The sequence below is a fragment of the Meriones unguiculatus genome, chromosome X (assembly GCF_030254825.1).
Source record: "Meriones unguiculatus strain TT.TT164.6M chromosome X, Bangor_MerUng_6.1, whole genome shotgun sequence".
Taxonomy (NCBI): domain Eukaryota; kingdom Metazoa; phylum Chordata; class Mammalia; order Rodentia; family Muridae; genus Meriones; species Meriones unguiculatus.
The window spans coordinates 12696828-12841006 of record NC_083369.1 but is presented as its reverse complement, the minus strand read 5'-3'; the positions used below and the strand labels follow the sequence as shown (position 1 = coordinate 12841006).

Below are 144179 nucleotides of genomic sequence, written 5' to 3'. Positions count from 1 at the left end.
TGGAGGTAACCCAGTTTCTATAAAGAACAAGATAAATGCTCAACAGTAGACTGTACAGGGATATTGGGATCTGTAACTTGAAAGCATTTACCGGTCAACATAATTGATAGCTGCCAGAAAACAGGCAAAATCTCCCTTAACAACCTAATGAGTATTGCCAGATGGGGTGGCACACACCTGTAATCCCAGCACTCAGGAGGCAGAGGCAGGCACATCTCTGTGCGTTTGAGACCTGTTCTACAAAGTAATATCCAGAATATATAAAGAATTTAAGAAGTTAAACACCAACAAACCTTGTAATCCATTTTAAAAATGGGGTACAGAGCTAGACAGAGAATTCTCAGTAGAGGAATATTGAATGGCAGAGAAATACTTAAAGAAATGCTCAACGTCCTTAGTCATCAGGGAAATGCAAATCAAAATGACTCTGAGATTTCACCTTACGCCCATCAGAATGGCTATGATCAAAAACTCAAGTGATAGCACATGCTGGAGAAGATGTGGAGAAAGAAGCCCCCCTCCATTGCTGGTGGGAATTTAAACTTGTACAACCACGTTGGAAATCAATCTGGCATTTTCTCAGACAATTAGGAACAGTGCTTCCTCAAGATCCAGCTATATAACTCCTAGGCCTATATCCAAAATATGCTCAAGTATCCAACAAGGACATTTGCCCAACCATGTTCTTAGCAGCTCTATTTGTAATAGCCAGAATCTGGAAACAACCTAGATGTCCCTCAATGGAGGAATGGAAACAGAATTTGAGGTACATTTACACAATGGAATATTACTCAACAATTAAAAACAATTGAATTATGAAATATGCCGTCAAATGGATGGAACTAAAAAAGACCACCCGTTGTAAGAAATCCCAGAAGCAGAAAGACACACATGGTATATACTCACTCATAAGTGTATATTAGCCATATAATATAGGACAAACATACTAAAATCTGTACACCTAAATAAGCTAAAGAAGAAGGAAGACCCTAGGGAAGATGCTCATTCAGAAGGAAAAATGCGAGTAGACATTGGAATCAGGAGAAGACAGGGAACAGGACAGGAACCTACCTCAGAGGGCCTCTGAAAGACTCTACTGATAGAGGTTTCGATGCAGAGGCTGAGACTCCTAGCCAAACTTTGGGCAGAATGCAGGGTATCTTATGAAAGAAGGGGAGATAGAAAGACTTAGAGGAAACAGGAGCTCCAAAAGAGACCAAGAAAGTCAATAAAACTGAGCCCTGGGGGCCCTGCAGAAACTGATAGCCCAACCAAAGGCAATGCATGGAGAAGACCTAAGACCTCTGCTCAGATGTCGCTCATAGACTCACTCTTCAAGTGGGTTCCCTAATAAGAGGAGCAGGGGCTGTCTCTAGAACAAATTCAGTGACAGGCTCTCTGATTACCTACCCCTGCAGCGTGCAGCCTTGCAAGGGCACAGAGGAAGACAATGCAGCCAGTCCTGATGAGACCTGATAGGCTAGGGTCTAACAGAAGGAGAGGAGGACCTCCCCTATCAGTGGTTTAAGAGAAAGGCATAGGGAGAGAAGAGGGAGAGAGGGTGGGATTGGGGCTAGATGAAAGAGGGGGCCACAGTTGATATACAAATTGAATAAATTGTAATAAATAATAATGATATATATTTTTAAACGACAAATTTAAAGTGATGATGATTATCCTAAAATGGAGGAGAGTAATGTCCATGTATTTTAAAATAATTACTTTTAATTACCTATTCAATTATATATTCACTTTACAGTAATATATTACATCATAAACTACATGCTTAAGACAGACAAAAACATCTAGGACCTGTAAATTAAATTGAACAAATCATTGTCCATTTTCGACACTATGAATTTAAAGTTTAAGGAGATTAAATGACATATCCAAAATGTATGGTAAAGACAGAGCTAGGATTGCAGCACATCAATTCCTCTCTATTCTACACTTTAGATATGAATCAAGTCTGCATCTTTTTCCTTACTCATAAGAGCCCAAATATGTTCTTTCATTGTCTTCTTAGTCTATTTTCAAAACATTGGTGTTTCATAATGTAAACTTTGACTTGGCATAAAGGGTCAATAAGGTAGTACAAGTTTGTATAATAATAAATTTGAATTTGAAACACTTGAAAAACATCCAAAATTTTACTTTTGCAATGCTTATAAAGAATAAATTAAAGGGTAATCAAAAATATTTTGATAACTATTATGAAAATAAGAAAATTGAAAAAAACTTCAGTAAAAATTCTTTATTACTGCTTTCTTGGCCATGTAAACACACACACATACACACACACACACACACACACACACACACACACTTTGTCAGTATCCCCAGTAACTCATTCCAAACAACTAAGACTTTTCCTTCATTTATTTTCTCATATCCACATTCAGTCCATCACCAAGTCCTATTGTTGCTGTATATACAAGCTATAAAAAGAAATCAAATATTTCTTATCACAGCTACCTTAGTTACCTGAAAATTTCACATCTTCTTTCTTATTAATTCTACCCCCAACAGCAATACAAATATATGCCACTTAAAACCTTTCTCTAGCTTCCCAACATACCCTGAACACTTACTAGACTCCACGAGATCTAGCTCTCTGCTTGCCATTTACAATCCCATGTCATTTATTGCCCCCACATGCTCAATATACTTCAATTGAGCTGAAGTTTCTTTGTTTCCCTTTATACATAATCTCTAGCTCTTTATATCTGACTTCCCTCCTAAATACCCTTAACATGTACTTATAGGATTTACTTCTTATTTGGCTAAGTTCTAGTACTATTTACTCTGAACGCTCCACATTCATCTTCTCAGGAATCATTTTCTCCCTACTTTCTTTTCTATTATTGTCCATCACCTCACTTAATTGTATCGATATTGTAATACTTAATGGTCATGTAATTTCTTGTTTGTTTATTGTTAGAGCAGAGACTTCGCCTTGTTGGATCAATGCTGAATTTCTGAAATATCAAAAATATTTGACTATGCACAGTGCAAATGACCAGTATACATTAATTGAAAGAATAAATAAACAAATGAAAGGTGTTACATCTAGAAGAGTGACCATTAATCATGACACATACACGCACACAGAGACACAGACAGACACAGGCACACACACATGGAGACTTACTCCATCATTCTCCCCAGTGGGATGAAGGTAACAGTTATTTCCTTGATGACTATAAGTGACTGAACTTCATATTACACAAGGATATTCATATACTCTCCTTTCAGTGTGAAGAGAAAAATTATGAAGTATGATCAACATATTGATTAGCCTGTCAAGGCATTCACTTTAGAGAAATTATAGAAACAATGAGATAGTATCGTTGTTTCTCAAATTTCTTGCAAACATAGATTGATTTTAATCCATATATATATATATTTTGGCCTCAAAATCTAGAATGATTTATTGGTGAAAGTGCTAGAAAACTAATATCATTTATTAAGTTCCCGAGATTACACTCTAGGTATCTTGAATGTATAAATTATGCTGGTCATCCACTTATTAAGTATTGCTTTGAATGTATTATTTTTCAATATTTAAAAACTGTTAGAGAAAATATTGTCATAACTTCTGGTGAAATAACCTTTAGTAATGGGCTCTGTACTGTGTAATAGGCTCTGTACTGTGTAATAGGCTCTGTACTGTGTAATAGGCTCTGTACTGTGTAATAGGCTCTGTACTGTGTAATAGGCACTCAGTGCTGAAGACAGAGCATTGGTAAGGTGGGCGTGTCTGTTTGTATGGCGTCCTCACTACTGTTGTCATGAAGCACTTATATTTATATAGCCATAATATTATTTCAACAACTAAGCTAATGTAGTTAATGGCATTATGAACACGCGGTTCTAAGAGACAAGGGAGCTAAGCTTTAGTAGGACAATCTAATCACCCTAAGCAAAGACAGATAACAATGTAGACTAAATTAAAAACTGATATGAACACACTAGTACCCAAATCTCGTTGTTTAGTCACCTGAATACCCACACTTACAATATTTTCAAACAGTGTGACCAGAAAAAGCCAAGAAAGTTAGGGGCATTACCTTACACATTAGTCCTTTCATTTTAAGTAGCTTCTGGGACTCAATAAGTAAAAGTCATTGGGGCCTGGACGAAGACTTCAAAATACGTATGGAGATGTGCCTCAGCAATATGATTGAATAAAAAAATTGCCTTCTGTGGGATGAAATAGTAAAATAATAACCATGAGGAGATGCATAGCTCATGATTAAGAATTCAAAATCATTTTCCATTTTCTTCTTGTTTGATTCATTTATTAATCCAGAAGATATTCATTGAAAACCTAGTATGAGCCAAGCAAAGTGATAGCTACTTGGGTTGTTTATCTATTACTAGGGAACAAATGATCAGAAAACAATAGCAAATAAATAAGACAGATTAACAAATAATAATAATATAAGAAGAATGAATAATAAGACATAGTAGGGGCAACACAGAGAAGAAAAAATTCAGCTTCTTCTATTTCAGCTTCTTCTGTCCTTGGATAAACTGAGAGGAATCAGTATTGCTCTCTTGTGGTATATTAAATTCCACCATTAGAGAAAAGTAAGTGTATCTTAGAGCATTTATTATGGCTTCAAATTTTTTATTTAAAGAAAAATAGCCAGCAACAGTATCAAGCATTCTGGAAACTAAACCAGGAAGATCACGAGTTCAAGGCCAGCCCAAGCTATATAATAACAGCAATAAAAAAAAACCCTGTGGAAAGAGATATATAAGCTGTATTGCATTTTTGTTTTGTTTCCACTATCCAACCTGGATAAAGCCAAGTCACCAGAATGATAGTGAATGAAGAAGCAACTACTCTGGTTACATGCTTCTGATTTGTGTATTTAACATTTTTAAAAAGTAACATCTATCTACACGATTATGAGCTACATTAAGTTTAACCAAGTTTAGTGAGAGAATCAATACCCAGGTCTCAAGAACGCGGATTAAATTTAACCCAATCAGACATGCTCTTCTCTGGGTCCAAAGCGGCTGACCCTGAGTGCAGTGCTTAGCCTCGCATCCTGAGCGTATCATTTTAGCTTTTTATGGTATCCAACTATGCTTGGGGAGAATGTCCTGCTTCAATGGCTGTAAAGGCCTGAATGATCATGGCTGCATCACACTGTTGTGAGACTCTAATCTTGCATATATACCACAGGCAAACCAAGGAGACCAACACCAGAAGGCCTGCTAACACTCCCATGCCCGCCCATTCCTTCAGATGATTCATGGCTGCAGCAATAGAGCATGTCTGATTGCATGCGGGTTGATGCCCCAGGTCCCGCCTCTGTGAAAAAGGTATCGGATGGGTCTGATGCTCTTTGGGTGGATGACACCTAAATGAACATTGGTACAAAGTCCCAATTTATTTCTAATATCAGAGATCAGACCTCTACTCTTGCCTGATGCGTCTAAAACAAAAAGGGGGAACTGTAGAGAGCTGCGGAATGCTATGCCTTAAAGATGGAGCTGGTTTCCGCCTTCCACCTTCCCGATGGTGAGTGCTCTCTGTCATGAACAACTCCACATTTGGCTAAGGCCAAGGATCTGGCTTGCTTCCATGTATGTGGACCTATCTGCATTGCCCCCGTGGCACGCCTGGGTTGGCTACCCAGAGGCTATTTAAGATGTGGGCTGGCTTTCCCCGGGGTCCGAGGATTGTTCAATGTTCCTGAATAAACTGCATTGAAAAAAAAATTTAACCCAATCATACACAACCAAATTACTTCATGAATTAGTTCATGTTTTGTCTTTGATACAAATTCCTTATACTTCTTACAAGACCTGCCCTTAAGATGAACTCTACTCAGTCATTTGTGGCTCAAGTTATAATTTATTTTTAACTTTGTTTGCATGTGGTTCTCTTTCTTTCTTTTCTTTTCTTTTTTTTTTTCGCTAGCTCTTTATTTTTTAAATTAATTAATTTTTTTCATTAATTACAATGTATTCACTTTGTATCCCAGCTATAGACCTCTCCCTTGTCCTCTCCCAATCCCACTCTTCCTCCCTCTTCTTCTCCCATGCCCTCTCCCAGTCCACTGATAAGTGAGGTCTTCTTCAGCTTCCATCTGACCCTAGCCTATCAGGTCTCGTAAGGACTGGTTACACTGTTTTCCTCTGTGGCCTGGGAAGGCTGCTCTCCCTTCAGGGGGAGGTGATCAAAGAGCCACTGAGTTCATGTCAGAGACAGTCTCTGTTCTCCTTACTAGGGAACCCACTTGGACACTGAGCTGCCATGGGATACACATCTGTGCAGGGGTTCTAGGTTAACTCCATGCATGATCCTTGGTTGGAGTATCAGTCTCAGAAAAAGAAAAACAAAACTGTGACCAGATATTTTGATTCTTTTGCTCTCCTTGTGGAGCTCCTGTCCCCTCCAGGTCTTTCTATCTCTCCCTTCTTTCATAAGATTCTATGCTCTCTGCCCAAAGTTTGGCTATGGGTATAAGGATCTGTTTTGATACCCTGCTGGGTAGAGTCTTTCAGAGGCCCTCTGTGGTAAGCTCCTGTCCTGTTCCCTGTTTTCTCTTTCCTTTGTGTCCATCCTGTTTGCCTTTCTGAATGAGGATTGATCATCTTATCCAGTGTCCTTTTTCTTGCTTAGTTTCTTTAGGTGTACAGATTTTAGTATGTTTATCCTATATTATAGTGGTTTTCTACATTAACGAAATAACAGTAAAGGGAGCCTTATCATTAGGGTACTTGGGTATAGTTACTGATCAGTGACTCTTTCCTGAGGTGTCTATTTGCTTGATCTCCAACTGTATTTTTTCCTTCAGTCTCTACTGTGGTCAAAGTATTTTAAAATTCTTAGGGAATTCTTAGTTTGATTTTATTTTATTTTTTTGTAACTTTATGGATTTTAATATTTTTCTAAATTTACTAGTTGCATTCCATTTTTATTTTTATTTTGATGATTTTTCCTCTTCTAGCACAATAGACTTTTCTTTTCGTAAACAAGATTTATTTAAAATTTTTCTTCTTCCTTAAATATCTTTCTTCCCAATAAGCAGGTTTCTTTTGTGCTTATAGCCTTCTCAGTATAGTCTGACACTAAGTATTGCAAAATAGATCATGAATGAATTTGCTCATGAAGTTTCCCAGCTGATAGCTTATTTGAGTTGTGCAGTATCTTTTTAGAACAAGGTTTTCTTTTGAAAAGCAAAAGCATAGCCCTAGAATAACAAAATTACTGGGATGGAAGTACAAACTGGGGTTGCGGTTATAATAACTATTGTTTTCCCCTGTCCTTGATTCAGCTTGGGGAGATCTTTTCCTCTCAAGGGAACATTTAGTGCTGGTTTCAAAATAATATCTCTGAAGATAAAAGCAAAATTGTCTCATAAGAATATAAAAAGGAAGAATTTAAAAACTACAAAGCGAATTTTAATTTTTTTTCCACAACGTTTCCTGAGTTTTCAAAGATAAAATAAGGAAAATAAAATAACATACATGGTATGCCCAGCGTAGCACTGGCACACAAGAGTTGCTCAATTATTTTAATTCCCTTCAAAATGTTGGTCAATTTGCAGTAAGTGACTAACTCTAAGGTTGTTAATATTCTTTCTGCTTTCTTTAAAACAGCGATTCTTAGCAGGACTGCTCTTCCCTTGGGGGATGGGGAGGTCAAAGAGCCTACCATTGAGTTCCTGTCAGAGATAGTCCCTGTTCCCCTTACTATGGGAAACCAATTGGTTACTGAGCTACCACGAGCTTCGTCTGAGTAAAGGTTCTAGGTTATTTCCATACATGGTCCTCGGTTGGAGAAACAGTTTCAGAAAAAATCCCTGTGCCCAGATATATTTGGTCCTTCAGGGGCTCCTATCCTTTCCCCGTCATACTAACTCCCCTTCTGCCGAAGGTTTGGTTCTGAGTCTTAGTATCTGTTTTGAAACGCTGCTTTGGTAGGGTCTTTCAGATGCCTTCTGTGGTAGACTCCTGTCATACGTCCAATGCACATCTCATTTGTCTTTCTAAGTGAGGATTGATCATCTTACCTCGTGTCTGCTTTCTTGCTTATCTTCTTTAGGTGTATAGACTTCATTATGTTTATCATATCGCCTAGGTCTATATAAGCGAGTATATACCACGTTTGTCTTTCTCCTTCTGGGATACTTCACTCAGAATGATCTTTTCTAGATCCCACCATTTGCCTGCAAATTTCATGATTTCCTGATAAAACAGGGCCAGACGAAAAGGGAGGAGGTCCTCCCCAATCCGTGGACTTGGAAAGGGGCAGGGAGAAGCTGAGGGAAGGTGGGTGGGATTGGGTGGGAATGAGGAAGCAGGATACAGAGTTAATAAAATGTAAGTAATAATAATAAACAATATAAAAAAACAGCGATTCTTGAGGTTCATCCCTGAACCAGAAACACTAAAACTATTTTGAGAGCTTGTCAGGGAGCTAGCATTTCATGTTCCACCACAAATGAGCAGAAATTTTATGCTGCAGGTGGAAAGGAACTTCAGATGCTTCTGGTGGCCACTTTTATCTGAGAGACACTGATAGAGACAATTCCATGTAGTTTCCCCCTTAGAATGTTTATTTTCCTTCATGTGTTAATGCTTAGCTTATTTTAAATTTCATAGGAAAAGGACAGTATATAAAGCAATCTAAAATATTTTCTCAATGAGCTAAATAACTTGCTTCTGGAAATATTAAATTTGGAACAAAACTAATTTTAATGTCTCTCTAATACAGTCAAACATCCATCCTCTGTAAGATCCACTTTAGCAAATCTCATCAGTTTATCTGTTTTCCACTTAATATTGTCAGAGAGCTCATGGTATTAATTACAAAAGTAGACTCCAATGAAACTGTAAAGTTGTGAATCAGGCACACCTTTTAATTATTTCCTTCTGAGCAGTATTCCATTTCATTACACTTTCTCTGCTTATTCTTTCCTAATTTGCTAAACTGTCTCCTTTAAAACTTCCTTGAACGCCACCAAACTAATAATAGCATTATTACTCTTCTACATGTCTTGAGAAACATGTGATTATTGCAGCCATCTCTGTATAAACTTCTCTTGGCTAGTGGGATTTGGGGGCTTGCATTCTGATCTGTTTTCTGTGCATGCCTGCCCTAACTGCCTGCAATAAGAACACACATTCTTCAGACCCTGGCAGTTCCAGGTGGAAATGTCCTTAAGTTGGAAATCCCCCTGGAAGCGTGGAAGTCTGTCAGATTTGTTATGCCCTTATAAGGTCTGCTGAAAATCTGCTAACAAATTAATGATCTAAATGTTAAGTGACAGTTTGACAAACATGTGTCCAGGAGGGAAGGTACATGCTATAAGAGTGCCCCTGTGACACCCTGCCTGTGGGGAGCAGTTAAGGAAGTATCAAGTTGTAAGCCTTGGGGCCAGTTTAAGTAACACAAAGGAAAAGAGTGGAACATGTGGCAGAGAGGAAAACGGTGAATAAAATGGCTGCGTAAAGCAAGTAAAAATTCCTCTTTGCTCAGATCTCACTACTGTTACAGTAATAAAGAATTACATCCCCTTTGCTTGGTGCACAAGTTGGAATATTAGAGGAAATCCCTGCAGGCAATGCACTATCTGATACCTAGCTATGTCAAGTTGTGCTTCAGCCAATAAACATGGCAAAAGTGTTGAAATGGAAATGGGCAGAGCTAACCATGCTCTACCATATTCTTGTTGGTTATGTCACTGAGTGTCATCTTCCTTTGTTGAGATTTCACCTTTGGCTTTCACACAGGATCACTATGGCACATGGATATATGAAAATCAATTCATATGTTCAGTAAGATCTCCATTTTAAAGGTATGTATAAATATGAAACACTAACATTTATTGAACAATTAATGTGGAACCTAAACTTATATCTAACATAATCTTCTGAAAAGATCCTGTGAGAAAGGTGCAAATATTACAAACAAGAAAACAGAAGAAACAAGGACATACAAAGTAGGTGGTAGTGCTAGAATTTGAGCCATGTTGCCCCAACACAAAATTCTGTATAACACAACATAACACAGAAATGAGTGCATTTGAGAGAATTTGAAGTAAGCTTTATTTCAAATTTAATATTCTCTGAAGCAAGCTGTTTAACTCAGTTAAAATATAGCATTTTAGTTAGAATAATAATATTCTTTTTCTTACTTTTTTTTTAAATTTATTTTTCTTATTAGTTACATTTTGTTAACTCTGTGTCCCAGCTGTATCCCGCTCCCTCATTCCCTCCCCAACCTCACACTCCCTCCCTGGTCTCCTCTCTGCCCCTTTCCAAGTCCACTGATAGGGGAGGACCTCCTCCCCTTTCATTTGACCCTGTTTTATCAGGTATCTTCAGGGCTGGCTGCAAAGTCCTCCTCTATGGCCTAACTGGAGTGCTCCTCCCCTGGGTGGGTGGGGAGGTTAAAGAGCCTGCCCTTGAGATCCTGTTAGAAATAGTCCTTGTTCCCCTTACTTTGGGGAACTACTTGGTTACTGAGCTACAATGGGCCACATCCGAGCAGAAGTTCTAGGTTGTATCCATAGACGGTCCTTGGTTGAGTGTCAGTCTCAGAAAAGACCCTGTGCCTGGATATATTTTGTCCTTGTAGAGCTCCTATCCTTTCCATATCATACTAACTCCCCTTCTTTCATATGATTCCCTGCACTCTGCCAAGGGTTTGGTTATGAGTCTTAGTGTCTGCTTTGAAACACTGCTAGGTAGAGTCTTTCAGATGCCTTCTGCGGTAGATTCCTGTCATACCTTAAATGCACATCTCATTTGTCTTTCTAAATGAGGATTGATCATCTTTGCCCGTGTCTGCTTTCTTGATTATCTTTTTTAGGTGTGTAGATTTCATTATGTTTATCATATCTTGTAGGTCTATATAAGCGAGTATATATCATGTTTGTCTTTCTCCTTCTGGGATACTTCACTCAGAATGATCTTTTCTAGATCCCACTATTTTTTAGATCCCACCATAAAGAAAACAACCCAGTGTTTTCTTTATATCACTGGCACATTTTTGTCATATAGAAAGAATTATGTAAAGCAGAATGTATCCAATGTTTCTTGTCTCCTTAGTACCTGAAAACAAGATTTCTACTCAGTTTGGGCAACTTCTTTTTAATCTGTACCCAATTGCAAATGTGTTCTTTTCTGCTGTCATACTGCCCTTTATCTTTTAAAAAATTTCCATCTGTTTTACTGTAAGCTCTGCAGTAATGTTGTGGAAACACAGAGCACAAATATGAAGGTATTCCATTTCTTTATATCTTAGTGTTTCTATCCATAACATGAGAGGCTAGCATCATGAAACAATATCTTCTGATGGTAAAGATTTCAGATTTTCCCTGATATTCAACTGTAGATAATATATACAGTCTCTACTTCTACCTTTTAAAAAATTTAGATGAAGTACTACAGACTCATTATTTGATGTTTTAATTTGGGGGAGGTTTAGAAAGAAAAAAAGTAAAATTACCTTTCCTATGATTGTTTCTTTAGTCCTACCTTTTACATAGAGGTACTCTATCTCCATCTATATACTTCAAGAAAATTCTATAACCAAATATGTAAATGGCTGTATTATGAACTGAATTTTTGCATTAGCAAAATATCATACATTTAAAATCCTATCGTTTAAATAAATCAGTCGTCTACCCATGACTTAACTATAGCTTCTGTTTTTAGTATTCCACAAAGCTGTAAGGCATCAAATGAGACTGATCCAAAAACATGCAGGTTTCTAATGAGGATTGATGTTACTCTGAGATTACATGTGCTCTCTGAAGAATTCAGTTCCTTGCGGATTATTGAACTGAATCTACTGGTATCATGAATCTTGGATTTTTCAGACTACAGAACTGTGAACTACAGAAAAGAAATAAACTTCTCTCCCTAAACTAATCTGTATGCGGTAACTTATTATATCAGCCAGAAAGGGCTAAAATAAAGTTTTTTGTTTTTCTTAGAGCCAAGCAGTGGTGGAGCATACCTTTAATTCCAGAGGCAGGCAGGTCTTTGAGTTCAAGGCCAGCCTGGTACACAGATGGAGTTCCAGGACAACCAAGGCTACACAGAGAAATCTTGTCTCACTGCTCCCCCCCCAAAAAAAAAAACACATTAGACTTTTTTTTCTTGTAATTTTATATTTACCCAAGGAACATGTCGGTTTGTAGTATTTTTATGTGCAAGTCTTTCGATTTCATTGTTATATTAATCTATTTTTAGCAACTGATATCTATTCTGTTGCTCTTAGGCTGACTGCTCCCATAATGTGTAAAAATTGTTTTAAAAAATGATACAATTTGAGGACTACATGATGGAGGCCAACAGTGGGAACCATTTCTGAAGGGCAGAGAGTTTGAAACTCCAAAACTGGTGAGAGGACGGGTAGCTGAAGCCAGAGCATAGAATTTGAGGCTTCCCCAGATAGAGGGGACAACCATGAGCTGGGAGATATTGGATGCAATGCCTCCCCGTGGATATCTGCATTTTCATCTGTACCTTTCCTGGCTCTGGCAGATTTGCAACAGCTGCTGCAGCAGCAGGGAGTGCATAACCCCAGGTAGGGGGCCTCCTTACTCTAAGGACAAAACAGGAAACCTAAATCCCAGAGAAGAAAACTGTGAGACCCCTGAGCTTACCACATAAGCCTGCAAGTGAGTTCACAGGCCCCTTGCACTTTCCACACAGGCCTGCTAGTGAGTGGACCATCTGCACTTTCACACACATGCTTGCAAATGAGTGCTTCTTCGAGAGCCCCAGATCAGGGTCCTTCTACACTAGCAGCAAGATATAAGACCCCTCCCATCCAAACCCCTGCTGTGGGCAATATAGGGATCTCAAGGACAATATTCTCATCATTGGAGCCCCTGTTCTGTGGGTCTTCCAGTGGTGTCCAGCCAAAAAAAATTCCTGGAGTCAAGAGGGTGCAGGCCAGACAGATCTGAGCATTTGAAGCACAATACCTCAACATGCCTGTAATCCAGTGAGCCATTACGGGCTCCTGTGCATATGCATTGCATCCCTGAACCTCTTCAGCACTTCAACCTGTGCTTGTGCTCCACCCTCCCAGGCAGGCACACTTCAATGCACACTCCCATGCTTGCACACATGCACCTGCAACCTTCCAACCTTAGCTGCATCTGAAACAGCAACACCCACTCTCAAACTATTGGACCTCTCCCATTTTCCTGAAGAATATTCCAGACTCCAGAGACAGATGGACCCAGTCAGCAGTATAGGCTCCAGCAACAAAGAACAAAGACTACTGACCATCGGACGGCTGGAGGCCAACTAAAATCAGGACATTATGGCTTCACCAGCAACTCCCAAAATCAACGGATATTTTAAATCACCAGAAACACAGAAAAATGATCCCAAATCTATGCTTATCCATTTATTAGAGGCACATAAAGAGAAGACAAACAATACTCTCAAAGAAATAAAGGCAGAAAGACCCACATGGTATATACTCACTTATATAGACATATAAGATAAACCTACTAAAATCTGTATACCTAAAGAAACTAATCAAGAGGGAGAACTCTGGCTAAAATGCTCAATTCCTATCCAGAAAGGCAAAGAGGATGGAAGTCAGAAGAAGGAGAAAACAGGGAACAAGTTAGGAGCTTGCCACAGAGGGCCTCTGAAAGGTTCTGCCCTGCACACTATCAAAGCAGATGCTGAGACTTATGGCCAACCTTTGAGGAGATTGCAGGGAATCTTAGGAAAGAAGTGGGAGTTAGTAAGACCTGGAGAGCACAGGAGCTCCACAACGAGAGCAACAGATCCAAAAAAATCTTAGCACATGGGCCTTCCCTGAGACTGATACTCCAACCAAGTAACATGAATGGAGATAACCTAGAACCCCTGCACAGATGTAGCCCATGACAGTTCAGTCTCCTAGTGGGTTCCATAGTAATGGAAACAGGGACTGTCTCTGACATGAACTGATTGGCCTGCTCTTTGATCACCTCCCCCTGAGGGGGGAGCAGCCTTATCAGGCCACAGAGGAAGACAAGACCTCCCCTACCAGTCGATTTGAAGAAGGAGGAAGGGATTGGGAGGGGAGGAGAGAGGAAACTACAGGGAGGATACAAAGTAAATAAAGTGTAATTAATAAAAAAATTAAAATGAAAATCAAAACAAAACAAAAAAGAAATAAAGGCAAATATAGTCATACAAATAGAGGCACATAAAGAGGAAATGAAAAAAGCTCTCAAAGAAATTCAGGCACATATAGCCACAGAAATAGAGGTACATAAAGGGGAAATGAATAAAAAAAAATAACCAAGCAAGAGAAAGACCTGTTTGAAAAAATTTTCAAGTCTCTGAAGAAAGAAATTGAAGAAGATATCAGAAGATGGAAAGCTCTCCCATGCTCATGGCTTAGTAAGATTAACAGTAAAAATGGCCATGCTACCAAAGTAATCTATAGATTCAATGGCATTCCCATCAAAATACCAACACAATTTTTTTACAGACCTGTAAAGAACAATTCTTAATTCATATATAAAAACAAAAACCCAGAATAGCTAAAAACAATCCTGAACAATAACAGAGCTTCTGGAGGTATCTCCAACCCTGATCTAAAGCTATAACAAAAGTAATAAAAACTTCATGGTCTTGGCAGGCTGTTTATTCTGGAATATCAACGGAATTGAATAGAAGACCCAGAAATAAACCCACACACCTATGGATATTTGATTTTTGACAAAGTAGCCAAAACAATACATTGGAAAAAAGATAGCATCTTCTGCAAATGGTGCTGGTCTAACTGTATGTTTACATGTAGAAGAATGCAAATAGAGCCACATTTATCACCCTGCACAAAGCTAAAGTCTAAGTAGATCAAAGACCTCAACTTAAACCAGACATACTAAACCTGTTAAAAGAAAAAGTGGGAAGAACCTTGAACTCATGGGCATAGGAGACACTTCCTGAACAGAACATTAACAACACAGACTGTAAGATCAAAAATCAATAAATGGGACCTCATGAAACTGAAAAGCTTCTATAAAGCTAAGGACACTGTTGTCAGAACAAAATGAGAGCATGAGAGCGTACAGATTGGGAAAGGATCTTTACCAACCCTATATCCGGCAGAGGGCAGCAACAAATCAAGTATTCCAATTAAAAAATGGGGTGTAGAGCTAAACAGAATTCTCAACAGAGGAATATCAAATGGCAGAGAAACACTTAAAGAAATGGCCAACGTCCTTAGTATCAGGGAGATAAAAATCAAAACAACCCTTGAATTTCACCTTATGCCAATCAGAAAGGCTAAGATAAAAAACTCACGTGACAATACATGCTGGAGAGGATGTGGAGAAAGGGGACCTCTCCTTCATTGCTGATGAAAATATAAACTTATACAATCACTTTGGAAATCGATCTGATGCTTTCTCAGAAAATTAGGAATATTGCTACATCAAGATCCAGCTATACCACTCCTAGGCATATATCCAAAAGATGCTCAAATACACAACAAGGACATTTGCTCAGCCATGTTCATAGCAGCTCTATTTGTAATACCCAGAATCTGGAAACAACCCAGATGTCCCTCAAGGGAGTAATAGATACAGAAATTATGGTAGATTTACACAATGGAATACTACTCAGCAATTAAAAACAAGGGAATTATGAAATTCTCAGGCAAATGGTGGGAGCTAGAAAAGATCATCTTGAGTGAGGTAACCCAGAAATAGAAAGACACACATGGTATGTACTAACTCATAAGTGGCTATCAGACATATAATATAGGATAAACATACTAAAATCTATACTACTAAAGAATCTAAACAACAAGGATGACCCTAGGAAAGATGCTCAATCTTCATTCAGAACGTCACCTGAGATAGACTTTAGAAGCAGGAGAAGACAGGGAACAGGACAGGCACCTACCACAGAGGCCCTCTGAAAGACTCCACTGATTGAGGTATCAAAGCAGAGGCTGAGACCCATAGCCAAACTTTGGGTAGAATGCATGGAATCTTATGAATGAAGTGGGAGATAGAAAGAACTGGGAGGAAAGATGCTCCAAAAGGAGACCAACAGGAAAAAAAAAAAAAGCAACAGCAACAACAACAAGGTGGTTCCGGGAGAAGGAGGGGGACACAGCTGGGATACAAATTGAATAAATTGTAATAAATTATAATAATAATAAAGAATTTTTAAACAAAGGTAAAACAAAGATACAATTTTAACGCTGTTGTTTTATAGCTTTTCATCTCATAGCCTTCATTTATCTGTTCATTATTTTCACATAAAGTTAGAAAAATCTATCTTTGGTCCTCAAATGGCTATATGGTTTACCTAACCATATAATTTAATAATAGTAATTCTCTCTACCAATTTGAAATATTTTCTGCATTGTTGGCTTGTTCATTTTGTGTTGCTAAATTAAAATAACTTAAGCTCATTGCATGAAGAAGTTATTTGCCTTATAATCTCCCTAGCTGTGGAATATAAAGCTGGTGTCAATATCTTAGAAAAGACGTCTTATCACACAAGATGAGCAATGGAACTATCCACCTGCAGAAGGGGCATGAACTTTAGCAAACAAACAAAACTGAGAGCCATTGTTCTTCTGTATCAACACATCTTTACAGAAACCATTTGAGAGTGAACTCATGAGGGAGGAGTTATCACTTTCCACCTAGGCACATCACCTCAATACTACCACCACAAGAAGCAAACTTTGTGTACATTACCTGCTGGGAAGCAAATGTATCCAAATCAAGGCAGTTATATTTATAAAATTTCTTTGGACCTAATTTAGGATATTCTTTCTTACCTTTTCTATTTATCCATATGGCAGGAGTAGACTGCTATAAAATAGAATGCGATTTCCATATGCACAGTATTTTTATTAAGGAAAACCTTGCTATTTTTGTATGTGTTTTTTTTCTATACGAATTTCCATACAAATTTTCATATGAACCCATATGAGTTTTACATTTGAATCTCATTGTATGTTTCTCAAACTCTAATTTCTAGGCTTTTTTTCATGATGTCATATTTAATTTGTAGGATAATTTAAAGATAATTCATGGCTTTTAACAACCACAACATCTTTCACTTTCTACTCGAAGAACATAAAATCTCTTTCCAGTCTGTCAAATTTCATTCAATACTAGCCCCATAAGGATGTTAAGTTTTTATTCATATAGGTTCCTGGCACACCTTGCAAATTTTATTATTAAATGTTGAGGTTAGGATTAGAAGTTCAACTTTGTAAAATTCAATGTGTCACATACTGAACTCACTATTTTATAATATATAAACGATTATTCTAAATAGTTATATTTATAATACTCAACATATTTTCTATTTTTCTAACAGTAATATACTATTGCCATCCTAGAATTAAATTGCATTTGCCTAGATATTATTATAAAGAACATGGTGTTATATTCTAAGTACATTTAAATTATGCAAACTCAGTAGGCAGAAAGCTAAATTAATAAAGCACAACTAAGAGATAGAAAAAAAATGATGTAATGGTTAAAAAATCATTTAGATACTGAAAATGATTCCACTTACCATTCTACATAAGTGTATATAATATAATATCATGTTTGAGACATGAAATATTAATATAAAATACTTCTTTGGTGGGTGGGAATTTCTCTGTTCTCGTTTTAGCAAGTTTAATGTTACTTTATTGCTTCAATTATTTACCTTATAACAGGATTCCTACATAAAGCCAACATCTTTATCAGTTTTAACGTCAAAGAAGTTATGAATTGTTTTAAGGCTGAAAGAGAAATTGTATATTTAATTTATATATGAGTATTAGTGTATGTCCATATATATGACAAGGCATACACACAGCGCAGATAAATTTAAATTGTGTATTTCAAATAACTAAAAACAGATTGAAATATTTTTACTATAAACAAATAAGTTTGTGTGATGAAGATTAGTTATGTAGTTTGATTTATCTTCTGTAATATAAACACACATAAAAATAATAGTCTTATCCTGTCTCCCTCAAACACCCACAACAAGCAAAGAGACACCTTGTTGCTGTTGTTCTGCTTATATCATTCAGGGGCAGAGAAGATGACAGTCCTTTGATCATCCTAGCTTAATGCCTGGCTTGGTGGCCAAAGCTCTTTTATGCGTAGGACTCATAAAAATCCAATCCAATCCAATCCAATCCAATCAAATCAAATCCAGGCAGTACAGCACAGGAGAGAAAAAAGACAGACAGCTATAAACCACCATGAAACCCACAGACCTCTCCTCCTCTGCATTGCAGAGGCGAGCCATAGATACCCACTCACCACCACACCTGTCACCCAGGGAACCGCCAAGGCTGGAGCCACCAGTGTGAGAGTATGCCGTGGTGAGAAGGGAGAGAAAGAGAAGTGGAGCATCTTGAACATTATGAAGAAAGATGGAACTGGAGAAGCAAAGGAGGAGAAGCGTAGCCTGTTATGAGTGGCCAGCCCCACCACCTGGGGCCGTGGTGAGGTCCCAGACCAAGCTGCCATTGAGGTCTATGTCTGGGTCCACAGGTACGCAATAGCATGAGAGCAGGAACGCTGACCCTGCCTCCTGTTGACTGAGTGGCCTAGCCAGAACAATGCTGGAGAGCTCACCCTGGCAGTGCAATTAAGGCACAGCTGGACTGCTGACAAGCATAGCTACCACCCAAGCCCAGATCCAGGGCTCTGATTTGTCCCACTCCAAAACCTGCATCATCTGCAAATGGTTGGTAGACATGAAAAGGCCAGTTCTGCCGATCCAACGCTGCAGGATTTCCATGACACAGGGTAACGACAGGATAACCGGGAGACATCCCAATAAGTATTCAGTCTTGATTGTATCTCAGAAGCCAGAGACCTTGAAACAGACCAATGACTCACTGCAGTGAACATTTGCAGATGAAGATGTGTGGATAGAGGGATATACCGTGGGACACACTGTGACACACTGCAGCTTCTTTACTTTTTGTTTGTTTGTTTGTGTGTGTGTTTTCATTTGGGGGAGGTTGCAAGAGTGAAGGGTAGATATGAGGGGACTAGGAAATGAGTGGGACTGGAGTGCATGATGTGAAACCCACAGAGAATCAATAAAAAGTTTAACAAAGAAAATGAAGGTGAAAGAAAAAAAATGAAATCCAGAAATTGTGAAGATGAATTGTAAGGAGTTTGTTACCTCGAGGAAGCAGTATAAGTATGAGTTGTCACCCCCCCCATTTTTTTTTCCTTTTTTAAAAGTTTTTCTTCACAAAATTTCTTTTCATTTAAAACTACTGTCTCTCTCTCTCTCCTCCATAACCCCAATCTTTCCAAATAGATGGTAACTATGCTGCTAGTATCTTATTCTATGAGTTTTAGTTTAATGAATTCCATATGTGAGAACACATGCTATTTGCCATCCTGAATTTAACTCATTTTGTTAGCACAGTGTTCTCTATTTTTTACCCATATTTATAAAGCTGACAGGATTAATTCTTGCTCTGCCTGAAAAGTATCATTCTATACATGTGTATAAGATTTTCTGTATCCATTCAACTGCCCGTGTATACCTCTGTTGTTTTTATATACATGTTGTATGAACATAGTGTGTAGGTATCTTCTCAATGTGCACGTTTTTCTTTGAGTAAATTCCCGGTAGTTAAATAACTGAGTCATATAATGATTCTATGTTAGGATTTGAGAAAAAGCATTTTTTTTTCTTAAAGGTTCTTATCCTTTTCATTACCACCAGGAGTGTATATGATGGTGGAATCATCATTTCTAGTTTTCTAGGAATCTTACCACAGCTTCAAGTTCTTATTCTTTCTCATAATTTATATCTGTAACTGGTTTGGATTGATTACATATTGTATATTATTAATGACTGATAATTTTAGTATCTGTTGACATTCCTTTTGTATGTGAAGCCCTCATTCTCTGTATCTTCATTGGCATGTTGTTGTTTTCTTTTTGATACTAGCCATTCTGAATTTAGTTAGATGGTTTTCATAGAGGTTGCAATTTCCTTTTAGCTGGTTTCACTGATAATTAGTTATGCTGGCATATTTTTCTTGTAACTATTTATAATTTGCTTGAATTCCTTTGAAAAATGTCTATTCAGATCATTTTCCAATTCTTTTTAAATTTTATTTATTTTTATTAATTACAGTTTATTCACTTTGTATCCCAGCTGAAGCACCCTCCCTCATTCCCTCCTGATTCCACTTCTCTCCCTGTTCTTCTCCCATGCCCCTCCCCAAGCCCACTGATAGCATCCTCTTTCCCTTCCCTTTCTTTTTTTTTTTTTAACTGAAATTTCTTTTTTTTTTAATTTTTCATCAATTACACTTTATTCATTCTGCGTCCCCCCATAAGCCCCTCCCTCCTCCCATCCCAATCCCACCCTCCCTCCTCCCTCTGCTTGCATGCCACTCCCCAAGTCCACTAATAGGGGAGGTTCTCCTCTCCTTTCTGATCTTAGTCTGTCAGTTCACATCAAAAGTGGCTGTATTGTCCTCTACTGTGGCCTGGTAAGGCTGCTCCCCCCCCCCAGAGGGAGGTGATCAAAGAGCAGGCCAATCAGATTATGTCAGAGGCAGTCCCTCTTCACATTACTGTGTAACCCAATTGGACTCTGAACTTTGAACCTAGCTTATCAAGTATCATCAAGACTGGCTACATTGTCTTCCTCTGTGGCCTGGTAAGGCTGCTCCCCACTCAAGGGGAGGAAATCAAAGAGCAAAGAGCCAGCCACTGAGTTCATGGCAGAAATAGTTCCTGTTCCTCTTACTAGGGCGCCCACTTGAACACTGAGCAGACATGGGCTACATCTGTGCAGGGATTGTAGGTTATCTCCATGCATAGTCCTTGGTTGGAGTATCTGTCTCAGATAAGACCCCTGTGCCCAGATATTTTGGTTTTGTTGATCTCCTTGTAGAGCTCCTGTCTCCTCCAGGTTTTTCTATCTCCCCCTTCTTTCATAAGATTTCCTGTACTCTGCCCAAAGTTTGGCTATGATTCTCAGCATCTGCTTTGATACCCTGCTGGGTAGAGTCTTTCAGAGGCCCTCTGTGGTAGGCTCCTGTCCTGTTTCCTGTTTTCTCTTTCTTTTGATGTCAGTTCCATTTGCCTTTCTGAGTGAGGATCTTACCCAGGGTCCTCCTTCTTGCTTAGCTTCTATAGTTGTACATATTTTTAGTATGCTTATCCTATGTTATATGTCTAATATTCACTTATAAGTGAGTATACACCATGTGTGTCTATCTGCTTCTGGGATGCCTCCCTCAGGATGATTTTTTTCTAGTTCCTACCATTTGCCTGAAATTTCATGATTTCCTTGCTTTTAATTGCTGAGTAGTTTTCCATTGTGTAAATGTACCACAATTTCTGTATCCATTCCTCAGTCGAGGGACATCTGGGTTGTTTCCAGATTCTGGCTATGATGAATAAAGCTGCTACAAACATGGCTGAGCAAATGTCCTTCTTGTGCACTTGAGCATATTTTGGATATATGCCTAGGAGTGGTATCTCTGGATCGCAAATTAGATCGCAAATTGTCTGAGAAAGCATCAGATTGATTTCCAAAGTGGTTGTAAAAGTTTATATTCTTATCAGCAAAGGAGAAGTGTTCCCCTTTCTGCACATCCTCTCTAGCATGAATTGTCACATGAGTTTTTTATTTCAGCCATTCTGATGGGTGTAAGGTGAAATCTTGGTCTTTTTGACTTGCATTTCCCTGATGACTAATGACTTTTTTTTTTTTCAATGCAGTTTATTCAGGAACATTGAACAATCCTCGGACCCCAGGGAAAGCCAGCCCACAGCTTAAATAGCCTCTGGGTAGCCAACCCAGGCGTGCCACGGGGGCAATGCAGATAGGTCCACATACATGGAAGCAAGCCAGATCCTCGGCCTTAGCCAAATGTGGAGATGTTCGTGACAGAGAACACTCACCGTCGGGAAGGTGGAAGGCGGAAACCAGTTCCATCTTTAAGGCTTAGCATTCCGCAGCTCTCTACAGTTCCCCCTTTTTGTTTTAGACGCATCAGGCAAGAGTAGAGGTCTGATCTCTGATATTAGAAATAAATTGGGACTTTGTACAGATGTTCATTTAGGTGTCATCCACCCAAAGAGCATCAGACCCGTCCGATACCTTTTTCTCAGAGGCGGGACCTGGGGCATCAACCCGCATGCAATCAGACATGCTCTTCTCTGGGTCCAAAGCGGCTGACCCTGAGTGCAGTGCTTAGCCTCGCATCCTGAGCGTATCATTTTAGCTTTTTATGGTATCCAACCATGCTTGGGGAGAATGTCCTGCTTCAATGGTTGTAAAGGCCTGAATGATCATGGCTGCATCACACTGTTGTGAGACTCTAATCTTGCATATATACCTCAGGCAAACCAGGAGACCAACACCAGAAGGCCTGCTAACACTCCCATGCCCGCCCATTCCTTCAGATGATTCATGGCTGCAGCAATCCATGTTGATAATCCTGTGGCTAGTCCTGCGTCCACTCCGGTAGAATTTACTGTGACAATGGCCACTCTCAGCTGCTCCATCGTAGTATCGAATTCTCCAGTCCAATTACCTAAAATATAGCTCGACAATTGTTTAGACAGATTTGCAGCGCAGGAAAAATTCTCATGTTGTATGCTAGTGACTCAAAGTCCAGCATACTTTCATTGACAGCCAGGTTGAGCGATTTGCCATAGGGTATCAATTTGCTCCTGCAAGAGGTCAATCCTCTGATTGAACACCATCAAGCTTCCTTTTAGTTGAGCATTAATTCCTTTATGAATAATCATTTAGCCAATGTAGCTCATGCCTTAGTTGTACATAAAGGACTAATGACTTTTAGCATTTCTTTAAGTGTTTCTCTGCCATTTGATATTCCTCTATTGAGAATTATCCATTTTGTACTGAACCCCAGTTTTTAATTGAATTGCTTGATTTGTTGCTTTTTAACTTCTTGAGTTCTTTATGTATTCTGGATATTAGCCCTTTGTCAGATATAGGGTTGGTGAAGATCTTAATTGACTTTTTTTTAATTTTATTTTTTTCTTATCAGTTAAATTTTATTAACTCTGTATCCCAGCCTTATCCCACTCCCTCATTCCCTCCCAATTCCGCCCTCCCTCCCTCTTCTCCACCTTGCCCTTTTCCAAGTCCACTGATGGGGGGACCTCCTCCCCATTCATCTGATCCTGGTTTATCAGGTATCTTCAGGACTGGCTGCAAAGCCCTCCTCTGTGGCCTAACAGGACTGCTCCTCCCTTGGTGGGTAGGGAGGTCAAAGAGCCAGCCATTGAGTTCTTGTTAGAAATAGTCCTTGTTCCCCTCACTATGGGAAACCAATTGGTTACTGAGCTACCACAGGCTACATCTTAGTAGAGGTTCTAGGTTATATCCATACATGGTCCTTGGTTGAATGTCAGTCTCAGAAAAGACCCTGTGCCCAGATATATTTGGTCCTTGTGGAGCTCCTATCCTTTCCCTATCATACTAACTCCCCTTCTTTCCTATGATTCCCTGTACTCTGCCAAAGGTTTGGTTATGAGTCTTTGTATCTGCTTTGAAAACACTGCTAGTTAGAGTCTTTCAGATGCGCTCAGTAGACTCCTGTCATACATTCAATGTACATCCCATCTGTCTTTCTAAACGAGAATTGATCATCTTACCCCATATCCACTCTCTTGATTATCTTTTTTAGGTGTATAGATTTCATTATGTTTATCTTATCTTATAGGTCTATATAAGTGAGTATATACTGTGTTTGTCTTTTTCCTTCTGGGATATTTCACTCAGAATGATCTTTTCTAGATCCCACCATTTGCCTGCAAATTTCATGATTTCCTCCTTTTTGTTTGCTGAGTAGTATTCCATTGTGTAAAAATACAACAATTTCTGTACCCATTCCTCTGTTGATGGACATCTGGGTTGTTTCCAGGTTCTGGCTATTACAAATAAAGCTGCTATAAATATGGTTGAGCAAGTATCCCTTTTGTGTACTTGAGCAAAGTTTGGGTATATACCTAGCAGTGGTATAGCTGGGTCTTGAGGAAGCACTACTCCTAATTGTCTGAGAAAGCACCAGATAGATTTCCAGAGTGGTTGTACCAGTTTACATTCCCACCAGCCTTGGAGGAGAAGATAAGGAAGAGGGCAGGAATCTACCAGAGGACTTCTGAAAGACTGTACGCAGCATCATTTTTAAAGTGGTTGTTTTTTTTCCAGTGTATGTTTGGAAAAACTGGTTCAATAATTAGTTAGCTAATTATGTGTGGATTTATTTTTTATCTCTTTGTTTTGTTCTATTGGAGATATTATAGGACCCATTTCTTGTGCCTTTTCAGGTTTTCATCTGATTAGTTCTTAATTTCCTTAAGGTTAATTCTCTAAGTTGATTAGCTAAAGATATTTTAAGCTTTGGATTAAGCATTAGCTTTCTTGTAATTAAGACCCATACTATGGCTAAAATGCAAAACTTGGAAAGTTGTTGCTATTTTTATTTCAGTTTTGGTGCCCCTTTATAGAGCTGTGCTTTAATTTTTTCCAGAGCCTGTAGATTACATGTAGTATTTTTTCGGGAGTTTATGTTTCATCTTCAAGATTTTCTTTATGTTTGTGGCTTACTTCTCCACATTAGAAATGGAATGCCAATATCATTAGCTAAGGCTTTCCTAGAATCACACTTCAAGTAGAAATTCTCCTTCTCCCTGCTTTTAAATTATATTTGTAGCTTGTTTAAACTTTATATATATATATATTTTTTCTAATTGCTCATATAAATGTTAATTACCTACTGCTAGTGTTCTCTTTCCAGCAACATTGAGAAAGTGTGTTAGGTATTTTTCTATATCCATACTAGAGCCTATAACATAGTAGATTCTCAAAGAATGAATAAGAGAATAGGACAGAATTATATGAACCATATATTTTTCAAACAAAAAGTTGCAGTGTTTAACAATACTGTGGATAATATATCATAATTTAAGTATATAAAGCAACTTATGACTGAATCACTGAAAAGAAAAAGAGCAAAGTGTACTGTAAAGTGATTATGGAATGATTAAAAGTTTCAGATACAGATTTTTCTAGGACGTGTTCACAACGTTTTTAAAAACACAATAAAAATATGGCAATGGTAAGACAGGTTTTTATTGAGGTTGTCAACACAATGAATAGAAGTTTAGCAATAAGAAAATTACTGTTGAAGTCAAAGAAATGAGACTTCAAAATAGACAAGAAATAACACAGTTTTAATGGGTATTTAGAAAATCTGGAAGAGATTGCTAGCATATGGGAAGAACTGTGACAAGTTATAGACTGAAGTAAATAGAAAACTAAAATTTACATTATAGATGTAGATAGCTGAACCTAGAGTAGTCATCTCTACACATTATTAGATAAGTATTTGCTTTTCCTTCCTCACTTTCTGGTCTAAGTCCAGAAATAAGATATTTGCAGCCATTAGCAAAGCAAGCAGCCATTCTTTTATTCTATAAATTCTACCTACTAGAGCAGCAGGGACCATTTTCTTTCCTTTCCCTTATATCAATATTCATTTTCACAAGCCAAAATCACAGCTCTCAGAAAATTATAGTGTGTTGTTTATTGAACTTGAAGCAAAGTACATGGAGGTTGATAAGAAACTAAAAATATCTGGTAGTAATACACATTGGTGATTGAAGTATTTCATGTTATCCCTCTGTTCTAAATGGTCTGAAATCCAGGAGTTAGTTGTATGAGGTGTGGTTACAGTTCAGAAAACCTATAGTAAAGAAAATTCTCATCAAAGCTTAGATTTATATGGGGATATGGGCATTTTAAATTGCTCTTCAGTTAAGGATCTCAGGAAAGATGTTAATATACACCAAAGGAGACAACTTTAAACAAGTTTCATTCCTCATTATTCTTTTGATTGATCAACACCGGAACAGAAATAAAAGAAAGAAATAAGATACTGAGATGGAAGAAAAGAGAGAGGAAGTAAGGAAGGAAAAGAAACCCCTCTAGCAAGGTTAAGTGAGTGTGATTCATAGGAGATATATGATAATATTTCTTTCATATAAAGGAAAATTGGAAATATATGTGATGTAAAAGAACAGGTCAAGGTAAAACAAAATGAAAAATATGAGTGAACCTAGACATTTTAAGTTGTAATTAGACAAAGTAGACAATTGTAGACCTTAAAGACAATCATTGAAATTTTATATTCATTTCAATTTTATTACACATATGTTAAGGTTATTTTTATAAAACAGTGTGTTTCTCTCTTAATGCAGGTATCACACTTATAATTGAGACTGTATTAGATATATTATTTTAACAAGCTTCACACCACAACAACTGAACAATTATTACACTATTCTTAACCCTCTAAGCTAATCTGGTTTCCTCCCAGTGTACATCCCAGAGATACTTGCACTTTGTAGCTTTCTTGCTCCAGCTCTTTTCTTTGATGTCTTCTGGACCTCTGCCAGAGCTCAATCCTCTACCTCCTCTAACTCCTCTTCCTCTGTGTGGCAGGAAGTCCAGCCCTATTCTCTCCCCTGCTCAGTGATTGCCTGTAAGCTGCTTTATTCAGATGTCAGGAGGCCATTTGGGAGCAGTGTTTATACAACATTGAGACAGGAGATTCTCAGAACATTGATTGCAATGAGATATGTTGGGGTACAGAAATAAGTATTTGAATTACACAACCATTTTATGCCTACATACATAGATGTCCATTTGCATCCTGTAGGCCAGTCTATAACTCCCACATGGAACAGCGTGTGCCTCTTCTGTACCAGTGTTTGTACTTCTCATCATATAGATCTTCATCCGTATATTTGCATCCAAGTCCAACTGTTTTCTGGACCCACACTGATTTTGGGATGGACACTCAGTCACTGAAATAGAAAGGCCATCAGAATTCATAGATATAACAATCAGGAGCCTTTGTATCACAACCTACTTTCCCCCATTCTGACAGAAAGGTTCCTCTTATTCTGGATCCCTGTCATGGTACCTGTAAGCAAGTTAGACTGTGCAGGGAATTCTTCTCCAGTGCCTGCATGTAGCATAGATCACAGCTCTTCTACCATAACATTTTTTTTCTTTCTTTCTTTTTTTTTTTTTTGGTTGTCTTGAATTTTTTTTTATTAATTACACTTTATTCACTTTGTATCTCCCCATAAGCCCCTCCCTCTTCCCCTCCCAGTCCCAACCTCCCTCCCCCTTCCTCACATATGCCCCTCCCCAAGTCCACTGATAAGGGAGGTCCTCTTCTCCTTCCTTCTGATCTTACTCTATCAGATCACATCAGGATTGGCTGCATTGTCATCTTCTGTGGCCTGGTAAGGCTGCTCCCCCCTCATGGGGAGGTGATCAAAGAGCATGCCAATCAGATTATGTCAGAGGCAGTCCCTCTTCCCATTACTATGTAAGCCACTTGGACACTAAACTGCCATGGGCTACATCTGTGCAGGGGTTCTAAGTTATTTCCATGCATGGTACTTGGTTGGAGTATGAGTCTCTGGGAAGTTCCCTGTGTTCAAATTTTCTGGTTCTGTTGCTCTCCTTCTGGGGTTCGCGTCCTCTCTTGCTCTTACTATTTCCCACTTCTTACATAAGATTCCATGCACTCTGTCCAACACTTGGCCATAAGTCTCAGCATCTGCTTTGATAGTCTGCAGGGCAGAGCCTTTCAGAGGCCCTCTGTGGCAGGTTCCTAGGTTGTTTCCTGTTTTCTTCTTCTTCTGATGTCCATCCTCTTTGCCTTTCAGGATGGAGATTGAGCGTTTTAGTCAGGGTCTTCTCTCTTGATTAGTTTCTTTAGATGTACAGATTTTAATAGTTTTATCCTATGTTACATGTCTATATTAGTGAGTACATACCGTGTGTGTCTTTCTGCTTCTGGGATAGCTCACTCAGGATGATCCTTTCCAGGTCCCACCATTAACCTGCAAATTTCATGATTTCCTTATTTTTTATTGCAGAGTAATACTCAATTGTGTAGATGTACTACAATTTCTGCATCCATTCTTCAGTTGAGGGGCATCTGGGCTGTTTCCAGCTTCTGGCTATTACAAATAAAGCTGCTACAAACAAGGTTGAGCAAATGTCCTTATTGTGTACTTGAGCCTCTTTTGGATATATGCTTAGGAGTGGTATGGCTGAATCTTGAGGAAACACTATTCCTAGTTGTCTGAGAAAGCGCCAGATTGATTTCCAGAGTGGTTGTACCAGTTTACATTCCCAACAGCAGTGGAGGAGGGTTCCCCTTTCTCCACAACCTCTCCAGCATGTGTGGTCACTTGAGCTTTTCATCTTGGCCATTCTGATGGGTGTCAGGTGAAATCTCAGGGTCGTTTTGATTTGCATTTCCCTAATGGCTAATGAGGTTGAGCATTTCTTTAAGTGTTTCTCTGCCATTCGATATTGCTCTACAGAGAGTTCTCTGTCTAGCTCTGTTCCCCATTTTTTAATTGGATTGCTTGGTTTGTTGGTGTTTAACTTCTTAAGTTCTTTGTATATTCTGGATATCATCTTGTAGAACATGTCTCAAACGCACTGAGACGTGCCTGCCTCTGCCTGTTATCACTATGATGAAAAGCATACCAGTATGCAGGCAGGCATGGTGCTAAAGAAGTAGCTGAGAGCTTTACATCTTGATCCAGAGGCAGAAGGCACAAAGAAGGATTGAGACTGGTGTGGGTTTCTGAAACCTCAAAAACCCCACACCCCAGTGACACACCTCCTCCAACAAGGTCATACATCCTAACCGCAACAGCCCATCAACTGGGTACTAAACATTCAAATATGTGAACCATGGTGGCTATTTTCATTCAATCCACCACAGGAAGACAATTCCCAAGTAGATATCTTAAACCAATGAGTAAAACCTCCAGTGACATGGATGGATTACATCTTGTTAAGTCTTTAGCCATAGCAGGGGTGGGGGTATCCAAAAGAACCTCCAAAACATCACTGGCTATTGCCAAAGCTATTGCTTATTCTCTATAGCCTGATTGTAAGGACCTATGGCTAAAGACACCATTTATTTATGCCATTGAACATGAAGAAATTGTGCTGGTGCCCAACTAGAAACTTCATCCCTATTGACCAGAATTCATGGTTCTAGAAGGAATTTTTCTGATTCTGGAGGGGAAAAGTAACCATCAGTATCACCCAGCTATTGACCCTGTGACCTCCAACAGTGCCAAAGCCTTGATTGGAGGTCTGAGTATGGTGTTGATAGTGTGTAAAGTAAATGTCCACCATAGCTTCCACACACCAGTGAGATATTTACAGCCTAAAGCCTGCTCCCCTGTAGAGACTGCTTCTACTTAAATTAGCTAACCCTGTCCTCTTGAACCAATTGTGTACCACAAACCCTGCCTCTTTCTTCATCTATATGCAATTACCTGGCCCCCTTGTTCAGGTATATGCAATAACCCCGTCCCTCTAACTCTATAAAGATGCTGAGCTTCCAGCATACAAAGATTTCTCCATCCAAGACCCAGAGCACTGATTCCAGCTTTCTGTCCATCTGCCTATCTATTATTTTTTCATTCTCTCACCACTGCCAGCCAGGTTCAAGTTCCTGCAGCCATACAAAAAATGTGGCAGACCCTACTGGGAGAACGTTCACTGATCTTGCACACTGATGCTATCCTAGCCATATATTTGTACCTTGTCAGAATGTGTGATTGAGATTCTGTGCAAGATATAATTTGCCAGTGTTCACAAAGATTAATGACATAATGGGAAAATTGATTTGAATACTTTGATGTATTCTAAAAGTGTCAGAAACTAACCAAATAAGTAACAGTGCGAATTTTTAGGCACAGTTTTCGAAAAAAAAGATATCACATTTCCTCAGAAAAGTGTCTGCTACTAAGTCTGTGGCAGAATACATATACATGCACACACAAACATACACACACACAATATGAATACATACATACATAAATGCATACATACATACATGAATACATAGGCATATATAAGGAAACAGGGTGGGGCTGGAGAAATGTCTCAGCAGCAATTAAAATAATTCCTTTTGCAAAGGACCACTTTTGTGTCCAGCACCCATTTGGAGGCTCAAACCATCAGTGAAACCATTTCTCCAAATTCCATATAACTTGAATCTTTCCCCTTTGTCTGTAGTTTACTATTTATTGCTCTGATAATGACTATTACCAAAAGCCATTTTGGGAGAACATTTTCATATTATTTGACTAATATTTCCATGTAAGAACCCATCACTGAGGAAAGTTAGGACAAGAACTGATGCAGAGACCATGGAGGAGTTTTCCTTATTGGCTTCTTCTTCTTCATTGCTTGATCTTTCTTATACAACCCAGGTCCACCTTCCCAGAGTTGGTCCCACCTACATTGTACTCAGTATCTCCATTTTGATTACTAATTAAGAAAGTGCCCTATAGGCTTGTCTGCATCCCAATCTTGTGGAAGCATTTTCACAATTGAGGTTCCCTCTTCCCTGATGACTCTCATTGTAACCAGAATATCTTTGTTCCCTCAACCTTACAAGTTACCCCCATCACCGTTATCTTTGGGTTAGATTGGTGTCTCCCATTTTTTAAAATTCAGCAATGCACTTTTAAAGCAAGTGTCTTATTTAAATTCATTTAATTAATATTAATATTAAGATATAGTAATATATTATATTTATATAGTATATCAATTATTATATTATAATGTAATATTGTATAATATATAAAATGTATTTATATAATTATGATATATAATATAAATTTAAATTTACTGTGTGGCTTCTGGTTTTCTTCTTTTTGTTTTCTGAGGTAGGATTTTTCTGTGTAGCCTTGGCTGTCCTGGACAAGCTTTATTAACTAGGCTGGCCCCAAACTCACAGACATATGCCTCTGCTTCCTGAGTGCTGGGATTACAGGAATGTACCGCCTTGCCTGGCACTTCTGGTTTTCTTAATTGACTGCTACAACTACTAATAAATTTCTAGAATCATAAAATACCATAGATAACTGGAAACATTACTTAAAGAGAAATGACACTACATTCTTACTGATGTGAAGGAAGATTACCACATGTAAATGACATTTGCTGTTTATAAACTACACAATAGATTTTGCTATAGTTGCTTAAATTGCTTAGCACATTCACCAAAGAATAGAAGCTTTGGCTACAGCAGTAAATTTTCCTTTTTTGTTGAGTACTTATTTTCTAGCCTCTAGAGGTTTTTTGTTTGTTTGTTGTTTGTTTTTCAATTTATTTATTTATTTTGTTCCTCACTTAGTTATTGTGGGGGCATATATGTGCTGTTTCACATGTGTAGGGATAGGAACACAACTCAATGGTAAGTAGCTCTCTTTTTTCACCATGTGCATTTTGAGAATTGATGACACAAGTGCCTATATCCACTGAGGCATCTCTCTGGCCTGAGAGATTTTTTTTTAAAGATAGACTATATACTTAAATGTTTGTTATATGGAAGAAAATTATAGATGTGTTAAAACTGATATCACAGTTTTATGTATGTATTACAAGGTATATACACAGAAAATATTACATAATACCCTGTTATTACATATACATTTTATGTTTCCAAGCTATATTTTTTAAAAAATATTTATTTATTTTATTCTTACCAGTATGAGTGTTTGCATGTACGAATATAAGTGCAGCATGGTACACATGGAGACAGGAAGAGCATGTCATATGCTCTGAAAATTAACAGGTGTAAATCACCTGCTATGAATGCTGGGAATAAAACCCAGGTCCTCTGGAAGAGCAACTAGTACTGTTAATTTTTATCTACCTTTCAGGCTTCAAATTTCGTGTTTTTATGTTATCAATTAAAATTTAAAGTAGAAGAATAAAATATATGTAAACATTCCAATTAAACATAGTAAAGTGCCAGTTTGTGACTGGCTAGATACTGTACGATTTAACCATGTAAGGAGATTATAGCAGTAGTATAACTCATGAAAGTATCTCTAAAGGCATTAAAGTAGAGATACTCCAAATAGACAGTTAAAGTTGAAGAATTATATGAATAATATGATACAAATTATTTGAAAACAATCTGTTATGCCCAGTTTGTGAGACCCCCCAAAGACTACCAGGAATCCATTCCACTGCAAAACACATGAGCGCTTATTTGCTATAAGCTCAAGCCGGGGTCATAACTCACAGTGGAAAGAGGGGTATATGGTGGAGCAGTCTACGGGAACAAGGTTTTTAAAGGGAAAAACAGCAAGCAGAGAGTTACATGCCTTGGAGTTACAAGATTGGGTAAGGGAAATTGACATTTGAAATGATTGGTTTACTTTAGGCACCAAGTCCATAAATGGTTCTGGCCTGGCCATCTGGGTGGGTTGCCATGAGATGGTACTTCTTTAAATGGTTCTGGCCAAGCTATCTGGGCAGGTCTCCTAGCAACTGTATTTCTAGTGGGCAGGAAAAGAATGTAATAAGGCTGGTTCTTCCCCGTAGGTTGCTGGAGATGTCTTCACCTGTCTAGCCGTTGCCCAGGCTTGTGCTTTAAACTTTAAACCAATACCCCAAAAAACTAATTTTTAATTCTTTGGTCTCTCAAATCCACCTATAATATTAGTATTAGATAAAACTAAATAGAATTGGCAATCATTCAACTACAAAACAGATTTACATATTATTCAGTCTAAATGATTTCTATTTTGGGGGGGCACATTTAAATATCTCTAAATTCATTGGAAAAGTTCTGAAATCAAGCTCATGTAGAGATTATTTTTTAAGACTGATTTTTCATTGAGAGTGTGTGTTTGCACCTGAGTTTTGGTGTGCCACATGTATGCAGATGCCCACAAAGGCTGGAAGAGGACATCGGATTTCCTGGAACTGGAGTTACAGATAGTTGTGAACTGCTTTGTTTGGGTTCAGGCAACTGAATCCAGAGTTATTAATGAAGAACATAAGGATGAGATGTAGGGCTGCTGGTAAGAACAGACTGTATATTTACATTTACACTTTTAGCTTTTTATAAGTGGAGCATAACCATTAATATAATAATTCATTTAATTTAGGTATCTCATTATTATCTAATTACACATGTAATGAGTGTTTATTATGTTTAATTCTTGTAGCAAAGTTATGTTGTAATTTTATATTATTTTACTGCTCTCCCAACTGAGATCTATCATTGAATATTATTATTATATTATTTTAATTGTATTTATTTTATTACTATTTTATTTCCAATATAATACATTTATTGATTATTTGGGAATGTCATATAATGCACTCTGATCACACTCATTTCATAGTCCTTCCAGGCGCAGCCCCCATAAAAGAAGAAAAAGAAAAAAAAATGCACCAAGTCCAATTTGTGTTGTTCATATACTCACCGGAGCATGGTCAAGTGACATGGTTGAGTGGTTACGGTGATGAACTGCTATCCCTGAATATTTTTAACTGGTAGTGTACTTTCAATGGGCCTTTGATACATACTTCCAGTCGAACCACATACATGCTGAGAACTAGATAGTATTTGCCATATAAGTGCAATATTTTAAAAATAAAACTTATTGGGCATTATTCAAGGACTTTTCCTTCAAATTTGTTTTAATGCCCCATAAAAACTAGAAAACTTTTATATTCCTGGAAAAAAAAAGGTTTCAATGGGGCTTCCAAGGTTGAGAAAATTCAGCATCTATTTTGTATTGTTTCTTCGGTGAGAAAGAAGTAAACTGCAGAGGAAGCTATCAGCAAATCCCTAGTATCTGAAGGAGCCTAACACATGCTCTCTACATTCTGACCTTTGTTGTCAATCACCATTTTCCAGCCCCCCATTCTTCTTATTCAGTTATCGTCTGTTCCCCAGACATCAACATTTGGATATAATTTTAAAAACTGTCATTTATCATTATTTTGTTGGGGGGGAGGGCGTACAAAGACTGTAAAGCATTATTTGAAGTCAATATTTCTTTTGAATTTTTTGTTTGTTTGTTTACAGAAAAGAAAACACCTCCATTCTTGCTTTAGGAACAGTTACGCTAAATTTTAACTGAAATTTAAAAAGAAAACTGTTATTTAAGAGCTTTTCAATTTATAACAAGAAAGTTTTAACTTAAAGTACTAAAGCCACATAGTCTATCAGTTAATGTTCGAATGCAAGAAAACAATAAACAAACATAAACAAAACATGACTTTCTGCCATTTTAGCAATTTGTTCAATCACATAGTTATTTGAAATGGAAAAAAAAAACTTGCATTAAATTGGTAAGTTTTGAGTTAATTTCCATTACTTGGTATGATGGGCCTATGAACTTTTTTTTTCCCTAAAAATAAACCTCTCCTGTAAAATTGTCAGGCATGCTCTCAGTTCAGCTCTATTTTCTCAGTGTCTTCAAGTGAGTTTAGCTTTAAATCTCCAAAGCCCACATAACTTTAGCATATTTTTCAGGTGGAATAAATATGATGATGACTGTATTAACTTTACAAAGACATTTCTTTACTGGGTTCTGGCAGATTAGGAAATAATAGGAAGTTACTTTTCATAATTCAACTGCTTCTGTATGCAGCTGTGCTCTCAGAGGAAGAACATGCTTTCCCATTACCTCTGGACTTCTTGTCATTCTCCTACATTATCTGCATTATTGGTCACATTTATTTATATAGCATTTTCTTCTTCAAAAAGCATGCATTTCCTAAACATTAGGTCATAGAGGGAAAGCTGTACAGAAAGAAGAATGAAGAAAATCATGTCAAAAAATCACACAGTGTCATAATATTAAAGAAGGAAGGGAACTTAAAATGACTTCCATATTTCCTAGATTAGGGATCTGATCTTTACAGGTCAGTTGCTTGACTAAGAGCTCACAGCAAGTTAAGGGCACTGTTAAAACTACAGCTTGAGTTTACTGATTTTCATACTAGTTCATTTCCACTAAAACATGCTCAGAAAAGATTTAAGAGAATAAGAACAAAGAAAAAAAAGACATTAAAGAATGGCTTTTGTACCATTTGATGACACAGCATCAATAAGAGCATCACATATTCAATCTTAGAAACACTTTGAAGCTGATATAGCAACACATTTTTAACATTGTAACATGTGATAAAGGAAGAAAAAACTATATCATAAAATCTATAAAACTATATCTAAAAAACTATTCCATAAAACAACTCAAAGTATAGGTTATTTACACAAATTTGCTGTAGTTGGGTATCCCATGTGATGTGGTAGTATGGCACAATAACCTATTGCTTAAGCCATTTCTAGGGAAATGAGGTCCATTTTTCAATTTATTTTATTTTAGAATTGTTTCAAAGTTTATCTGTGTCAATTTCATTTGTGCTCTTCACTAGGAGAGTTTAGTATTCTTTTGTTTTATAATGTCAACTTGGTTTTTCCATATTTTTGTATAATTTCAATAAATTTAAGTGCTCCAGGACTCCATCCTGCAGAGAGGAGGGCATCTCATAAGACTCAGTGAGTTAAGAAACTTACAAGCAGGGACTGGAGAGAGTTAAGAGTACTGTCTGCTCTTGCAGAAATCCTGAGTTCAATTCCCAGGAACCACATGGTGGCTCACAGACATCTATAATATGATCTGATGCCTTTTTTTGGCATACAGGTATACATGCAGGTAGAACATTTGTATACATAAAATGAATAAATAAAATTTTAAAAAATGAAAAAAAGAAATTTACAAGCTCAGGAAGCTCAGAAAATTTCAAGATTCACAAGGCTGGAAACCAAAGTTATAAAAGTCCTAAATAATTGCTGGGACATTTTTTTTGGACAGCTTGCAAACTGAGATAGAGATCTCTAGAGACTGACCTTTTGTCAATTGTCATCTATGCTTGGATGGGCACCAATGATAAAAATGCCCCTGAGTTCCCCAAATGCTATAAATAAATAACCCTTCACCTGTGCTTACATAAGTAACTCACTGGACACTCAAAGAGTTTGTGGGGCACTGTTAGACTTGCATGCAACTGTTCTAGAATGGATATTTGTTTATGTGCTCCAGAAAAGGTCACAAAGCTTGCTATGTGTGAAAAAGTCTGGACTATCCCAGTCTTTGTAGGCTGTGTCTATCTGAGAAGTCTTTACCAAGCAGTTCATCCAAAGGTTTTAGAAAGATTACACATGGCAGCACAGGCAGCCCTGCTGTTGGAGTCTTAAACATGATGGTCTAATTCCTGGTTCAGTGGGTTTTCAATCTGGCATCTAGGACTGTGGAGTTGAGCTCAATAACAGAATCCATAATGATTAACAGGCAGCATGTAAACACGGGGCTTATTTTGAAGCTTTAGTTACTGTGTGCCTTGTTACTGTGTCCTTGAATCTGAGTCCACATCAGATTGTACTGGGATGGGTTTGGTGCCTCAGTCCCCTGGGATATGGTTTGGCTTCACTGGGAGAAGAGATTAGAACAGGAACCTGGGTCTAATGGCAGAAATGGGTTTGCAGGAGTGATCCTATACTCAGTCTATGAGAGATAATCCCAAACAAAATTCTATTTGAATACCAAATCTTGGGACTTCTTACACTTGGACCCATGGTCATCTAGAGCAAGTGGCAAAACACAAACAAAAATTGTGTTGATGCCTAGTGCATGCTTGATGCTTGTGTGCATATGTGGAACTTATCTGAAGGGACTGATTTTCACCTAGGGATACTGATGCTAACAAGTCTTTCTATAGTTACAGGCCCAGGCATAGAGCCCAGGGCCATAAGAACCAGCATGTAGCCTGGGTCCATATATACTGTCACAGAATTCTGGATGTGTTGATGTTGGTCGGCAGGCCAGATCCCTAGCCTGGTTATTGGTACTACAAGTATTAGCCTAGGCATGGAGGCACATGGGTCTTTTGGGGACTAGTCAAATCCTGAGGTCTTTGGGGATAGGATGTCACTCTGGGTCTTCCGGAACATGACACTAGATGGACTGTCCAAACACTTAACAAACTTACAGCCTGTATCTCTAGTTGATATTAGTACCTGATCAGGGTGACCAATATGGCTTTGAGGGTGTCTCAGTACAGAAGGGTATAGACTGACCTCCTGGGCTGGCCACTCCTAGAGGACTGGAGATTGGTTCTCAAAGTGCTAACTTAGTACTGAGGAGATTGAAGCCTGTATTGGCACAGTTTAGATTGAAGGCTGAGACCATAGGTACTGGCCTGATGTCCACGCTGTAGGGCTCAAGTTTGTGCTAGTACCAGTCCAAAAACTGGAACTTCTGGGTTTAACCTGGTTTCAGAGCAGCCCAGTGACCAGAGCTGTAACATGTGGCTCAATGTCATGATGGGCCTGGAGGCACATTAGTAGGTAATGTCTGGAGTCACATTTGGGGTCAAGTAGTCTTAGGTTTTACTGATGGATGAAAAGTTTTAGTGACCAAGGCCGTGTTCCATTCAAACTTCTATCCCTACCCAGTGAAGTCTGGGGCAGGAAGAAGAGTAAAGAAGGGAATATAAGGCTGGTTTTCTTGTTTCCTTCAGTCTGTTTTTTCTTAGTTCTCAACTGCACCCAGTTGTTAAAGGCATTTCTTTAGCTCTTGTAAAGGTATTTCCATACAATTATATTTGCTTAAATGTATATGTCTATGCTGGAATCACCCCTCCAAAGCCCTAGTCTACCATTCTTGTGGCATTCAAGCAAGATTTGTAATCGTGTTCACTCTTTCTAAGAACTAATTCATAGTCTTGTTGGGTTTCTTTATTAAATTTCTAGTTTGCTTTTCATTACATTCACTGATGCACTGAAAGTTTTAGTTCTTTTTATTTTGTTTGGTTTGCTACTCTTTTCCTGTTTATTAAAGTAGAATGTTAGATTATTTGAATTACCTGTTAAATATAACATTTTAAACCATATTCCATGAGTTCTGGTATTTTGTGCTTATATTCGTTCACCTCAAATATTTTCTAATTTCCTTTCCAATAAATTATCTAACTCTTTGGCTATTTATTAAGTCTTTTGTCTAATTCCCATACAACTTATGAGTTTTCAAATTTTCTCTCTTTTATTGATTTCAAAGTATCTATCTATCTATCTATCTATCTATCTATCTATCTATCTATCTATCTATCTATTTATTTATGTGTGTGTTTGTTTATATGTGTGTGGTCTCACATGTAACTTGTGACATACATAAAAGGCAGAGGAAAACCTGTGTGTGGTTCTGTCCTTCCACCATGAAGGTTCTGATAATAAAACTTATACCATCAGCCTTGACAAAAAGGTGCCTTTATCTGCAAAGCCATCATACTGGCCCAGTTTCTAAGTTATTCACATTATGGATAAAGAAGATAATTTATATGATATTTGCTGTGGTTTAAATGAGAATGGGCCTATGGGCTCATATATTTTGACACTTGCTCACCAAGGAGTGGAACTATTTGAGAAGGATTAGGAAGAGAAAGTGTGGCCTTATTGGAGTGGGTGTGGCCTTGTTAGAGGAAGAAAGAGTGTCATCTGTAGTAAGCTTTGAGGTTTCAAAATCCTATTAACAACAGGCCCAGGTTTTTTCTCCTTCAGGTTGCCTGCAGATAAGGATGTAAGGCTCTTAGCTACTGCTCCAGTGGCATGCCTGTCTGCTTCCATCTATCATAAACATGATAAGCATGATAAGTTTAACACCTAAAACTGTAAGCATTATTTTTTTTAAATTAAATTTGCCTTGATCATGGTGTCCCTTCACAGCAGTAGAAGAGTAATTAAGTCAATATTAATACTTTTAAATTTATTGAGATGTATTTTGTTGTTTATTCTATGGTCTCCACTGGATAGATAAAAGAAAAATTTGATTTTATTTGCTACAAAATTCTATATCTAATTCTTTTCAAAGTAAGAAATCTTAAATATGTATCTTAATTATGTAAAGTTATTTTTCTGAATATTTTATTTTTTTCATTTCTTCTTCACAATTTATTCATTGTATATCCCAATTGAAGCCCCCTCCCTCAATTCCCCCAGTCCCACCCACTCTCCCTCTTTCCCTCATTCCCTTCCCTTAGTTCACTGAAAGGGGGAGTTCTCCACTATTGCCATCTGTCCATAGCTTCTTAAGTCTTATCAGGACTGCTTGGATATTCTTACTCCATGGGCTGGTAAGGCATCATCATTAGGGGCGAGTGATCAGAAAGCAATTAACTGAGTTCATGATAGAGACAGTCCCTGCTCCCCTCACTCAGAAATCTACATGGAGGAGCTGACAACCACACTTGAGCAGGGGTTTAGGTCCCTGGGTTCAGATCTTTTAGTTTTGTTGGTCTCTTTGTGGGGCTTCTGTCTCCTCCATGTGCTTCTAATCTCACCACCTCTTCCTCCATAAGACTCCCTGTGCTCTACCAAAAGTTTGGCCCTGAGTCTCAGCATCTGCTTAGATCCCTGTTGGATGAATCCTTTCAGAGGACCCTCTATAGTAGACTCCCATCCTGTTTCCTCGCTTCCACTGCTTCTGGTGTCTATCCTGTTTGCCATTCTGAATGAGATTTAAGCATCTTCCTTAGAGTCCTCCTTAGTGTTAATAAGTGGATATTAGCGGAATAATATAGGACAGCCATCTACCAACCTTATTATGTAAATATAATTACCTTCAAAAATTAATTTAGACATATTAATCATATTACAGTTACTTAACACTATATGTAGTTAGTGATTACCTTATATATATTCTCAAAACATTCTATTGGACAATCTTAAACAAATTATATTTTATTATTAATCATAGTGATAGAACGCCACTGTCTTGCACATACATAAAAGAAAGCATTCTAACATGGCATTATATCCCTAGACTTCATTCTAAGACAGGGACTTATTATGCAGTATAGATTAGCCAGGAGCTCCTGATCTCCTCCAGCCTGATTACTGAGATTATAAGCATGAATAACCTTTCCTGGTCCAAAATATTTTCATGTTTAAGAGCATAATAGATGTCTTCAGATTATCACATCCAAACAGCATATATAAGTCTTTTAGTAGCCTATAAAAATTTCTCTAAAAGAGACCACATACTGGGCCACAAAATAAATCTCAACAAATACAGAAGAACTGAAATAACTCCATGTATTATATCTGATCACAATAAAGTTTGAAATCAATAGCTAAAAAATATTTAGAAATTCCACAAACTCATGAAGACAAAACAACACACTAACAAATGATGAATGGATCAAAGAAGAAATCAAGAAAAAAATGGAAAAAAATTACTGGAAATAAATACAAATGAAAACACACTAAAACCTCTGGGATAGATTAAAGGCAGTCTTAAGAGGGAAAGTTATAACTCTAAATGTGAATATCAAAAGATCATAGAGAGCAAAAATAAATAGTTTAATGATAAATCTCAAGAGTTTGCAAAAACATGAGAAAACTAACCCAAATCCAGTATATAAAGAGAAGTAACAAAAGCCAGAACACAAATGAATAAGCAGAACCACTTAATAAAATGGAAACAAACAAAAAGCAACAGAAAGAATTAATGACTTTATAACCTAGTTCTTTTGAAAAAGATAAACAAGATTGACAGATCTTTGGCCAAATTAATAAACTGTCCAAAACTAAAAGAAAGAAAGAGAAAAGACAAATTAATAAAATTAGAGATGAAGATGGAAATATGGCAACAGATGTCAAAGAAATACAAAAAAATCATGAAGGACTATGCTAAAATATAAGACTGCATTAAGCTTGAAAACAAAAAGAAACATATATCAAGTCACAAAAGTTAAACAAAGAAAAGCTAAACAACTTAAATAAGAAGTATGGAGACTAAAACAGCAAAAGAATCTAACTTTAAAAGCAAGGTAAAAATGGATTCTAAGGTGAATTCTACCAAGCTCTCAAAGCACTGTAACCAATGCTTCTTGAATCATTCATAAAATTAGAAGCAGAAGAACTGGCAAACTCCTCTATAAATCCAGTGTTACTCTAATAGAAAAGCAGGTACACTACAACAAGCAGAACTTAAAGGTCAGTATTCCTGTTAATTATAGACACAGAATTCCTAGCAAAATATTTGCAAATAGAGTACACGTAAGTATTGAAAGAGATCATCTACCATAATCAAGCTGACTTTATTCTGGAAATGTTAACATGGTTCAATATATGTAAGTCAGTAAATACATTAAATCATATCAATGTACTGATCATCTCAGTAGATGCAGAAAAGTCCTTCAGTAAATTTAAGCATGCTTTCAAGATAGAAAGTGTTAGAAGGAATAGGATGGGATGAGGCATACTTCAACAAAATAGATTGTTTCTTACAAACCCATATCCAGCAACATCTAAATGGAAAAACAAAACAAAACAAAACAAAACTCAAAGAAATCCATCTGAAATCAGGAATGAGAATGGGTGGCCTACCATTATTACCCCTTTTCAATCTGGCACTTGACATGCTAGCAAGGGCAATAATACAAGAGGAAGAGATTAAAGGAATAAAAATAGGAAACAAAGTCATATTATTTATAGTTGTAGATGAATACTAGATACACCTAATCCTCCCAAATTTCATCCAGAAACTTCTAAACATGATCAACACTTTCAGTAAATTGTAGGACATGGAATTAACTTACAAAATCAGTAGCTTTTCTACACATCAATAGTAAACATGCTGAAAAAGTGACCATAGACACATCCCCATTCTTGCTAACCTCTAACAAAATATCTAGGAAGAAATCTACACAAGAAGGTAAAGAACTTCTATAATGAAACATCCAATATCTAAAGAGTGACATTAAGAAAGACACTCAAACATAAAAAGTCTTCCCGTGCTCACAGATTAATAAAATTGATTTTAGCAAATGATGACTTAAAGTAGTTTCCAGGTTCAATGCTATCCTAATCAAACCCTCATGAATTCTCCAAAGAACTATCAAAAAAAATCTAATATTCCAGGGATCACAAAAGACTCTCAGTAGCCACAGTAATCTTAAACAAAAATAATACTGTTAGGTGAATTTCCCTAACAGATTTCAAATACAGAGTTATAGTAATAAAAACACAAAACAGATATATTACTCAGTGCAACAGACGACCTGGTTTTAAATGATTGAAGTTCAACCTGCCTAATATGGAAAAGAGATACCAAAAACATACACTGGAGGAAAGACAACCTCTTCAGCAAACGGTATTAAGGGAAATTGTGTGTTATACATGTGGAAGATCAATTAAACCCATATCTGTTACTGGACACAAAAATTTCCAATAGATCAAAGACCTCAAAGTGAAACATGAAATTCTGAAACTGTGAGGAAAAAAAGCATAGGCAAGATCCCACAGAATGAATGTGCAAGAAAAGATTTTCTGAATAATATTCTACTCATTCAGTAATTAAGGCCTATTATTGACAAGTGGAACGTCATAAAACTAAAATGCTTCTGTAAAGCAAAGGAACATATCAATTGGGTAAATAGGAAGTCCACAAAGTCTGAAAGAATCATTTCAGCTCTATACCTTGATAGAGGATTCATATCCAGAATACAGAGTGAAGTAAACAAGCAAACCCAATTTTAAAAAATGAAACTATGAAATTTGAAGGTAAATTGATATTCTAACGAGTGAGGCAATCCAAATTCAGAAAGATCAATGACATCTGCTTTCTTGAATCTATAGCTCCTAGTTCTAAAGTTTCAGATATGAATATATAACCTGGAGTAGCCACAGAAAGCAGGAAAGTAAACACAGATCATGGGGTAAAGCAGTATGTATTTTTAACCACTGAGCCATCTCTCCAGCCCTGTTAATGTTTTAAATTTTATTGTTGAGACAGTCTCACTATGTTGCATCACTGTGTAGGTCAGGCTATCCTCAAACTCATAAATCTCCTGCCTCTGTGTCCCATACACTTTTATTATAGGCCTATGCGTCTATGCCTGCATGAGTTTATTTTTGTTTTATTTACCCTTCAGCTTCCTCTATTATATCCAAATCTGTGTGATAAAAAACTTATGTGTCTAGTAATATGAAAGTAGACGGAGTAAATATTGTGGTGCTTAAAAACCTAATAAATTGATTAAAGGTATCATCTGAGTGAGGTGGGGGGGATGAGGTGAGGAGGGCAGTAGGAGAGGGTACTGGGAGAGACATTTGGAACAGAGTGGGTCATCTCTGGGATGAGCTAGAAACCTAGGGCATTGGAAACTCCCAGGAATTTATGAGGTGACCCTAACTAACACTCTTAGTAATAGGAGTTATGGAGCCTGAACTGACTATCTTCTGCAACCAGGCTTCCAATGGAGGACACTAACTCAACCACAAAACCTTAGACTCACAATTTGTCTTGCCTAGAAGATGTGCAGGGGTAAAAGATAGAGCATCATTTGAGGGAAGGTCAACCAATGATTGGCCCAGGTTGAGAGCCATGCCGTGAGAAGGAGCCCACCCCTGACAATGTTAATGATATTCTGTTATACTTGCAGACAGGCACCTAGAGTAAATGTCAACAGAGAGGCTTCACATAGAAACTGTTAGAAGCTGATACAGAGACCCACAGCCAAACACTGAGTGGAGCTTCGGGAAGCCTGTGGAAGCAAGTGAGGAAGGATTGAGAGAGCCAGGGGGGGGGGGGTTGAGGACATCACAAGAAGACCTACGGAGTCAACTAACTTGGGCCCATGGGGACTCATGAAATGCGTGCATGGGATAGTTCTAGGCCCTCTGCATATATGTAGCAGTTGTGCAGCTGGGTCTTTATGTGGAACTCCTAAAGTGGGATCAGGGGCTGTCTCTGAACTACCTTTCCCCTAACTGGGCTGCCTTGTCTAGCCTCAGGGAAAGAGGATGTGCTGCAGCTTGATATGTCAGGGCTCATTGATGTCCATAAGAGGCCTTTTCCCCAGAAAGGGGGAGGGGGTGTGGGTAGTGGGAGGGGTGAATAGGGGAAGGACTAAGAGGAAAGGAGGGAGGTGAAGCTGTGATCTGTCTGTAAAGTGAATAACTGTGTGTATAATTTTTGTAAAAAGAATTATGAATACAGGAACCATGTATGAGTTAAAAATGCTTCCTCAAGAAGAAAAGGATTATTAAATTAAAATCTCAGTGACAGGCTGGGATACTCCCTTATAAGTCATTGGTTAGAGAGGTTCTAGGACCCATCCCCACCCCTAGTAACACAGATGACTGACATTTCTCTTGCTTGTTCTTTACAATTACATGGTAAGATACTATTTTGGAAGATACTACACACTTTGGCTCAGGAGAGAAATCAGTCTCAGACTGATTTGGAAACTTGCTTGCTAGTTTTTTATAATGCTGAATAATGATATGCAGGCCACTGAGGGTAGGAAAGTAATCAATAATATAACCCTGTGGTAAACCCTGTGTGCTCCAATACTGATCTTTGAGGCAAGATCTTCCCACTGGTGCAACAGTGGTATGAAGGCTATACGAGTAACCAACTTTTCTGATGGAATTTCAGGCCTGATCCATGAGAGAGAACTCATGTATTGTACTATAAAACTGATTAAAACCTCATGGCTATGGAGATGATAGGCCCTAGGTGGGAACCTACTACTGCTCTTTTGACATTATCAAGCTATTTCTAAATATTTATGATTATAGACAAATATTAGTGTTTATCTGAACACTGACCAGAGAAGCTTCCTCAGTGGTAGGTGGCAATTAATTGAGACTTGTAACTGATCAAAGTGCCAAGTATATGTGACTTTTGAGTGTTCGGCTCTAAATAGCATATGTATATTTTCCCCAAGACTCAGGGAATATCACAGACGAGAAGGTGGAATGAATGTAAGAACCAGAAGACAAAAATAAGTTCTGTGAAACCCTGTCTTCTAGACACAACAGGGCCATTTCACTCATGAATACACAAAAGCTAGAGTTACCTGCCATGGATCAAGTCAACATTATAGCAGATAGCCCTAATGAGACACAGTGTATTATGGGGAGGTGGTAGGGCAATGGTATGAAAGTTGCAAAGGGGTTGTTTTATGGGTTTCCCTGCAGTGAGAGTTAGGTGAAGGACTTGAGAATGAATATAGACAAAATATATTCTATACCAGTATGAAACTGTCAGAGAGTAACCAAAAGGTGGATAGATTTTTAAAGCTTGGGGCTGTCCTTATTATAAGCATTGAAAGAAGCTCCTAAGCTTCTGTCCTATAGACTCAGTGACCCATTTTGTTCATTTCTCTTATTAATATTTTATCTATCTATCTATCTATCTATCTATCTATCCATCTATCGTGTGTGTGTGTGTGTGTGTGTGTACATACATAATATGTATCATGGAGCACATACATAGGCCTGAGGGCAATTTGCAGAAGTCAGTTCTCTTCTTACACCATATGAGTTTCAGTGATCAAACTCAGTTGTCAGGGTTGGAGGCTAGGTCCTCTACCTGCTGAACCATCTTGCTAGCCCCATTATGTCCACTTTTATGGAGTTCAGTTGTAGGTATAAAATATTACAGATCATCATATGGGATATTCCTATAATTACCTGAGTGATCCCAATTAGTTGATATGATTTGTCCTCAAAAGCTGGACTTTCTGGGGCTGGAGAGATGGTTCAATAGCTAAAAGTACTGGCTGCTCTTCCAGAGGACCTGGGTTCCATTCCCAGCAATGACATGACAGCTTACAATGGTCTGTAACTCCTGTTCAGGGGATTGGATACCCTCTTATGTCTTTCTTTCTTTATTATTATTACAATTTATTCACTTTGTATCCCGGCTGCAGCGCCTTCCCTCATTTCCCTCCTGTACCACCCTCCCTCCCTCTCTTCCCCTATGTCCCTCCCCTAGTCCACTGACAGGGGAGCCTCTCTTCCCCTACCATCTGACCCAGCCCATCAGGTCTCATCCTCCTTCTCTGAGGCCTAGTTAGGCCTCCTTCCCTGTGTCCTCAACAGGAAGAGGTGATCAAAGAGCTGGCCACTGCATCTTTGTCAGAGACAGCCCCTGCTCCCCTTACTAGGAATTGCACACAGAGACTGAACTGCCCATTGGCTACATTTGAGCAGCAGCCCAGGTCCTCTCTACACATGGTTATTGACTGATTCATCAGTCTCTGCAGGACCCTCTGAGCCCACATCCCTTGGCTCTGTTTGTTTCCCTGTGGAACTCCTGTTTCCTCCAGGTGCTTCCATCTCCCCTTTCCTCCAGAAGACTCCCTGCACTCTGCCCAAATTTTGGCTATGAGTTTCAACATCTGCTTTGATATCCTGGTAGGTAGAATCTTTCACAGGCCCCCCTGTGAAAGATGGCTCCTGTCAAGTTTCCTGTCTTCTACTTCCAAGTTCTATCCTAGGATAAACATTCTAAAATCCATAGTCCTAAAGAAGCCAAACAACAAGAGGACCCCAGGGAAGAGGTTTGATTGTCATTCAGAAGGGCAGCCACTGTTCTTTTCTTTCTTTCTTTCTTTCTTTTTTTCCAGTTGTATATACCCTCTTATGTCTTTCATGCAGGCAAAATACCAATGTACAAAGAAAAATAAGTAAATTATTTTAAACAAAGTTGGACTTTCTGAGAGGCCATTGAATGAAATGTGATTAAGGAATAATAGTAAGATATATAATATGGATGATTTTGAAGATAATATATGGAGCTCTTTGTCAAGTAACTAAAGGTGGCCTCTAGTGGCTTGTGAAAGCAATAAACAAACTATCCCCTATAACTTCCAGAAAGGAATACAGATCGTGATTTTGGCTTGATGAGAGCCATGCCAGATTTCTGACCCACAGAAATAGACAGTTTAAAAGAGAACCTGTTTTAGGAAAATTGTTCTCAACCCTTTGAATTCTTATCAAGGCAGATCTACATTCTACTTCAAGATATTCTGACTACCCCAAAACTGAGTAAAAATGAATTCATTCTCAAAAAAGCAGGGTGGTCCTCTGCCTTCTTTTGCCTTCCCCTATTCAGCTTTAAATCTGTTACTCCTGGCACATTCATTAAGCATAGTCCATCTGTTAAATTGGGGATTTTCTCTATCTTACATCTTCAGTGGTCAGTCCTTATAATTTATTGGGAAATTTTGCTCTTAGAAAGAATTTTCAGTAGAAATACAAAGAGACTCTTAGGGAGGAGAATAATTCAAATTTTCAAGTTTCTTTTGTTGTTACACTGAGCCAAAAGGTCTGTTTGACACCTTTGAAACACATCTACAACCACTTTTATAAACTGTGTTTGAGGGATTGTAGAGCAGGAACATTATTGTCTTCAGTATTTGCCTGAATGCCACTACAAATTCCTTCCTCACCAGCAGGTAGAGGTACAAATCTAGAAAGATAGCTCCAAATTATATGATTTCTCTGGAATTCTGTTGAAATGCAAGCCCAGCTTTCATCACCTTGACATCTCACTGTGTAATCACCAAGTCTCTTCTTCCCTTCACTTGCCATAGCAACCTCCCCTTGTTTAGACTTCCAATTTCATCCACGGTTTAACAGCTACTTGTTGCATAGGCAAAAGCTCATAATCGCCATCTACCGGTCACAGAATTTCATTACAGACTATGGCTGTAAATGAGAATTAGCAAGCTTGTTTATTGTCCACTCCTGAAAGGCGATTTTATCCTTTGATTTCATTGCCAGAGCATTTCTTGAAAAAGATGGAATTGCTGCTTGTCAAGGATTCTTTTCATAGCATGTACAACTTAGAGAGTTTTTTGTTTTGTTTTGTCTCCTAGGCGGTTCCCATGCTTTCGGCCCAGATTCATCTACATGTAGGACAACCCTGTTTCCTGAAAGCTGGGGCTTATTGTCAGCTCACCACTGATTACATCAGCCAACAATACAACTTAGGGAGTTTTAACCACAGTTACCAAATTATAATTTTAATAAGCCTTGTCAAGAGGGGAGGGAATTCACCAAAGTGCTTCTCCCACAGAGAGTATTTAATGAGTACTTGAGTAAATGTTTTTAAACTGTCCCCCTCTAACCAAGGGAGGAAATGTTCCCTTTCTATTTTCATCAGTGTTGACTCACTGTCCTAATAATTGTGCAAAGCAATGTCTCTTTGTAATATTTTGCTCTTTAATTCATTCCCCAAATTGGCTGCTAGCATGATTCACTGTTGATATTAAAACATTTTGAAACATCTCCACTGACTCCATAAATTCCTAGCATAAAGTTCAAACTCTTTCTTTTTACTTTATCACATCTCTTCTTTCTTAAATCTTAATGTTTCCTAATTTTCTCATTTCATGTCTCGCATGTAACTTTCACAATCAAAACAAATTACTGATTCCCAAAACATGATCATTTCCCTGACTTTGTACCTTTGATTCAGAATTGGGCTCCACTTTCTGTTCTGCACTTTTTAAAGCTGATCCTTTTCACATGTTTATGTACTAACTGCCTTTCCTCTTTTTTTTTTAACTTAACATTATATTTATTAATGGCTTGTTATTAAATCTACAGTTAGGTTGCAATTATACAGACTATATTGAACACTAAAGCATGGCTTGCTTTCTTTCTGGAAAAAAAAACAAAACAAAATAAAAACAAAAAAAAAAACAACCAAGATTTTATTTAATAGCATGTTACTGCCTAGAAATCTTGCACTTTTCATTTCTGTGAACTTACAGTAAGTACAATCAACACCAGAAGAAGCTCTGAGAATCTAATATATATGTGGCATCATTCTGAGTTCCGGTTTTGAAGTAAAGCTCAATGCTATAGTCAGTGTTCTATTCCTGTAAGGAGACATGATTACCATGACAACTTTTATAAAGTATTTTTAATTTATTTTTTTATTAATTACAGTTTATTCACTTTGTAACCCAACTGTAGCACCCTCCCTCATCCCCTCCCAATCTCACCATCCCTCCCTCTTCTCCACCCAGTCCACTGATAGGGGACAACCTCAGGGCACTCAGCAACCCACCCACACACATCGCAGAGTTATTGGTAAAAGTTCCTGGGTTCCTGCAGGTGCCCAGTCGCCAGTGCAGATCCACTTGCCTGCCTTTCCTCTTAAGCCTGGTTTGTCAGCAACATAGAAATCCTCAGCCTAAGAAGACCTGATTCTTCTTCTTTCTCTGAATGCTTTTCCCCATGTTTTCTACCTTGTATTATTTACGTGTATATATTTTGTGTATATATATATATATATATATATATATTATATAATTATGTATATATTATTTGTTTCTACTATATTGTGTGCTTCATAATAACAATAGCAAATATGAATATTTATTGGCCAGTAGTAACAGGGTAGAGGTTCTTTCCAGGGTAATATAAGATCTACTATGCAGTAGTGGCCATATAAGGATTATTACTTAATGCTTTTTAAATTTTTATCTTATGTAATTATCTTTTTTTGAAAAAAAAAAAAAACACTTGCAAGAAGGTAAAAATCAGCCATTTTGCAAATTTTGGCTTTGTCACTTCACAGTTATGTTACTTTGGGTATATTAACCTATGTCTACTTGAGTTTCCTCATCTACATAGTGGGAATTAATAGTATATTTGTTTCATGAGTTCCTTGTGATTATGTAAATTAATGTAAATACACAAAGCAAAATCTGAAGCAGTAAACATATATATGGTGGCTGTAGTTAGTTACAGAATAAACAGGCATTCAAACACAGTTTCTTATTCAATTCTCAAAATAACTCTGTGAAGTAACAATTAGTATTATTTTGTTTGCTTAGCCAACAGGAAGGCAAAAGTTCAAGAAAGTTACCATTCTAAGGCCACACAGCTAGTAATGACAGAATAAAATTCAAATTATGTATACACAGATCATATTAGAAATATGGAGAGCCAGACAGTGGTGGCACACACCTTTGCACTTGGAGGCAGATTTCTTTGAATTCGAGGCCAGCCTGGTCTACAATGTGAGGCTAGGACAGCCAAGGCTACACAGAGAAACCCTGTCTGAAAGAAAGAAAGGAAAGAAAGAAAGAAAGAAAGAAAGAAAGAAAGAAAGAAAGAAAGAAAGAAAGAAAGGAGGGAGGGAGGGGGGGGAGGGAGGGAGGGAGGGAGGGAGGGAAGGAAAGAAAAAGAAAGAAAGAAAGAGAAAGAAAGAAGGAAGGAAGGAAGGAAGGAAGGAAGGAAGGAAGGAAGGAAGGAAGGAAGGAAGGAAAATTAAAAAAAAAGAAAAGAAATCTGGAGAGGTAAGAACATCTGTAAATCATGGGAAGCCCGGTCCCAACAGATACCTCTATATTAAAGCTCCTGTATCTATGACTCAGGGAATATTGTGGGCTCTGGAGCCAATAGATTGTAGGAGCCAGAACACCTTTCCTAAGAACAGCTTCATAAAAGAGATCAGAATAATCAGAAGAATTATCCTCTCCCAGGTATGAGCCCTCTTATTGGTTGTCCAGTGCATAATCGTCATCCCTGAAACCATATGTACTTAAGCAAACAAAACAAACTCAGCAGTTTATAGCCATATATATTTGTGAAAACACATACATATTTAACATAACAATTAAAGAAAAAAGACTATCACCTTGAGAGTGGAGGATCACAGTAGCAGTTAGAGGACTGGTAGCTAGGAGGGGGTAAGTCATATATTTCTATTTCAATTAAAAATGTTTAAAAAGAAAAAAATGAAAATGTAAACAAAGAAGGTGCCCACAGGATAGATTTGAAGGATACCTTGCCACAAACCCCATCTACGTACTTTAGTGCTGTAAGTTAATATCATTGTCATTACTCCCTTCTGTAAGATAAGCATTACCTTTTCACTCTTGGAAAAAATAAACAGCTTAGGATAAATGAGTATTTAACTATTAACCTCACTAAGAATCTTGAAAGAGAAATCTCCAAAGTGGTCCATTTTTTCTCAGGCCAACTTTACTACATTGCACTCCACTTAGAGCATCTATTCTAACCCATTCTAAATTTAGGAGACTCACCACTTCCACTTCAAACCACAAGATGGGCATAGTATTATCGGCCTCAATTTCAAATCCCAATTATGTTACTTTCTAATTATACCACTTTTGTAAAATCAGTAATACTATTTCCTTATCTGTAAAATGAAAATAAAAGTTCTATTTTTACTCTCAGATGATCACTAATCAAGATACATAACATAACATTGTGAGTCAAAATTATATAAAAATACATTTCAGTCAAAACATGAAAATTTAAAGTTATAGTAATAAAATGATGGTCACAAATAGCCTGACATGTGGCAGATATTTAAACAATATTAGCTATCTTATTCCAAATTTTGTTGGCTTCAGTGCAGAAAGTCCTTGCTTTCATAAAGGAACTTATAGTAATACAGAAAAAAAAAATCCTCCTGACATTGGCATGGTTTTGTTTTAGTAGAGTTTATAAATATGTTGTTATAAAGAATTGTGAATAAGTTTATACCTACTATATGTGTAAAGGATTGAGGACACTTACAAATGGTTTAGACTCATTTCTGATTATAGTACTTTCAATGACTAATGACGATGCTAATCTGAGTTTCTATATTTTATATAGAAACATATATAAGAAAAAAATTATTATATTTTTTCTCTCTACCAAATTTAAGTGGGAATTCTCACAGTTGTCAAATATCCTGATTATTGCTTTTGCTTCTCATATAGTTTCTATTTATCTTTAATTTTTTATATTAATTAAAGTTTATTCACATTGTATCCCAGCTGTAGCCTTCTCCCTCCTCCCCTCCCAATTCCACCTTACCTTCCTCATTTCCTTCTATGCCCCTCTCCAAGTCCACAGGCAAGGAAGGTCCTCCTCCCCTTCTATCTGATCCTAGCTTATCTGGTCTCATCCAAACTGGCTGCATTGTCCTTCTCTGTGGCATGACAAGGCTGCTCCCCCATCCAGGGGAAATGGTCAAAGAGATTTTACCTTACATCCATCAAAATGGCTAAGCTAAAAAGAAATCAAGTGACAACACATGCTGGAGAAGATGTGGAAAAAGGAAAACTCTCCTCCATTGTTGGTGGGAATGTAAACTTGTACAACCACTTTGGAAATCAATTTGGCACTTCTCAGACAATTAGGAAAATGCTTCCTCAAGATCCTGCTATATTACTCCTAGACATATGTCCAAAATATGCTCAAGTACACAACAAGGACATTTGCTCAACTATGTTCATAGCAGCTTTATTCATATAGTTTCTTAACCATGTATACTTAAAAAAATGGCCTTCCTGTTTGGTTTCTGAACAAAATATAAATGACAAACTCATCAGGAACTTTGATATCCATATCTTGATCAAATCAAGTTCTTAAGAAGTGACAGTCCCTACATGTATACACATATCTCTCCCAGAAAAAAATTTCAGAGGGATGGGCTATAAAAAAGGATAACATGATGAATGTGATCAAAATATAGTACTGGCAAATATGAAAAGGCCACAGTGAAATGCATTAGTTTATACAACTAATGTATATGTATATATATTAATAAAAGTCAAACTATCTTTTAGTAGAGTGAAAATAAGCAGATTATTCAGGAAAAAATTATCTGTGTTCAGGAGGTAGAAAGTAAGAAATACTTTGCGATTGTCTGCTTGTTTTTCTATTCTCTCTCTCTCTCTCCTACTTTCCAAACTACCAGTGATGCCAAACTTTGAGTTTCTGGACTTGTCAGTTAAAAAAACAATCTTAAAGTTCTTAAACATTATTCTAGACAAAACTCAGGGCAACCAATTTTTCTATTAATAGCATATGGGCCTCATTATATGGTTTTCTTCTCAGGCATGTAGAATTATACTGCAGTGAAACAGAGGTCAAAGCAAGTTTTTTTTTTCTTGTGTTCTTTTTTTTTTAAGTAGGTGAAATAAAGGGGGTGGTGAATTGTCATAGAAAATAGCCAAGTTAAAGAAAGAAAACTTTTAAATGATCAATTATCTGCTGAGACAGCAATAGAAAGCATATAATCAATTTTTTTTGTGTGTTTCCCAGCACCAAGGGAAAGACAACAAGCAGATGTGGAGGTCTGAGCTAGATGGATTTCATGATGGGCCTGCTTCTCTGTGTTTCATGTTAGTCTATTACCTGACATTAATCAATGTTTGGAAGCACCCTGTATCAATACACATAGTTTAGTTTGGTGATTTACTCTCTGATTTTTCGGCTCTTGTTTTCCTTTTGTTTGTTTCACGTGGGGTTACAAAGGTCATTTACCCCAGGAGCTATGAGTAATACTCTAGTTTCCATTTGTTGTTAGTCCTCAGCTGCCCATCCTCACAGAGTTGTGGGATGTTTCTGCTCACCAACATGAAGATGGTAATTGATTTGTAGGAACAAACACTATTTTCATTTCTGTTTAGGTCACCAACTAGTGTTTCTACTTGTCATTGAAGAGATTTTAATTAACACAGCACAGGTATGGCACTCTCCACTGTTCAATGTAGTAACCAGCGATCTTGAAATCTCTAGACTCTTCTGACCCTCGCTACCCAACATGCTCTCGGGTATTGGCAAAACTCCCCCAAATCTTTCTTCTTCTTTTTTTTTTTTCTCTCAATTTTGGTTTTATTTCTACCCATCTCATAGAAAAATAATTTAATCTGTGTATCAGAGAACTATATTTTAATTGCTCAAAGCAAATGCTGAGTTCCTTTCTATTTAAGGCAAAACAAAACTCTGAAAACAACTTAATGAATGCTACATTACTTTCAAGCAGTGGACTGAACCATCTGTGTGTGATCACTGGACCACATAGTCCATGGTTTCTAGTCGCTGCCAAAAGTACTTCATGGAATTGTTTCCTGGTTCTAATGCGCTCTACAAGGAATTAAGGTGATATATATATTTGTAATATATCTAATTAGATTTTGAAACAAAATGGCATTGGAAAACCTACATGTTTTGATTACCCACATCTAAAATTCTTAATACTTCCTTCAAAAGGGAGTGTTTGAACAGAGTTTATCCAAACAACAGCCTGTACATCCTATGGGCAGACAATTGTAATAATAATACTTAAGAGAAAGGGAAGATTAAAATCTAATTGTGACTCACTGAATTCACTAATGCAGGCTACCACATTTTATTAGTTCTTGACTGCCAACATACATGGACTCTCACTAATCTCAATAGTAAGATGTATTGTGAATGAGCTGAAAGTGAAAATCACAATTTGCCTCATTTTTTGAGGGGAAGGCACTTAGCAAAGCCTTCATCTGAGTTATTTTGTCAACAAAAACTGAGTTTAAAGAGATGTCATCAATATTTTCACTTAAATCTTAAGGTTAGTTTTTCCATAGGTCAAAAGAGGAAATAAATGTAAGTTTAGATGCCATATGCACCTAAAAAAGAAATAAATAAAAGAACGAAAAGCCTGAACTACAGGGTTCTGCCTCAGAACTGTCAGTTTCCAGCTGTATGACCCTGGGGCAAGGAAATGTGACTTGTTGCTATAGCCAGTGCCTGAAGTTATAGATGGAAATCTGACACTTTTTTCTCTTTCAGATAAATAAAAGTCTTTAAAAATTTAATTATCTTTCTGTTTTCTTTACTGAACTATTGAGGGAGACTTCAAATTATGACTCTTTGCCTCTAAATATTTCAGTGTGTATTTCCAAGAATAATCACAGAACCTTATAAAACAATGTATAATTATCAAACTCAGAACCTGTACCATTGATATAATTTTATTATTTCATGTACAATTCATTTTCAAAGCCTGCAAACTGTAGGAAGGATAATTTCTTTAGATTACCCAAATAAAGTAAAAGAAGAACATGTTTAGTTTAGAGGAAGAGATAATACCATTGTGAGGATTCGGTGAATTTCAGGATCTTCTGTTTTGTCTCAGCGGAAACTCAGTTCAAAAGTTCCCTACAGTATGATGACCTGGAGAGTTGTTGCTCATTCTTTCCTTTTCTACCTTTCTTCAGTGGATAAAGCACTTGCTAAGCAATCATTTGGACTCCAGAATCCATGTAAAACTGGTATGGTAGGATATGGCTGTAATTCTAGTACTTTTGTTCTTATCTTAATTATGCTATAAGAATAAAAACTACTCTTGGTACCATGAAAGATTACAAAAACTGGGAGGGATGTAATAGTCCTATCAAGCTTTGACACCCATGAACCACATCAGTGACCAGCATGGCACAATAATCCTCAGGGTGCAGTAAAGGCATACATAACTAGTTGGTAACCAACAGCATTCTGGTTGGAACTTCAGATACTCTCAAAAAGAAGAAAACCATGATTGGTACTAGAAATTTATCTAACTACTCAGTGCTAGTAAAGTCAGTTATTGGAGAAGAATCTACAACCACTAATTTACTAAGCCAGCATAATCCCAAACAACAATGGATAAACATTTGTTCTTATACCTACAGATAAAAGTAGTTTTCACTCCTCATCAAGGAAACTTGTCTTTGCAACAGACCACCAAAAAACCTGCAAACAATCAAAATGCAGAGTTGTGGAGTCCAGTCCAGTAGATACACCTACAAGACACACCTAAGGTGCAGGGGACATTGCAGAGAGGCAGTGGAAAGACTGTAAGAGCTAGAGGATCAGCGAGTTTTCTGTGATGCTGTGTTTTCTAGTAATATTAGACGCTGCAGCCATAATCTATATAACTAACATGATTGCCCAAATGCGAGTGGAACAGAGATGACACTAAGGGATATGACAAAGTGGATTGGGAAATGCCCATGAAACCTCAACCCTATTCAAAGAAATATAGGTAACTGAGGAATGCTTGGAACAGGAAAGTTCTTTTTAATTGTTTTTATTTTATTTTATTTTTTTTTACAATTTATTCATTATATAGCCTGACTGAAGCCCCCTCCCTCAACACTTCCCAGTCCCACCCTCCCTCCCTCTTGCCCCCTGTCCCTTTTCCCCAGTCCACTGAAAGGGTGAGTTCTACTCTGACATCTGCCCACTGCTTATCAAGTCTCATCAGGACTGTCATGATTCTCTTGCTCTGTGGCCTGGCAAGACTGCATCACCAGGGGCAAGTAATCAAAGAGCAGGCAATTGAGTTCATGACAGAGGCAGAGGCAGCCCCTGCTCCCCTTATATGGGGACCCACATGGACACTGAGCACCAACTGGATACATCTGAGCAGGGGGTCTAGATCCTCTCCATGCATAGAAAGTTTTTTGTTTATGTGCACTGTTCTTTCCCTTATCAGAGATTCTGCTGGTTTCAGCAAATACTGGACTACAATGGGAAAATGGCTTATTTTGTTGAAATTTTGCAGGTAGAACAACTAAATGGTTGTTTGCTATATGAAGAAGGTACTCTGGCTAGGACTGAGGGTTCTAATACTATTACACCATGAATATGTTCATTTTACAAAAGTATATATCAATTAAAGTAAGTTTTATTTAAAAAATAAAATGGACTCATGGAAACTGTTTAGAAGGTGATGGAAATCCTAGCCAGAAATGATAATGACTGGATGTGCGTGGTAGTAGTATGGGTAATAAGAAGCAAGTTTATCAAAATTATATTTTGATGAGGAACAGTAACCTGAGTACAAGGAATACAAAAAACACAAGATAAGTCCTGGGGATATCCAGGAGTTCTGAAGAATGTCTGGGGCTAGAAATAAAAATTAATTATTTGTATGTAGGTACTATTTAAAGGCATGGGACTGGGTGGGTGACAAAATGTAGAAAGACAGTAAAGTTAATAAAAGTGATATCCTTCAAATTAGAAGACAGAATATAAAATACACTTGAAATAGGTGAAAATATGCTAGTAAGCTACCAAAATAAAAAAGAACATTATTAATACAAAGCAACATGACTGCCCAAATGTAAGCTGAACAAAGTTGACACAATGGAACTGCATGGAGACAAACCCAAAAACCTCAACCCTAGACAAAGAACTACAGGCAACTAAGTAAAGCTGGGACCAGGAGAGGTAGTCTTTCCCAGGGAAGAAAGAGAACATTAATTGGTTGTTCAGAGCCTAATGATCAGTCTTGAAAACATGCATACAAATAACATAATATAGACTGAGCAGGTTATATTCAAGCATACGTATATACATACACAAATATGTAAGCATGCAATAGCAATTAGTGAAGAGGGGGGCTATGAATTTGAGGGAGAGCAGTGAAGGGGTACATGGAAGGGTTTAAAGGGAGGAAAGGGAGTGGTGTTGAAAGTATATTATAATCTGAAAAATGACGTAAAAAGAAAACTTACAAAAGAAAGAAAAAACATAGTAGGCAGAGACAGGAGAGCTCTAGCAATCTCCCAAGCTAGCTACACTGACCTTTGCAGAGGCAAACAAGACAAAAAGAAATTGACCCTATTTCAAATAAGGTATAGGACCAAAACCTGAGGTTTTCTTCTGCCCTTCACACTCATGCATGTGTACCTCCACGGTACCCTCCTACAGAGTCCAACTCTAACAACAATAAATTAACAAATATGGACAATACAGATTCCTTTTCTATTAAACAGCAAAGAATGACTGCTTCAAATTGAATGACTACCAGTCCTTCATAAATCTAAGTGACTAGAAAGAAAAAAAATTGAGAATATTTACACAACAGTCACATTTAACAAAATACCAAAGTCTCCAGAAATCGACACTGGCCAATTCTATAATACAAAGATGATATAGGCACACGTGTGTGTATGCATATACACAACATCTACAATTAGAATAATTATCACTAAATTTGTTTAAATCTCCTTAAAATATGGTAGAACATTTAGAAAAACAATTAAAACATAATATTCTTATAATAACAAAAGGCAAGATGAGAAGAGAGATAGAAGTTATACTCTACATGAAGTGATATATGTGTATATTATATATATATATTCTAATTAATTATACCTAATCAGCTGACATAACACCTACGACATCATTGTGAAAAAATGCTTGATTAAATGAATGCAAACAGAAATGGAAACAAATAAGAGGATCAGTATATTTAAGGCTAAATATACTGCTTGCTTTCAAAATTGTCCACTTGTTTATTAACATTACTTATATTAAGTGAAAATAGTCTAAATGCCCCAATTAAAAGGGAGACTGTCAATGCTGGATAAAGAAACGTAAAACATAAGTTGATATGGCCTATAAAATGTTCCCATCACACACACACACACACACACACACACACACACACACACACACACACACATAGTGATAAATATCTTAAGCTCTAAAATGATGGTAATAGGAATACATTAATATAATTAATCAAATAAAAATGAGGTGATTAATAGCTTACAAGCAATGTGTAAAAGTGGAACAGAAGTGCTGTTTTCACAACAGTCACTTGAATATGTCAAGAAACACGTGGACAATTTTGAAAGTAGCTGTCAAAGCTAATAAAGTTCTAACAATTTACCGAAAGCAAATTGAGCTTTAAAAAGTACCAATACATTCTTCCATGTTCTCAGCATGACCAATTACAAGATTAAAGTGAACCAAGTCACAAATTTGCTGATAATTTAATCAGCAGGGTTTGCCAAACCACTTCTGAATAGCCTCTGCATCTTACTCATTCCATGTGATCACAGTATTCATTATATTTCAGCTAAGTGGATCTTTGTACACAAATATACTTAAAATTGGGTACAGAGTTTAAATACTAAAAAAATTAAAGCTCAAAGGATTTAGGGGAGAGAGAAAGCCATATGTTCTAACTTTTCTTAATTAATTACAATTTATTCACTTTGTATACCTGCTGCAGCCCCCTCTCTCATCTCCTTCCAGTCCCATCCACCCTCACTTTTCTCCCCCTATGCCCTTTCCCTAGTCCCCTGACAGGGGAGGACCTCCTTTCCTTCCCTCTGACCCTAGCCTATCAGGTCTTATCAAGGCTGGCTGCATTATCTTCCTCTGTGGCCTGGCAAGGCTGCAACCCAGAGGGGGAGGTGATCAAAGAGCCAGCCACTGAATTCATGTCAGAGACAGCCCCTGTACCCCTTACTATGAAAACCACTTGGAAACTGAGTAGCTTACGGGCTTCCTCTGAGCAGAGGGTCTAAGGCCTCACCATGCAAGGTCCTTGTGGTTAGTGTATCGATCTCTGAAGTCCTCCTTGTGCCCAGGTTTTTTGGCATTGCTGTTCTCTTTGTGGAGTTTATGACCCCTCCAGGTCTTTCTATCTCCCTCTTCTTCCACAAGGTTTCTGGCACTCTGCCCAAAGTTTGGCTATGAGTCTCAGTATCTCCTTCAATACCCTGGTGGGTAGAGCCTTTTAGAGATCCTCCATGGAAGGCTCTTGAAGCAAGGTTTCTAGTCTCATTCTACAATCTCCTTTGATTAGCTAAATTAGCATTTTGGTATTAATATAATAAATATTAGTTTAATATTTTCTGTCTAAACAATTGAAATGTCTTGGAACATTAACATTTAATCATGGAAACAAAGTACACCTGCAGAAGATGTGAGTATAGGCATTTTGGGACATTCAAAGTAATTCTCTGTTAAATGTTTGAAGGAAAAGTTAGTGTTTAACTGTCATGGATTTTATCAACTTCCAGGTCATATCAATTTATCTCGGTCTTTTCTAACAGGCTGGAACTAACATATAACATGGGAGGGAAAATTAAGGTTTGCATTTTAAAGGAGCTCTTGATGGTTGTTGACTCAATTTTTTATTACTTTTCAATTTTTTTTGTATGTAGGGCAGGAAGAAAGATGTAGGTAGATTTTGTTTTTGAAAGCATTCATTTCATCTATAAGATAACGTAATGACACTTGAAGATACTGTATTTCCAGAACCATATCCTAAAAAATCAAGATCCTTTTTCATATATAAAACTTTTAAACATCCATCCACAACCTCTCCATGGACTATTTATCTGCTCCTTTGGCATAATGCTTGCTTTAATTTTAAGACTAAAAACACTATCCTGACCTCATTTATTATTATTTTTAGAATCAAGATGTGTTCATGCATGCATGTGTGTGTGTGTGTGTGTGTGTGTGTGTGTGTGTGTATGTATGTGTGTGGAGCTAATAGCTCTGAGGTGTCAGTTCTCTCCTTACCTTATGTGAATTCCAAGAATCAAATTCAGGTCATCAAGCTTGCACTCTAGGTGTATTTTACCGGCTGAGCTACCTCATTGTCCACTCCTGCTTTATTAACTCCTGAACTTTGAATCCTTTAAACCTGTTAAAAAGGACACACATACATACAAATTATATTGTATGTAGAAGCTAAACAATCAGCTAAGGCTTGCACTTTTCTATTTGGTGATAGAAAATGAATAGCAGTTTGCACTAAATAAGAAAGGTCCCTAGGCACAAATTTCCGGATCCCCATGTTTCTGATGCATACAGTTTGTATAGTGCACAAGGAACCATAACTGATCACATGAACTCCATGTCTTCCAAAACCCAGGCCTGCTGTTTAATGGCTCACATCAAATCTTTGTTTTTAGTGTGGGACACAAAGAGTTCAGATATAGACAGTCACAAAGACAGGTACAGAATGTAAAATGGCAGCAAAAGCCTGGTATTCAAGATCAGTTCTTATCTTCAAATCACAGCTATGTTACTATTTTCCGGTGACTTCGAGTATGTCATTTTCTTTATAACTTCCATTTGTATTGTATAACCAATGAGGATGTTAGATGAATGGCAGCTAAAAACTTTTCTAAGCCAAGGACCGTAGGAATTCCTTTAATTCTCACAGTGACTATCTCTACCTTCAGAAGACTTTATAACCTCTTTTAGCTACAGGGTTTAGTTTATACTTCAAAGTATACGCTCAGGTTTTCTATTATTTGAGTCTAAAAATATTATTCTTAGCAAATTGAATATCTTTTTTCTGGGATGACAGTTGAAAATTGATTCTCAGAGACTGACATGGATCAATTAATGCTTTGATGTCTCAATGCTCAATGAAAATATGTCCTTGAAGTGTTCCACTCAGAACTTTTATTTTAGGTAATATAATAATTTACATTTTACAGTAAAAATGAAGATGATGAAGCACAAAGGAAATTCACTTACTTGCCTGTTGTCTTAATTCAGGTTTCTATTACTGTGATGAAACATTATGACCAAAAAGCAAATTTGGGTGGAAAGGGTTTATTTGGCTTACATTTCCATAACCATTGTTCATCACAGAAAGGAGTCAGGACTGCAACTCAAACAGGGCAGGAACTTGGAGGCAGGAGTTGATCTAGGGGCCATGGAGGGGTGCTGCTTACTAGCTTGCTCCTCATTTCTTGCTCAGCCTTCTTTCTTACAGAATCCAGGACTATAGTGGGCTGGGCCCTCCTCCATCAACCACTAATTAAGAAAATGCCCTACAGGCCTGCCTACAACTTGATGATACAAAGATATCTTTTAAATTGATATTCCCTCCTCTCAGATGACTTTAACTTGTGCAAAAATGACATAAAACCATCCAGCACACTTGTTATCATGAAAGTGACAAACTCCATGGTTTTAAAGTATTACATACAATAAACATGTCATATATTGCAACACTAAATGCAAGATTGCCTTTGGGAATAAAAGGTAAGAATAGAAGGAGCATATAAGTTAAAAAAATAAAAATACGTTGGACATGCAGATAAGAAACAGGACAGGAGTCTACCATAGAGGGCCTCTGAAAGACTCTACTTAGCAGTGTATCAAAACATATGCTGAGACCCATAACCAAACCTTGGGCAGAGTGCAGGGAATCATAGGAAAGAAGGGGGAGTTAATATGACTTGGAGAGGACAGGAGCTCCACAAGGACCAAATATATCTGGGCCAAGGGATCTTTTCTGAGACTGATTTTTCCAACCAAGGACCATGCATGGATATACCCTCGAACCCCTGCTCAGACGTAGTCCATGGCAGCTCAGTATCCAAGTGGGTACCCTAGTAAGGGGAATAGGGACTGTCTCTGACAATAGAGGAAGACAATGCATCCAGCCATGATAAGACCTGATAAACTAGGGTCAGATGGAAGGGGAGGAGGACCTGCCCTATCAGTGGACTTAGAGAGGGGCAGGGAGGAAATGAGAGAGGGTGGATGGGGATCAGGAGAGAATGAGGGATACAAAGTGAATAAATTGTAAATAATATAAAAAATAAAAATTAAAAATTAAAAAAAGTAAAACAAAAAAAGCAATATTGTTAACATATAGTATACAATTGTCTTCTAGCATCCTCATCTCTAGTAGGTCCCTAAAACCAATGAAACTAGAATCATTGCCATAGATACTCTTCTTTGAAATGAAAGGGGTAGAACAGTATCTGGAGGAGTTACCCCAGAAAACTGTAGTTAATTAGTATAATTTCAATTCAGGATTTTGTTTTAAATTGTTTTATAGGTTACAAATATAATCACACTATTTCCCTTTCCTCCCTCCAAACCCTCCTATATATTCCTCCTTGCACTCTTTCAAATTTGTGACTTCTTTTTTTCATTAATTGAAACCATAGGCAAATAAATGCTAAGAGCAGGAAAATAGACTTCCCTAGGGAAGAGCTCACCAATTAGTTATCCAGTACCAAATGATCACCCCTGACAACCCCCCCCACACACACACTCAGATAGAGACGGAGACAGAGTTTTTAAAGCTTTCCAACTGCAATGTGTAGTCAACGTTCAGAACAAATGTTCTTCACTTAGTAGCAATAGAATCTTCACTTATATACACTCTTATGCATAAGAGATATCATATATAAGTAGTTGAGTATGTAGTGATTTAGTGAAAAAGTATTCTCATGATATCATTTTGAATACCTTTAAGACTTATAAGAAAAATAAAATTTGGACTACTGGGGAGAAAACACAGAGTGTCATATTTCCATTGAACTTCAAGATATGCTAGAATTCTTTCTTGGATTGGTCTTACTATAGGTTAGCAGTATACTTGCTAAAAAATAATCTGTTCACTTTCCTACAATTGAAACTGCAACATCAAAAATGCAGACAAGTGCTAAAGTGTTTACTCTTACTTGGTCAAATATAAATATTACTGAGGATATTACAAGTAGTACAGCAAATGATCAGAGGTGTTTTCTTAGGGCTTTGGTTTATTAGTCTGTATTTTGTACAATGCTGTCTTTGGTGACCCTTGACTCTATCTTATTCTCCCAACTTTCACTGGGATGGAGGGTGCTTGTATGACTAGACAAAACACTTTATTTTATCTACCTCTACTTATTATTTTTGTTATTAAAGGTTACTGTCTTAAAAATGATTCTGGGAAATGAATTAATAATCACATGTACAACTGTGACATTAATATAATGTTAACTGGCCTTTATAAAAAGCCATTTTTCTAAGAATCTTTTTCTTTCAAGGTGTGAACATTTATGTGACTCATGAAGACTTATTTCGATTGTACTCAGAAATACAAGGTGAAGCTCTCAGCAAGGATAGCCTCCACATCTTGACAACCTGTTTCTGGCTTTTTTTTTCCAGCTTCCTTCACTCTCTTGGCCAAAAGTTTGCAATACTCTGTAGCTTCCTCATTTTTCTTAGTGCATTGTTTCTTCAGAGCAATGCAATGGAGTCTGTGATGCAGTACATGTGAGTAACAAGATACTGAACCTTGGGTGCTTTGTCCCTCAGCTTCTTTCTCAGATACCATGTTATTTAGAGCCTTTTGATCTGGCTAGCTCTTTGAGACCCTAATTGCACAGTGGTACTGTCAATCCAGGAATATGCTTCTCTCCTTATTTCACAACCACATTGAGAACACTCAGATTGGATCCACAACGCACCATGAACAGACTTGTGCTTTCTTTTTCCAGATCTCTTTGGCCTATAACAAGAATGACCTTTATTCAACAGCAGGAAAACACTGGCATCGTCAAGATACCTCGCTTCATTGGAAAACAAAACCTTGTTTGCCATTCCCACCACTAATCTAGACTACATAACCCAGAGCACCAGCAGCTACACTTTTGGGCATGCATGTCTCAGAGAAAGTACCGTGTTTGTGTTCATTTTCTAAGTCCACGAATTTTTGACAGCTGGTGCCTAGGAAGGAGATATTCAGCTTCATCATGACCTGGCTATTACCTAGGAGACACCATAAAAAAGAGTTTTCTGGGAACTGAAACAATAATATATTGCAAAAGAAAATTTAAAAAGAAACAAATCTTATTTTCTTTGAATTAATGTTGCAGAATTTTCCTAGCTATAAAACAGATTGCCAATTAAAAGGCCTTAAAAATTAATGAACAGTCAGATTAAATTATTGAATAAAATTGTAAAAATTTAAACTTAACAACTGATGAAAACAGAGTAAATAGTTACTGTGTTCCTCCTTACATACTATGGTAGTTTGAATGAGAAATATCTGCCATAGTAGGCTTACATATTTGAAACGTTGATCACCGGTTTGTGCTGTTCTTTGGGAAGGTTATGGTGCAATTTTGATGGAGGAATTATGTCACAAGCAAGAAGCACTGAGAGTGTACAGCATAGCCTTACTTCTAGGTTGCTCTCTCTGCTTCATGTCTGCCATGGAAGATGCAATCTCTCAGTTTCCTGCTCCTGCTGTCATGCCTCCATGCCTTGATGGACTCTTTCTTATCCCTCTGGACTATGAGCCCAAGTAAACTCTTTCATATATAAATTGGCTCTGGCCATGGTGTTTAAATCACAGCAACAGGAAAGTAACTAATATAAGTTCGCACCAGAAGGTGGGCTGCTGCTTCAGGTAGAAAAGCTGCTGGGGTTAAGCCAGCCAGGCCCTTTGAGTGTAAAGTTTCAGACATCTGACATGGAGCTACAGGATTTGCTTATCTGTTTGCCCTGCAAGCTTTTAGTCTTTCTGTAGTCCAGCATTTCCTTGTTATGGCCCCATTCATCCCTTTTAAAATGATAAGGTATATTCTGTGCCACTGTATGTTATTTGCTTTTAGATTTTATCGGTGGGGTGGTTACATTTACTAGGCCATGAGCCTATGAAAGACAGGGAGAGGAATGTGATGGTCTGAATGAGAAATATGGTCCATAGGCTCACGCCTCTGCATAACTGTTTCCCAGCTGGTGATGATGTTTGGGGGAAATTTTAGGGATATGGAGCTTTATGAAACAAAGTATGTCACTGGGGCAGGCTTTGAGAGCTTATAGCCCTGTACCTCTTTAAGTTTCTTCCCTCTGCTTTGTGTTTGCCACAGAATATGTGACAGCTCAGGTACCTGCTCTTACAGCTACATTTACCTAACATGACGGAACCTTATCACTCTGGAACCATAAACTAAACTAACTTCTTTCTTCCATATGCCACTTCTGGATATTTTTTGTTGTTGTTGTTGTTTATCACAGAAAAAGAAAAATAACTAATGCACAAAAAAACCCTCATTAATTATAGAAAATGTTCTGAGTGTGGTGGCATACACCTAGAGACCAAGACTGGAGACTCACTGAGTTTCAGGCTACTCTGGGCTATATATTTCTGCCCTGTCTCTAAAATAAACAAGCAAAAAACAAAATAAAAAAATAACAACATAAAACAGGGGTTGAACACATGGCTGAATTCAGAGAACTGGCCTCTCTTCTAGAAGAAATAGGGTTAAATCTCAGCATCCACCTGTTTGTTCACAACTGTCTGTAAGTTCCAGGGGATCCAGTGTCTTATTCTGGTCTCTGTCGGTACCAGACACACATAAGTAGTAAATAATATAAAAGCGAACAAAACAACCACATATTCAAAATAAAAAATAATTTTCAAAAATCCCATAGAAAACAATACAGTGTATTTTGTGATACTATTAAAATAAGATGTCTGGGCTATGAATACATATTAAATAAACATGCTTTCTGTGTTTTCATTTTTACAAAATCAAATTTCATCACAGATAAAAACTGAAAATTACTTCCAACTAAAAAAAAAAAAACAAAAAAAATACAGGCAAAGCCTTTATTCTACACATTATTCTGACAAAATTACTTTACTTAAGTAGTACTTCCGTGCTAGATGTTTGTTTAATGTTTGAGGAATATGCATAATATATATAAAACTAATGCTGGCTTTGTTAAAGACATCTACAAAAATATGACCCTGACACTTTTACACATAATATACAGAACTATAAAATATTCCAATGTGGAAATTCCTTGGAATTTCTTAATGTACTATGAAATACACAAGGCAAAAGAAAACATCATGTATAAATAATGTTCAAATATTCCGGCATGTATGGTATTTTTGTAATTGGAGTGTAATTTATCTATGTCTACACACACAAATGATGTTTCAGAAACACATGGAAGAAACAGAAGCACCAGTCACTTAAGTTACACTTGATCACGAAGACGAGCAAGCCTCTGTGACAGTTCATCCTAGACGAAGCCAAAGGTACCAATTAGCAAAGGCTGTAACAAAAATACACCACTAACAATTTTAATCCCCTTATATTCTAAATACAATTTAAAGTCTTATAAAATTTATGTAAACATTAGGCATTTGGTTTTTTAGAGCATCAGCTATGAAGGTTAACAAAACAATATAAAAAATGAAATGTGCATTCAAATTGAAAACACCTACCATTACAGAGGTAATGGCTGCTCATAGTTTGTTCATTTATGATGAGTGTCATAGCAGAAAAAATACTCTTTATAAAAGGTGAATGTTAAAAAAGAAAAATAGGTACATGTTTTCTTGTATAAGGATATATACATGTTTCATATAAAATATACATTCCCTAAATTATTAATATATAAATCAGGTATATGAATCAAAATAAAATTCAACTTCTACCTGCTCTGTAGAAGCAACACTTGCACCAACTGAGCCTGTTTGACCCTGGGGGAGCTCCATGTTGAGATCAAGCCTAAAGATAAATTTAAAAGTAATCAGAATAAATGAATGTTAATATAGACATTTTATAATAAGCAAATAAACACTGCAAACTTGAGCACTAAATCCTCTTATCACTTTTTTTTTATTTTTTCAAGATAGGGTTTCTCTGTGTAGCCTTGGCTGTCCTGGACTCGTTTTGCAGACCAGTTTGGCCTTGAACACAGATCTGCCTGCCTCTGCTTCCACAAGTGCTGAGATTATAGGTGTGTGCCACTGTACACAGCTGTTTTATCACTTTCAGTAAAAATAAAACCATATTTACATGTAAATTGAACATGAATGTTTTAAAATGATTTTGGATACATGACTGATGATTTTTAAGTATTTTTCTTGAGTTCAAATAATGATCTGCACAAATGGTAAAATATTGAATAGAAAAGCTAAAGAATGACAAATAAAAGATCAAAGTAAGGATCATTTATTACACTATATTTCCAGAATATTCTTTGTCTTCTTTACTATGAAAAAACTTAAGAAACTGTTAAAAAAATCAGCACAGTCTAGATAAATGAAGCTTTAGGGCTCAGATCTAATATTTGTGTTAATTTCCATTTTAGTGTTCAGTTCCTGAAATTTCTTAGTAGGAACCAAAATTTTGTTTTTTATTAACCTTTTAAGAGTTTTTTCATTTTATTTACTTTCGATGATTTTATCATTTTAGGATTCAAAGTATAATTTTCTATTCATTGAAAATAGATTATTTTCTCATACAATGTGTCTTGATTAGAGTTTCCTCTCCCTCTACTCCTACTACTTTTTCCTACCTGCCCTCCCTTCTGGATCAACTACCTTTCTGTCTCTCACTAGAAAAGAACATGCTTCTAAGAGATAACTACAAAACAACAAAATAAACTAAAACAAAGCATGAACTATCACATGGAGGTTGGACAAGGTAAGCCAACAGAAGGAAAAAAGCATCAAGAGCAGGCACAAGAATCAGAGACTCGCTAGTTCATACTTGTTCATATACTGAAAGCTATAATACATATGCAGAGGACTTGGTACAGACTGTATAGGCTCCATTCTTGCTGCTTCAGTCTCTGTGAGCTCATATGAGCTTTGCTCAGTTGATTCAGAGGGCCTTGAGGAACCAAGAATTTTATCTAACTACACAACTAGGGTTTCAAAAGGTTTAGACAACTGTCCAAGTTCACAGCACCCCAGTAAAAGAGATAGCATATACATAGATCTAGGCTTTTTCTTTGTTTACCTCCGGAATCCATGACCTTAATCTAATCGTTATTGCACTATTCCTTTAGGATATAAATTATTTTCTGTTTGTCTTTAAAATAGTGTATTCTAATGTGAAAGTGCTACAAGTAAAACAGTAATTTAAAAAAGCATTATGGGATGCTTTTTTTTAAAAAGAAAGACAAACATACTATACTAAAATTTTATTATGAAAATTGTTAATTCAAACAACTGGATACCTAAAAGTCCTTAATAGTCAACATTAATATTTCTATATCAGTGGTTCTACCTGCTTCTCTTTCTTCAGTTACTGAGTTAGCTAATTTCTCAATACTGGTCTCATTTTCCCAAAGAATAGCTACCAATATCTAGAGAAGGATATAGATGACACAACTGAGAGAAACTGTGCTACTGACTTTTAGTGGGTAGATGCCAGCTTGCTGCTAAACATTCAGTGCTTAAGACCCTTGGTTATTTACTCTAAGATGTCAGCACTGCAAAAGTTGGGAAATCGTGTTATAGCCTTATGAAAAGTTGCCTACTAATCTTTATTTAACACTGATTGAGGTAAGGCTATAATATTTGATAATGTTCATTTTATGAGATCTCTATTACCATCTTTTGTTTTTTTGAGAAAAGATTCCTCTGTGTAGCCTTGGCTGTCCTTTGTAGACCAGGCTGGTCTTGAACTCACAGAGATCCATCTGCCTCTGCTTCCTTGAGTGCTGGAATTAAAGGTGTGTGCAACTCTTCTGGGTTCTCTAGCACTATCTTTTTAAGTACAAGTACTCTCACTTAATCTTTAGGAAAAACAAAAACAAGTTTTTACTCTTTTATTACTAAGATAGAGTCTTATAACAAACAATGCTCGAGTTTATGATCAAATCACCCTTTACAATTATCTCTCTGTGCTGGCCTGTGGGCCTGTCACAATACTAATGGAGCAAAATGGTATACAACCTATCCTCCGAGCCTTGTTCTCCAACACTGCAAACCTCATTTAGCATTTATTAACATGGATTTAATTTACTAGTAATACAGAACTATTTTAAAAAGCTGATTAATATCAATCATTGTTCATTCTAGTCACGAGTTACTTTAGACCATAGAGCATTGTTTCTCAACTCTATTTTCTCAATTATTGCTCAATACTCTCTTTCTTCAAGAAAAAATAGGGAGAATATGTAAACTTTATTTCACCTTATTAATCTAGGTTTGAAGGAAGAGCCTAAAGTATTATGATTCAATTCTAAACATTTTATTGTTTACTACTGTTACTGATCTAAATATTACTGCAGCGAACACTGATAAAGCATGATGTCTGTAACACAGATATCATGGTCAAGTTATTCCCCCAAATACTAAAGATTTGAAGACTCCATAAGACATTTCAATAACTATATGCAAAGGAGTTCTGATTACTTAAGAAAAAAAATAACCAGCTGTTACGCGTCATTTTTTTTAAAATTTGTCCTTTGAACATTTTACACAAAGTACTCAGTTTATAGGAATCACGCTGGATTTATGCCTGATCATTGATATTTTTTCCCAAAAGCTTTAGAAACTATCTATACATTGATATAAGTTATGCATAATAGAGATTAAGCAAATGTTTGAACATTCTTACCCTTGACCATCTCCAGCCATTTCTTAATATCACACTTGGAATGAATATATCTCCACATATTTTAAAGAAAAACATACTATGGTATGAAAAGACATATTTTAATGGCTAAAAGAGGGTAACTGTTAAAAGCTTTTGAAGCACTAACTCTGTAAAGAGTCAAAACCCCAAGTTGGAATAATGGTTTTAAATTTTTTTTTTTTTTTTTTTTTGGTTTTTGGTGTTTGGAAACAGGATTTCTCTATGTAGCCTTGATTGTCCTGGACTCACTTTGTAGACCAGGCTGGTCTTGAACTCACAAAGATCTGTCTGCCTCTGCTTCCCTGAGAGCTGGGATTATAGGGGTGTACCCCCACTCTCAGCTTGAAGACCAATTTATTATTATTATTATTATTATTATTATTATTCTTTATTACATTTTATTCAATTTGTATCCTGGCTGTGGATCTCTTCCTCATCTCCTCCCAATCCCATCCTCTGTCCCTTCCCCTTCAATTTGACACTAGCCTATCAGGTCTCATCAGGACTGCTTGTACTGTCTTCCTCTGTGGCCTGGCAAGGCTGCATCCTCCAGGCGGAGGTGATCAGAAAGCCTGCTACTTAGTTTATGCCAGACAAAGCCCCTGCTCCCCTTATTAGGCAGTGCACTTGGAGACTGAAACTATGGGCTACATCTGAGCAGGTGTCTTAGGCCCTCTCCATGCATTGTCCTTGGTTGGAGTATCATTCTTTCCAGGGACCCCAGGGCTCAGATTTTTTTGGCTTTGTTGGTCTCCTTGTGGAGCTCCTGTCTCCTCCAGGTCTTTCTATCTCCCCCTTCTCTCATAACATTTCCTGCACACTGCCCAAAGTTTGGATATGAGTCTCAGCAGTTGCTTTGATACCTCGAGAAGACAAACTTTTTAATCCATAGCAAGTTTTTAGTAGTGCTTATGCTTCTGTACAGGGCCTCACATATACTAGGCAAAAACTCTTAGCAACACTCTAACCTCATATCACCAAACATTTAAGACATCTAAATATCAAATTAAGATTATTTAAAAGGACTTGAGTGAGGTATCCCAGAAGCAAAAAGATGACACACACGGTATATATTCACTTATAAGTGGATACCAGACATATAATATAGGCTAAACCTACACAAATCTGTACACCTAAAGAAACCAAGCAAGAAGGAGGACCCTGGGTAGGACAATCAATCCTCACTCAAAAAGACAAACAGGATGGACATTGGAAGAAGGAGAAAACAGGAAACAGGACAGGAGCCTACCACAAAGGGCCTCTGAAAGACTACTCAGCAGTATATCAAGGCAGATGCTGAGACACATAACCAAACTTTGGGCAGAATGCAGGGAATCTTACGAAAGAAGGGGGAGTTCATAAGACCTGGAGAGGACAGGGGCTCCACAAGGAGAGCAACAGTACCGAAATATCTGGGCCCAGGGGTCTTTTCTGAGTATGATATTCCAACCAAGGACCATTTATGGCTATTACCTAGAACCCCTGCTCAGATGTAGCAAATGGCAGCTCAGTATCCAAGTGAGTTCCCTAGTAATGGGAACAGGGACTGTCTCTGACATGAACTCTATGGCTGGTTCTTTGACCACCTCCCCCTGAGGGGTAAACAACCTTGCCAGGCCACAGAAGAGGACAATGCTGCCAGTTCTGATGAGGCCTGATAAACTAGGGTCAGATGGAAGGGAAGGAGGACCTCCCCTATCAGTGGACTTGGAGAGCAGCATGTGAGGAGAAGAGGAAGGGAGGGTGGGATTGGGACGGAATGAGGGAGGGAGCTACAGCTGGGATATAAGCGAATAAATCATAGTTAATATAAAAAAATTAAAAAATTATAATTTACAAAAAAAAAGAGAAGAGAAACAAACAAAAAACCGGACTTGAGTAGCAACACCTTACCCAGCTTCATCTGCCATTTCTTGCAGCAGCATATCCACTTGGTTCTAAAACAAGAAAATATTAATTCATACTTTATAGGATTAGGTTTTGGAGTTTGGTTTGGCTTGGGAAACTAATCTATAATGTTTAAAATAAGGGCTTCAGAGAGGGCTCCGCAGTTCAATTCTTAGTAACCATGTCCAGAGGCTCACAACTTCCTTTAACTCCAAAATCTGGCAGATAAATAAAATCTCTGTCCTCCACAGGCACATTTTGTCACTAGTACAAAGTCTCCCGACCACTACATAATTAAAAGTAAAGCCAATCTTTTGGAAAATAAAGCAAACAACAAAACAAAACCCCAAACCAACCAAACAAAAACTCCTTGCAAAACTTTTAAAACAAGTCTTTTAAAAAATAGACCCATATTTATCACTCTAAACAAAACTCAAGTCCAAATGAATCAAAGACCTTAGCTATTCGAAGACAAAGTGGGGAAAAGTCTGGAATTCATTGGAATAGGACAAAACTTCCTGAACAAGACACCAACAGCACAGGATCTGAGATCAACAATCAATAAATGGGATCTTATGAAACTGAGAGGCTTTTGTAAGTCAAAGGACACTGTCAATCGAACAAAATGGCAGCTTAAGGACTGGGAAAAGATCTTCATCAACCCTATGTCAGACAAAGGGCTAATATCTAAAATACACAAAGAACTTAAGAAATTAAACACCAACAAATCAAATAATACAATTAAAAATAGGGTACAGAGAAATCACAACAGGGGAATCATGAATGGCTGAGAAGCACTTAAAGAAATGCTCACCATCCTTAGTCATCAGAGAAATGCAAATCAAAATGTCTCTAAGATTCCATCTTACACTAGTCAGAATGGCTAAGATCAAAAACTCTAGTGACCACACATGTTGGCAAGGATGTGGAGAAAGGGGAATAGCCCTCCATTGCTGGTGGGAGTGCAAACTTGTACAACCTCTTTAGAAATCAAATCTGGAGCTTTCACAGAAAATTGGGAATAGTACTACCTTAAGATCCAGTTATACCACTCCTGGGCATATACCTGAAAGATGCCCCACACTTCAATAAGGACATTTGCTCAACTCATTGAAACATTTTTTTTTAATAGCCAGAAACTAGAAACAATCTAGATGTCCCTCAACTGAATAATTGATACAAAAATTGTGGTACATTTGTAGGAAAATGGATGGAACTAGAAAAGATCACCCTGAGTAAGGTAATCTAGGCCCAGAAAGAAGCACATGATATGTACTCAATTATATGTGGTTATTAGACCTATAGTACAAGATAACCATGCTACAATCCACAGACACAAAGGAGCTAAGTAACAAGGAGGGACAATAGGAGAGGGTCAGAATGTCTTCCAGAAGAGGAAATAGAATAGACAGGAAAAGTGGATGAAGGGAGGGAACTGGGCAGGAGATGAAATGGGGAGAGAAAAAATGGGGAGAGATCAGATGTGGGGAGAATGGGGCGGAAGGTGAGAAGGCTGGGAACAAGAAGGGAAACTGAGAGGGAACATCTTTTTGTCAAGCTGGGGGTCTGCAACAGGGTAGGTTCCTGGGAGGCTATGGGTGTGACTCTAGCTGAGACTCCTAACGGCGGGAGGGAGGGGAATGAAGACTGAAGTGACTACCTCCTAGCCAGGAATGACTAATGGAAGGTGGGAACAACAACCCACTGATAAAAACTTTGATCCAAAAATTACCCTGTCTACAGGAAGTACAGGGATAAAGAGAGTATAAAGATTGAGGTTATGTCCAACCAATAATTGACCCAACCTGAGACCCATCCCACAGTAGAGAGCCAGCCTATGGCACTATTAATGATGCTCTGCAATGTTTGCAGAGAGGAGCCTAATTTGACTGTTCTCTGGGAGGTGCCAGCAAGAAGCTGCTGGGAGTTTCACGCAAGCATGGGGTAGAGCTCCAGGAAATGTTAGGGGAAAGTTGGAAGGACTTGGAGGGGACAGAAAGCTCACAAGACCTAGTCTAACCTAGTCCCATGGGGGCTTTCAGAGACTGAGACATCAATCAAGGAGCACACATAGTCTGGACCTAGGCCCCCTGCACATATGTGGCCGATGGCAGCTTGGTCTTCATATGGGGCGCGTGGCAAATGTAGGGGGTGTTGGTGGTGCTGTTTCTAACATGGACTCTATTGCCTGCTTTTGGATCACTTCCCCCTGGTAGTGCTCCCTTGCCTGGCTACAGGGGATGAGAATATGCTCAGTTTTGATGTGATGGGGAGATTTGATACCAGGGGAGGGGGCAACCCCTTTCCTGTGAGGAAAGGCAGAGCAGAAGAAGGAGGGGAAGGAGAAATGGGAGGGGGCACCCTTGGGATGTAAATAAAATTTAAAAATATTTTTTTTGTCACAAGAGGGCACTACACCATTTCAGAGAGTAACTCCCTGAATGCTAAGCATCAAAGCCTAAAACTGAAGTTGTCTAAACAATGCTTACAGTCAGATTCGCATATAGTTCATATATCTGAGTGATAAAACACTGCAAAGGAGTGATCCAACTTAAATCTCCATTATAATCCGTCTTAGTTGTATGTAATAGATTTAAATTAGCTTAGATTCATTATTCTGTAAAATAACACAAATCTGACATTAAAATGACTTTTGACAAAAAGAAAAAAAAAAACAGCACACAAAATATACCTACATTATTGTACCTATGGCACAGAACTCTGAGAGTTTGACTATAGGCTTAACCAATTACAAAACATAGACATTCAGAGAAGCAATAGTACCTGTAATATTTTTTATTTAATTATTTTTATTTTTATTAATTACAGTTGATTCACTTTGTATCCCCCTTGTACCTCCCTCCCTCCTCCCCTCCCAATCCCACCCTCCCTCTTCCCCACCCTTGTCTCTCTCCCAGTCCACTGACAAGGGAGGTCCTCCTCCCCTTCCCTCTGATCCTAGTCTATCAGGTCTCATCAGTAGTGGCTGCATTGTTTTCTTCTGTGGCCTGGTAAGGCTGCTCCCCCTTCAGGGAAGGTGATCAAAGAGCAGGCCAATCAGTTCATGTCAGAGGCAGTCCCTGTCCCCATTACTATGGAACCCACTTGGACACTGAACTGCCACCTGTAATTTACAGACTTTTCAGCTTGTTATTATTTCTACAATTCAGGAAGCTAACTATATGGCACTTACACTGTGTTAGGCATTACTTGTAATCAAGAGGCAATTTAAATTATATGAGATGTATGTACGTTATACAGAGAGACTATAAATAGGGAAATTGAGTATCACTAGCGGTTGATGTCTACTAGAAATCTCAGAACCAATCTCATATGGATTCCTGCTTATTTTGTTGCTGTTTTCTTGAGACAGGGCTTCACTGTGTAACTGAGGTAGTCTAGAATTCCTGAAACTTGAGGTTCACTAGTTTCAAGCTTTCAAGTCCAGGGCTTACAGATGCACACCATCATATACAGTCCTACACCGAAGTGTTTACTATAAGAGTCCTCATAATATGCTTAATCAAAAATCTCTTCTTGGGGCTGGAGAGATGGCTCAGAGGTTAAGAACACTGGCTGCCCTTCCATAGGCCATCAGTTCAATTCTCAGCAACCACATAGTGGCTTACAACCATATAAAATAAAATCTGGCATGCAGATGTACATGCAAACACACATTTTATACATAATATATCAATAAATCTTTAAAAAAATCTCTCATTTTAAAAGTTATTAAAAATATTTTGAGGATACAAGAAGAAATTCTAAAATGTCATAGTTTTAAGAGTAAAAAGCTACATGGCTTCAAGGAAACTAATTCTCTCATTGTTGGCACCTTACTTTTGCTTGTTTTTTAACCATTTCAAAATATTTTCAAAATGTAAAAAAAAATAATAAAAAACATATAAACAGGTTTTGTTTATATCCATATCTAAAGTAGCACTGTCTTAAAATTTAAATACTGTATTATTCTACAATTTCCTTAATTTTCTAAGATTTCATTTTATTGCTATCTAGATATTTAGTTCATTCAATATAACTCTTTGATGGATACTTATAATATGTAAGCATATTAAATTTAGCATATATATTCACTTTCTGGACATTCATTTTTCCTTAATTCCTATCCTAGACAATGTTTAAATAAATAAATATGTGTATGTGTAAACTTCTGGGTGAATGAGCTTGGAAGTGGAACCCCAGGGTAAGTATGCATATTTTCATTTACCCAATTATGCCCAACAGTATGAGAAAAAGTCAATATGTGTTTATATTATTTTACATGCTATTGAGTCGTTGATGAGTAACAGATTATTAGTTCTAAGAAAAGACAGAAAGAAGATAAAAGAAAGCATTTTTTTCCTTTTAAAATTTATTTGTTTTAATTAATTACAATTTATTTACTTTGTATCACAGCCAGATCCCTCCTCCCCTCCAATTCCCAGCCTCCCTCTCTTTTCTCCTCCCATGCCCCTCCCCAGGTCCACTAGGTCCTCCTCTCCTTCCATCTGACACCAGCCTATCAGGTCTCATCAGGACTGGCAGCATTGTCTTCCTCTGTGGCCTGGTAAGGCTGCTTCTCCCTCAGGAGGAGGTAATCAAAGAACCAGCCACTGAGTTTATGTCAGAGACAGTCCCTGTTCTGCTTACTAGGGCACCCACTTAGAGACTGAGCTGCCATGGGTTACATCTGTGCAGGGGTTCTAGGTTAAGCTAACTAGGGAAATAATGACACTTACAGATGTCCTAAATCAAATGGACTTAATAGATGTCTACAGAACTTTTCACCCAAACTCAAAATATACCTTCTTTTCAGAATCTCACAGAACATTCTCAAAAATTGACAATATAGTGAGGCACAAAGCAAGCCTCAAAAGATACAAGAAGATCGAAATAATCCCTTGTATCATATCAGACCACCATGGCCTAAAACTAGGCCTCAACAATATCAGAAATAACAAAAAACCTACATACACATAGAAACTAAACAACTCTCTACTCAATGACAGCTTGGTCAGGAAAGAAATGAAGAAAGAAATTAGAGACTTCCTAAAATTCAATGAAAATGAAGGCACAGCTTACCCATACTCATGGGACACAATGAAAGCAGTGCTAAGAGGAAAGTTCATAACACTAATTGCCTCCAGAAAGAAGTTTTAGACATCTCATACAAGCAACTTAATAGCACACCTAAAAGCCCTATGGGCAAAAAAAAGCAGACACACCCAAGATGAGTAGGTGACTGGAAATAAACAAACTCAGAGTTGGAATCAATAAATTAGAAACAAAGAAAACAGTTCAAAGAATCAATGAAACCAAAGCTGGTTCTTTGAGAAAATCAACAAGATAGACAAACCCTTAGCCAAACTGCAAAAGCAGAGAGAAACTAACCAAATCAGCAAAATCAGAAACAAAAAGAGGGGCATAATGACAGACACTAAGGAAATCCAAACAATTGTTAGGTCTTACTACAAAAGCCTATATGCCACAAAATTTCAAACTCTAAAGGAAATGGATAATTTTTCTGAGAGATTCCATTTATCAAAATTAAATCAAGGTAAGTAGATTAAATAGTCCTATAACTCCCAAAGAAATAAAAGCTGTCTTCAAAAGTCTCCCTTCCAAAAAAAAAAAAAGCCCAGGGGCAGAGCAGAATTCTTCCAAACCTTCAAAGGAGAGCCAACTCCAATTCTCTTCAAACTATTCCACAAAACAAAAACAGAAGGAACATTATCAAACTCATTCTATGAAGCCACAGTCATCTTGATAACTAAACCACACAAAGACACAACAAAAAAGAGAACTTCAGACCTATCTCTGTTGTGAATATTGATACAAAAATACTCAAAAAATACCCACAAACCGAATCCAAGAGCACATAAAAGATATCATCCAACATGACCAAGTAGGCTTCATCCCAGGCATGCAGGGGTAGTTCAATGTATGGAAATCCATCAATATAATATATAATCCTAGATATGAACAAACTGAATGAAAAAAAGCATGATCATATCCTTAAATGCTGAAAAAGCATTTGACAAAATCCAACATCCATTCATGTTTAAAGTCTTGGAGAGATCAGGGATATAAGGCACATACCTGAACATAGTAAAGACAATATATAGCAAGCCTATAGCCAACATCAAACTCAATGGAGAGAAACTTAAATCAATCCCACTGAAATCAGGGACAAGGCATGTTTTCCCAGTTCCTCCTTATCTTTTTAACATTGTCTTTAAGTCGTAGCTAGAGCAATAAGACAAGTAAAGGAGATCAAGGGGATACAAATTGGAAAGGAAGAAGTCAAAGTATCACTATTTGCAGATGATATGAGAGCATACATGAGCAACCACAAAAATTTTACCACAGAACTCCTTCAGCTGATAAACACCTTCAGCAGTGACTGGATACAAAATTAACTCAAAAAAATCTGAAAGCCCCTTGTATAAAAAAAGACAAATGGGCTGAGAAAGAAGGAAACAACACCTTTACAATACCCACAAAAAACACAAAAAAAATGTTTAGGTGTGACTGTAACCAAGAAATTGAAAAACCTGTAAAAAAACTAAAACAAAAACAAAAAACCTTCAAGTCTCTGAAGAAAGAAATTGAAGAAGGTATCAGAAGAAGGAAATCCTAGCTCGTGAAGAGGTAGGATTAACATAGTGAAAATGGCCATCTTATCAAAAGCAATCTACAGATTTAATGAAATTCCCATTAAAATACCAGCATCTTCAACAAACAGTGCTTGTCTAACTGGACGTCTACATGTAGAAAAATGCAAATAGATCCATATTTATCAACCTGCAAAAACTAAAGTTGAACTGTATCAAAGACCTCAACATAAAACCAGACACAGTAAATCAATTAGAAGAAAAAGTGGGGAAGGGCCTAGAACTCATTGGCACAAGAGACAACTTCCTGAACAGAACATCAACAGCACAGGCTCTAAGATCAACAATTAATAAATGGTACCTCATGAAAATGAAAAGCTTCTGTAAAGCAAAGGACACTGTCAACAGAACAAAACAACAGCCTACAGACTGGGAATAGATCTTCCCCAACCCTATATGTGACAGAGGGCTAATTTCAGAATATATAGAGAACTCAAGAAGTTAAACACCATAAACCAAACAATCCAATTAAAAAATGGGGAACAAAGCTAAACAGAGAATTCTCAGTAGAGGAATATTGATATTATTTAAAGTGATGCATGCTGGAGAGGTTGTGGAGAAAGGGGAACCCTCCTGCATTGCTGGTGGGAATGTAACCTTGTACAACCACTTTGGAAATCAATCTGGTGCTTTCTCAGACACTTAGGAATAGCGCTACTTCAAGATCCAGCTATACCACTGCTGGGCATATAGCAGAAAGACGCTCAATCATACAACAAGGACATTTGCTCAACTATGTTCATAGCATCTTTATTCATAATAGCCAGAAGCTGGACACAACCTAGATGTCCCTCAACTGAAAAATGGATACAGAAATTGTGGGAAATTTATTCAATGGAATACTACTCAGCAATTAAAAACAAGAAAATCATGATATTTGAAGGCAAATAGATGGAACTAGAAAAGATCATCCTGAGTGAGGTAACCCAGAAGCAGAAAGACACATATGGTATATACTTACTTATAAGTAGATATTACCCACACAATATAGTATAATCATACTAAAATCTATAGTTCTAAAGAAGCTAAACAACAAGGAGGACCCTAGGGAAGAGGCTGAAACCTCATTCAGAATGACAAACAGGATAGACTTTGGAAGTAGGAAAAGACAGAGAACAGGACAGAAGCCTTCCACAGGGGGCCTCTGAAAGACCCTACCCATAAGGGTATCAAAGCAGATGCTGAGACTCATAGCCAGACTTTGGGCAGAGTACAGGGAATCTTATGGAAGATGGGACCTGGAGGGGACAGGGGATCCACAAGGAGACCAGGGGGGCCAAAAAAAAAAAAAAAAAAAAAAAACAAAACAACAAGAACTTGGGCCCAGGGTGTCCTTCAGAGAGTGATACTCTAACAAAGGACCATGCATGGAGAGGACTTAGACCCACTACTCAGATGAAATACATAAACTGGTCAGTTTCCAAGTGGGTTCCCTAGTAAGGGGAGCAGGGATTGTCTCTGAAGTAAACTCTGTGGCAGACTCTTTGATCACCTCCTCCTAGAGGGATGCTGCTTTGCTAATCCAGGGAGGAAGATGATACAGCCAGCCCTGATGAGACCTGATAGGCTAGGGTCAGATAGGTCCTCCCTTATCTGGTGGGGAGGGGGTGCATATGGGGAGAAGAGAAAGAGTGGGTAGGACTGGTAGGACGGGGAGTTAGAGCCTGGATAGAAAGTGAATAAGTAATAAATAATAATAAATAAATAATTTTTAATTAAATTTTTATTTTTTATATTGACTACAGTTTATTCACTTTGTATCCAAGCTGTAGCCCCCTCCCTTCTTTCCTCCCAATCACACCTTCCCTCCCTCATCTCCTCACATTCCCTTCTCCACATTCACTGATAGGGGAGGTCCTCCTTCCTTTCCATCTGATCCTAGTCTATCAGATCTCATCAGGACTGGCAGCATTGTCCTCATTTATAGCCTGGCAAGGCTGCTTCCCACCTCAGGGCAGTGGGGTCATCAAAGAGCCAGCCACTGAGTTCATGTCAGAGACAGTCCCTGTTCCCATTACTAGGGAACCCACTTGGAGACTAAGCTTCTATGGGCTACATCTGACCAGGGGTTCTAGGTTATATCCATGAATGGTCCTTGGTTGGAGTATCAGTCTCAGAAAAGACCCCTGTGCCCAGATATTTTGGTTCTGTTGCTCTCCTTGTGGTGCTCCTGTCCTCTCCAGGTCCTACTAAGAAAAAAACAAACACACACAGACAGGCCATCTTCATTTTCCTTCCTGTCTGGCATTGCAATTTCCCCAGTCACATCCCTAGCCCTGTAACAGACCATTTACAGAGGCTTGTCTTCCCTCTGTCTTCCTTCCTTATAGCCTCCACCCAAACTTGCAATGGACCCAGCTTTCTTTCTTTCCACTGGACCCTCTCAGATCCCTCTTCTAGACAAATCAAGTTCCTTTTTACAACTGGCTGATGCCTAGAAACATTCTCTTAATTGGGAACCCAGTGTCTACCTGGGAACCTAGTGTCCACAAGAGGATAGAAAGCAGGTAGGTCATCTTTACTATCCTTCCTGTTCTCTATAATAACTATTCTGCCTCATTTCTAGACCTGTAGTAGACTACTTGCAGTGACCTGTTCTGTCACTCTGCTTCTATTCCTTGAGGACTTCATCAATTGAAATTTGCAGTGGACCCAGCTTTCCTCCTTCTTGTCGACCTTCTCAGCAAACCCCGCTTTAAGTTCATTCCCTTTCTTTCCTGGCAGGTCCCCAATACTAAGAAATACCCAGGACCCCCAGTGGCTACACTTCGCAAGGACTCAAGAAGATGAAGTGCACTATCCTTCATGTCTTCCATTATAGTCTCTCCATTCTGCCCCTCAGCCTGGTAACAACTATCTCTTCACAGGTGCCCCTCCTCCAAACTCAAGTTCATTCATTTCCATCTCCAACACCTGGGTCAGATCCAGAGTACCACTTGCCTTTTCATCCTTTGCTTTCTAGATAATTCTTTGACTTACTGTAATCTATTTGCATGATACCCCCTTCCTACCACACCTTCAACCTCTTGACAGGATCCCCTTAGTTTTTTCCTGAAACCTATCTCAGGCTTTTCTCCTAGGCCACATCAATTCCACTCTGCCATCCATCAGACCACAGAAGCACCCCCTTCCAGGAAACCCATAACCATCACATTTTCCTAAGGTTCAGAGAGGGAACGAGAAAGCAAGGAACAGACACCCACCCAACAAAGACAAGGCCAGACATCATCACCTAGAATCACCTCAATCATATTTTACTGCTAAGTTGTATTCCATTGGGAATCTTATGAAAGAAGTGGGAGATAGTAAGACATGGAGAGGACAGGAACTCCACAGGAAAGCAACAGATACAAAAACCCTGGGCACAGGGGTCTTTTCTGAGACTTATACTCTAGCCAAGGACCACTCATGGATATTGCCTGGAACCCCTGCACAGAGGTAGCCCATGGCAATTCAGTCTCCAAGTAGGTTCCATAGTAATAGGGACAGGGACTGTCTCTTAAAAGAACTGATGGGCCTGCTCTTTGATCACCCCCCTCTGAGGGGGGAGCAGCCTTACCAGGCCACAGAAGAAGACAATGCAGCCACTCCTGATGAGACCTGATAGACTAGGATCAGAGGGAAGGGGAGGAGGACCTCCCTTATCAGTGGACTGGGGGAAGGGCACAGGAGGGGAAGAAAGAGGGAGAGTGGGTTTGGGAGGGGAGGAGGGAGGGAGCTACAAGGTGGATACAAAGTGAATAAACTGTAATTAATTAAAATAAAATAATTTAAAAATGCAAAAGAAAAATGGGCAGAAAACATCCAGGAAATCTAAGACATTATGAAGAGACCAAATCTACAGGGTAGAGCAAGGAGAAGAAACCCAGGACAAAGGTACAGAAACTATTTTCAACAAAATCATAGGAAAAAAAAATACTAACCTAAGAAAGGATATACCTATAAAGGTAAAAAAAGCACCAAAAATACCAAATAGACTGGAACAGAAAAGAAACTCCCCACAACACACAATAATCAAAGCATTGAATGTACAGAACAAAGAAAGACTATCAAGAGCTGCAACAGAAAAAAGACCAAGTAACAGTAACAGCAGACTCATTAGAATAACAACTGACTTCTAAGTGTAACTCTAAAAGCCAGTAGGGCCTAGACAAATGTTCAAAAAGCTCTAAGAGACCACAGATGCCAGCCCAGACTACTACACCCAGTAAATTATCAATCAAAATCTACTAAAGCCAGATCAAGATTACATGATCAACCTAAATAGACCTGTTAACCCCAACAAAATAGAAGCAGTAATTAATATCCCATTAAAAAGAAAAAGCCCAGGGCTGATGGACTCAGAGTAGATTCTAGCAGATGTTCAAAGTATTAACACCTAATACTTCTCAAATTATAATGCAAGAACATTACTTAATTTTTTTAATGAGGCCACAATTATCCTGACACCTGAACCACATATGAACATAAACGTAAAATTTTTCAAATATTCTCAAACTGAATATAAAAAAGACATATCAAAAAGATTATCTATGATCAAGTGGGCTTCATCCAGGAGATGAGTTATGGCTCAAAATATGTAAATTTATAAATGTAATCTACCACATAAACAGGCTAAAAGATAAAGAAAAAAACATTCTTATTAGACGAAGAAAAAGTTTTGGCAAAAGGTAGCACCTCTTCATGTTAAAAGTTCTAGAGATACTAGGGATACAAGGGACATAGAACAACATACTAAATACATATACAATAAGCCCACAGCCAACATAACCTAAGTGGAAAGAAACTCAAAACATTCCCAATAATATCAAGGAGAAGACAAGGCTGCCCACTCTCTCCATATCTGTTCAATATAGTACTTGAAGTCTTAGCTAGAACAATAGAACAACTAAAGGAAATGAAGGTGATACAAATTAGGAAAGGAAGAAGTGGCAGTATCTTTATTTGTAGATGGCATGATTTTATATGTAAGCAGCCCTAAAAGGAAACTTCTACAGCTAATGAACACTTTCAACAAAGTAACAAGACACATTAACACACAAAAATCAGTAGACCTCCTATAAACAAATGACAAATGGACCTTCATAATAACCTCAAAAATTATCTTGGGTTAACTCCAACCAAGTAAGTGAAAGATTTGTATGACAAAAACTTCAAGTCTTGGAAGAAAGAAACTTCATGAAAGCAGTAGTTGGAAAGATCTCCCATGTTCATGGATTGGTAGAATTAGTCAAAATACCCACCTTATAAAAGCAATCTATAGATTCAAAATTCCTAAACAATTCTCCAAAAAACTTGAAAGGACAAATGTCAGCATCATACATAAATACAGAAAATCCAGGATAGCTAAAATATTTCTGAATAAAAACAAAAACAAAAACAAAACCTTCTGGTAGTTTTTAAGATTTTACCAATCTTAAACTGTACTACAGAGCTATAGTAATAAAAACAGTATGGTATTGGCATAAAAACACACATGTTGATCAATGAAATTTAATTAAAAGCTCAGACATAAATCTACACAGCTATGGACCTCTCTCATCTTTGATAAAGAAGCCAGATATACACACTAGAGGAAAGACATCTTCAACAAATGGTGCTGGTCAAATTGGATAGTTATGTATAGAAGACTCTAAATAGATCTAGCCTTATAATGTTGCACAAAACTCAATTCCAAATGATCAAGAACATCCATATAAGGCCAGATACCCCAAATCTCATAATAGAAAAAGTGGAATAGTCTTGAATTCATTGGCAAAAGACTAGACTTTCTGAACAGCAGCCAATACCATACACACTAAGATCAACAATAAATGGGACTTCTTGAAACTGAGAAGCTTTTGCATGGCAAAGGACACCATCATTCAAGCAAATCAGTGCCATACAGAAAGGGAAAAGATATTTACCAATAACACATCTGATAGAGGACTGATATCTAAAATATATAAAGAACTGAAGTAAAGGTACACCAAGAAAACAACCCAATTTACAAAGAGGTACAGATCTAAACAGAGTTCTCAAAAAATGGAACACAAATGTTCAACATCCTTAGTCATCAGGAAAATGAAAATTAATTTGAGATTTTACCTCAATGACTGAATGAATGAAATCAAAACACCTGACAGCTTGCTCTAGTCACACATAAAGGGAAAACACATCCATGGCTGGTCAGAATGCAAACTTGTACAACCATTATGGAAAACAGTGTAGCAGTTCTTTGGGAAGGTGGCAATAGATCTACCTTAAGGTTTAGGTATACCTTTCTGAGTATATATCCACAAGAGAACACTTTAACCTACTCCAGAGACACTTGCTTATCCTTGTTCATTGCTGCTCAATTCATAATAGCTAGAACCTGGAAATAACCTAGATGCCTACAAACTGCGGAATGGAGAATGAAACTGTGACATATTTACACAATGGAAAAAGTCATTTGGAGTGATGTTATCTAGACACAAAAAGACAAATATAGTACATACTCACTTATATGTGTATGTTGGCTGTTAAGTCTTTGATAAGCATGCTACAATTCATATCACCACAGAAATTAGGTACAGAGTAAGGAACTAAGTGGGATGGAAGGACATCCTTAGGAAGAGGGAAAAATAGTTACAAGTGGACAGGATAAGAGGGACTGAAACAGGAGGATCAAATTGGAAGAGGAAGAGAAAAGAGGGGTAAGGGAGGGAATATGGTGTGAATAAACTAACAATAAGGGCTATTTGAGGGGTTACGTGAAAACCTACTATACAGAAATTGCTTATATATACATATATAAATGAAATCACCAAATAAAGGGAGACAAAGCCCCAACTAGACATTTATTACCACCAAATGAAACCTCCAGTGCCAGAAATGGGTTGCATATAATTGAGTTGTTGGCTAGAGGGCTTGCATGGAAAACCCTAACATCCCAGGCTAATGTTATGATTACTGATTGCTTTCTATGAACTTATGGTAAGGCCCCATTGCTGAAGACAATACCTAAATAACTCATGGAACACAGAGAAGCTGAGCTGATCCCTACTACAGCCGTCATCCTACTGACTAGGGTTCATGGTGCTGTAAGGTTCTGTTCATGCTCCCAGAGAAAAAAGGTAAACACCAATCCAGCTATAAGCCCTTTGATCTACAATGGCATCCTACCTACATAATAGTTGGTATAATAGTGGCACAAAAGCTGTGTTAGTAACCAACCACTGTCTGATTGTATTTAAGACCCACTCTTGAAGGAACCTGCACACATGGCCAAGAATCTGGGACTAGATAGGCCATGGACATAGGGCAAAATAAAATACTATTATTCTTCTAAAGAAATATAACAATATAATGACTCCTAATGGCTTTCAGCTGTATCTATAGATATGTAAACATTGATCTAAACATTAAACAATATATGTATCAAAATATGTTACACAAATATTATGTGCCTAAACTTTAATTTCATTAATAAAATAAAAGCATTAGCAAACGTGTAAATAGGCTCTAGATTCCAATAAAATCACTGGAATTCTAACCCATGCTAGGTGTTAGGAAACATTATTCTTTACAATATTCTGAAAAATCTGAGGGTAGAGCAGTAACAAGCTGCTTATCTGCATCTGGGATATATTGTGCTTATATAAGGTAAGAAGATGATTTATATTCATAAAGCCACTGTATTTTTAAAAGTGGGTAATTTGAGGCTGGAGAGATGGCTCAGAGGTTACAAGCACTGGCTGCTCTTCCAGAGGTCCTAAATTCAATTCCCAGCAACCATATGGTAGCTCACAACCATATATAGTGAGATCTGATGCCCTCTTCTGGCATGCAAATGTACATGAAGACAGAACATTATATACATAATAAATAAATATTAAAAGAAAAAAACCAGCAACTGGCCCAACTGGCTTAGCTACCAGTCATTTCTATGTTGTGTTCTTTCCATGCATTCTCTAATTTGGTCCACAAAATATCTTAGAGGGCTGTACCTTGTAATGTCATGATACAGTGCTTACCCGGCATATGCAAGTTCCTGGATAAAGCAAAAAGATGATTTCTTATTTTGAGAGAGGTTCCCATCATGTAAACCAGACTGGCCTGAATTTACTCCGCAGCACAGGCTGGTCTCAACCTCTTAGAAATCTTGCCTCAGCTCCCAAGTACTACAATTACAAGCATGTGTCACTATGCCCAGATCAAGTCATTTTTAAGAAACCATTCTAAGTAATGATATTATACTTACCTGTGGTGTTGTTAGGGTTGTAGTGCTACTCATTGTATCTTCCATTTGTTGTGTTTGAACATCCAATGTTTCAAACTGATGCTCAAATTTGTCCATTAAAGCAGAAATCTATAAAAATATGGTCATAAGAAAAATGCATCAAGAAAATATGCTATTTGAACATCAAGTAATAATGATAATTGTTTATATTTTTACCTTCTCAAGGTTCATACTCCTCAATGTAGCATCCATAGATTTAACAACACCTGCCATGGATTTTGTCACCTATTTGGAATATAAAACTGATTTAACAACATGTACATTTTGTAATGTAGAAATATAACATATATGTATCAACTTAGAAAATTTGTCTATTACTTCCTTAATACTAAAATCACATTATGTATCTTGGTACTATTTTATATTATATTACTAGTCCTTTTCTTCACAAAGTCTAACTTTCCAAGAAGTTCTTTTTTTAACACCTTGTAAGACCTTGCAATGGACTGATCTGTTATTTTTGTAAGTCTTTCGGCTCTTATTAAACTCAGTCATTTGTTAATTTTATTGTCAGGGGCTCAGTCTTACCTTGCCCATGGTTCTTGCAGTTTGAACTCTGGCTGCCACAGCATCAACCCTAGCACTCATTCTCAAGAAATTGATTCCTTGATTTTTCTGACGGATTGCATTTTCTGCATGTATTCTTGCAACTTCAGTATTGCCCTTCTGAATGGCCTGTTTTAAACAGAAGTAAAGAGTGTTGGAGAAAAACAGCAAACTAAGACACCAGAGAAGAAAAAGAACAAAAGTATGGATATTTTAAAAATGTAAATGACACCTTATTAACTATATTCTATAGTTTATTTGGCTTTTATTTGGCTTTTTAATAGGTAATAATGATTAAAACAGTAAAGGAATAATTTACAATCCTATTTTCCTTTAATCTCATGATTAGAAAATACACATGTATTAACAGTTTAAGAAATTAGAATATACTGGACATGGGACATGCTTTTAATCCCAGCAATCGGTAGGCAGAGGCAAGCTGACTCTTGAGTTTGAGGCCTGCCTGGTCTACAGCAAGTTCCAGTCTAGCCAGGGCTACATAGTGAGTCTTTTGATTTAAAAATACAATAGAAAGAAACTAAAAGTTAAAAATTTCTCCTAATTATATTACTATGCTATTTTCACTATTATTATTTTAGTATGTACTATCCAAAGATATAAACACATTTATTATTATATAGTTTGTAACAAAAACAGGCACTGTATCTAGTTCTCTCTAACATGAAAAAAAAATCACCAAATTAAAAACACAACTACGTCATCATTTCTAAGGGCTGCATCATGCAGATGTGACATGTACTAAAAGGACTACTGATCAAATATAAAATGACTCTAGATATTACACAGACATTAAGCAGTTTCTGTATGTTTTTATTGAATATACATATGAAAATGCAGTAAGTAACAGGAATCCAGCCTTTTCCTGGCATAATACATCAGTTCAAGGATAAAGCTAAAAGAAAAACAAATTCATCAAAGAAAAAAATAAATATTAAATAGTTTAGACTTTGTTGTCCTCTAACAAAACAAAGTACAATGGGTAATATAGAAATGACAGAAATATAAGAATGACATGCCATTTTTTCTTTTAAATCACTCAATAGCTTTATTTAACATGTGTAAATATGGTAAACCCAGATTCCTATGTGATCCAGTCTCAGAAGCAGAACATTGCTCAGTAAACAATTAAAGAGTAAATTTTGTAATTCTGTTCTTTTTTTGGGGGGGTGAGTATTTTAATTGTTTTTTTATTTTTATTTGAAAATTTCCATACAATATATTTTTACTATCATTTATTATAATTTATTCAATTTGTATCCAGTTGTGGTCCCCTCCCTCATCTCCTCCCAATCCCACCATCTTTCCTTCTTCTCCCCTTATGTCCCTCCCCTATTCCACTGATAGGGGAGGGCCTCCTCCCCTTCTATTTGACCTTAGCCTATAAATAGCAACTTTATAACTCTCCTAGTATATGTAGCTTTACATACTTTACGAATGTTTTCATAAGACAAATTCCTGGATACTCAATTACTCGATGCAGATGTATATTGACATTTTATTATACTTCTTATGATGCTTACAATTTTCATCTTCTAGAATAGTGTGATTGCTTTATTCACAGGTAAACTTATCAACATAGGATATTATTATTATAGTCCATCATGATCTAAGAAGTAAAATGTACTTTTTCATGAGATAGAACTCATACCTGTATGTGTAGCCAGACAAGAACCTGAAACTAGATAGGCCAGAGACATAGGGGGAAACTAAATATTACGTTTTAATTAAAGCTCTGATTCTCAATCTTCCTGATGTTGCCACACTTTAACACAGCTTCTCATACTGTGGTGACCCTAACTATAAAATTATTTTGTTGCTTCTTCAAAACTGTAATTTTTTTTACTATTATGAGTCATAGTGTAAATCTGATATGTTAGATATCTGATATGCAAGCCCCAAAGAGATCTCAACCCACATGTTGAGAACCACTGTATGAAAGGAAGGTAGCAATAAAATGTCTCATAATGACATTCTGCTGTACTCATGGATCAGTGCCTTGCTCAGCCATCATCAGAGAAGCTTCCTTCTGCAATAGACCGGAACAAATACATATTCAAAACCAGACAGTCTGTACAGAATGAGAGATATTGGAACATTCAGTGCTAATTGTGATGTCTCTATCAAACCCTTCCCCTTAGGGTTCAGGGATCTTTGCTTGAAGATGAGGCAGACAAAGTGTAGGAGGCAGAGGGGATTGAGGACACCAAGAAAACAAGGCCCTCTAAACATAATTGGACTGATGTACATATGAACTCACAGACATTATGGCAGCAAATGTAAGGTCTGCATGAGTCTGCAACTAGATGCGGTCCTAGAGCCTCCATCCCCAACCAGAAGCTGGCTCCAATTGATAACCACTTGCCAAAACAAACTCAGTTGTATCTTTGGAGGTTCTTTGTCTCATAATGTTGGGTTAAGGCACTTTATTATTTTTAACACCTTACAGGTCCTTTGTATGTAAATATTATGGCTTCTGGTTTTGTATTTTCATGGGAGACCTGTGTGTATGAACCTATGTGTTTCCTGTGCTTTTCTGTTGTTGTTGCTTTGTTTGTTACCTGTTTGTTTTGTTCTATTCCCACTTGTCTGTTTTTGTACTATTTTACTAGTGTTCCTTAGATGCCTACTTGTTTTCTAATGAGACAGGGAGATAGAAGAGGTAGGTAGGAACTGGGAAGAGTTGGGGGAGAAGAATCCATAATTAGGATGTATACTGTATAAAATATATATATATATTTTTTCAATAAAAGGGGAAAAAGCAGTGCCTCACTGAACTTTGACTAAAAGGGATATTGAACATGTTGGTGAGTACATGGAAGAAGGACTGCTTATGTACTGTTGATGAGACTATAAAGTATTCTGGCCTTTTAGGAGGCAATATGGAAGTTCCTGGAAAGTTAAAAAGAAGTAGCATATGATCTGGTTTTACTCCTCCACGGTATATACTCAAAGCCAGCATGCAATACTACTTATTATGGCACTACTTACAATAGCCAAGTTATGGAAAGACTTTAGATGCCTATTCATAGATATGTGGATAAAAAAATGGAGTATTTCACACACATTGAAGTACAGTTCAGTCATAAAGGGTATAATTATGAGATTTGTACAGAAGTGGACAGAAGTGTCCATCATCATGGTAATTTTAATAAGCCAGACTCAGAAAGTAAAACAACTCCTATTTTCTTTCAAGTAAAATCTAGATATGTTTTTTAAAGACATGGAAATAGAAGGGGGCATTTTGGTGGCAGGACCAATAGGAGGAGGGAAAAAGAAAAGTGTGGGTAATAGGAAGTGAATATAACTGAAGTATATTATATATTTGCATGGAAATGTTTTGTTTCTTTTTTTTAAAAGACATAAAGAGAGAGGGAGGGAGAGTGAGAGAACATAATGTTGAGCATGTCGGTGGGGAGAATCTGGGACGAGTTGGAGAAGAGGAAAAATATGATCAAAACACATTACAGGAAAACATTTATATAAAAAAAGAAAAACCATAATCCCATTAGCTTTTACATTACATAAAGTTGTTTCATAGCTTTTTTTCTGAGTATATTGCATATATTCCAACTTTTTGAACTTTTTCTTATTAAATGGTTATGTATTTGTTCTATGTAATACAGGTTTTACTATATTGCTGAATAGTATTTTATTTTATATGAGATTAGAGCTTTTAAAGAGATGTCTATTTTATTGTGCTCCAAATGTCATTGTATCTCAAGGTAATTTCTCATGATTTTTAATTTTTCATTTCTGGTATCTAAATATGTTATATTTGTTGCTTTTTTGCATAAAATATCTAGGTTGCTGAATTATTAATCTATATTTCTACTACTGCAGGGTATTTTTAATTTTGATATAGGTTCTCCTTAAGTTACCCAAGTTAGCCTTGCACTCTCAGTCCTTCTGTGTGAGTCTCCTGGAACAGCTGAATAGCTGGGATTGTAGGCACATACTACAGGCTTGCTTCTCACTCATGGATATAGCTATTGTATTCCAACAATAATTGCTTTCTTGACTAATCATTTTCTTGTTTAATATGTTTAAGAGATTTTGTTTCATGCCTAATTAATTTTGTTCATTTTAGCTAATTAAAAAGTTGTACAAAACACCTACATGTGAATACAGCATTAAAGTGAAAAACAATACCTTATATTAAAAAGGTTTTCTCGCAACTCAGTCACTCTCTCTGATAGTCTAGCATCTAGCAAATGAAAGGCAGCATTTTAGAGACTGGGTATTTAGTAGTGAATTCAAAGAAATACCTTGGTTGTTATGGAATGTAAAATCCAAATACAGAGTCTGATAATAAGACAATATACCCAAGATGTAGCACACACCTTTAATCCCATCACTTTTGAGGCAGAGAGAGGGCAGTCTCTGAGTTCCAGACCTGCCAGGGCTACATAGTGAGACCCTGTCTCAAAAAAAAAAGCAAAAAAAAAAAAAAAAAAAAAAAAAGAAATAGTATGGAGAGAAATAGTAGGATATGACAATACAAAAAGGTTATCAATTTGAAAAAGAGTAAGAATGTGTCTGAGATGACTTGAAGGGAAGAACAGAAAGGGCAGAATAATGCAATCATAATCTTAAAAATTAAAATTTTAAAGAAAAATTTCTACTCTGGTTCTTGAATTTTCAGACCCTCATAAAGGGCTTTTAATATAGTGAGATGTAAGTGAACATATGAACTATAAAAAGGCTTCAATTTTAGCTAGAGAAAGAAACCCAGCCATATGGATATTTAACATAGCAAGCAGAAAAATGCCAGTGAGAAGACCCTGTGTAAACAGGTTACTAGCACTGCAGAGAAGGTCAAGACATCTAAAGAAAATCTAAAAAAAGGAGAAATCAGTAATAAAATCTAGTAAAATATTAGACATAGCTTTGGAGCCATTTTAAAATTCCGGGATTTTACTTGAAGAGATTAAGACATAGTTCTGAACAGAACACTGACAGGAAAATACTTTTAATTTTAAAACACTTCTTGTGGTTGCGGTGTGAAGATTATTTTATGGGGTTTGAGGGATGTAGCTTGAAAGTTCAGTGGTAGAGTCCTTGACTGACAGGAACAGTGGTGATGGGTTTGATTCCTAGCCCTGGGGGAGGAGGGACTAAACTAAACAAAACCATTATGGGAACAGAGCCAAAACAATAAGGCCAAATGGAAGCTTATTTGCAGTAAGTGAGGTAAGATAAGGATGGCCTGGGTGGAGATAGGTACATTAGTTGTGGTAAGAAGTGAGCAGATTCTAAGTATCTTTTAAGGATTCTAAATACCCCTGAAAGACTTTTCAAGGGTGAGATGTAGTGTATGAAACAAGAGGTTAAGCATAATGCCATTCTAAGGCTGTTTGTTTTATCTGAATGACAGAAAATGTCTTACCAGGAGCACTGTACTGGACTTTAGCACACAAGGAGCTCTGTTTCAAGCTTGATTTTTTTTCCTTGGTCATCCAAGTAAAAGCAATAAAGCAGTTGAAAACAGGAGTCTTCTGTTCAGCTATACAGGCTAGGCTAGAGTTATCCACCACCATGCAAATAAAGCTAGAAGACTAGATGAACTCACTTCTGGAGTCAATGTAGGTCGGAAATCACAAAAGGAAACTATGGCAGTCAAAAGAACTTATCTTGGGCAGTGGTGAAAGTAATTTCCTAAAAGCAAAATCAACAAAGTGTTTGAAGGAAGGGGTAATGAGCCCTAACAAATGCTATTGGTGGTTTTAATAAAATGTGAATCAAGAAAGGAAGATTTGGAGCTGGAGAGATAGCTCAGTAGTTAAGAGCACTGTCTGCTCTTCCTAAAGATCTGGGTTCAATTCCCAACACCCACATGGCACAAGTGTCTGTAACTCCAGTTCCAAAGGATTTGAAACCTTCATGCTAATGCACATAAAAAATAAATAAAAAAAAGAAAGGATTGTCTTTCTGCTTATGAGACCTGAGGCCCCTGAACAGAATGATACCCCAACCAAGGACAATGCATGGAGAGGGCCTAAGACCCCTGCTCAGATATAGCCCGTAGATTCAGTCTCCAAGTATGTTGCCTAGTAGGGGGAACAGGGGCTTTTTCTGGCATAAACTCAGTAGCAGGCTCTCTGATCACCTCCACCTGGGGGGTGCAGCCTTGTCAGGCCACAGAGGAAGACAATGTAAGTAGTCCTGATTAGACCTGATAGGCTAGGGTCAGATAGAAGGGAGGAGGACTAGGGGAGGGGTATAGGGGAGAAGGGAGGGTGGGATTGGGAGAAGACAAGGGAGGGGGGACACAGCCGGGATACAAATTGAATAAACTTTAATAAATGATAATAATAAACAAACTCCAAAAATAGAAAATAAAGGAGTATGCTGAAAAAATATGAAAGGAGGCTTGGAATGAGGTAAAAACGTTTTCGGTTTCTACTCAGGTAGAAGTATAAGTGTAAACAAACAACAACAACAAAAAAACTGAAATGGGGAACTGAAGTTAATAAAAATAGGAGACTATTTCAAGGGGTTTTGCAAGTAATGAAAAAGGTAGGGGGGACAGGAAAGGGGACAGAGACTGTTGGTCAACTGTTTATCTAGTACCAAAACCAAATAAATACACACCTCTCCCCACCAAAAAACTCCTTACACAAACAGCAGCAAAAAACATGATAGCATCAAGGAGCAGAAAAGACTTTCATACAAGAGCTTTGAAAGATTTAAGAATGATTGCATGCTAACAAAATTTATTCAGCACACAGGAGAAAACTGATAATGTGAAACAGAATGTTACATGAGTAGTAATACTTGGAGGAACAGACATCAGCAAAAGAACATACTCCCTTTGATTCTTAGAACCATGGCAGACGCATATATTTTTAGAGGAGGAAAGGACAGTCTATGGCAACTGAGGCTGCTATCTATACTGATCAAATATTTCTCAATGAACCTGAAAGCAAGAGCATCAGTCAAGACTGAGAAAGAGGATCTTGACATTTATAAAGAAAGAAGACATCATATGGTCACTGAAGTTAATGTAAGAATAAGTGAATTAAGGACATATATTCTAATCTATCATCATATCATAGTGACTCCCTGAAGTCATTTCACATCTAATAATTTGGAAAGATGTATAAAAGAACTTTAAAACACTCTTATGCAGCCATTTTTTTTTTTTTTTTTGCTAAAATCAATCCTAAGGATATAATTAGAAAACACCACAAAAATTTATATGTAGGAATAAGGTATTTAAAGTACCCAAAGTATTAGGACTGGAGATATAGTTCAGTTGCTAAGTACTTGTTAGTATGTGTAAGACCTAGGTACAACAAGCAAAGAAAGTACAAAACAGCCATTACTTACATACTCAAAGACAGAGGAATAATTGAGTAAATTATATCCACATGACAGAATAATGTTTCATTAATATAAAAAGGATTGCAGATATTGCAGATAATTTACTAATGCCATTGGGGGCATCCTCAAATTTTAATAACAATAGGGATACATAAGCCATTTTTCATCTCCTCCAAGTACTAACAGCTGAATTATTTTGTGTGTTAGGTACTAATAAAATACTTAGCAATATATGATTGCTACAGGTGGAAGGAAACAAAAGAATAAGCAAAGCATATACCTTAATGAAAATAAAATGGATGATATTATGGGGCAAGAGGGTAGACTAAAGTACTTTCAGGTAAGTAGTTAGGAACAATCACTTGAAAATAAATGCTGTATAAAATGAAGGAAGGACTAGAAGGAACCATCGCTACAAATACATAAGGGGAAAAAAAAATCTGTCTAGGAAAAGGACATAAGTAATAAAACCTAAAGATAAGGCTGAACTATATGTGCTGAGAAATCCTCTGGGTTTTGGACCACATTAAGGAGATGAAGCTGGGAATGTAGCCAGAGTAGAACAGAGAGGACCTTGCAAGACTGTAGGTTTTACATTAAATGTACTGTGAGGCCACTTGGAAGCTTTAAACTAGGGGGTCTCACCCTGTGGGCCATGACCTCTTTTGGGGATTGAATGATCCTTTCATAGGCGATGCATATCAGATATTTACAATATGATTCATACTAGTAGCAAAATTACAGTTATGAAGTAGCAACAAAATAATTTTATGGCTGGGGATCACCACAACATGAGGAACTGTATTAAAGTGTTGTAGCATTAGAAAGGTTGGGAAACACCGGTTTAAACAAAAGATAAACACAATCATAATATGCTGTTCAAATTGACCACTATGGCCACCCAGGGGAGAAACAGCTGAAGAGGATGATGGTAGATAGAGATAAACCAGCTGAGAGGTAGGGTAAGAAAGGTAGCAGCTGAGAGAGAAGATAAAAAATGATGCAGTCTGGTTTAGGGTAAGAGTGGTAGAAGTGGTAAGACCTAATTTCAGGATCTATTTTGAATACAGACTTATGGAAGACAAGCTAAAAAACATTAAGTAACAAAGACTCTCAGGCTTCTGGTTTGCATAAAAAGCATGAGTTCTTCTTTACTGAAATAAAAATAATGGATCAGAACCAAGTAATGTTTTTCTGTATACAGAAAGCTGAAATCAAGCATTTAATTCGGAAAATATTAAATTTTCCTAAATAAATAGTAAAGTGCATTAAGTAGAAATGATACAATCATAGGCAAATAATACAAGTCTGGAGCAGAAGGCAGAATTTTATACAAGGAAGACACATAACTTCAAATTCTTTCCTCTCACTCATGCCTTAACCTGGTGTAACCAGGACTTTACCTCTGCTCCACTAAAATTGTTCTTACTAAAATCATTGCTGTCTTTCTGCTGCTCATATCCAACAGATCATTTTGAATTATCTTATATATTTTGCCTGTCAACCTTCTTCCCTTGATTTCCTCCTGTCTCTTTTAGTCCTGGATCTTCCCTAATTGTTCCTTTCCAATCTTTGCTGCTTTTTCATTTATCTCCTCTCTCCTATCCCATTGCATTCCCCAGATCATTTTAGTTGGCCTTGTGTGGTCCTCACTGCTTACTCTCTCCCACATATGCCCATGGTTCTAGCACTAAGTCTAATCGTATTTGTTACCTCCAAATGAAATCTACTTCTTAGATTTCTAGAAAAAAATTATTTCTTATTAGGCCACTACAACAGGTAACATATCTCACTCAGCATATCAAAAGCTCAACATTCTCTCAAACAACCTAATAAAATTTTGGTATTTTTACACTGAAACAAAAGCCACCACCCCCTTCTACCCATCTGCCCAAGCTGGAACTCAGAGTCATTCTTGATGACTTCCTCTTTCCCTCCCTAACCACTCATCAAAATCAGATTCTACCACATCAACAGCTTTTAGGTTTAAAAAATTTTAATTTTTATTAGTGCTTTGTGGCATGCATGTCTATACACCCCTTATATGCCTGGTACCCACAGAGCCTAAAAGAGGACATTGGATCTCCAGAAACTGGAGTTACATAGCTGTGAGCCAACGTGTGGGTGCTGAAAAGTAAACCTGGGGTCTTCTGGAAGAACAGCAAATACTTTTTTTTTTGGCTTTTTCAAAAAGGGTTTCTCTGTGTAGCCCTGGCTGTCCTGGAACTCTTTTTGTAGACCAGATTCGCCTCGATCTCACAGAGATTTGCCTGCAAAGTGTGCACAAAAGTGCTTTTCACTGCTGAACAATCTCTTCAGTCCCTCAACAATTTCTAAATTGTTCACTCTGTCTTTGTTCCCATCACTACTTCCCTAACAAGGCAACCCATTCTTTTTGTTTTAACAATTACCATTCAAATTTGAACAAGAAACTTTTCCCTCCATCTGTCTGTATTATTTTGTTTCTGAAAACTATTTTTAAATCTGTAAAATTTTCATATATGTACACTACATTTATAATATTCTTTCTCCTTCCAGCTCCTCTGTGCCCTCCCCATTTCCTCTCAAATACATGACCTCTTTTTTACTTTTACCTATATAAATGAATACATTTATAAATACAATCTTCTCAGTCCATTTAGTGTTGTTTATGTGTATATGTTTTTAGGGCTGACCATTTGATACTGGAAAACAACCAATAAGGATGCTGATTTCTCTGATTCTCTCTCTTTCTCAGCAGTTACTAACTGCCTGTAGCTCTTTATTTAGGGGGTGGGATAACTACCAGGAACTACACAACTATACCTACAGTACAGAAAATACTATAGACTTATGCAGGAATTAATGCTGCATTTTTTTTTAGGTCATGTGCCTGCTCCTTTATGATACTGGTCACTGTAAGAGGCCAGTTCCCATAGTCTAAAGAAGTTAGGCCATGCCATCTACCCCTGCATCTCTCTCTCTCTCTCTCTCTCTGGAACAGAGTTAATTAAGAAGTTCTTTTGTGAGATGGGCATGATGGTTCATTACTGCAATCCCAGAACTAGGGGAGGTAGAGTAAGGTTGATCTCTGTGAGATCAAGAGCAGACTGGTCTACAGAGTGAGTACAGGACAGCCAAGGCTACATAGAGAAACCCTGTCTTGGAAAAACAAAAACCTGAAAAACAAACAAACCAGCCGACAAAAGAGAAGTTCTGTGATTTTGTCTGGGTGGGTTTACCCCTCCCAAGGACCTGAGTCCTACAATATCCTTACCATGTAAGCTATCTCAAACTAATGCTATATCAAATGGTATTCTTGTAAAAGTCAGACAGCCCCATTCACTGTAGGAAGTCTCTGAAAACTTTCATTTTTGAATGTCTTCCCACCTAGCATCCTGTCCGCAAAAGCTTCCTCTCTTCTAAGTTCAGTTATCCTTTTACAGGAAATTTCTCCATCCATAGGTTTTAAATTAAGGCTTTCTTTTTTCTTCAAGACCCTGTTTTTGTTTTTGTTTTTTGTTTGTTTTTAAAGACAGGGTTTCTCTGTGTAGCCTTAGTTGTCCTTGATTCCTTTTGTAGAGCTGGCTGACCTAGAACTCACAGAGATCTGCCTGCTTCTGCCTCCGCTAGTGCTGGGATTACAGGCATATTGCCACCACACTCAGCTGAGGCCTTGTCTTTAATGTGCTATACTGTTCCTTTCTTGTGTTTTCCTCCCTTAAGGTCTGATCAAGGCTCAAAGACCCTCACTCTCAAAAAAGCTAATTCCTAAAGGGCAAATGTGTGTCAGTTGCTTTCCTGAACCAACAACTATGGTGTTCCCTTTTCTTTATCTTAATTTCCTATAAAATTTCATTTACAAAAAGATTACAAAATGGATCTAAACTACAGAACAGAGTATGCTGATTCTTCTATGACACATTTGTGCCTTAACAAATAAAATGGAAAAAAGATATAAAATGATTCCTGACTCATTTTCGTACTTCCACATACATGTATACCTGTGTGCGTGCACATACACACTCAAACACCTACAACCATGTAAAAACATACATACAAAATGAATAAACTGTAATTAATATATAAAAATAATAAAAATTTAATTAAAAAACAAATGCATAGAACACACACATATACACAAATGGAAAATGAAAGACTTTTAATATACCTAAAACATTTTTACACCCATCAGAATGGCTAAGATCAAAAAGTCAAGTGACAACACATGCTGGAGAGGTTGTGGAGAAGCCAGAACCCTCCTCCATCACTGGTGGGAATGTAAACTTGCACAACCACTTTGGAAATCAATCTGGCGCTTTCTCAGAAAATTAAGAATAGTGTTTCCCCAAGATCTAGCTACACCACTCCTAGGCATATATCCAAAAGATGTTCAAGTACACAACAAGGACATTTGCTCAACCATGTTCATAGAAGATTTATTTGTAATAGCTAGAACCGGGAAACAACCCAGATGTTCCTCAGTGTAGGAAAAGATACAGAAATTGTGGTACTTTTAAACAATGGAATACTACTCAGCAATTAAAAACAAGGAAATCATGAAATTTGCAGGCAAATGGTGGGATCTAGAAAAGATCATCCTGAGTGAGGTATCCCAGAAGCAGAAAGACACACATGGTATATACTCACTTATAAGTGGATACTAGACCTATAAGATAGGATAAGCATACTAAAATCTGTACACCTAAAGAAGATAAACAAGAAAGAAGACCAGAGGTAATCAATCCTCACGTAGAAAGACAAATGGGAAAGGCATTGGACATAAGAGAAAACAAGTACCAGGACAGGAGCCTACCACAGAAGGCCTCTGGAAGACTCTACCTGGCAGTGCATCAAAGCAGATCCTGAGACTCATAGCCAAACCGTGGGCAGAGCACAGAGAGTCCTATGAGAGAAGGGAGAGTTAGTATGACCTGGAGAGGACAGGAGCTCCACAAGGACAAAATATATCCGGGTACAGGGATCTTTTCTGAGACTGATTCTTCCAACCAAGGATCATGCATGGATATAACCTAGAGTCCCTGCTAGGATATAGCCCACGGCAGCTCAGTGTCCAAGTTGGTTCCCTAGTTGGGGGAACGGGGATTGTCCCTGACATGAACTCAAAGGCGGCTGGCTCTATGACCTCCTCCCCAGCTCCCAAAGGAGGAGCAGCCTTGCTAGGCCACAGAGAAGGACATAGCAGCCAGTCCTGAAGAGACCTGATAAGCTGGGGTCAGATGAAAGGGGAGAAGGACATCCTCCATTAGTGGACTTAGAGAGGGGTAGGGAGGAGACAAGGGAGGGAGAGTGGGATTGGGGGAGAATGAGGGAGGGGGCTATAGCTGGGATACAAAGTAAATAAACTGTAACTAATATAAAAAATAAAAATTTAATTAAAAAATGATGAAGTCTAAAAATAAAATAAATTAGCACAAAGAACTTATGTCGAATTTTCCATGGGAAATCATTTTAACACATTTTCATTGTAAAAAAAAATGCAAACAATGGATTGGGGCAGACCTGGAATATAAACAAAGAAGGAATAGAAAACTAAGGAAGGAGTATGGGACCAGAAGTTATATGAAAATAAAAGGTAAACTGTGAAGAAATTTCTGAAGGAAGAACATAGTTACAATGTACTAAATAAAAGCTCAAGAAATACTTCTCCCTGTCAGCCAATTGTCAGCATGAATCATTAGGATGATATAAGGATAGAATATTTTACACAATTAATATGTTTATGCTTGCCTGAAACTTGATACCTTAAAGTATCATGGTTTATTGTTTATTGTTATTAAAATTCTCAGCATATAAAAACACTTTATCAAAAAATCTATTGGGGGTTTCTCTCTTCTTGTTAAGAGTTGAACACCTATTTTAAAATAAAGATTGACATAAAACACTACTGCGTGCACAAGGAATTCAGATACAGTAATTGGTACACATTCATTACACATAATGATGATGGTTCTCAAGATATTTTCAAACAAGTATATCATGTATTTTGACCATATTCATGTCCCACCTTCTTTCATCCTCACTCACTGTTTAAACAAATCCACATAGGTGTTTCTACTTTCTCTAAGTTTATTTTTCTATTATAATTCTCTTAAGTAAGAAAGGACAAAATGCCCCCCAAACCACTCAGTTTAAGAATGAGACATGCACTTATGAAGTAACTAAATATCTGAACACAACATTAAAAAATTAATGTATAACCACATGGTAGCCTCAGTCCTGATGCCTGAAGAACTTCTACAGTCTCACTCTCACATACTTCCCCAGGTAGCAACCACAACCCCTGCTCTCACCCTGGCATGATAACCTAAATTTGTTAGAGGATACTGTAGGGATACACTTGAACATACAGGTACAAGAAAGTTCTATTTGCATAGAACTCTCATAGTGCAAGAATAATAATACCAAAAATTAGAACAGTCTAGGTGTCCATCAACAAATGAATAGATGAAGAAAATAGTCTATGTACAGAATGCAAACTTATTTTTGTTGTTTTAGTTTAGTTTTGTTTCTTTTTTTATCTTGTCCCTTTAACACTCTTTTTTTTTAAATTATACTTTATTTACTTTGTATCACCCCTCTAGTTGCCTTCCTCCTCCCCTCCCAATCCTTCCTTTCCTCCCCGTTCTCCTTGACCCCATGAATCGCCCCCCCCCCCACCCCAAATCCCAGGCTACTGCCAAGGCTATTAGTTGCTCTCCACAAGACTCTACTGCTAAAGACAACACTTAGGTAACTCATGGAACAAGCTGGTACCTACCTAGAGACTTCAACCCTACTGACTAGCAATTAATGTACTCAAAAGTACTCTGCATGCAACAATAGGAACAAGGTAAATTCCAATCCAGCTATAAACCCTGCGATCTACAATGGTGAGCTGCCTGCAGGATACACTGGTAGAGTAGTGGTACAAAATTTGTGGAAATAACCAACCACTCGTAGATTGGATTTAAGGCCCAGTCTGTGAGATGGAATCCTTGTCCAACCCTGCCTGGGGTTGGTGAGGTGGCAAGAACTTGAGACTTGATAGGCCAGGAACACAGTGGAATTCCAAATACTACGTTCAGCTAAATGAACCCATCAATAAAATGACTTCTAATGACATTCTGATATACTCATAAATTGGTGTTTCAATAATCCATCATCAGAGAAGTTTCTTCTTTCAGGAAGTAGATAAGGACAAATACAGAGATCCACAACTGGGCAATGTTCATAAAGTGAGAGACCTTGGAAAACATAGCCGTACATGGGATGTCTTCATCAAATCTCTCCACTCAAGGTTCAAAGAACCCTGTGGAAGGGGAAGCAAAAAAATTATAAGAGCCAGAGGGTATGAATACACTAAGGAACCAAGGCCTTCCAGACACAACAGAACTGATAGAGTACATATGAACTAACAGAAACTATGACAGCATGTATAAGGCCTGTACAGAATCAAGCCAGACTAGGTCTCAGCACTGACAGGGTGTGAAAAGTAGATATGATTTCCCACCCCTAACCAAGAAGATATCTTTAATTGACAACAACTTGAAAAGGAAAAATTTGCTTGCCTCAGTGGAGTCTCACTGGGTATATAAAACACTTAAGGGTAGGTCTTCTGCCTAATAGTAGATGGCCAAGAGAAGTCATTTCTGTAATTTTTTTTTGTCTCATATTGCTTTATTTGGGCATTTCTTTTACTTATATATTATAGTCTGATTTTTTTATTGGTAGCATGTGTGTAAGTTTTTGTGCTAATCTTTTTAATTACCATGTTTTTTTTTTTTAATTTTCCTGTTTGTTTTCTAAAGAGTGTGAAAAAGCATGTGTAGAAGTGGGTGGATGGATGGATGGATGGATGGATGGATGGATGGATGGGAAGAACTGGGAGCTGGGAAACCATGATCAGAATATATTACATAAACATCATTTTTTCATCAATAAAATAAATAAAAAAAAAATGGGAACCCTAAAATACAGGGCCCTCAGAAGAAATAAAAATGGCTAATATATTTTTTTAATGTTCAACATCCTTAGCTATCATAGAAATGCAAACTAAAACTACTTTGAGATTTCATGTTACTGCAGTCAAAAGATGAAGAAAAAACAAAAGCAACAACAAAACACATAACATCAGATAATGCTATTAATTACTGGTAAGGATGCAAACTAGTATAGCCACTATGGAAATAAGCGTGGAGGTTCTTCAAAAAGCTAGCAATAGATATACCATATATTTCAGCCTTTCTACTCTTGGGTATACTCCCAAAGGATCTATATCTTACTGAGTGAGATACTTGCTCATCCATGTTCATTGCTACTCTAATGACAATGGCAAGGAAATAGAAATACCCTAAGCACCCATCAACTAATAAATACATAATGAAAATATCTAATACTCTTCATCTGTAAGGAATAATAAAATTATGAAGTTACAGGTAAATGGATAAAGCTGGAAATAATTATTCAGATGGAGGCAGCCCATACCCAGAAAGATAAAAGCCACATTTTCTATCTCATATATGGATGATAGCTTTAAAATTTTGAATACATTTGTTTCTACCAGAGTCCACACAGGAGTTAAGAAACCTGGAGGAGGAGGACAACGGAGAGGGCTTTCAAGAGAAGGATGATAAAACATAGGAGGTACGAAAGATAATGGAGCAAGAAGAATAGGTTAGGGTGGTAGATAGGAGGGCAAGGTACAGGAGGGAGACCTTTGGTGTGCTGCCTAGATTTATGACAATTTGGCATATGTACATATGGGCATCACCAAATAGACTTGGTGGGCTTAAAGTGAAAGCTCAAGAAACTGAGAGAGAATAGTGGAAGGGATAGAGGAGGAATTTACAGGAAAGGATGGGAATGAATTTAACCAAAACACATCATATGTTTGTATGGCATTCTCAAACAAGAAAAAAACTTTAAAGAAAACCATGTAAATACACATGTACAAAACCTAATTAACATAACATACTTGAAAAAAGCAGTATTCACAATCACCATGTTACTGAATCAGGTTAGGTATCCACCAACAGATGAAAAAGGAAAATTGTCACTTTACACACATGTACACACACAACAGAGTTTATTTAGCCACCAAATGGAGAATTAAATTTTGTTTGCAGGAAAATGGATAAAATTGAGGAGAATAATAGTAAGTGAAGTCAGATGCAGAGTAAGGCTATTTTCTCTCATTTATAGATCCACAAATTTATACAGACACACAAATTCAAATACGCATATAGTGCATGAAAGTTGAAGTAAGAGTTCTGAGGGTAATGAACAGAGCTGGGATCAACAAAAAGACCTACTGGACTAGTGTGGCATGAATATTGTCAAAATACATGATATGCCTATTTGAAAATGTCTGTGAAACCAATCATAATGAATATATACTGATAAAAACTGTTTTACTATGCCTGAATTTTTGGGCAAACAGGGCTATTTTATGTCAAACAACTAATTTCATTACAAAGAACTGGCATTCTAGTATATTCTAAGCACAACTCCCAATATAACAGATTACCAATAAAACCTTTAGAATTTTATGTCCAGAGCTTCTTTGTTAGGCAATGTTTCACATATGTTCTGACTTGTTGGAGAAATTAAGCTGTCCCAATGTGACTCCACTGAAAAAGGACTCATGGAAGTGTGAACCTATATCTCACAGACTGCCCCACGTAGTGATTTTCTTTGCTTAGTCTGCTTTGAAACCTTTTACTATATCCCTGAAGAAAACTACCTATTGTGTCCTTTGATTCCGGCTAGTAAATACCAAAGCAGAATATGCATTAATTATACACAATGTTTAGAAAACCTTAGAAAATACGGGCATTAAAATCAACCCAAACCTAAATCTTATTTTATTTATAGGCTACTCAAAAAGAATGAAATCACCTAAGGACAGGTTTTATTTGCAAGTAACTCAGAAATTACACAATTTTGTAGGTATCTTGACACACATAAATAACAAAAAACATTTAAGTGAAGAAGGCATTATCAAGTACGTACAATAGTGATTTGTCTAAAGAGAAAATGCATAATTAACTACTCTTCTATATTTATTGGTACTTATTTTGTGAATTAGAAAAGTAATAATATTAAAAGTAGTCTACCTTTTTTATCTTGGCCTTTTCAGCTTTTTCTTCCTTATCACACCTCTTGGCATTCCTATTAAGTTCTTTTGCAGCAAACTTCATGTTAAATAAGTGTTCTGAAAATATAGGTTAAGGCTAGCTAGTCAAAGTCATCTGTCCAGCATAAAGACCTGCCAACTTGATGTTAAAATAATTAAAAAATAATCAGCTAATATTATAATTTATGCCAACTAATCAGAATATCTCTGAGGAAAGAGAACAGACTATTTCTTTTAAACTTTCCTCCACCCATAATCAAGTTAGTAACAGGTATAATATTAATTGCAAAAGAAAAATGAATACTCTGAAGAAACAGGGTTTTAGTTGAGTTTAACAGTAATAATATTCCTTAATTCTGCAATGATGCTTTGAGAATAAAACATTATTAATGTCATGACATTGTTGCTAAGAACAATAACATTTGTTATAAACGAGCACTAAAAATCATCAAGTGTCAAATTCACCAAGAGCAAGAAACAGTTGAATAACTGACACAGTGACTGACATTACTGGAAGGCTCTGAAAAACTAACAATAGTTCTTATTGAGGGAAGCCAAATCAAAAATCTCGAAGGCAGAACTGAAGGAAGTAGAGACCATCTCATCAAAGAACACTGTTTACTAGCTTGTTCTCCATGGCTTCCCCAGCTTGTTTTCTTACACCACTTAGGGCTACCTGCTCAGGGGTGGCAATGCAAACAGTGGGCTGGGTCCTCCCACATCAATTATTAATCAACAAAATGCCTCAGAAACCTGCCTACAGATGTTCTTTCTTTCCAGATGACTAGCCTGTGTCAAGTTGACAGAAAGAAAAAAAAAAGTTCCATTCCCAGGACACACTTTGAAAAGCCGAATGTGGGGTTGGTGAGATGGCTCTGAACACTGTCTGCTCTTCCAGAGTTCCTGAGTTCAATTCCGAGCAACCACATGGTAGCTAACAACCATCTATACAGCAATCTAATACCCTCTTCTGGCATGCAGGTATATATGCAGATAGAGCATTCACATACATTAATAAAGAAATTTAATAAAAATTATATGATTCTTAAAAAAAAAAAAGCTGAGTGCGGTGGCATACATTTATAATCCCAGAACACTTACTGAAAGATGGGAAGACTAGAGTCCAGAAGTTCTTGGGCCACCTATTCTGAAATACACAGTGCAACAGTAAGAAAGATCTTGCCTCTACAATGTAGATGGAAGGAACTGACTCTCAAACACTGACTTATGACCTCTCTATCTGTACTGTAGTGCAGACACAAATAATAAATGAAAAATAAATAAAATCCAACAAAAAGAAACAATTTTAAAATCATGATGGGGGCAGAGTGATGGCTCACCAGTTAAGAACTACTTGTTCTTACAGAGAATCTGTGTTTGACTCCCAGCACCCAGAGTGCCTCATAGCTGCCTGTAACTCCTACTCCAGGAGACCTGATAACTTCTGCCCTACACAGGAACCAGGTATGTACAAGGCAAACAGACATACTTGCAAGGCAAAACATTCATACCATAAAAGGAAATTAAAATGTAAGTTAAAAATATCATGATGGATTAAAAATAATATATGCATATATTTAATGCATAGACATAAACCATGCAAAACACACATAAACATAAAGTGGAAGAATCAATTAATGGTTTGTCAAATGAAATATGCCAGATTAAGATGAACATTAACATACATTCTGTCCTATGTTGATTATAGATATATATGTATATGAGGTAATATATACACAAATACACATGGATACATATTACATGAAAGGCTAAAAGGAACTAATTATGGGGAGAAAGGGAACTAAATAGGAGAATTTTTAAAAAGTAAATATTGTATATTTTCACTCATGTATGTAATCTAGTTTTAAGCATAAAAAAAGAATACATGAAAATAGAAGGGGACTATTCAAGGGAGGAAAGGAAGCCAGCCAGGAGGAGTAAGGAGAGAAAAAAAGAGAAAAAAATGCTACTGGAAAAGCATATTAACAATGTACTATGATATACATGTTTTAATATGATAGAATTAAATGCATTATTTTGTAAACTAACCAAATGTAAAAAACAACAACAACAACAACAAAAACCCAAACTTTTAAAAGAATGCATGGAGAGTAAGAGATAACCTTGCCCCCAATAATCATAACAGACATAAGAAAACTTATTCTTTGGGCCATAAACTGAAATAAATATCAAAAAAATCTGTCATCTGAACACAACTCAGTAGTTACCATATTTGCTTTCTTCATGCTTTTCTAGAAGAAACTAATGCTAAGATAAAAAGAATTAAGAATCTGTGTTTGAAATCTTAAAAAGTTTTCTATGTATAATCAAGGAGAAAAATGAGGAAAACTGTCTTCTATATTTAGTATTTAGTGACAATGAAATGACTGAAATGTAACTTTTAAATATAGTTAATTGGGAGTTTCTAGCCTTATAGTCTCACATTACAGAGAAAGACTGAAAATTAATGATGCAAACATTCACAACATAAAAGAGGAAAAGGCTATATGCTCCTAAAGGCCATAAAAAGGCAAAAAGAAAAAAAAATAAGTGGGTGAAATGATAACAGAAACCCAAAATAGAGTAGACAAGGTGATCAAAATGTCCAAAACTGAATTCTCTATAAAACCTGACATGCTACTGTTGAAAGAGCAAAAAGTGGCATAACTAGAATGAGAAAAAGAATATGACTATAAAGATACTTTAAAATACTAAATTATGGCATTAAGCTAAAATATTTGGAAGCCTTAGGTAAAATGGATAGTACTAGATCAATAATAGAAATAAACTTTAAAAAGTCTGAATAATTCAGATTTCTGTTGTAACACTTTACAATATTTTAACATTTAAATGAAGCTACAAGAGCAGACTTAAAAGTATTACTAGTGAATTTTGTCAAATATTTAAGAAAATGGCACCTCTTACCATACACAAACTCTCTGAAGTATTTGGAAAAAGGAAAAACACCTTTTCATTTGGAAACCAGACTTTAATTAAAGGCTACATTCGCTCATTAGCAAAGATGCAAAAATATTAAACGTAATATTGGCAATCATTACAGATAGACTATATATTATAGATGCCTCGTAATCATAATGAGTTTGTCTTACAAATCCAAAGATAGTTTAACATTTTCAAAAACTAAAACTATCCATGCACTTTAATAACATACAAATATTAAGAAAAACATGTAACATTCGGTGTATACAGAGGGCAATGAAGACCCAACATTCAGATGATAATCAAATCAACTCTGAGATGAACTACTCATAATGAAATTCTAAAAAAAAAAGTGCACCTAACCAAAAATCTATTATAAACATCATACTATTTATGAATAGTTAGAAATCCTCTTAAAATCAGGGATAAGAAAGTGACCTTGCGCTAATTTCTCTTAATGTATAACACCTTTCTGGAGTACTTGTATATATACAACAAAAAGGAATAAAAAGTACGCGTTACAAAAGAAATAATCAAACTAACACTTTTCAGATAATATAAATATTTAAATGCATATATTCTCCAATACAACAACCTTATTCCTAGTCACATATCACCCAATTTTTGCCAATGTACACAGAACATATATTAAAAAATTATCATACTGGTATTTCTTATAATGATAGGGAAGCTAATCTCAATCCCATCACTAAAAGAATGAAAAAGTAAATTGTGGTATATAATATACTGAAAAACTACATAAGAATGAAAATGTGCTTTTAAACACTTAATGAATTATAACTAATATATTTTTAAAATAGTAATGACACTGAATATATACTATTTAAAAACATGAAATATATCAATATACTTTAAGAGTGTACATGTTTTATGTAATATATAAAGAAATATACTAAAGTCATAATTGTCAACTTTTAGATAGTGGCAGCTGTAGTAAAAGAAAAGAAGAATTTAATTGATGATGTTTTATAGTATTTTCTAAGCCAAATAGAAGGCTCTTGGGAATGTTTTATTCTTTTTCTTAACTTTCTTAAGAGGGAAGAATTAAAATTATAGGAGTTAAAAAGAATTTACAGAAGTTAGCGTTTGTTTAGCATAGAGTATGGATTTCATAAATTATAGCATCATTTACTAAGTTACCTATTTTAATTGAGAAATTTATATCAGAAGTTTTTGTCTTTAAAGCATACTTAAAACTACTATGTGTTATTATATAATAGTTTTCTGTATTATAATATGCCAAAAAAATTAGGATTCAAAAAAGTCACTGTATATAAAGAAAGAAGTCTTAGTTTAAAATAGAATTCATCCACTTACTACAAAAAATTGTGACAATATATTCTTTAAACTGTTAGCAAGTCCTATAAATACAACAGTTCAGAAGCTATTGTAGTACAAATGCCACCAGCCAGATTACATATTTCTCTTGATGACAAAAGTAGAAATGGAAAAATATACTGGCAAGAGAAAGAAAACAAAAGAGTTTCAGAGAGAAGGCTGGACACCTTAAAGTGATGGCTCAGTGATTACTAGCATTTGCTGCTCCCGCAGAGGACCAGAGTTCAATTCCCAGCACCCATATCATTTAGCTCACAATCATCTCTTACTCCAGTTCCAGGAGATCTGCCACTCCTTTGGTGTCTATGAATACCCGCACTCATGTTCATATACTCTGATACAAGTACACACACATTCAAGTAATTACAAATAAATAATTTTTAAAGTCCTCCACTAACAGCTATTCTAGCATAAGACAGTGGTACCAATACCACAGACTATGTATTTGATAAGTGGCATTATGCTTTCCATTTTCTGGCTTTTTAAGTTACCGGCACTTTGATTACTATTGTGTGTTTTTTAGGGAGGCAATTTTGGGATCAAAGAATCAAGTGAGACCATCTGAACTAAAAGCAACTTTAAAGATAATTTTATTTGAAACATAAACCTATTGATTAGTGGTTTTCAACCTTCCTAATGCTACAACCTTTTAATGTAGTTGTTCATGTTGTAGTGACACACCAACTGTAACATTATTTTCATTGCTACTCCATACTTGCAATTTTGTTACTTTTATTGCTCTATTGTTAGAGGCCTCTAACAGACAATCTGGGTATCTAATATGTGATCCCTGTCAAAGTGTCCTTTGACACCTCAAAGGGTTCTCAACACACAGGCTGAGAACAGCTGCTATAGTTGGATAAGCATGGAATAAGGAATAGAGAAAGATACTCAAATGCATTTTAACTATTACAGGGAATTTCTCAGAATGGATCTTTAAATTGTATTGAAAGGAGGACCCAAATATAGCATTAACAGCATTCTGTTGATTCTAATTTAATGGCCAAATTTGAAGTATTGTAAATATGGAAACTAATTCTGGTAAAGAGGTTACACCTTCCATTGGAATTCAGTAAGGCTGACTTAACTGATTAGAATTTCCATGACTCTGGAGGGCTTGAAATTTTGCAGGTCAGGGGTCTAATTTACAATTTGCCTTGAGCTATCTTTAGTCCCCTTAACAGCCATTCCTTGATCACCTCTGTCTGGCCTAACACCCTGTGACTAACAGATAAAACCTTCTGAAATGTATCACAGAGCAGCAGCTTCCACCAACCAAAAAGCTAAGAGTATTCTCAGAGATGAGGCCCATAGCTGAGATTTTCCCTCTTTGCTATAAAAGCCACCTATCTGATGTCTCCACTCATGTATTATAAAACAGCCTTTATTTATGACTTTCTTCTGTTACTATAAAAATATCAGTGAACTATCACCATGTTGTAAGATGGAGTTTGGAGTAACCAGAATCTATGTTCCTAGGCCATGGTTAATTATATTTGGCTTCAGAATAAACTATGTTACTCCCTTTGAAGTGAGAACAGTTGTTTATGATGACAGTGCCTTGATAAAAACACATAAATGCTGGCAAGTCTGATACTGATATCTAACTTGTTTTGCTTTAGGACTTCAGGTGGGTGACTCATGTGATCTGCAATGACTAACAGCTAATTTTAAGGAGCTAGCTATCTCTGTGTATAAATACAGCCCCAGGTGATACCAGTCCAGAATTCCCTTTTTGAACTCAGAGCATGTCCAGTACTTATTATCTACTTCATTGGTCTGTAACCGCCTTCAAGTTAGAATGCCTATTAAAAAATCATAGCTACAGAAAATAGTCCCAGAACAATGCACAAAGTAATAGTCAAAACTGTGCATACAATTTTAAAACATTTAGTAAGTCCACATATCAGCATTCATCTGAATTAGTAGAAGTTACCTTGCAATGGTATTCATCTTTATCCTCATGTACGTGTGACCTCTGACCTATAGATCAGAAGTTGCTCAAAGATAGTAGTATTCTTAACCTCATATATCCACTACATAGTTATATGACTTAGTCTATAATAAAGACTCAAATTCAAGTACATTAACAATTAACTATTAACAGAAAGTCATTTGCTCATTTTGTCTCTCCTATGCCTCCTGTGCTGTGTATGAAAATAAGCATTTTAAGATAAATGTCCCCATTCTCCAGGAATTCAGTGTAATGAAAGAGAGATAGGTAAACATGCTTCCAAGGGTGGAGCTGCTTAAATAAAAGGTAAAATGATGAGGAAAGGAGCAGGAATAACTGGTAGAAAAAACTCATCTTAACATCCTCAGGTGTTGGAAGGACATCAGTTTAGACTAGGAAAACAGAAAGCTTCCAGTAAATGAATTGCACTCAAATTAAATCCAATAGTATGATGACTTATAAGTGGGGTGATAAGAAGGGAGGAAAGATAGCACATACTACTGAAGTAGCCCTTATTTATTTACCTACTAATTTTTCATTCCTGTAACTCAGCACTAAAATCTATATAAACGTCACAGTAATTCAACCCAGCTTCAATTAAATTTTTAAAATGAGTTACACCATTGTACAAATAGTAGATGAGCATACTTATCCAAAGACAGGACAAAAAGTTATAAGGCTGAATTGTTTTATCACAGCCAATCTTCCTATACACTATGATGAGATTTTTACATTTTATAAAAGGATATATTCTTCAAATTTTACTTCAGGTTATTTATGGAAGGTAGCCTGAGTCCCAATTATTTTCTGCCTCTATACTGGGGGGGAGGGGAGGAGGGAGTGCTGGTTTATACATAAATGAACCAAAATGAGAATTCACATGATTTGGATAGTTACACCTGACCATAACTTCATAAAATAGATTGAAGAGCAGTTCATTTTTACTAGGTACAGGTTATTTATATTGAGGGTTCTTTTGAGGAGTATTATACAATACAGTTTTCTGGACCTGACTTAGCTACTGTACACAAGAACACACAGAAGTTGTAGTTACCTGTACAATACAGGTTCAAGCCCATTAAAGTCCCAGCACTAGTGGGAGAGGGGCTACTGAGGCCCCACATGTAGCTGGCATTTGAAGTACTGGCACTTGAGGCTGTTGGAGTTGGGAGAATCACTTTCCTCAGGTGATGACTACTGGAAGTTTGCCCATGCCTCAGTGGATGACCCCACACCCATGTGAACAGGCACAGCACTAACTGGACTCTGTGAGTTAAAAAAAAAAAAAAAAAAAAAAAGAACACTTTAATACTTTTCATTTAAAAGATATAGTAACCACATATTTTGTTATTGGGAACACAAGGCAGGCTAGACAAAATAAAAGTAACCTGCACTATCAGAACAGCAAGCAAAAACTTTCAACGTTATTGCCTCCAATCCTTCCAATTTTTTTAGGAAAGAGCTAATAATTTTTAAGTTATTGGGGATTCAAGTATCTCACACTTCACTGTATGTTCATAAAATACAATTTGATAGACAGTACCATTTCTTTTTCCCTTAAAAATACCTTTCTAGGGTTGAAAGGTTAGATAATATGCTTTCCAAATGAGTCAAGTGGGTGACAACGGATGTATGCCATGCCTTAATTCAGAAGGTTTTTTTTTTTTTTTTTTTTTTTAAGAACTGGGGAAATAAAACTGATCTTCTGATTCACAGTTCAGTGCTCTCCACTTTATAGTACTATTAAAGTTACAGTGCATTATTTTTTAAAGTGCAATTGAAACTGGAGCTTTCTCAGACATCCATTCTTTTCATGATCTGCACCTTTCCTCAAAGGCTAACATTTTAATATTCGGCGCATCTTGGCTGGTCCTGCACAAGCTATGGTAGTAATATTTTCTCTGTGACATAAAGTTTAATCCATCACAAAGTTTACCTGTATTTCAGGTTTATAAACTAATGAAGCCAAAGATGGTCTAACATGAGCTACTGAACAATTACCATTACCCACATTTTATCTTTTTGCCACCTGGAAAAATAACCAAATTATTATATTTTGTCTAATGCCAACCTCTGGAAGAAGTAAGGATTGCAGCAACGTGGAGCTGCTGTGATGGATAGAGTTATAGTAGTGAAAAACAATTTCATATTCATGACATCACCATGCAGCTTTAGTCTCAGCTCATACTAATTGCGTAAATGGCTGCACAGGTTTTGCTGATGGACTTCTTGGCTTGAACAACCTGAGTTTCCTCAAGCATGCAGCGGGAACAGAAAGCGAGCACAATTAGTTGCAATTGCCCAACCTCATCACCAGTCACCTGCATTCAGTAGAGGGCAGTTCGCCAAAAGCTATTTGTCCACGTACTGCCTTCAGAACCTGCATCTCCGCCCCCAAACCGTAGGCAAACTCCAGGCGCCTCCCCTCCGTTTCAATTTCAATTATGCCAAAATTCACTGATAAGGCAGGTGACAGAAATCCTCCACAAGCGGCGGAACGGGCTCAATTATTTCGGTCTGTCCACAGGCTCCCCTGACTCTCCCCACATCCTCCCATGGCTGCGGCAAGGAGGGAGGAGGGTGCAAAAAAGCAAACCCGGCTGCTGGAGCATACCCTTCCGCGCCACCTCGCCTTTACTCCACATGCGGACCAAAAGGTCAAACCTCTGGCTTGTCCCCGGCTCCCCCTAGACCCCGGTAGCACCTTGAGCGACGGAAAGGATACTCTCCATGTTCGACATGATCTCACGGGTTCGCCGGGCGGGAGGAGGGGCAAGAGACCGGTAACACGCAGGACCGGGGCAGTGGGACCCACAAGTGGCGGGGTCGCTAGAGCGCGCGAAAGGTAGCCCTTGTTCCCGGTTTCGAGGGTTCCGAGCCCACTTCCTGTTTCGGTTTGGAACCCGCGGGCCTGGGACGACGCCAAAATGGCTGCAGTGAGTAGCTTCGGTTAGAAAAGGCTGCGGTCGCACGGGGGCGGTGGAGGTCTGAGAGTTTAAGCTTAGATCCCTCCCCCTTAGATGCTTCACGTGCGCTCTTGATAACTGCGTTTAACCTGGTCCGGCATCCCACCAGTCTTCTAGTTCTTTCTTTTGCCAACCGGGACTCTGCTTAATCTTCTTCCCCACCTCGTCCCTCTGCTTTCAAACTGTCTTTGGCATTCCCCCATCCCTTTTTCTCAGAGCTTAAGTCTTAAAGGATGAAGACAAAGGTATAGGACTTTTAAAGTACTTTTTAAAAATTCTAACAGTGTAAAAAAACGGCTCGAGGGGTTAGTGTGGTTGATAATGTTGAGGTTTTAAAGTTTTGAGAGCCTTAGAGTTTTAGCCTGGAAGGGGAGAAGGGAAAAGTTAGGCTCTGCTAACGAGGTAATATTGCTACGAAATACCTTCTCATACTAGTCGGGTTATTTTATTTTTCTTAAGCATATCTGATATATGATACAAAATTAATATTAAATCTTTATAATGAGTGGGAGTGGGTTATGATAAACAGCAGATAGTGCTTGGCGTTTCTACATTCAGCTTAACGAAAATGTCCAGAGGTGAATTTATTAGACACTCTCTCTGGACTTAGGAAAAGAAAATGTTAAGCATAATTTTGGCGTTTCAATTTCAGTACCATAAAACAACATGTAGTTACATATTGTTCTGAAAGATACTATAATTATAACTGATGAATCTCAGAAGTTTGGCATTTACCTCATCTTTAAATTCACCCTGTGTGTGTGCAATGTCATAAACTTTTTGTCCTTAGGATTATTACTTTTTCAACAAAACTGGCTCTAAAACTGAATATTTTCTTATTTTGTGTTAATGATAGTTGGTCATAAGCTTCAGACTGTTTTCTAACTATAAACTGTCCGTGCTTCTTTGAAAAAAAAAAATGAACACTTTTACAATACAAGGTTCTGTGAAAATGCAATCTAGAAATCATTCCATTAGGCAGAACCATGTAACAATTATTTTTAATTTTGCATCTCATTTTATAGTTGAAGAATAGGACTTACAAAAATTAAAACTGGAAATTTTGTTAGTTCTTTGTGTGAGTTAAAAAATTGTATTTCATTGCTGGAAAACTAAGTTTAGGGGATAAAGGTAAAGATAGACGCTTTGAAAAACTTTCCTTTAGCACTTATTATTTTTAACATCATTCTGTCAATAAAACTGTAAGTACCAGAACACTCTACCAAAACTTAAATATTTGGAAATTTAAAAGGTTATTGGTAATTATATGTATGTAATGTATAAAACTAAAGCTTAAATTTAAAAGAAAAATCAAACTATAGAATTTCTCAGAAAGCAACTTCTTTGGATAAGTTCATGCTTAATATAAGATATTTGTTTAGAGAGAATATTTGCTTTTGCTGTCTGTTTTAATTTAAAAAATACTGTTATAGCCTATGCTAAATACATAGAAACTTAATAGGTATTTAGTTTTTATAACTTCTTTGCTGTTTTGAATCCCCAAAGTTACCCTTGTATGTTCATGAATTTCTGATTTTAAGGTTAGTTTTAGAAAAAAAAAATTAACTTAGCCACTGAAATGAAACTGCTTAACATTTATGTGTATTTACTCACAATACCTGCTGGTGAAAGAAATGGCTGTTAAGATCATAAAGCAAATTAGAAAAATAATAGAAAATAGACTGTAGAATAAAGTGTTTTATTGTTTGATACGTATTAACTAGTATTTGTAAAATACATAAAATATATGCACCATAATTTTTTGTGTATGACATTTAAAATAATTCATTTGTGATATGTCACCCAGTTTAAGGAAGAAAACTTACTGTTTGCTATAAATTCACCTGCATACACTTAATACACTTTTCTAACTTCAGTCCTCTTTTCAGAAGCAGCCTCTTGTTTTAAGTTCATGTATAATTTCCCTGTTTTATTTTTAAACTAGTTTGCTATAGTGTTTGATTTCCAATCAATATATAACTTAGGGTAGCCTGCTTTTGGACTTTCTTACATAAATTAAATCACACTGCTTTGTGTTCCTGTCTTGTCATCATAAAGTTCCTCAATTGTGTTATAATATGTAGTGGTGCTGTATTTATTTTGCTGCTCTGAAGTAGTATACTGCATGAATTTACCCTAATTTATCTGTTTTCCTAATAATGGCTATTTGGGTTGTTTTTAGGTTGATATGACCTTACATGTGTGTTCATTTAACTTTTATTTTGATGAAGGATAGCTTTTAAAATGCCAAGTGGTATCTATAAAAAATTTGCTTCACTTGGTAAGCTTAGGCAAATTTATTTTCTCAGTTTTCTTATATTTATATGTCCTTTTGTTTTGAATAATCTTATTCTTTTGCTTATGTGTCTGCCTTTCTATTGGGTGTAACAAAACACTGTCTCATCAAGTAAGGTGCTTCCTTTTAATATGGTTACCCATAGCTTCTTTGGGGTCCAAGCTAACTATGAAGATGTAAATACAGCAACATAAATCACATGTGGATAAGTAAATATGGTTAATTTCATCTCTTGTACTTGGAAAGATGCACTGTAATTTCTATGAGTTTTTGCTGGAATAATGGAGATATAAAGGATGAGTGAATATTGTGTCTTAAGATGACTCAGTGGCTATTACATTTTTTTAAACCATGGCCTAAATGAAGCTAATATGAATAATTATGATTCCTGAAGAAATTGAGTTGTTTTCATGATTAATCATGTTTAGTTTTATAATTGAGTCAGTTACATGAATAAACATTTTAAATGAAAATATTTAAAAAATAATTTTAGGATCCTAAACAATAAAATTTTAATATTTAATTTGACTGCTTTGTGACAATGTTTTTGTGACTTTTTAGCAAATGGCGCTGAAGTACCTAGAAACTTTAATGGCTCATTGAAGTGAAGCCCCACTGAATAAAAAAAAAAAAGGTGGGGAGGGTGGGAATGCACAAGGAATGAACATAGTGTAGCTTTATATAATATTTCTCAAATTTTTCTCTTCTTATTATAATTTCAGGTAGATAACCCTAACTTTTTAAAAGTATGATAGAATAAATTTAGAGATAGCCCCCAAAAGTCTGTATTTTGCTTCTTACAAAGTAGAAACGAATATTCAAGTATATAATCATGAATTCTTTACTAAACGTAATGGCTTAGTTTAGATGGAATTTAACAGTTTATAAAGTGTCTCATAATTATTTCATTTGATAGTTCATATTTTGTGGTAACCTGGCCAGGTATTATCAACATCTTTACCAATTAGAAAATAATTGCAACAACAACAACAAAAGCTTTAAAAAGACAATTTGCTTGAGATAGTTTTAAAAAGATAGGCTTATTTATACCGATTTTCCTAGGATTCTAATGCAATTCTTTTAACTATGTACAGCAGGTAGACTGTATAGGAGTGTACAAGTTATCAAAAGTGAGACCGCTTCTGTTCCTTGCTTTTTCTATATTAGGTACCCATTTACTCTAAGAGAAACAAATTATTTCCCTGTTGTGCAGTCTCTCAACTTTCTCTATAGAGAAATAAGTTCAGTACAAGAAATGCTAGAGAAGCTTTCCTGTTCATAATAGAAAAACATTTTGTTCTGCCATTTCAGATTTCATTTGCAAATTGTACTAGCAAAAAACTATTCAAGTAACTGATCAAAGAGATTAGAGCCACTGAACAGATAAAGCTCTATGTCCTAAGGCAAATAGAGGGCCAAATAAAAAATAGGTTAAACAGAAGCAATATGGTCAGGTGTGGTATCATAGGCCTAGAAACCTAGCAAGTTCTAGTCCAGCCAGGGCTACACAACAAGATGATTTTGTTAAAAGTAGTTTCCTTTCTCTACGACCTCTCCAGCATGAGTCACCCCTTGAGGTTTTTTTTTTTTGTTTGTTTGTTTTTTGTTTTTTATGTATTACTATTTATTTAAAGCAAACATACTTTTACTTAAATTTTATCACAGTGATATTTTTAACAAAATAAAGTATAATAAAATAAAACAAAACCTGTCACATCAAAGATGGACAAGGCTATACACCAGAAGGAAAAAAACCCAAGAGAATTCACAAGAATGAGATGCCAACTCATTAAAACCCACATGTATCCTATACAAATACTAACCTGAAAGCTATACTCTATATGTAAAGTACCTGGTTCAGACCATGTAGGCCCTGTGACTTCTGCTTCAGCCTCTGATTTCTTCTTTTTTTTTGTGTGGGGGGGGGGTCTTTTTAATTTTTTATTTTTTATATTAATTACAGTTTATTCACTTTGTATCCTGGCTGTAGCCCCCTCTCCCATTCCCTACCAATCCCACCCTCCCTCATCTCCTCCAATGCCTCTTTCTAAATCCACTGACATGGGAGGTCCTCCTCCCTTTCTATCTGACCCTAGCTTATCTGGTCTCATCCAGACTGGCTGCATTGTCCTTCTCTGTGGCCTGGCAAGGCTGTTCCTCCCTCAGGGGGAGGTGATCAAAGAGCCAGCCACTGAGTTCATGTCAGAGACAGACCCTGTTCCCCAGCCATTCTGATAGGTGTGAGGTAGAATCTCAGGATCATTTGGATTTGCATTTCCCAAATGACTAAGGATGTTGAGCATTTCTTTAAGTGTTTCTCTGCCATTAGCTATTCCTCTATTGAGGATTCTCTGTTTAGCTCTGTACCCCATTTTTTTAATTGGATTATTTGATTTGTTGGTGTTTAAGTTCCTAAGTTCTTTATACACTCTGAATATTAGCCCTCTATCAGATGTAGGGTTGGTGAAGATCCTTTTCCAATCTATAGGCTGTCGTTTGGTTCTGACAAGAGTGCTCTTTGCTTTACAGAAGCTTTTCAGTTTCATGAGGTCCCACTTACTGATTGTTGATTTTAGAGCCTGTGCTGTTGGTGTTCTGTTCAGGAAGTTGTCTCCTATGCCAGTAAGTATCAAGCTCTTCCCCAATTTTTGTTCTAACAAGTTTATTGTGTCTGGTTTTAAGTTAAGGTCTTTGATCCACTTGGACTTTAGTTTTGTGCAGGATGTTAAATACGGGTCTACTTTCATTTTTCTATATGTACACATCCAGTTAGAGCAGTACCATTTGTTGAAGATGCTGTCTTTTTTCCATTGTATTGTTTTGGCTTCTTTTTCAAAAATCAAGTATCTGAAGGTGTGTGGGTTTATTTCTGGGTCTTCTATTCAATTCTATTGATCTACCAGTCTTTTTCTATGCCAGTACCGTGTCGTTTTTATTACTGTTGCTCTATATTACAGCTTGAGATCAGGGTTGGAGATATCGCCAAAAATTTTTTTATTGTATAGGATTGTTTTAGCTATCCTGGGTTTTTTTTTTGTTTGTTTGTTTTTCCATATGAAATTGAGAATTGTTCTTTCAAGGTCAGAAAAAAATTGTGTTGGTATTTTATGGGAATTGCATTGACTCTGTAGACTGCTTTTGGAAGGATAGCGATAGCCATTTTCCCTATGTTAATCCTACTGATCTACAAGCACGGGTGATCTTTCCATCTTCTAATATCTTCTTCAATTTCTTTCTTCAGAGACTTGAAGTTTTTTTCATACAGGTCTTTTACTTTCTTGGTTAGAGTCACACCAAGGTACTTTATGTCATTTGTGGCTATTGTGAATGGTGTTGTTTCCCTAATTTCTTTCTCAGCCCTTTTGTCTTTTGTATACCTGAGGGCTACTGATTTTTTTTTTGTGTGTGTGCTAATCTTGTATCCAGTCACTTTGCTGAAGGTGTTTATCAGCTGAAGGAGTTCTCTGGACTGATTCTCAAGTCAATTCTATCAGAGTTATTTTCATGGCTCTTATTACTTTATCTAGTAAATTGATTAGAACAATGCCTAATTTATTTTTTATATAATTTTGAGTTCTCTGTATTTTACTGCACTCAGTAACTTGGGGATATACATTATATTCAGAAAGTATATTCAGTGATTTGGGAATATTTTTATTCCACAGTGTGGTTTATACCGTTTTATCTCCGGGTAAAAATTTCTGAGGTGTTGCTGTAGGCATTTGAGGCATTTCTTTGAAAGATGGGACTATTTTATGTGGGATAGGATGCTTAGTATCATTTCTGGCCTCAGTTTTCACATACCAGCTAAACACTCCTCTCTCTAAGTTATGTTAACCAAATATGCCTCCAAACATCACTAAGTATTCTCTAGGGGATAAAATTACCAGTTATGATTTGCTTAATTTCACTTTACAATTGTGTAACATTGCTTCTATTATTAAGCCTTCAAGATTGAGAACAGTAACAGTAACAGAAACAGATGTCATCCTGCTTTTGCTCAGACATTATAGTAAGAACAAAACAATATTATCATGTCTAACTTTTGAAATTATACACATACACACAAAGTTGGTAAAATTAAAATCCAGATATGTTGTGTGTGTGTGTGTGTGTGTGTGTGTGTGTGTGTTTGCATTTGTGTTTCTATGGGTGTGGATGCACCTGTTTGTGAACATGTACTGTGAAAGGCCAAACTTATTCTTAGGTGTCTAGGGGTCTTTATATTTTTTGAGGTAGAATCTCTTCCTATACCAACAGTGCTCACGAATTCCTATTAGTTGAGCTAGCCAGCATTCCCCAGAGATCTTCTGTTTTTGCTTCCTGAGAGCAAGGATTGCAGGCTTCCTACCACCTCTGTCTAGCTCTTACTTGGATTATGGTGATCCAGACTCTAGTCCCCAGGCTTGCACAGCAATCACATTATCTAATGAGCCATGAGCCATCTCCCTAACGTGTGTGTGTGTGTGTGTGTGTGTGTGTGTGTGTGTGTGTGTGTTTGGGGGTTTCTCTGTGTGCAGCCCTGTCTGTCCTGGAACTCACTTTGTAGACCTGGCTAGCCTCTCTGAGTACTGGGATGAAAGGCATGTACCCACCACATCTGGCTATTTTAAAGACATCTATGAGGTATATACTAGAATACTGGAACATTGTTTTACTTTAAGGAAAGTAAAACTAATGCTATTTAATACATGAAATGTTTTTTTTTTTTTGACTAAAAGTTAAGATTCAGGAGATAATTAAGTCATATTAATTTTATGGATAATCTGCCTATCATTTTAAAATGTGACCTCAGATGTTATACATACATACTTATTTCATGGATACTAAAATGAAATATTCCTTATTATGTGTTCATCACTCAGGAACTTACACATAAGAAATAAAGTGTGTTGTCCACATAAATTATGGGTCTCATCTAGAATGCCTTTTTTTTTCTGATCTGGTTCATTTAGAATAGCCATCTTTAGGAAACAATTATTGTATTAGACAAAGGTTTGTAATATATAGGCATATCAGATTGTCTATTTCATTCAAATAGCCCTATATAAAGAATTTGTCCTATTTTTTCATCCTCTGTGAATCTCATAAGACTATTATTGTGAGGTTATCATGGATTTACTGAAAGTCCTAAATTAAAACAATAAAAAAATCAGGCAGTGATTCATATTATGTGGAAAATAATAACCTTAGGTCCTAGTGGTATAATGTTAGTCCAACCTAGAATTCATATAATTCTGGATTCTATTTCCAGCACCAGGGAGAGGGCTAGGGAATGGGGAGAAGAAGAGAAAGGAAAAGGAAGGAGAAGAAAGGGTGTGGGTGGGAGAGGAAGGGAGGAAAGGGGTTGGAGAAGGAGGCAGGGAGACAATAATAGCCATGTATTTTGTCCCATTTTTCAGACTTCTCAGTGAAAATAAATGAAATTGTCCAGCACTTCAAGTCTAGCTCACTGAAGTTTCATTAACTTGAGGTAAGATATAAAGTTTAGCAAGACATATTTTTAAATTGCAAGGAAATATGAGGTTACTCAACTTATAAAAGAACATTTTTCTTGATGATATGAATTAGCCTTTAATTTTAAATTTTTAGCCTGCAGATAAAGATGTACTTATGAAGAGTATAGAAAGCATCATCTTAAGAAATCTCGGAAAGTTACATAAGTAAATGATTATTCAACTTTGAGGAAAAGCAAAAATTATGAGCGTGTATTTAGAAAGAATGTTCTCTTTTATTTTATTCATATTCTCTCTCTCTCTCTCTCTCTCTCTTTCTCTTTAAGCCAGTGAAATTTCTAACTGTTTGTCCAAGTTTGGTTTCTGTTGTTGTGATAAAACACTGAGCAAAACCTATTTGGGGAGGAAAGGGTTTATTCTATCTTATACTTCTAGGTCACAGTCCATCCATCACTGAAAGAAGTCTGGGTAAACACCAAAGTAGAGACCACATAGAAATGATTCTTAGTGGCTTGCTTCCCAAAGCTTGCTCAGCTTTCTTTCTTATACTACCCAGAACCATCTTCCATGGGGTCACACTGGCCACAATGGACTGGGCCCTTCCACGTCGTTCATTAAGGGAAATGTCCCCACAGACTTGTCCACAACCAAACTGATGTAGGCAATTCCTCAACTAAGGTTCCCTCTTTCCAAGTGTACCTAGTTTGCTTCAAGCTGACAAAAACTAACCAGCACACTATTCTTTTCTCCTTATTGGTCTATATTATTATTATTATTATTATTATCATTACCATCTTCTTTTCATATGCTAAGTATAACCTTTAGATACTTGGAAATCCAACTAGACAAAAACAAACTCAAGCTGAATTTATTTTCTATACTTTAGATCCATATTAGGGATTTTTTGGGGATATATAGAAAGCTGTATAATTAGCATGAAGTTCTAGTCAATGTTGTTATATTATGCAAAAAGAGGTTCAAACCAAAGATGTGGTACATTAAGGTTCAGAAACTCCACATTCCTTTTTCCTTTCTTAAAATATGTTTCATATAAAAATCATTTTACTGTAAGGAACACACAAAATAAAACATTATCCAGGCAGATTAATGTAGCCACTGAAACACTTGCCCAGATTAAACTCTATACATCTCTGTGAATTTTTATATCCTATGTTTATGATACTTAGATATGTAACTTTGCATAGGGATTTTGCACTTTCAGTTTTTAAGATTTTGCACTTATGTTTTTAAGCTCATGTCTACCATAAATAGAAGAAAAAAAAAAACATGACAGATTTAAAAGTAGAAAACAGATTATCTGTACATTTTTTTTTTACTATTCATAACTCTTTTGCCTGTATTAACTCTTTCCTCATCACTTAATATTAATTAACGTTTCTTGGTCTCCTTTCTAAATGTTGTACTATACCCACACTTATTGATGATTATTTGTGTACATATATATCCATTATGGGCTAGGATCTGTATATGAGGAACAATACATGCTTTTTTTTTTAATTGCTTTTCCTTCATTTGTTTAACTCACTTACTGTTATACATTCTAAATCGATCCATTTTCGATATATTTTCTATTATATATTGACATCTATAAAACCTTCTTACCATGTGCTGTCTATACATTTGAAATAAAAATGGTACAATCAATGTGACATCTCCTAAAAAGTAACAGTAGTTATTGCATACATTATATTTACCCTCTTATTTGTGCCCTGTTTCTTCATTTAGTTTATATACTTCTTAAGGGCCAAGTAATTTTGTTTCTCATGCAGCTTTTGAACAGTCAGACCAACATAATTCCTTACGAACTGTCAAAACTTACTAGGTTTCAATATTAGTGAGGCATTAACATGTTTTAATTAGAGCTATCATAAATTAGAGCTACATCTTTTATTCGAGACCTGTCTTCATATCCCATTTCATTTTTATAATTGGAAAAAGCTGTGTAAATTTTTAAGTAGTAAGAGATAAATCACTTAAATAACTTTAAAATTTTGATTTATTTTCAGTGGCCAATAATAGCCTCTTAAATCCTGGTGAAATAAATTCACTCAGCTATTACTAGTATGAGGTAGATAGCAAATTATTTTTAAATGAAAATTACACTTAATTGAGTGTGTATGTGTCCATGTACATGTAACATGTACTTGTGCATGTCAGAGAACAACTTGCAGGTATCATCAGTTCTCTGTCTTCTTGGTGATAGAATTTAGGTCATCAGACTTGGCAACAAGTATACCAATGGAGACATCTAATTGGCCCAGGTATTTAAAATACATCAGATACTTTTGATGACTATCAGGAATTAGACAGTCAGATACTTTTGATGACTATCAGTAATTAGACAAAAATCTGCTTTCAATAAAATTAACAATATAAGATACTTCATGAATTTCTGGTGACCTGTCTAATAATGATAAAAATTATAAATTTGAGGCTAGCAAATTGTTTGTAATTTCATGACAGTAATATGATTAAGAATGAAATAATAATATTACTTGACTAATGAACCTATAATGTCTCAGCTATTAAGTTTCTATGAGGGTACCTTTTTTGATCAGTTTGCTAGTTAAGGGTGCCTTTATATTATGAATAACCCCCAAATCCTCACTATATCATGTTGATGGTACAGGAAATAGGTTCTATTTTATTATTATTTTTGGACTGTATGAAGCATTTTTACCTGTAGAAATGAAGGAAGGACTTCAAAAAGAATGTCATTTCTAAGATGGAGTAAGGAAATCTTGAAGGTTACAGTCATAAGAAAATGAGATCACATATATTGGGGAAATGTATATTTTTTTTATTGGACTCATTAGTTTACCTTGCTGCCTGTATCTGACTTACAGTTTCATTTTCATTTAGGGAAGTTTTCTATGTATAAAAGTTCTCTGTATATATCATTGTTATGTCAAACTAGTCAAGGGAAACCTGTGTTGAATCAAATTACTCAGAATATATTTCAGGTAACTCTTGATTTTCAGGGAATTTTTAGTCATTCATCTTAGAGATTAATAGTAATGTTTCTTGTAAAACATTTTAACTGTCAAAGAATTGTGACATAAACAAATTAATTTAGGATTTAACCTAAATTAGAACTAGAAAATAGTTTTTAGTAAGAAACAGTGGTTTTATTTTCTTAAGATCCTGGAAGGAAGAAATTACTAGAATGATGTGGAATGTTGTTAGTTATATGTGATATGGGAGAACAATGATGTGTTGTATTTAATATCTTAGTTTCAGAGATACTATAAAATTATCTCCACTTTTCTGCATATTTGTGATAAAGGCATAGAAGGATCAAAGGCTGCCTTGTTTGGGACAAGCTATGTATCAAAAATTATAGAGAAAAGGAAGGAGATTCTATATATAGAAATTTATACCTTCTGATTCACATTTTATGTAGTAGAAATATGACTCAAGGCTGTATATATAAAGACACAGACATTGACACTAGAGAACCAGAAATTATATTTTATATGTATTTTATAGACATGTTTCCAAGGAATAACTCTTTGTGACCTTTGCTATGACCTAATACATGTTATAGCATCAAATCCGCTATCTCATTTAAAAGAAAAAGAAATAAAAATTATTCTCCAAAACAACAGAATCAATGTATTATAGATGGCATAATTTTGATTCTAAAGGAAATATAAAAATATGTTTAAACAAAGCATTAAAAAATAAAGAATTTCATAGAAATTACAGACCACTGAATTTTAGTTCTGTCATACAGATTGAGTTTCTATTCTGTTACTTTTATTCATTTTTCTGATTAAAAAAATGAGTTCTATCTAAATTTAGGCAATACATTCTCTGGCTTGTTTTTAATCATGTATGTCTTTATATGTAGTATTTATACACTTGTGTATGGAAAATAAATGTGATCTTTTACTGGAATGGAATAAACTGATTTGACAAGTGATAAAAAAAATCATTTATTCTGTAGAGATAAGTATGTACATTCAAAGCTTTTTGATTGTTCTGTTTCTTTTTACTTTTTAAGTTAGCATGCAAAATAATGAGATTCATTGTGGATTTTTTCATACATATATATCATGATATTTTGTTGTTACTCATTCAAGTCCTTCACTTTCATTGCCCTAACACATGGAATCCATATTTACATATATGAGAGAGAGAGAGTGTGTGTGTGTGTGTGTGTGTGTGTGTAAGAGAGAGAGAGAGAGAGAGAGAGAGAGAAAGAGAGACAGGGACAAAGACAAAAATAGAGGGTGAAAGAAGAAAAGACTAGAGGGAAGACTATATATACATATATATAGTAGACACGTGCATATATATATTCATAGACATATTAAACAGATAAATAAAGCCTTGTGAATATTATCACCCCTTAATTTTTTAGAATTAAAAACTAAGCTATGGAAGTGTGAGTACCAGATAATTTATATATTTCTGCATAAAATATATGTCTAATTTTACTCTGCATCAGACGTATGTCCTTAAACAATAATCTCCTTAACATGTATGGATAAAACCTAGAACCCCTGCTCAGATGTAGCCCATGGTAGCTCAGTATTCAAATGGGTTTCCCTAGTAAGAGGAACAGGAACTATATCTGACATGAACTCAGTGGCTGGCTTAATGATCTCCCCCCACCCCCCGAGGGAGGATCAGCCTTACCAGGCCACAGAGGAGGACAATGCAACCAGTCCTGATGAGACCTGATAAGCTGGGGTAGATGGAAGGGGGGAAGGACCTCCCTTAGCAGTGGACTTGGAAAGGGACAGGGAAGAGATGAGGAAGGGTGGGATTGGGAGAGAATGAGGAAGGGGGCTACGGCTGGGATACAAAGTAAATAAACTATGATTAATATTTTAAAAAATTAAAATTAAAAAAGAAAATTACTACTTATATCATTAATAAAGCTAACAAAGTAATATAAAAACTTGGAAATATAATTCTTGCCAATGTTTTCCTAATACTATAAAAAATTATATATGAAGCCAGTTGTGGTGGCACATATCTTTAAGCCCAGCACACAGAGAGGCAGAGGCAGGTGGGTCGCTCTGAGCTTGAGGCCAGCCTGGTCTACAAAATGAGTCCAGAACAGCCAAGACTACACAGAATAACCCTGTCTTGAAAAAAAACTGAAAACCAAACCAAACATAACAACAAAAAAAATCTATATATAAAGTATCCAAACTAAATACCAGAATCTGTTCCATAATTTCTCATTTCTCATTAAGTAGCCAAAGTAACATGTAACAAGGAAAGCAAATAACTTTCCTTGAGTTATCACTAGACTCTAAAGTGAAATGTCTGAATATAAGAAAGAAATTTTAAGGAAATTCAGTTCAGTGCAGTATAAATGACGCCAGACCAAAGAAAGATAGAAGGAAGTAGTTTGTGCTTTCCCCTTCTTTTTTTTTTTTTAGTTTGTTTTAAAATTCTTTATTAATTATACTTTATTCACTTTGTATTACCCCTGTGATTCCCTCCCTCCTCCCATCCCAATCCCTCCCTTCCTCCACCCTCTGCATGCATGCCCTTCCGCAAGTCCACTGATAGGGGAGGTCTTCTTTTCCTTCCTTCTGATTCTAGTCAATTAGGTCTCATCGGGAGTGGCTGCATTGTTTTCTTCTGTGGCCTGGTAGTGCTGCTTCCCCCTCAGGGGGACGTAATTAAAGAGCAGGCCAATCAGTTCATATCAGAGACAGTCTCTGTTCCTATTACAATGGAACCTACTTGGATACTGAACTGCCATGGGCTACATCTGTGCAGGGGTCTTAGGTTATCTTTATGCATGGTCCTTGGTTGGAGTATCAGTCTCAGGAAAGACCCCTATGCTCAGATTTTTTGGTTCTGTTGCTCTCCTTGGGAGTTCCTCTAGGTATATATCCAAAAGAGTCTCAAGTACACAATAAGGACATTTGCTCGACCATGTTTGTAGCAGCTTTATTTGTAATAGCCAGAAGCTGGAAATAGCCCAGATGCCCCTCAACTGAAGAATGGATGCACAAATTGTACATCTACACAATGGAATATTACTCAGCAATAAAAAAACAAGGATATCATGAAATTTGCAGGTAAATGGTGGGATCTGGAAAAGATCATCCTGAGTGAGCTATCCCAGAAGCAGAAAGATACACACAGTATATACGCACTCATATAGACATATAATATAGGATAAACCTACTAAAATCTGTACACCTAAAGAAACTAATCAAGTGGGAGGCCTCTTGCTAAAATGCTCAATTCCTATCCAGAAAGGCAAAGAGGATGGACATCAGAAGGAGAAAAGAGGGAACAAGTCAGGAGCCTGCCACAGAGGACCTCTGAAAGGCTCTGCCCTGCAGACTATCAACACAGATTCTTAGACTTAAGGGCAACCTTTGGACAGAGTGCAGGGAATCTTATGAAAGAAGCTTTCCCCTTCTTATAAACAAATGTAGTATAAAGAACTAGGGACTTTGCCATGGATTTCAAACATGGGATTTCTCATCTTGAAAAGACAGGGCAAAAAAAAGTAGATAAAATATAATCAGGTTAATATCAGCAAACAAAGATTGGATTGCCATGGACTGCCATTTTAGAAGAGAGAGAGAGACAGAGAGGGAGAGAGAGAATGCAAGACAGGAACTCACTATGTAGCCCAGGCTGGCCTAGAACTCAGAAAACCACATGCCTCTGCTTCTAGAATGTTGGTACCATACCTGGCTCCTTGGAGATATTTGGAATTAAGCTTGAATTTTATATCCTGACTGCCACTCATAACTTTGGCAAAATCAGTTGACTGAACTATAAAATGACAGTAGTTCCCTTTCCATAGAGATCTCATAAGGATTAAATGAGAAGATTTATTTAATGTATTTAGCAGACTATGGGAAAATAATTTCAAAAAATATTCAGAATGACATTTTACTTTTAAGAGCAGCAAAATCAGTAGCATAATAATTATAATATCAATATAGTGTGGCTGTACTTTCTTTGCCATAGTTTGTACTCTTTTGTTCAGCTTTCAATTAACCTGATTGTGTTAAATCTCAGTTATGATATTTAATAGATTTTTATCACATGTCAAGAAAAGTTGGAATTTATTGTGTCACTAAACAGATTGCTGCAGTGTGGCTGTGAGTTACGTGTGTGTATATCTCTTATGGAACTCATTATACAAATTCATCAGAAATCCTTAATGTGACCGCACATTCAATAATTAAATAAAAGTTATTACCTTGACTCTAATATAGATTTTAATATCATTTATTGCATGAACTACAATCAGGATTTGGTTGTTTCATGAAGTATACTTAAATTGTAATGCATTCCACAAAAAAGTTAAAAAATATGGTTTGACTGTCATTTTCTGTAAAGATTTCAGAGATATTCTTTGTCAGTGGACTTGAAAGCTAAGTGTTTTTTGTCCCTCTTCACTTTTTTTCTTAGTTTTTTGAGACAGAATGTCATTCTGAAGCCTAGACTGGCCTCAACCTCCTGTGATCCTTCTACCTCAGCTGGCCAAATTCTAACATTACAGATGTGAGATATCACACCTGGCTGTAAACTCTGTTTTGGTTTGATTTGATTTGATTGGTTTTTGAACATAGGGTCTCATTCTAACATAGTCATGCCTGGTAATTACTTTGTAGCCAACGCTTGCCTTGAATTTACAATGGTCTTCCTATCATAGCTTCTAAATATTCATCAAACCAGTCATGTAATCCTTTGGCTCTGTAATGAAGGATAAAAGTTTGGATTTGTGTTGAATTGTTTATTTATTGTTCTTTTCTTTCCATTTAAACATCAGTAGTCATATGAAGTGTGTTGTTATTATTTCCATTTTCAGATGAAAAACAGGAATAAATATTAAGTAACTTACAGTAACATTGTTTTCAAGTTACAAATATTCAGATGTTAGCATGTTAGGCTTCCAAGACTATAATATTTCCTACTATGTGATGTTGTTTTATTTAAGACTCTTTAAGGTTTGAAGTACCATGTTGGGGACTTTACAAAATACTGTTTTAACTTTCATAGCATCCATGAGATATCTTATAAACAAAAGATGTGAAGCCTAAATAAGTCAAGTAATTAACCTTTGATTACATAGCTATTAAATCAGAGCTGATATGTAGCAGATGTGCAGCTTGTTCATCATGTGGGTCCCCTAACAATGGGAATAAGGGCTGTCTCTGACTCTGTTGCCTGCTTTTGGTACACTTTACCCTAGCTGAACCTCTTTGTCTGGCCTTAGTGTAAGAGCATGCCCTTAGTCCTACAACAACTTAATGTGCAGGGCATGGGTACCATTGTGAGCCTTTCCTTCTCTGAGGGGAAGGGAAGGGGGAGATCAGCAGAGCAGGTTATGATGGTGGGGCTGGGAAGAAAGGAGGGAGCTGTGATCAGGATGTAAAGTGAATAAATAAATCAATTAATGGGAAAAATACACTAATTTAAGTCTAGTAAAACTACCACATTTTAGTTCAAATAACTATTGAGAAATAACCGCAATTCAGTAGTTGTATGTTATCATAATATAATACAATATCTTGTACTATACCCTTTGAAATGTATCTACAATTAATACCAGCTCTAAATATAATATTGTATTTTTGTCATTTAAATAAAGTATGGAGGTTCAATATAGTATGAGTATGAGATCTTCTGAAAATTGTTATAGAATTATTTTTAAATAGAATAAGGGGTTCCCTTTGATTTAAAAACCAGTTTATTACAGCTGGACAGGTTTAAAATTCCTGTGCCAGGAATACTGAGATGATAGGATTATCACAAGTTTTAGAATAGCATAGTCTACATAGCAAATTCTAGATCTGTCAGGACTATTATATTAAGACACTGACTCAAAATTAAGATAATTAATAATTAATATATTTTGTTTTATTTTATTTTACCTTGCTATGCAAGCCTGCAGCTTATAATATAAACCAGTCTTGCCTCAAACTCATGACAATCTTTCTGTCTCACCTTCCCTAATACTGAGATGACAGGTGTATGCTACCAAACCTGACTAATTGTAAATAACTCAACATTTTTCAATATTGTTAAAATAGTTATGCATAGTAATCTAAATATCTACGTGTACTATATGATACCTGTTAAAAATACCCATAAAGTAAAGTGAATATAAAAGTTAGTAATGGACAGGGAGAAGGTGAAAAAGATTGAGACATCTTTCATGGCCTTGAATTCTTACATCATTAAAAGGCAAACTGAGAATGTATTGCAGTTGGTAGAGTGATTGTGTAGTATGCACAAAGCCTTAGGACTAATTCCTAGTAACATATATACCAACATCACAGGAAAATCAGAAGTTCAAGGTCATTCTCAACTATATAACTAGTTAAGGCCAGCTTGCGAAACACAATGCTCTAGCTATGAATCGGGTCTGATGCTCTTTGGGTGGATGACACCTAAATGAACATCGGTACAAAGTCCCAATTTATTTCTAATATCAGAGATCAGACCTCTACTCTTGCCTGATGCGTCTAAAACAAAAAGGGGGAACTGTAGAGAGCTGCGGAATGCTATGCCTTAAAGATGGAGCTGGTTTCCGCCTTCCACCTTCCCGATGGTGAGTGCTCTCTGTCACGAACAATTCCACATTTGGCTAAGGCTGAGGATCTGGCTTGCTTCCATGTATGTGGACCTATCTGCATTGCCCACATGGCACGCTGGGGTTGGCTACCCAGAGGCTATTTAAGCTGTGGGCTGGCTTTCCCCAGGGTCAGATGATTGTTCAAGGTTCCTGAATAAACTGCATTGAAAAAAAAATAATAAATAAATAAATAAATCTAGAAGAAACTAAAAGCACATATACACAATCATGTTTGGATTTTTATCATTGATGGCTTTTAAATCAGTGGGGTCTTTTGTGCAATCTCTTTAAATGACAAAATATATGCTGTGCTCTGATACATATTTAATTGGGCATGCATTCTGGCTTCCTAATCTCCTTAAGCCACAGTGTTCTCAGTCAGTAATTTCATTTTGAAGTGAAATTGTTTAAAGTTAAACAGTTACTGAAGTGTGTAGTAATTTTCTGACAGTCTCTTTTCTGATTCATGTAAATTGCTCTGTTAAATGCAGTAGGCTTAGAGCCATATCAACTAATAATCACAGTAGCAAAATTGTATTCACAGATTAACTGTGAGCTTCTATAACCATATTTCTGTTGTATTAATTTGCCTTTTTATTTTCTCTGAAAAACACCAAAAGCAACTTGGGAAGGAAAAGGTTTATTTGGCTTACTCATCTAGACCACAGTCAATCACAGTGGGAAGTCAGGGCAGGGACTCAATGCAGGGTCCTGGAGGCAGGAACTGAAGCAGAGGCTTTGGAATAATGTTGCCTGCTGGCTTACTAAGTTTGCTTTCTTATACACTCCAAGATTACCTGCCCATGGTTGGCACTAGTTACAGTGAAATAGGCCCTCTCACATCAATCAGTGTTCAATAAAATGTCCTACAAACTTGCCTACAGGCATTTATGTAGAGGCATTTTCTCAGTTGAGGTTCCTATTCCCAGATAGGTTTGTGTCAAGTTAACAAAAATCACCAAAACAACTAACATTTGATGAACTTGACACACAAATATATAACTTTTAAACCATGTCTCATAAGGTCAGGCCAGTGACACTCCTCAGCTGCTGCTGTCTTTGGTATTCATTCCTTGGTCTCCAATATCATAAACATTCTGGAGTCTCCATCACAGCTTGGGATGCACCTTTACAAATAGCCTCTTCTAGGGACTCTAACCCTGTTGCAGCATAGTGACAGGCCTAAATTTCTCTTCATGACTCCTTCAGTTCCAGATCTCCCCTGATTGAGCTTGCACCCTTTACCAGAGACCTATCCAGGCCTGCTGCAGTGCCAAGCTTCAGGTGCTCTCAATGACACCCTTCATGCCTTCAAAACCACCTGGGTGACTATTATAAATTCCCCAGTTCAGCTGCCAGGATGATCCACTCTGGACTATAGCTTGTATTTGCTGACCCTGAGTTAATATTCCCAGAATATGTCCGCTCAGTGATGCTGGTCTCTTTCTAATCATAGTTAATGTCTCAGCTTCAGCTAGATTATCAGTTGTCCCGGTAAAGCAAAGGTTCACATTAGTGGTGCTGGTTTCTTTTCAATCATAGCTGAGTCTTTGCCTCTAGCTAACTCATTGGATCTCAACCTTAGGGTTACAACTCCTTTAGTGCTCAAAAGTCCTTTCACAGTGGTTGACTAAGACCATTGGCAAAAACAGATATTTATATTATGATTCATAACAACAAAATTACAGTTATGAAGTAGCAACAAAAATAATTTTATGTTTGGGGGTCACCACAACATGAGGAACTATGTTAAAGGTTTGCAGCATTAGAAAGTTGAAAACCGCTGAACTAACTAGATAACACATATTCTTTTGTGTGTGTGTGTGTGTTAGTACTTTCTTTTTATTTTTTATATTAATTACAGTTTATTCACTTTGTATCCCAGCTGTAGCCCCCTCCTTCAGCCCCTCCCAATTTCACCCTCCCTCATCTCCTCCCAAGCCTCTCTCCACGTACACTGATAGGGGAAGTCCTCCTCCCCTTCCATCTGAACCTAGCTTATCAGGTCTCATCAAGACTGGCTGCATTGTCTTCCTCTGTAGCCTGGCAAGGCTGCTCCTAACTCAGGGAGAGGTGGTCAAAGAGCCAGCCACTGAGTTCATGTCAGAGACAGTCCCTGTTCTCATTACTAGGGAACTCATTTGGATACTGAATTGTCATGGCTACATCTGAGCAGGGGTTCTAGGTAATATCCATGAATGGTCCTTTATTGGAATATCGGTCTCAGAAAAGACCCCTGTGCCCAGATTTTTTTTTTGGGGGGGGGGCTATGTTGGTCTCCTTGTGGAACTCCTGTCCTCTCCAGGTCTTACTATCTCCACCTTCTTGTATAAGATTCCCTGCACTCTGCCCAGAGTTTGGTTATGAGTCTCAGTATCTGCTTTGGACACCACATATTCTTAATTCAAATGTCACATAAATGGCCTTAGTAGATTATTGCTTCACTCTTAAACTTTATCAGCCATGCCTCCATTGTCTGCATCATTTTTAGCATTTCAGTCTTTCAAACTCTTACAACCAGCCCACTAAGATTGATTTTTTTTTTTTTAAATGTAGGGTATACTGGAAAGTTGAAAAGAGAAAAGGGAAGGGAGAAATGTTATAATTATTTTATGATCTCAAAAAAAGTAATTTTAAAAAGGATTTTTTAAAAAAGGTTTGAGCACTCCATGGCTTTTCCAGGTCAAAGTTCTGGAGGCCTTCCACAATTCTGCCAAGTAACATGAGCAAGTCCATGACAGCAATAGGCCATGAATCTGGTACCAATATCTATCATAGTTTGGTTTTTTTTTTTGTTGTTGTTGTTGCAATAAATACCGTCACCAAAAGCAACTTCAAGAAGAAAAGGTTAATTTGACTTACACTTCTGTGTCATAGTCTATCATTGGAGGGAAGTCAGGCAGGAACTGGAGGTATGAACTGAAGCAGATCCATGAAGGTTCTCTGCTCTGGGAAAACCTGCCTAAGGGAGCCACCAGCCACATTGAGGTGGCCCCTCCAACAGGAATCATTCATCAAGAAAATGTCATACAGACTTGCCTATTTTCTCAACTGAGGTTCTTTTACCCACACATGTCTAGGTTTGTCTCAAGTTGATAAAAATCTACCAGCCGAGTCATAGCTGTCTTTTATTGTGAATTATTTTAGTCAATAGCAATCAATTATTAAAACTGAGAAGGCAGTCAAGGATACAATAAAATACAATTATTCTTAATTTACAAAATAAACACAATAGGACTAGCATTTTATTCATATTTTGGAGAAACTATAGATGCCTGAAATTATCTTAAAATAGCTAGAAATTGTGACAACAGTTGTCACCTAGCAAAATCAATTTATACAAATTTTATAGTGAAATAAAATAATTCACCTTCTACAAACATGAAGAAAGGACTAGAATTATAAGCTATCAATCAAAGAACAAAACTTTTTCTCATATTCTTTCTGTCTCTGTTCTAAGCATGCTTTCAGCACCACTCTTAGTTTTTTTCTTACTCCTTCTCTGAAGACTTCCTCACCAAGTGTCTGCATGCTACCATGTATTTGACTTCCATGCTGGCTTATCCCCCCAAAACATGGCACTTCCTCTTCTCTTCATTCTCCTCCTCCAGAAAGATTGTATGATTTATAGCTTGTGTGCTCTGGGTTTTTCTTTTAAACCCTAATAATGTTTTCTTCATGCTTCAAAATATAGGAGAAAAAGTAAATATTTGGAAATACTGTCAAGCTTTAACTCAAATTTATAAAGAAAAGGGTGGAAATTAAAATAGAACACCATCAAAAATTTAAGGTCATAGACAAAAAAACAAAATTGAAAAAATATAACATCTACATTTAGAAGAAATAAAAGGAATGCCATAGTTCTTATAGAAACAACCAAAATTTATGATAATATATATGCATTTATTCTTCAGAATCTTATGCAAAGGAGAAACAGACTGTTGGAAAATATGTTTGCCACCAAACCTGACAACCTGATTTCAATTGTATGAACCCAAGTGAATTGAACAGGCTCTCTCGTGTTGATTTCTGACCTTAATATAGAAACTATAGCATTCACGTGACCACTTGTGTGCTCACACGTGTGCACATGCACACACATTTATAACTAAAATTGAAAAAAATCAAAATGGTCCACTAAAGCATATATTCCAAATATTAAAAGTATGAAAATAGGTATGTAACATGAAAACAATTTCTTTTCATTTACTAGAGTACAAACAGACTGCTTCATAATAAGCAATAATGAAAAAAATTCATGCAGTGATAAGAGAACGTAAATTATTATTGTAAAAATTTAGTGCAACAAAATAAAAACTACAAGAATTATATAACTTATCTCGATTTTGACAACCAAAGGTATATATAAACTACTGATGTCATATGCAGTTAAAAAGTCAAATGAACTACATCAATAAGTTTATTTTGTGACTATATAATCAGATACTATTATGATAACATAATTTAGAGAAGTCAGATCACATTTGGTTTCCTTAGGTGAACAAGCCCCATTTGAAATGGCACATAATGGTGCTGTAATGTATTAATTTTAACAAAAGCAATTAAAAATCTTATACCTCAAAGAAATCCCACATATATGCAACAATTTAATCTACCATTTAGGTAAGTTTTATATTTAGTTCTACATGTATGGGCTCATAAATCTTGTATGCGAACAAAACAGAATTCAATGGAACTAAACAATGACTTGTATGTTCACATTTGCAAGCAGTTTTTTTTTTTTATAAAATTTTGTACTTTCACTCACTAAGATCCAGCACAATATTGGTACTATATTCTGAACATGCTAAACATGGCATTGATGACAACCAGGCTTAGCATGGGAAGGACTTTTGAAGTCTCATCTATATTTTACATCTTTAAATATGTGTCTAAGAATCATTCATTAAGTAGGCTTATTTTATTGAAAGTATAAAACTGAAAATAAGAAACACTAAAGTGTAACTAAAATTGAAGATAAATGTTTTAAATTGTTCATGAAGTAATTTTCTCCAAAGAAAGATGAATGGGTAGAAATGTTCTTTCTTACTAACATGAAATCCCCCACCCTGAACCTCTCAGTTTCTATACCAGCCCAGGGTGGACTCAAACTCATTGTGTAGCTGAGGATGACTCTAGCTCCCAAGTGTGAAGATTATATATGTGCCCTGCCAAATGTATCCCAACATGTTATTTTTAAATGTTGAAATTTTATCTTGTTTCAAGTCAAAGTTTCCCTGTATTACCTGTATTTAATGAAGGGTAGAATGCCAAACTCTGTTTCAAGCATTTATTTAATCAAAGCTATTAGGAAGATTCCATTTCTAGAATTTTTAGAACACGATTACAGGCTCCAATAAAAAGGGCTATTTGATATATAAACCACCCTGTATTCTGTTATCCTCACATTTCTCTTTGCTACGTTTTACTTTAGTTATATGTAACATTTATTATGTATTGTGTATTTAGCTCTTACCATATTACATAATTCATCTGAATTCATTTGTTTTCTATTATTGTTCATTACCATTTTAGTATTAACTATGTAATCATTACAAACGTGAGTAAGCCAAGACTTCTGCTATTAAGGAATATTGGGAATACTTTATTTTTATAATCAAATATGTGTGGATAATAGTAAATAAAATATAAATAACTAGAACTCTTACTTTAAGTGTATACCCTCTACTAGAACGTGAAGTACCTGTGTGAAGGTAATTGTTTTGATGAGTTTTGAATTGACAAAGCCTGGCAAAGTGCCTAAGTAGTAGCAAGTTCATACATAGAGTTAATAATTATTTGTTGAATACTATATGCAGATCATCTTTTTTTTATCTTTTTGAGACAGGGGTTCTCTGTGTAGCCTTGGCTGTCCTGTACTCGCTTTGTAGACTAGACAAGCCTCAAACTCACAGAGATCCACCTGCTTCTGCCTCCCTGAGTGCTGGGACTACAGGCATGCACCACCACACCCAGCTTGCAGATAATTATTTTATTTGCTAAGAGTAATGCTCAAATAAGCATTTCTGAACAGAAACCCTACCTTTCCTGTGGTAAGATACAGTAAACAAAATACATAAAAAAGAGAATTCCATACTATACTAAGGATAAAAAGCAAAGTAAAGGGAAAGGATACGAGTTTAGACATGGGAGGAGGAAAATAGTTTTATGTAAGGTGCCTAAAGAAGGTCTTACTGAAAAAGTAACTTTTAAGTTAAAGCTGAGAAAAGTGTGAAATCACGGTAGATACATGGAAGAACCAGATAGTTCTCATTTTTACTGTACTAAGCATATTTAGGGAACACAGGAGTTGATGTGGAAAGAGCAAATTGAAACACACTAGACAATAAGAGAGCCAAGTTATGTAGGCCCTTCTAGGTCATAGTCAAGCTTATTTTTATTCGTATTTTATTTGGCTTAGTATAGTGAAGATCTTCTCTATAGGATTCATTTTATAAGTTTGAATGAATTGCTGGGGGGTTCTTTATTGATAAGAATGCTGAGAGTCAAAGGCAAGTGCATGGAGACCAGCAAGGAAAGTGTTGCATTAATGTGTGCAAAATATGATACCTTGGATTAGAGTGAAAGTGATGGTATTGGAAAAAAAATGACTTGGTTTCTGGTTATTATGTGACAGGAAGCAACAATTCATTTTGATGGTTTATATTTATGTGTGAAAGAAGGTCAAATTCCATGATGACATAGTTAACTAAATGTATAAAACCTTCGTGGAGATATGCTTGGGTTCAACAAATGCTCCTCTGAATTCAATTTTGGAAACATTAAAATCAAGAAATATACTATTCTATGGAATTATTTAGTCATTAGACTAAGTATATAAACATAAAATAAAAACCCAGATTTGGGTTTACTCCAAATGTAGAAAGGCAAAACCAATAAAAAGATAAAGAAAAGGATGGCCGGGAAAGTAAAGGAAAACCAGGTAACTGTGCATCCCAGAAAGTAAAAGAAATGCCTTATTTGAAAGGAAGATCAGTGTTGGTTAGGATCAGTGCTGGGATTTTGTTTGGCTTGAACCTGAACAGGTCTTGTGTGTGTTACATGGTCTGAGTGCGTTCAAATATGTATCAGTCATGTGTCTGGAAGTCCTTGGAGTCATCTATCACCTCTGACTTTTGCATTCTTTCTGCTTCCTCTTCCACATAGATCCATTAGTCTTGAGGGGAGTAGTTTGATAAAGACATTCTATTTAGGAGTGGATTCTACAGTCTCTCTCCATCTCCCTCTCACTTTCCCACTCCCTCTTCCTTACCCTCTTCTCTCTCTTCCTCTCCCCATTCCTAATCGCCACCTCCACCCCCCTCTTTTCTCCACCTTCTTTCTGTACAATTCCCATTTGTGGGTCTATGTATTAATTACCATCTCCTGCAATGCGAAGTTTCTATGATGATAGTTAAATAATGTACTTATCTATAGGTATAGCACTATGTAATTAGGAGTCATTTTTATTGCCATGTTCATTTAGTAGAGTAAGAGTAGGTTTTCTCTAAGGGCCTCTATGATCTATCTAGTTTCAGGTTTGGGGCAATTTTAATATCATTAGGTATGGGTTCCAGCTCATGGAGTGACCCTAAAATCCAATATAAAAGTAGTTGGTTATTCCCATAACATTTTTCCTACTGTGCACCAGTGTAGCTCACCAAGTTTGTAGCTGTGATGATTACTTCTCTCCTTTGATAGCATTCAGAGTACCTTCAAGCACCATAAACACTAATTAGCGGGAAAGAAAGTTCTAGCTGGTCACCAGCTTGATTTCTCCATGTTCACTGTCATAAGTAAGTGGTATATTTGGCAATAGGGACTTACCATCAACTTGTGGAGGGTAGTCGAAAGCATTTGCAATAACCTGTGATGTTTGGAGAACTCTTTTGTACCCTCTTTGGCCAATGACTCAACAAGATGTAACCCGTTCCTGACACTGAAGATTTTATTTGTAACATAAGCTATGTAGTTTGGGCATTGTCTTTCTAGTATTTGGTGACTCTACTTAAATTCCTCTCATATGAAGTTGAGAACATGATTCTTGTTTGAAACATGGTCTTAAATTGTACTTTAGAACAGACCATAACTTAGTTAAAAGAGATCTTATGATATAGCTCAGTGATAAGTTATTTTGTAGAATATTTGAGGTTTGGATTTGAGCTCCAGTATTTAATGGTAGCTGTCTTTGACTACCAAGATTCCTTCTGATCTTTTAATGATATTACACTAATATGTTGTTTCCACATATATACACTGATAAGAATTAAGACCATTTTAACAAGATAAATGAATGTCTGAGCCACACTTGATAGGTATTTTGTTTTATTTTATAGTAGTTTCCTGAACTATTACTAATCAGTGAAATTTTTGTGCTTTTTCAGGACTTTTGCACAATTAGTCTTTCTTGTATATTAAATGACAACTCAAAATACTTGTTGTTTTCTTCTACTTAAAACTTTTCCTTCATTCTATGCCTATCTATGTAACACTTAGCTCATTTTGAGATATTTTATCTAGTCTATTTATGAATTGCTTTATATAATTTATTCTTTATTTTTTATCTGGTTTATGAGTTCTGATTACATTCTTTTCAGTGAGAATTAAACGAGCTAATTAAAGTATTTAGCATATGTCACATAAAATTTAGTTATTATTTAAAGTTATATGTTCAAAATTTATAAAACTGAAAACCTATACTCAGTATTCTTTATAAAAATCTTATGTATTTTCCATATTTTCATTTAGAAACATATATTTTTTCTTTATAGTTAAGCTAAGAATATCCTCTTTCCTTATTTATAGGATTTGTTGTCTTATAAATTATTCACAATTGCAGAGCAATGGTGGTACACAGCTTTAATTTCAGCACTTAGGAAGCAGAGGCAGATGGACTTCTGTGAGTTTGAGAACAGCCTGGTGTACAAATCAAATTCCAGGATAGCCAGCACTATACTACACAGAGAAATCTTGTCTTTTAAAAAACAAACAAACAAAAAAAGATAATTACTCACGATTGTTTTGTTCTGTTTGTCCTGTATACTACAGTTCCAGTGGAAAAATAAGCAGGTACCTGGATTTATCTTCAGTCATTCCAAAATATACTCAGTCATTTACCTATTTTATTGAAAAATATGTCTTTAAATAGGCTATCCAAAATGGATCATTTACAATTCCAAATAATTTTCTTCGTTTTATTACTTACTTTTTAAATTTGATAGTCCTATTAGAATATTTATGAGACAATAATTATAGGGTAATAAGACATTATGTTGGTAACATGCCTTTGGAAGTTAGTATTTGGCTTTGGAGAATTGCTAAATTCAAATTCAACAAAATACGTTATGAAAAGGTGGTGAATTTCTATGGAAAGGAAGTTTTATTACTTTTCATTTTGGAACTCAAAACAAATTATAAATATTAAATAGAATTTATTTTGGCTGTTTAAAGGTATTTTTAAACAATGTTCATATGTGAAGTATAATACAAAACAAATGCACAATACTTTTCCAACGTTTGTATTTCAAAACTTAGACCTTAATTCTGAAGTCACAGTTGGTGTTATAAAGCATATAGAACACTAATATCTGGTAACCTGTGAGCATCTACAGGATTTATTTATGTTTATTATTTTTAATTTCTAAGCAAAATCAAGATGAAAAGACATGACAGTGGGATGGATACTTGGTGAAAAGAGAGGAGAGTTAGTGGGAGAGGAAGGGAGTAAGAAGGGGTGTATGAAATTGTTAAAAGAATAAATTAAGTTAAAATCACCTTTAATATATCCTATCCATTTCTATATTCAGACAGATTTGGTTCATCCAAATTTCTCATTTAAAATATTGTCCTAGCTATGAGCATTAGTGATGCAATAGTAATATTCTTTGTCTCTTAGCAACAGTATCCAAGCGTTGTGAGAAATACGATGCAGGAACTGTGGGGAGATAAATACATTGGGAACTTTAGAGAGGGAACTTAGTATTTAACTGGAGTGTTGTTAAATACGAATTCAACAAAGTACGTTATCAAAACTGGTAAGATCCCATACAAAGGGAATTTCATTACTCTTTCAGTTTCTACTGTGAGAGGATGCTGAAATTGACGTTTAATTTTTGTTTTATTTATAAACATTTTATTCAGCTGAAATGAAGTTCTATTCCAAATACATGAAATGTAGTTTATGAATAATTATGCTAATAATCATAATAATCATAACTGTGGTGAAACAGCCACTAATTAAGGAAAAACTTCATCAGTAACTACTTCAAGACATTTTTGAGTTTACTTATGAGGAAGAAAGGATATATTACTAATATATTGGCATTACCCATAACTTCATTTATTCATAATTCTAGGTTAAAGGAGTTATAGAACAATTGCTTAGATTAATTGGGTACATTTACTGATAGTGAATAGTTTACCAAATTTGTCTTAAGATGTTTCTAAACTGAAGCATATAAAAGCAGCAGTATAGTATTTGTTCTCTTTTTTTTAGGCAGCATGAAGTCTTAATTTTGGCATTTCATTAAATGAAAGTTACAGTAAGATAGGCAATTATGCAAGTATACATATTTACATTGTTAAGTATTTTTAAAACATTTTAAAATTTCAGGCCCCAAATTTTTCTTCCAAATGAACATTCATGAGTCATCCATTTGGCATAGTCTTTAAGCAGCTGAAAAGTGAGTTAACTTTGTTTTCCTATAGCAGACAATTTTAATGAAAGTAAGTAATACAAATAATAATTAAATTAATAGTAAACTTGATTTCACTAAAGCAATCCTTTTTTAAGCTTTTAGTGATTGAATTTTAAAGTTATTTTTTAAAGATTATCTTTGTGGTTAGTGTGTAGTAGCTCAGGCCTTTAATCCCAGCAGTTGGAAGACGTAGGCAGGTGGAACTCTGTGAATTCGAGACCAGCCTGGTCTACAAAGTAAGTTCAGAACAGCCTGGGCTCTGTTGAAAAACCAAAAATAAATAAATAAATAAATAAATAAATAAATAAATAAATAAATGCCTTTGTGCTACTGTTTTGTGTCTGCAGATATAGGAGAAATGAATGCTTCTAAGCAAACTGAGAGCAAAATGTGTTGAAGTGAGGGAGGAGATTTCCCATGATAATGCAAATTGTGCAGAAATTTTCTGTAAGCAAAACAAGGTACTTGTTTCAGTAAAACTGCCCATGTTCATAAACTTTAGTTCACCTTGTGTTAGTAAGGACTGAAGAAACGGATGGAAAGAAAAAATCTCTCTCTCTCTCTCTCTGTGCGTGTGTGTGTGTGTGTGTGTGCCCGTGTGCATTTGTCTGGTCTGCCTCTCATGCATTCTGTTCTCTGTGTGTGTCTGTCTCCTCCCTCTCTCTTCATCTCTGTCTATGTCTCTATCTCTTCCTCTCTCTCCCTCTTTCTCTTTCTCTCTCTCTCTCTCTCTCTCTCTGTGTGTGTGTGTGTGTGTGTGTGTGTGTGTGTGTGTGTGTAGATTATGTAGGTGAGAGGTAGAAAAGCTGTGAGGCCAGGCAGCATTTGCAAAGGAAAATTGATTTTCAGTTTGGGAGAGAAAAGGTAGTATTATCATACCAGGGAAAGTTCAGTGCTAAAGGAGAATGGGAGTAATACATTGTCCTGCCTATGCTATGAAAAACTCACATAACTCGAAATTAAAGACCACTTTAAACTGTATGACGACAGGTTGCCATGGAAATGGTTTTACACTACAAGAGGGTGATGAGCCTGGGAGAAAGGGAAGTCTGTGGAGTGGATGAGTGGGACTAGAGAGCTGTGTTATGGAAATTTCAGCACCCAGTAGCCCTTGGACAGCAGCAGTGTAGCAGCCTTGCCAGCTTTGCAAGTGCTTGCTCTCTGTGCGCTTCCTGAAGCTCATTCTGTTTTCCTTCCCTTTTCTCTTATTCCTTCCTCGTCTTTTGCAACATCTTTTTTTATTTCTTTCAGTTTCTTTCTTTAAAACTCCCCCCCCCCATTTTCTCCTGCATGCTTATCAGCAGAATTCTTCAGAAGCCTCACTTTACCATCCTGCCTTTCCTTCCAGTTGCTCCTTGACTGATCGGATTTGAAGAGATCAGCAGTTGGTGAAGTGAGTTCTAAGGGTTGAGAGTATGGAGGGGAGGGGCTGGGGAGAGTCATGAACAGAGGTTTTTGGTATGTGTTTAAGAGGTTTTTTGTTTTGTTTTCTTAGACTATTCTGATGAGTTCCTACTTTCCTGCTTCTTTGGGTCGTATGTGTAAATCATGTGGAGCATGTATGCAGTGTTAACTATAATTCTTGAGTCCTCTTCAGTCACTATATAGTTTTTAATTCCTGAGTCTCGATAGGCATATTCGTAAAAGAAATTAGAGATCTTAAATTACTTGGTAAATGCTTATTAGGCTTCTGGATGTGTGCTGTGTTAGTTAAAGAGTGTTCAGTACTTTGTCTTACTAGGTAGCTTTGGCTTCTGTCTTTTAATTTTAAAGACTTTATAGTGGTGCCCTAGTCGTGTATTCCATTGAAAGCAAACTGGAGTTGTATCTGGCCCATTCATCTCTCTAAATTTTGGAGCAGTTTCCAGAGGCAGCAGTTTTACTGGGTAATAGCAGAAGCAAAAGGAATGTCAAAAATAGCTATTGAAATTTCATACTGACCACCTTCTACCAGGTAATACAACAACAAGAAGAAAGATATTATAATGTCACCTCCTTATACTTTTAACTGTAAAGCATTTGTGCTAAACCTGAAAGGAAGGAGGTGATTCATTCAGAAGAGTGCACACTTTTTAAAGCAACAGATAACTAGAACACACACACACAAACAAACAAAAACAAAACAAAATGAAACAAAAAAACAAGCAGAAGAAATGCATGCATGGGTGTGTTAGGCAAAAATGAAAGTGACAAGGTTTTGTTTTTACTGAATTAAAGGCATAGGTTTAACTTGATGGGAAGTCATTCTTTTACGAGCACCGAGCCTTTAAATCCAAAGGTGATCTTTTTCCAGTCCTATGTGTTCCTTGCTTTAGGTGAGTATATACCTAGCTTCTTTCTTAATTCTTCTAATTCACATTTTCACCTAAGCCTTTGTACTCAAAGGCCTTCTTATAGCATGATTCCATCTACATATAGGAATTTTGAGAAGTTTCTTTTCTCTACATTAGTGACAGGGTATTGGATATTTGTGTAAATATATGCAGTGGTAATACTTTTGTTCTTTGAGTAAAAAAATGGACTTGAGTATGATATTTGAAAAGACATGATCATAAAGTGAAGTACAGATAAATGTATAAGTAATATTAGAATAGAAAATACACTATAATATTACTGTATACCT

At 36.6% G+C, this 144179-nt stretch overlaps 1 protein-coding gene and 1 non-coding gene across 8 annotated transcripts; both read right to left on the bottom strand.

The window, feature by feature from the left end:
* Positions 1 to 47603: 47603 nt before the first annotated feature.
* On the bottom strand, positions 47604 to 47723 carry LOC132650210 (small nucleolar RNA SNORA65). Its single transcript, XR_009588593.1, has one exon. It is a non-coding gene; the product is annotated as a small nucleolar RNA SNORA65 (small nucleolar RNA).
* Positions 47724 to 57371: 9648 nt separating this feature from the next.
* LOC110541309 (charged multivesicular body protein 1B2) lies at positions 57372 to 113580 on the bottom strand. Of its 7 annotated transcripts, none has more exons than XM_060374293.1 (11): positions 113248 to 113580; positions 111598 to 111809; positions 105392 to 105437; positions 104271 to 104368; positions 98969 to 99058; positions 86812 to 86958; positions 86440 to 86508; positions 86245 to 86352; positions 71353 to 71396; positions 66522 to 66594; positions 57372 to 66103 (listed from the first exon to the last, which is right to left on the bottom strand). In XM_060374293.1, the coding sequence occupies exons 4-11, from the start codon at positions 104352 to 104354 to the stop codon at positions 66059 to 66061; spliced, it is 660 nt and encodes a 219-aa protein (XP_060230276.1). In that variant the 5' UTR covers positions 104355 to 104368; positions 105392 to 105437; positions 111598 to 111809; positions 113248 to 113580; the 3' UTR covers positions 57372 to 66058. The 7 variants fall into 7 exon arrangements, with proteins under 7 accessions (XP_060230276.1, XP_060230279.1, XP_060230278.1 ...); XM_060374296.1 differs by lacking the exon at positions 113248 to 113580 and adding an exon at positions 113158 to 113241; XM_060374295.1 differs by lacking the exon at positions 113248 to 113580 and adding an exon at positions 112865 to 113139.
* Between the last annotated feature and the right edge of the window lie 30599 nt (positions 113581 to 144179).

Excerpts from the sequence above, each read along its gene's own strand:
- LOC110541309 (XM_060374293.1), bottom strand. The coding sequence starts at position 104,354 with ATGAAGTTTGCTGCAAAAGAACTTAATAGGAATGCCAAGAGGTGTGAT. Across the intron at positions 86,353-86,439 it reads GGAGTATGAACCTTGAGAAG|ATTTCTGCTTTAATGGACAA; the intron begins GTAAAAATATAA and ends ATATTTTTATAG. Across the intron at positions 71,397-86,244 it reads CAACCCTAACAACACCACAG|AACCAAGTGGATATGCTGCT; the intron begins GTAAGTATAATA and ends TTCTTGTTTTAG.